This window comes from Chlorocebus sabaeus, chromosome 11 (genome assembly GCF_047675955.1).
Source record: "Chlorocebus sabaeus isolate Y175 chromosome 11, mChlSab1.0.hap1, whole genome shotgun sequence".
Classification (NCBI taxonomy): Eukaryota; Metazoa; Chordata; class Mammalia; order Primates; family Cercopithecidae; genus Chlorocebus; species Chlorocebus sabaeus.
The window spans coordinates 86,130,572-86,267,114 of NC_132914.1; the positions used below are offsets into that span (position 1 = coordinate 86,130,572).

The window sequence follows — 136,543 nt, forward strand, 5'->3', positions numbered from 1 at the left end:
CAGAGAGGTTGTTTTCTAAAGCTGAGACAGTGAGTGACTGCAATGGGCTCCTGACATTGAGTGCAGTGCTTTCCACTAAATAAGTGGATCAAAAACTCGATCTTTGGTCAGCTTTTCACTGGATTGTGCTGAAATGAAGAAAATAAGAGCGATATTACATGCAGTTATATACGTCCAACTATCCTTTTTCAGAAAGAATAAGGTTAGCTCGTGTCCTTCTTCCCCTTTTGTGTTTAATATCTATTCTTTATAAAAATATTGACAGTAGATAACATTTTTTCAAAATTATCTTTTGACAAAGTAAAAACTTTGAGATCTCTCTTGAGTTCTTTTGTTTCGTGTTTTTGTTTATTTCATTTTGTTTTTTACTTTAAAGAGGCTGAATTTTAAAATTCTGATAACAAAGTATCTCTGAACAAATGCAAGTCATTATAAGTGATTTATTTTACAGATCCCACCTCACTCTCTTCCAATCCTACTCCACTTAGGTAAGCAGTAAGAGCACCCTGTTGTATCCTTCAATGTCTTCCCCATTCTTATGTAAATGTGTAAATGTGCTCATGCACACACACACACACACAGAGTTTTGACTTCTATGTAATGCAAAAGGATCATGTCATACACATTACCCTACAATTTGCTTTTATTTTTACCAAATGAAGTAGGTAATACGCATTGTAGGTTATATGCATTGTAACTCTAGAACAATGCATATAGTTGTAACTCATTCCTTTAATTTTGCATAATATTGCATAGTATGGATACCAAAATATATTCAACCATTTCCCTGCTGATAAATGCTCTCAATTTTCCAGGTTTTTAAAATCTACTACAGACAATACTCTCATGACATCTCTATATTTATGTCTGTAGATTAAAAACTCAAAATCTCTCTTCCATCTTTTTCTACATTTACATCTTTTCTTCAATATCAGGGCCTCTACCTCTTTAGAATACATTTTCAATAGTAGAATTGCTAGATTGGGGGAATCTACATATTTTAAAAATTTTAATATATACTGATAATATTTAACCAGCATGGCCTGTCATTGCTCTGTATTCCCAAACATAGTTTTTGTTTTTTGAAATATCCTGCTATAGTAGTTTTGTCCTTGTCTTTCAAAGCATTTTAATCACCTCTGGAACACAACAACTAAATATGTTAGCTGTCTCTTATTCTGCTATTTGCCACTCTGGAGACAGTTTAGTAGTCTGAAAATCCGAGAAAAATGTATTTTCATAAGAAATGAAAATTTGTATACAAGAAAATGCCCTCACTTTCTACTCCTTATCTGGCTTCTACTACAGCATTTTCAACCACTTGCCCTACACAATACCCATGTCACTGATAGCTTTCTTTGTCTTGAGTCCATAAGGATATTCTTATACACTAGGACCAAGAATTCTGGTGATATTTGACAGGGTATGTCCCCATTCTTTCTCTGTAAAGAAGTTAAATATTTTATCTTATTTTTTCTTTTAAGAAATTAATATAGTGTCTAATCATTAGTTACAGTGTTCTTCTTTTAGGTAGTTCCCTGAAGATAAAGCAGAAATTTTCATTTTTAGGAAAATCTTGTCTGCATTGGCCACCTCTTCCCATCTGACTACTCTGCTATCCAGGATGTCAGAGTGTTCTATAACATCTTAATAAGCTCATTCTCTTGGCCATCACTGTAATCCCCCCCAAATCACCCATGATTAAGTTCATACTCTGTAGAGAAATCCACCCAGTAGTTGATGACCAATCTCTAAAAATACAATTGACTCCAACTCCAAAGTGTAGTGCTTTAATGCTGGTATATGTTGCAAAAGCATGCAAAATGGTGAAATCACCTGAAATACAGTAGCTGTGAATTGCTACACCAATTTTATATTATAATTTTGCTTACTAAAAATATGTATAAAACCAGTCAAAGTCCTCACCTGCCAGACTAGTGGGAAGTCCAGTATCTTCACTCTCCGTGATCCAAGAAGGAACAAGGAGGTTGGTAAGTCCGACCTCCATATTCTAGGAAGAGAAAATTGGGACTGCCTTTGGTTCTAACTGCTTTATGAGCTCAGAGGTAATGCTGATGTCCAGTGGATCTGGAACTCTTTACAACAGCATAGATTTTTCTCCCAAGCCAACCTTAGCATAGGGCCCTTAATGACCCTTCAGGTTGGAGCTTTTAACTGATAACTTTTTCAGGCCAATCCTTTAAAATACCAGCTGGCCAGAGAATGTCAGGATTAATTCAGGTGTCCATTTACAAACTGAAAACATTGTGCCCTTTCTTGCACAAAGGTGTCTATGCTGGAAACATAAAGGAGTCATCACATACTTTTTTTTTGGAACACTGCAATAGGGTAACCTGGGATACCTTAATGCAATACCAAGCTACGTAGGATTGCAATTCTGATTGCCCCATGGAGCTGTATAATTTCTTATGCCCTATGCATATGCAGGCATGCACACACATGCACAAATCAAAGGTAGAAACAGTCACAAAAAGAGTAATTTAAGGTAGACTACTCTGCTAAAGACAGCAAGGTAACTTTCTGGTTATAAAAAGGAAAAAGAAAAAAGAAATCCAATTTAAATCTCCAATGAAGTATTTTGCAACATAACAAATAAATCAAAGTATTTTGCAACATAACAAATAAATCAAAAATGTGCACTCTAAAATAATCAAAGTGTATGAAGTCTAATCAAAACTCTGCTCTTGTGCCTTAGTACAGACTTCAGAAGAGAGTCAATGGTGTTCGTTTTCTTGTAAATGAATTTGAAGTTTATTTGATTCTCTAAGTTAAATAATAGCAAAGGAAGGTTTAAAATGTCTGTTCACTTATTTACTGTGTATAGTTAAGTGGTTTGCATCATAAATGCTAATTCAGGAAAAATAGTCACTTATAGAGAGCAATCTTAGGTTACATAAACAATCTGTGCTGCAATTGGTATTGGATGAATTAAGATATGAGTCTACTGGCAATATTTTGCATAAACAATGCATGTCAGGCAAAGAATCAATAAGCTGTACCATTAATCTGCTGTCCCAAATTCCTTAGTTGAAAATGTTCTTCAAATTACTTTTTGTGTGTGCTAAATGTTTTGCTAACATAGACATACTTCTTCTTCCTGTAATCCCAGCACTTTGGGAGGCCGAGGCGGGCGGATCACGAGGTCAGGAGATCCAGACCATCCTGGTGAACACGGTGAAACCCCACCTCTACTAAAAATACAAAAAAACTAGCCGGGCGTGGTGGCCCGCGCCTGTAGTCCCAGCTTCTAGGGAGGCTGAGGCAGGAGAATGGCGTGAACCCAGGAGGAGGCGGAGCTTGCAGTGAACGGAGATCCCGCCCCTGCACTCCAGTCTGGGCTACAGAGCCAGACTCCGTCTCAAAAAAAAAAAAAAAAAAAAAAGAAAAAGAAAAAGAAATATTTCTTCTTTACTTTCCACAGAAGGTCCATGATGTTATCTAAAAACAAACAAACAAACAAACAAAAAATGTGCTTCACATTGTCTCATGAAGAAACTGCATTATACATTTTACGGTTTGAGTTAGTCTGCATAATGATTAAAAAAAAAGAATACATTTACATGCCTACATGATATCTTAGAAATTAAAGTTAATATATAAGTTAGGATATCTGTTTTTTAAAAAATGACAAAAATCCTGTCTCTGACCTGGGTAAAGTGGCATCTGGTTGGTGGTACTTATCTCAAATCACATAGACATAAGGCAACCTCTTGTTTATCCCAGCTTGGCTTTTCTTTTCTTTTCTTTTCTTTTTTTTTTTTTTTTTAGACAGGGTCTCACTCTGTCACCCAGGCTACAGTGTCTTAGTGTGATCATCATAGCTCACTGCAGCCTCAAACACCCAGGTGCAAGTCATCCTCCCACCTCAACCTCCCAAGTAGCTGGGACTACAAGTATGTGCTACCATGCCCGGCTAATTATTTTATATTTTTTTGTAGAGACAAGGTTCTCCCTATGTTGCCCAGGCTGGTCTTCAACTCCTTGGCTCAAGCGATTCTCCCATCGGCCTCCCAATGTGCTGGATTATAAGCATGAGCCACTGCATCAGGCCCCAGCTTAGCTTTTGTCTGTTCCCATGCCAGGTTCATCCCTTGGACACATGGAAAAAATGACAAAAATCCAAGAGCTAGATATTTCACTGATTTTGCAGATGGTTAGCCATTGGATAGCACAGATTTTCTTTTCATATGAGACTGAGTGCTAAGTGGTTAGTTGGACTTAACATGAAAAAGAAATTCATCTTTTCTATTCCCTTACTCTTAAAATGTCAAAAATTCCACAAAATCCTAGTTTCTGATGAGTAGAAGACAAATCCCATTAGGGAATAGGATAGAGTTAATGTCCTTTTATCAATAAAGAGCCAAAGACCATAGGCTATTTTAAAAACCAACACTGTAAGAAATTTTAATGCTAACATTAAACTAAAAAGCTAATATGAAACATTTGAACATATACACAGAAAAAAGGGGAAATGGCTACAGATTAAATAGCAGTGCTCAAATACAAAACAGTATGTTGAGCATGTCTAAAATAGCAAATTAAAGCTGGAATAATAAGTAGATTTAACTCTTTTATCCCCCTATGAAGCAAGTCAATAGTGATTGTGACTTCTTATGTGCAATCTGGAGGAAGAAAGGCAGTATTCTGTGTTTGGGTGGCGACCATTGTATTCAAGGAAGCAAGCAGTCACTGTGTACTTTCAAAGACAGAGAGTTATGAATGTCTATGGAAGTCCTAAATTGGTCCTCTACTGGAAGCAACAGAGACTCCTCCCCAGTCATTCTTGACTGACAGATTTTGTTACCATACCTCAGAAAGGGTCATGGTGATTTTTTGACCTCTTTTAATTAAGTTTAAAGCATCACTAAACATAGCACATTTCAAACCAAAAGGGTGAGTCTTCTTATTCTTAAATTGACAAATTACCAGAGTTCTTTCGGGAATTCTACATACTGACTTAGATGGCTTATAAGTAACTCAATCTCAATTATTTCAGGGCTAAGCATATTTGCTTCTACACCTTCTGCCAATCCCACACAAGGTAAGAGAGCTATGAATTGAGCATTTACTAAGTGCCAGACATGGTGCTATGTTGTTCACATGTAATATCACTTTATTATTCTCACAACTATATGTGATGAGGACTATTAGTATCTTAAATTCACAGACATGGAAAATAAGGATTAAGATGGTAATAGCTTACCTGGAATTACACTGTGGAGCAGATGTTTCCTATCTCAACTACATCATCATTATCCGATCAGTTGAACAAGCCAGAAACCTAGTTCTGTCTCTTTCTCCCCCACCTCCAGCCTTGAATCAGTCATTAAGCCTTGCCAACCTTTCCAATGTTTCCGGACTCCATCATTTTCTTTTCATTCACTGTCACTGCCAAGCTCAAATTTTACCGTCTTTTGTCCTAAGGAGAACAATAATCTCCTATTTGGTTGCCCTATTTCTTGTCTCAGACTCTGATCCTCGAACCACCCTGATATTTCCTTCTTTCTCTCCTTTTTTCTTTTCTTCTTTTCCTGCTTCTGTGAAGCCTTCCTGAATATTCTGCCTTATAATTCCTTCCCAAGTTTAATTAGTTGCTCATTTCTCTACCAATAGAACCTAGATGTTTTATTATTATAAAAATCATGCCTTTGAAGCACAGCAATCTGAGTGTTTCTACTGCCAGACTGTTGCTCCTACCACCAGACTGTTAATGTCTTGTAGACAAGACTCCATCTCATCGACAACTTTATTCACTCGTTCATTGATTCACTCAACATTTATTAATCACCCACCTTGTACCAGGAAATTAATTATTTTTTAATAATGATAACGATGATGCTGATAATAGCTATCTTTTTGATAACATATTCAACAGTCCTATGAGGTGGGTGTCATGCGCGTTCGTGTGAAGAGACCACCAAACAGGCTTTGTGTGAGCAATAAAGCTTTTTAATTACCTGGGTGCAGGCGGGCTGAGTCTGAAAAGAGAGTCAGCAAAGGGAGATAAGGGTGGTGCCATTTTATAGGATTTGGGTAAGTAAAGGAAAATTACAGTCAAAGGGGGGCTGTTCTCTGGCAGGCAGGAGTGGGGGTCACAAGGTGCCCAGTGGGGGAGTTTTTGAGCCAGGATGAACCAGGAAAAGGACTTTCACAAGATAATGTCATCACTTAAGGCAAGGACCGGCCATTTTCACTTCTTTTGTGGTAGAATGTCATCAGTTAAGGTGGGGCAGGGCATTTTCACTTCTTTTGTGATTCTTCAGTTACTTCAGGCCATCTGGGCTGACGTGCAAGTCACAGGGGATGCGATGGCTTGGCTTGGGCTCAGAAGCCTGACAGTGGGTATTGTTATCTTTATTTACCTTGAGGGAACTGAAGATAGAGAGGTAAAAATGCCACTGTAAAGACACATATCTTGGTTATATGTCTGGAATGCTGTAAGGGCTCAATAAATGTTAGTTGAATTTAGTTGAAGTTAAAATTCGAGTGGAAAAGCACTTAAAAGAATGTGTCTTTTCCAAGAGGCTAAGAAAGATAGAAGAAATATAGCACTGATTGAAAAATCTGGACTTAAATGTCAGGCACCTGTAAGATTTGCAGTCTTTGCTCGGTCAACGGTAAGCTACATGAGCTGAAATAAATTGCTTACTTCTGTAAACCACAATTTAAAATCTGTAAAATAGATATGAGTACTAACTTCAAAGGGCTGCTATATAAATTAAATGTACAAATATGTGTAAAATGTTTACTTAGTCATCAGCTACAAAGTAAGCCCACAATAAATATCAACTATTATCATAATGACTGCACAATAACATAATATGATAGGGGCCAATAATAAGCTAGTCAGTGTAAAATTATTAATTTCATAAGTTAGAATTTTCAACATCATTATGTATTTTTTTCCAGTATCTTTGTTTTTGTTATTATTGCTATTATTGTTATATTTGTGGGGAGCAATATGAAGTACAGCATGAGAGTGGCCACTAAACACATATAGGAGTGTCAATTGATGAATTCCTCTAGGTTTCATTATAATGGTATTTGAAACAACAAAATGTGGATCTGAAGGAAAAATATCTACTAACTCCTGCCATCAAACATTATCATTTGCATGAAATAGGCCTATTTTAAATGTTTTATACTTTAATCCTTCTTTCATAGAATTGCTCTTTCAGGAAGACTCAATAAGAATGGAAGTAGTTACTGAGTTATGAAACTAGGTTAAATGTCATAGAAAACATTATTCACACCCCAAGTTAACCATCTCTATTGTGGTTGAAATAAAGAACAGAAATGTTTTAAAATAATCCTAGGGACTGTCATCTCAAGGGAGAGATAAGAATTTCAAGCATCTCTGAATATGAAGGAATTTGGGGGACTCAGAGAAGACTTTTAGGTAAAGGATCAATTAGCCTATCTGCCTTCCATGTGGTTTCTATTGTGAGGTTAAAAACAAAATGGCGCATTGCCATCTGTGTGATGGGTGGGTGGGCATGTGGCCCTTCCTCCTTCCTTCCCATCAGGTATACTCAACTCCTCACTAGTGGCCAGTTTCTCAATGAGTAAATAAGGCCTGCTTCTTGACACACATTCCACAGGCAAGCCAGATTTTAGGAAGAGGTAAAATATGCCAAAAAAAATTCCCAGAAGACCAAGAAGCCAGAAGAGGGTCAGGATTGTGGGGAGTGTTAGTGGGAACTTTGCCGAAAATTCAGTGCAAGCATACTCAATCTTCTCTTTCAATAAACATCCTTAGGATGGAAGCATTAGATGGTAGACCCCTCCAATAATTCCCAAACAAATATATTGAGCCATTTGTGGTTTATAGTCTAGGGCTTTATTCTGCTGTATCATCTGTGTATTTTTTTTAATGTTGTATTTCTTTTGGTTAATCTTCCTTCCTCCTGGGAAACAAAATGTTCTGCAATAACAAACACTGTCTGTGGTAAGTCCCCAAAACTCCAGTGCAACAGATTGCAAAGCCTGCTGTCCATTTTAAATAGGCTTGCATTGTTTCTCTCTTAAGCTGGTCGTTTTCATGCCTCCAACTCTATCTCACATATGTGTCATTTTTCTCTGGTCACCAATCACCAATTGCTCCTTGGAAAATATGCTTCACTATGCACAGCAAATGTTTTCTCCAAACAAAATTCACAACCCTCGTTGACTTGTAGAAATTTATTGACATCCCAGTAATTTTGAAACCGAGTTAATTTTTGTCACTGCTTTCCTTATGTCCAAGTCTCTAAAAAAATCTTCTAAATATATAAGTATTTTGAACTCAAAGAAAGCTGTAGAGAAAAACATAACTATTTGAACACTGTATATCATCTTGGATATACTAGTCAGACTTTATTAGAGGTACTTTTTACTTAGTAGAAATTCACTTACGAGAATGCAGAATGCAAGAAATTAATTAACTGATTTCTAGACTCACTAAAAAACCCAGATACTCTTAAAGACAGTTCCACAGTACCTACAGGTGCAAGACAAATTGTACAGTACAGTGACTGACTCTGAGAAGCACTAGGGAGTGGATGGGACTCCGGCTATGGTGGCTTTTGTCTCAATTTGCCTAGAGCCAGATCTGATGTATGCCTGTTGTTCTGGCATAATTATTGACACTACACCTATCATTTTCAATGTACCCTAATTTTGTGATAAATCATATGGTTATCCTAAATGAAAAACTAGACGGCACATGTTCTACCCAAAGAAACAAAAAGCTTTACTTGGTTCTTGCCCAGCATTGTTACATAGGAATGAAGACCTGTGCTTTTTCAAAAGAAGCCACATCTAGACTTTAGGTAGACTCCTCCAGTGTTTAGTGTTAGCTATGATGTCTTATTTTTCTTTGCGGTTACTTTGTAGGTCAAAACTTATTTGAATGACAGATTTCCCCATGCATCACTGGTTTAAAACTTCTTTTGGTCTAGAACTTCTACATTTTGGGGGCTTCTGTACCACTATTTTCTTTTCCATTTCATCAGTGGGACTGCCTGGCTCCACTTAGGATATTCATGTGTACATTGGAGTTTAGGCTAAATAGGCACTCTTTGAATGCTACTAAAGGAGGCACCCATCATCAGTTAGGAAAGTTGGAAACAGAGTGAGTGATAAACTCAGGCTTAATTAACTGATTTGCTCACATATGTATTTAAACCATTTTCCATTGCCAAAAATAACTTTCACTGAGCAACTGCTGTGTGCCAGGCACTAGTCCAAGTATTTAATCTACATTATCTAGTCCAAGTATTTAATCTACATTATCATGACGGTTACTCATCACAACAATGAAATGGCATTGACATTGTGATTCCATGAAATTAAATGGAGGCTCAGAAAATCTATGTGATTAGACCAAGGTCACATGGCTAATAAGTGATTGAACAGTCAGGATTAACACCTAAGTCTTTCTGGCTCCAAATTCCGTGCTCTCTCCACAGTATTCAAATTCTTTGCTAGGCAAAAATTGACAACTTCAGCAGTTAGCTTTTTCTCTTATGCAAATATGTTTTCTCCAAATTGTAGAATCTCTATTGATTAAAGTATCTATTAGAGAAGTTAATAAATATAAGGAATAAAACAACCAATAAGTGGTGACAAATGAATATGGATGTCTATGTAGCAATGTCAAGGTAGATTAACAGTTCTAGAAAACACAGTCTTATCACTAAAGATAACAAATTGTTGTCTGCACAGTAGAATAAGTATGTGATATTAGTAATTGTCTTTAGCCAGGTGCTTTACAAGCTGAGTATGAAGTAGGGATTCTTACACAAGTATTTTTTGAGGGATAATCTTTTGAGGAATTGCTCTTAAGGGAAAACTCTAAGGTTTGAAAACAGCAAGATAAGGTAGGGGAATAGCTAAGGCAAAAAAATGAGCTTTTAGAAGTCTGGTCTCCTGATTTTATATGGAGTTCTTGAGCTAGATTGTGTCACAGAGGCTGCCCTGCCTAAAGGCAAGAGGGTTAATATCGTTTGGCTCTGTGTCCCCACCCAAATCTCACTTTGAATTGTAATCCCCATAATTCCTACCTGTCAAGGGTGGGACCAGGTAAAGGTAATTGGACCATGTGGGCAGTTTCTTCATGCCGTTCTCATGATAATGAGTGAGTTCTAATGAGATCTGATGGTTTTTCAAGCATCTGGCATTTCACCTGCTTGCACTCACTTCATTCTGCCACCCTGTGAGGAAGGTGCTTGTTTCTCCTTCACCTTCCACCATGATTGCAAGTTTCCTGAGACCTCCCCAGGCATGCAGAACTGTAAGTCAACTAAACCTCTTTCCTTTATAAATTACCCAGTCTCTGGCATTTCTTCACAGCAGTGTGAGAACGAACTGATGCAAGGGCTAAGCTATCACACCTCTGTATCATGAATCTGAGGCTACCTGCCTCCTGTGCATCTCCTGAAAACTAAGGTATAAAACCATGGCAGTGGATACAGGTGTGTATCTTCCAGAGGATACAGGTGTGTGCCTTTAGCAGCTAGTACCTACACAACCAGGTAAATGGAAACTGGAAGGAGGTGGACATAAGTGGAGAAGGCAGTATCTACTGAAAGCATCTGCTACAGCTATTACATGGTAGAGATTTGGATACATTACTGTCTCTTTATAATATTTTCATTTCATGGTATTTTAAGTTAAAGAGACTATTGTTTCCTTTACAACGTTGTATTTTCTTCTTGAATAAGTGGTTTTCAAAGTTTGCTGAATTCTTATGATCTTTTGTTGTCTCCAGTGGCCAAATCTTTCCCTCCCTCCATCCATTTTAGCTCCAGGGAAATACATAACAGATGATGATCAATGTGCAAAATAAATGATCAGACTCTGATTCCTTTCTTTTAAACACATTTATTATCACATATTACTGTACAGCAATACAACTCAACCAGTCCCTTGGAGATTATAATATTTGGCTACATCATATTACATAAGTGAAAAAAATTACTGTCAAGTGTAGAGAAAATAATTCCTCATTTCCCTTAATAAGAAGATATCCTTACAGGAGAAAAAGCTTTTTAAAAATAATACCATAGCAATCTTTATGTGCATATTGTTTCAGTGACAAATATTATATTAACAGTAATAGTTACAGGACCTTTAATGAGTATTTTGTTATATGTTTCACACATATTATCTTAAATGCATACTATATTATAATAACTATGAGCTTTTTAAATTCAGAAGTCTCATCTTATACATATTTTCTTCAATAAAAAGCAAAGAAGTAGATAGTTAATAAATGGTTGCTATATTTTGGCAAGACAAAATATTCGCTCCATAATATTTGATTTTTTTCAGATTGTCACCAATCTCCCTGCTTACATAAAACCTTTGAAATGGAGGCCAACATAACTGTTGCCGATTCAAAACTCATTGTAGAGAGCCTCTGGGCAGGAAAATTGCTTGTTTCACAATCCACCAAGGGTGAAGAAACTTTTTCTCATGTTAACCATTTGTGGGATGGAAAATCTCAGAAATACAGTCTATATTAAAATGTTTTCAAGCATAACCTTACAAATGAGGGCTAAAATCTAAAAGTTTTTTTTATCCAGCTTATAATAAACTAAGAACATACAAATTTGCACTTATGAAAAGTTAGTTGAAGGTTTCTTACTCACCAAATGGGCCTTTCACCGTAAGTCAAAGGCAGCTTTCTATATTCTCGGTCTATTAGTCCATTTTCACACTGCTGTAAAGAACTACCTGAGACTGGGAAATTTATAAAGAAAAGAGGTTTAAGCTGGGCATGGTGGCTTACAACTGTAATTCCAGCACTTTGGGAAGCTGAAGCGGATGGATCACTTCAAGTCAGGAGTTCGATACCAGCCTGACCATTATGGCAAAACTCTGTCTCTACTGAAAATACAAAAATTAACCAGGTGGCGTTCCTGTAGTCCCAGCTACTCAAGAGGCTGAGGTGGAAGAATCACTTGAACCTGGGAGGCAGACGTTGCAGTGAGCTGAGATTGTACCACTGCACTCCAGTCTAGGTGACAGAGTCAGACCCTGTCTCAGGAGGAAAAAAAAAAAAAAGGAAAAATAAAAGAAGAGACATTGAATTGACTAACAGTTCCGCATGGCTGGGGAGGCCTCAGGAAACTTACGATCATGGCAGAAGGCAAAGGGAAAGCACAGAACGTCTTACGTGGAAGCAGGAGAGACAGAGCAAGTGAGGAAGTGCCACACTCTTAAACCATCAGATCTCATAAGAACTCACTCACTATCACAAGAACAGCATGGGGAAATCTGCCCCCATGATCAAATCACCTCCCACTGGACACCTCCCCTGGCATGTGGGGATTACAGTTTAACATGAGATTTGGGTAGGGACACAGAACCAAACAATGTCACTCAGTGTTAGATTTTGAATGAGTTCCTGAAAAGTTTAGGAAAGAAGAGAATGAAGATCCATATTATGACTCAAATGTACACTAATCGTCTACCCACCCTTAATATCTAATCCTCATTCTAATACAATCAGCAGACCAGAAAGCGTCCAAAAAGCAGATAAGCAGATATGTCCATTCTTTCTACAAGATGACTGTTTCCCATGTTTTTCTTTAGAATGTTGTGTGTGTGTGTGTGTGTGTGTGTGTGTGTGTGTGTGTGTATAAAATCTTCATTCTTTTCACTGTGCTGAAACTCTGATTTGGGAAATATATCCTACTCTCCCAATCCCTACCTCCTCAGAATCAATAGCGTCTTCTTATCCACTATCAGTGCGGGAGATTGTGTGGTGCTCTAGTTTCTATTGCCCACAATTATAAAAACAATAAGTATGATATTCCATTTTCAAATTTAAAAGTATAATATTAAATAAACTTGCAAATTACATATGCTATCCCTTCAGTAATGTTAAAAAGTCCATCCTCCTCTTGAGAAACACTGCTTTCAGTGTTCAAATGAGAAACATCATTAAATCTACTTAGTGATTAAAAGTAAATGAATATGACCATTATTTCCTTGTCGAAGAAATCACAGAATTTGAGATGCAGACAATATAAGACACATGCAAGTTTTCAGAGAATAAGCAGCCCCTTACCTGAGATTAATTGATGGTATTTCTGAGATTAGTAACAAGGATGGGAGACACAATTCCGGATTTATCTACAAAAGGCTATCTAACCACAGCCTATCCCATCTCTATAGTAGAGATGGGATAGATGAGGGAATGAGGCTCAAGAATGAGGTAAGAGTGTTCATTTAGTTTTTTATTACATAACAAAAATCTCAAAGTTTAACTTTTAAAAGGTGAATCCAAGTGTGCCCTTATAAAAATAATTGGGTGCAAAATACTTTGGTATCAAAATGGCTTTGTAAAAGTGGTGAGATTCAAATGGTCTTGTCAAAAGGCTATGCACCCTGGAATAAAGACATATGGTTTGGAAACCAAATGACATTTATATCTTATGAGCCTAAATAACCTGGTGTGTGTGTGTGTGTGTGTGTGTGTGTATACAACAGAATAAATATTCTATGCTATTTTTTTGAAGACTAATGATAATATATAGAGGGCCTAGTACAATGTGTACCATGAAGGAAGAATTTCATAGTTTGTAACAATTATTTAACCCTAATTATAATTTTATCACTGACACTTTGCAATGACTCCTAGACTTTGTGTTATTATAACTTATCACTTGAGTTGACAATGTCTGTAGACCCTTGAAGGGTAAAGAATATATCTTGTTTGATCTTGTATCCCCTGTAACAAGTATGGCTTTTATTTTTTTATTTTTATTTATTTATTTTTTGAGACAAAGTCTGGCTCTGTCGCTCAGGCTGGAGTGCAGTGGCACAATCTCGGCTCACTGCAACCTCTGCCTCCCGGGTTTACACCATTCTCCTGCCTCAACCTCTCAAGCAGCTGGGACTACAGGCGCCCGCCACCACACCCAGCTAATTTTTTGTATGTTTAGTAGAAACGGGGTTTCACCGTGTTCGCCAGGATGGTCTCGATCTCCTGACCTTGTGATCCGCCCGCCTTGGCCTCCCAAAGTGCTGGGATTACAGGTGCAAGCCACTGCGCCCAGCCAAATATGGCTTTTAAAACATTGTAAGTACTAAATAAATATTTTTGAATGCATGTTGATAACTAATTGGTACATAAAATATTATTGGGCTAAAAATATACCAACTGGGATAATTATTCAGATCACCCTAGGAAATGCTTCTTGTAGAATTCTCTTCCATTCCTGTGTAGCTTTTCAAATCTCTGAATCTAGTTTTTTCTTTTGGCCAGTGTGTTTCAATTTGTCATATCCCAATTAACTCAGGCTGTATGACCCAAATGTCCTCACACAACTTAGAATACTGGACCATTTGAAATGGTCCAACACCTGCTCAAATCCAACACCTGTTCATAATATCTCTAGAGATTATGTTACATATATCCTGATTTCCATCCTGTTCAATCCTACTTGGTACTGGTTGAGCCAGCTAATATGTATATTCTCTGATCCTCCAAAATTCTTTTCAGTGATGCCCTTTATTGCAATTTCTAAACTTTTCTTCTGGTTTTTGATATGTAATCCTGAAATACCTTTCTCTATCCTTGACTGTGTCTTCTATCTTGTCTTTTCCTAACATTCCTGTAATTGTTACATGGACTCCTTCACAGGATTCCAGTGGATTCCTTGTTATTGACTCACCATTCTTTATGAAATGTCTCTGTTGAAAATGTGACTTTGTCTTTGGGAATTGTGCAATTGAGGCTTCCTCATAGGAGTGTCCTTCCTATACAAATAGTTTAATTGGAAATCAAACATCAAATTGATGGTGTGGTAAATTGTAGAGGAGGATGGCCACAGCTTTTTCCCCATAATTGTAGGCATGCTCCTTAGCAATGTCACTTTGCCACTCTCCCCATCAAGAAGTGAAGTATAATGGAATCAATCCAAATGTCCATCAATGATAGACTGGATAAAGAAAATGTGGTACATATACACCATGCAATACTATGCAGCCATAAAAAGGAACAAGATCATGTCCTTTGCAGAGACATGGATGGAGCTGGAAGCCATTATCCTCAGCAAACTGACACAGGAACAGAAAACCAAACACCACATGTTCTCACTTATAAGTGGCAGCTGAACAATGAGAACACATGGACACAGGAAGGGGGGTAACACACACTGGGGCCTGTCAGGGGGCAGGAGGAGGGGAAGCATCAGGATAAATAGTTAATTCATGTGGGCTTAACACCTAGGTGATTTATGGGTTGATGTGTACAGCAGGCCACCTGTGCACACATTTACTTATGTAACGAACCTGCACATCCTGCACACATATCCCAGAACTTAAAATTAAATTAAATTAAATTAAAAATAAAAAGAAGTGAAGTCTAACAGTCCTTAACTTTCAGCTGGCCTTTAACTTAATTTGGCCAGTAAAGTGTGGTAGGAATAAGGATAGAGGACTTCTGAGCTTAGGTTCCAGGAGACTTTATCATTTCTATTCTCCCCCTTTTGGAACTGTGCTGAAACTGCCACATGAGGAGGCATAATCTAGGCCCTAGAGGATGAGAGACCTCATGGAGCAAAAAGGACCCTCCCCACTAAGACCCTAAGATGAACCAGCTGACAGTCAACACCAACCATCGGAAACATGAGTAAGATCATCTGATTACCATCTAGTCCCAGTTGAGTGACTAGATGACTGCAGTTGCATAAATAACTCTAAAAACAGCAGAACTGCCTAACTGAATTCAGCTCATACTGCTAACCAACAGAATCATGACAAAATAAATTAATCCAGTAAATTTTGGAATGGTCTGTTATATATCAATAGATAATAACCAAAACAATAAATAATCGATAATATACATGGCTTTCCAAAGAGAGACAACTATTTTTTTTTTTTGTTTTAATCAAATCTGGAAATGTATTATTTCTTTTCAACCTATGGTGCTATTTAATTGCCGTGTATAATCCATACCTAGCATTTGTGGAATGTTTTAAAGTTCACAATGTACTTTAATATCTATTCCTTTGATTCTGACATCCACTCTGTAGGAAGGAAGCAGAGCAGGTATTATAATCCTTCTCATTACCTAGATGAAGAAATTGAACTCAGGATAGCACAGAACGACACAAAGGCATGTGATTGCAGAGGTCAAGGCCAGGATCATGACCGGATGCTCTTTACTTTGTTCTGTGATGTCTCATAGCCCCCTCTGCCTGGATACAATAATCTCATACCTAATATTGGCAAGATTGGATTAAATCTAGGTTTGCCTTTACCAAAATCCTTTATACTGAATTTTTTAAAAACCCAGTCTCTAACATTACTAATGTTCACTTTTCACCATTACTTTTTTAAAAAATTCCATACTCATGTGCATTTTAAGTAATATTTAGCTTTGAAGTTTCTGATTCATTTTCATTTAAAAGATTTTTAGCAATATTTCTTTGATGTTCAGTAATGACTTTGAACACTTTTATAAGCCATTTGCACCTTTTATCTTTGAATCATCCAGTCACATCTTGCCAAGGGAACTCAAAATGATATTTCACACTTCTTATGTTTGGTTCAAAACACAGTGTATTTTTAACCTGAGTATGTTGTTGCTTCTTTCACAGAATGAATTGCTTTACTGTATCTTTTACAAACTGGTTTTCCCAAAAAAGAGGAAATTCACTTCATGTGAATTTTATTGCTACCTGAGGTTACTACAGTCAAAATGACCTTTGGGGGATTATTTTAGATTCTAATGAAGTGGTAATTTATAAACTGTGATTGCAGACATCATTATAAACACCAATTTTGAGAAATATACATCAAGGACAAAATCATAAGTAAAGGTCCCTGGGCCAAAAAAGCAATATTTTTTTTAAATCATATTACTTTTTTAAAAAGCATTATCATAGCTTAATTTTTTAGTGATATATATTTAGTGTTCCATTGAAATGAAAGGTACTGTTTCTTTTATTTATCCAGAATTAGAAAGCACAAGGAACATTGATTTAACATCTATTTTGTGCCTAGAAAGATTCTTCTTACGTTTTCTGTTTAATCCTCATGACCACTCACAAGGTATGTATGTGTTACCCCTAAGTTTGTAAACAAGGAAACTTACACTTAGAAATGCCAATAACTGAACCCACACTCTATCAGATACCCTAATGTTTGATGTTAAAATGCCTTATATGAACTTATGAAATCAGTGAATCTCTAACTCTTACTTTGCTTATATGTAAGATAACATGACAAGTTATGCATACTGCATAGATTTATGTGAAAAAAAAATCTAACCTATAATATGATATCCGTACTGCTGTCATTATTAGATTTTTCTGAAGAATCCATTAGTCAAAATTATGCTTAATGTGCTTTGGAATAAAACTCTGCTTCCAGTTGGATGTATAAAACACACGGGAAATGACAAAATTAATACCTATTAGTGAGGCACACAATGAAATCTCATGTTGGAGAACCAAGGAAAATGGCTCAGATTTCCTCGAGGCAACCTCTCCCTGCAACCCCCACTCCATATTGAGAAAGAATGTCACAACATCACATAGAGTAACTGATTCCTGTGCTAAGTCTTACCCTAATTTCTATTAGGAAGTGAGAAATCAATTAAATAGCTTGAACGAGCTTCATTTATTGAGATATACAATATGAAAAGAAATCCTATCTTCCATTTAGAATATTCTAAAATGTTGATTAGAATTGGTAGATAATAATAGTTATTAATAATAATTGTTAGTTTGCTTGTACTTCATTAGAAAAAAAACCTTGTGAAACATGTATTACATGTCTATATTTCTATTTTCCAGTTGTGGAAATTGAAGAAAAAGGCACTGAGTCTTGTGGTCACACAGCTAAGAGTCAACCCTAAATAATCTGATATTACAAGCCTCATTCCAAACTTCTCTGTAATTTGTAAACCCAAAGGTCTTGTGGGGACATATATGTTATTATATGTAAAAGATCCTGCAAATCATGATATATAATACCAGTGAAAGCTATCATCTTGCCTAAAAAGTGTGAAAGTCAATAAAAGGTTTTAAAAATATAGGCACAGATTTGCAGACTGTAAGCTTACTTGCCCATTGAACCAAAAAGAAGGAGGAGGAGGAGAAGGAAGAGGTGGATGTGGGGGTAGGGGAGCACATAAACAAGGAAAAATACAAGAAAAAAAAGGATGCTGACTTTAAAAATTTTTTATTAGGTATAATTGTCTTTACTTCCTTTCCTTCTTTCCCCTAAGTAGTTATTAGATATTTAGTAAAATACATTTATGAGATTAATTGTAGGACTAATTTAGATAGTGCTACTTTGAAGATCATACTTAAGCATATACCTAGGAATGATTCCTCTTTCTCCTTTTCACTTACTAGACTAGCTTTTTTCTCTATGTGCCCTGTTTTACATGCCTTACTCTTTAGAATGTTCAACAATCCCCAACTATGAAAAGACCATTTAATCCATGAGTCTGGATTAAATAGCTGTTGGAATTAAAAAATGTGTAAATAAGAAAGGAAGCAAATACTGATGGAGCCACTTCTAAAATTTCATGGTCCAATATAACCGTGTCATTCTAGAGGGAAACGACATTTGAATATTTATTGTAACCCTGAGTGTACAAGATAACATAGTACAAAGTATTTTAATATTTAGAATAAACAGAACCGGCATCTTTGATTCCACCACCAACCACCTATCTGATCTCAGGTGAATTATTAAACAGTCAACCTCATCATCTTCATGAGAAATATAGAGTTAATAAAAACATGCCTTTTGGAATTTTTGGGATACCTTTAAAAAGATATAAATCATGTCCAACAAAATGGCCTTTCACATTGCAGACAATCAATAATTTTTAATCTTCTTTTCCTTCCCGTTGATCCCCTTTCCCATCTCTCCCGTTCTTTCATGTCTAGATCAACTATGTCAGTGAGAACAAAAAATACTTACAGACCTCTGGGTTTAAATAATGTGAGACTTCTTCATGTGAGACTTAAGAAAAAAGGATTAACCATAAGTTTTCATTTCATTGGATACACTAAAAGAACTAAATTGACTTTTTCTGGTGTTCTGTGGGTCTCTATTTTCATAAAAATTATTAAGATTCATTTGTAAGATGCAAATGTAACATTTGTACATTTCAAAAATTAAGGAATTTTAGAATTAGAAGGGATAGGGAGAAAAGAGATGAGGAATTCAAACGATCAACAACTTGTGAGTGCTTACTATGTACTAAGATAGGAGGTTTCTGTCCTTGCGAAGTTTATATTTTAGTAAGGCAGGTACACAATGTTCAGTTTTATTCGGCTCTTGTGTACAAGAACGGACTGGTATTGACTGAGTGGTGAAGGAAAACCTATCCAAGAAAGTTTCATTTAAGCGAACACTTAACCACATGAAGAAGTCAGCTGTATGAAGGACGGAAGAATTATGGACAGGAAATCATAAGAGATCCAGAGGGAACAATCTTGGCCTGTTTGAGGAACCACAAGCAGATTACTCCAAAATAGAAATGGGCCAGGCGCAGTGGCTCAAGCCTGTAATCCCAGGACTTTGGGAGGCCGAGACGGGTGGATCACGAGGTCAGGAGATCGAGACCATCCTGGCTAACACGGTGAAACCCCGTCTCTACTAAAAAATACAAAAAACTAGCCGGGCAAGGTGGCGGGCGCCTGTAGTTGCAGCTACTCGGGAGGCTGATGCAGGAGAATGGCGTAAACCCGGGAGGCAGAGCTTGCAGTGAGCTGAGATCCGGCCACTGCACTCCAGCTTGGGCAACAGAGCGAGACTCCATCTCAAAAAAAAAAAAAAAAGAAAGAAATGGAGAAAGTGATAAGACATAAAGTCAGAAAGGTAAGCAGGGACGCATTGTATAGGGTCTTGAAGCCATGGAGATAGTGTTTGGATGTGTGTCTGCACTCAAATCCTATACTGAAATGTTATTCCCATTGATGGAGATGGGACCTAGTGGAAGGTGATTGGCTCATGGGGGTGAATTTCTTATAAGTAGTATTGCACCATCCCCCTTGGTATTGTCTTCACAACAGTGAGTAAGTTCTAATGAGATCTGGTCATTTACAAGTGTGTAGCTCCTTTCCCCTCTCAATCTCACTCCTGGTTTCTCCATGTGATGTTCTTGCTTCCTTTGTGCCTTCTGCCATGGTTGGAAGTTTCCTGAGTCCTCCCTAGAAGCAGATGCTTCTATGCTTTCCACACAGAACCATGAGCCAATTAAACCTCTTTTTTTAAATAAATTACCTAGTCTCGGGTATTTATTTATAGTAATGCAAGAACAACCTAACACACATGGTAAGTAGTTTGAGTTTTACCTTATGTGCAATGGGAAGCTGTTGGAAGACTTTGATCATGAGAGTAACAGATATAATTTATAAATTTAAAAGATAACTCTGGATGGCATATGGAAAATAGATGGTCAGAGGGCAAGAATGGAAGCAAGAAGGCCAGGTAGAAGGTATCGCTGTATTAAAAAAAAGAACAAAATCGTTATTTGAATGAAAGTAGAAATAAGTGGTCACATTTAGGCAGAGTCAATGAAACTTGATTATGCATTGAACTGGGGAATGAGACACCTCAAGAAACCAATTGTGAATCCTAAAATTTGGGCTTCAGCAAATGGTTGGAAGTTGCTGCCATTTAGCGTTATGGGAAAGATTTGGGGAAAAGAAAGTTTGGGGTCACAAGAATTCAGTTTGAACTTGGTAAGTTAGAGATGATTATAAGACATTCAAGAAAACAGGTTGTCAAATAGTCAGTCAGATACACAACTCTTGAGTTTGGGAGAATAGTCAGAGATGGACACGTAATTTGGTTGGCTGGCATTACGCAGATGATTTTTAACGCCACGCGACTGAGTGAATTCTTCTAAGGAAGGACTGTAGTTAGAGAAGGGGTCAAGGCCAGAAACTGAGAACCAAGGAACTTTAACATTTATCAGTTGGAAAAGGAGGAATCAGTCAGGGAATTTGAGAAGTATAAAACTACTGAGGTAGAAGGAGAACCAGGCAAGACTAAAAGACAATCAGTAATAATTCAGAGATAATTCATGAAAAGTACTGAATACAATTCCAAAAGAATGCCAAGAAAATGTCAGTTCATCAGTCTTAAAGGTCAATATTGTGATAGAACCAATGCTGAATTTTTAATGATTTTGCCAAATTGAGACAGTATGTTCCTGATTAGTATTATTTGATTCCAAAAGCCTAGAAGAAAGCCTGAAATTCTGAAAAGAACTGGTACAGAGAAAGAAGGAAAAATATGAAGGGAGAGGTCAGATGGTGGTGCTTTGAAGACCTTGCCTCAAGTATTTCCCCTGTCAGGGACACTAATTTTCAAAAGGAAATTGAAGCAAGGAAAAGGTCATGTAGCTTCCTTTTCCTTGCAGTTGCATATTGAAAGCCCCCCATGCCACTGCCAGTAGCTTCTTCTTGCCACTTCCCAGGTTATTTGTCTCCATTCTGGCTCTAGTTCCAAACCAAAATGTGGAAGCAGAAGCTCTACACAGCAATTTAGATCATAAGCTAACTGCTTAAGTTAGTTGAACTTTGAAAATATATAATTAGCCCACTAAGGGTCAACTTACTCCATTACTCAAATGACTGATCCCCTTCGAGGGTTTCCATATTGCGTAACTACTACCCATGAAAGAACAGACGTGTGTGGAGCCTTGAAGGAGTGCTTCAGAACATCAAAGTCCCAAGTGGATTCCTTCAGAAAATCACTGGTGAAATACAATTGTGTAGCACTTAGCAATTCTCTTGAAAGGTGAAGAGAATTACACTATGAACTCTGATAAGAATAATTAAGAAGATTTTAGATTGAGCGAGACAATGAAAGACAGGCTTTGCAGTCAGTTAGAGGTTGGTTCAATTTCAAGTTCCATAACTTACTGGTAGTCTGACTTAGGCAAATTGCATGGCATTTGTAAACCTCAGTTTCCTTTTCTATAATAGGCTTTATTATTACACTAAAAGATTGGTGTAAGAACTAGATGACTCTGTGTGTGTGTGTGTGTGTGTGTACAGAAAGAGAAAGAAGGTACTGAATATATTATGATCTATCCCATGTGCTAAGCACAGAAAGTACCTTATGCAAAAGTACCATAAGGCATTAGGAGCTTTCACTATGCAACTGCAAGGAAAAGCACCACAGAAAGTACTGTGCCTGGCACACAGGTCATAACATGATATAAATAAGTGATAACCGTTTTCCCATAGCAGGTAGGTAGCATTAACAGGGCTCATCACAAAGAGTGCAATGTGGCCTTAGCATAGTGGATTTTCTGCCCCTCAGCCTCTTCTAGCAATTCTTCTCTGACTCTCTCTAGGACCAGATCTAAGCAGGAAGGGCTGGAAATCTATGTTCTTTTCCCAATTTCCTTAAATACCCTTGCTCCCTTGTCTGTCCTGCTCTACTTAGTTGTTTCGTTCTTGCCCTATCCAAAATCATTTTTCAAGTCTTTCTACTCCTTATTGCCTGCTCTTCAGCCTGCTCCAGTCAATTCAGTCCCCTCATCACACCCCACATCACTCTGCTCAGTCCTGCTCAATACCTTTATTTGCATTGCCCAACAGCTACCTCGTTGCTGAAGCTTTGTCTCTTCCCCTTTGTTCAGCCAATTATTATTCATCTTAAAAAGAGAGTTTAACTAAATGCAATGTGGTTTCCTGAATTGGATCCTGGAGCAGGAAAAAGGGACATTGATGGGAAAACTGGAGAAATCTCAATAAAGTAATATACCAACATTAGCTGTAATTCTGACAAATGTATCATGGTAATGTAAGATGTTAACATTAGGAGAAAACTAGGTGAGAGGTATACTGGAACACTAAGAATTATCTTTGCAACTTTTCTGTAAAACTAAAGTTATTCCAAAATAGAAATGTTATTTTAAAAATGTACACCCCAGCCGGGTGCAGTGACTCAGGCCTGTAATCCCAGCACTTTGGGAGGCCAAAGCGGGAGGATCACCTGAGGTTGGGAGTTCAAGACCAACCTGACCAACATGGAGAAACCCCGTCTCCACTAAAATTACAAAATTACCCGGGTGTGGTGGCACACACCTGTACTCAGGAGACTGAGGCAGGAGAATCGCTTGAACCCGGGAGGCAGAGGTTGCGGTGAGCTGAGATCAGGCCATTGCACTCCAGCCTGGGCAACAAAAGTGAAACTCCATCTCAAAAAAAAAAAAAAGAAAAAGAAAAAGTGCACCCTATCCTTTCTTGAAGACTTCACTGTCTATAACAACTTTCTTTGCCCCTGACTCCTTTCCTTACATACATTGCTTAACTACCCTGTGCTTTAGTTTCTTCATCTGTAAGACAGAAACGGGCATAAACCATAATTAAAAGAGGGTCCAGGCAGAGGTATAGGTTGGTGCAAATGTAACTGTGGTTTAAGACCGTGAATTTTAAATCATTATAACTAGGCTCAAAGGTATCTTTAGTAGTCAAAATAGAAACCATTGCAATCAACATATTTTTGCCAATGAGAAATAAGTGTGTTTATTCCTGTAGCACAAAAATCCATGCTTCAGGATTCAACGAACTCTTGGAAAGCATTTTCTGCATCCTGCTGGTTGTGAAAGTGCTTTCCCTGCAAAAAGCTATTGAGATGCTTGAAGAAGTCGTAGTTGGTTGGCAAGAGGTCTGGTTAATGTGGTGGATGAGGCAAAATTTTGTAGCTCAATTCGTTTAACTTTTGAAACATTGGTTGTGCGACATGTGGTCTTTGCCATGGAGAAGAAATGGACCCTTTCTGCTGACCTGCAGGGCGTTGCAGTTTTTGGTGCATCTCACCAGTTTGCTGAGCATACTTCTCAGATGTAATGGTTTCGCGGTATTCAGAAAGCCCTAGTGGATCAGACCAGCAACAGACCGCCAACAGTGACCATGACATTTTTTTGGTGCAAGTTTCGCTTTGGGAAGTGCTTTGGAGCTTCCTCTTGGTGCAACCATGGAGGTGGTTGTCGCCGGTTGTCATATAAAATCCACTTTTCATTGCATGTTACAATCTGATTGAGAAACGGTTTGTTGTTGTTGCGCAGCATAAGAGAAGATGACACTTCAAAAAAAAATGGCTTTTTTGATTTTTCACCCAGCTCCTGAGGCACCCACTTATTGAGCTTTTTTACCTTTCCAATTTGCTTCAGACGCCAAATGACTGTAGAATGGTCTGCGTTGAGTTCTTTGGCAACTTCTGTAGTTGTAAAAAGAAATCAGCTTCCACGATTGCTCTCAATTGGTCGTTGTCAGCTTTCGATGGCTGACCACTGTGCTCCTCATCGTCAAGGCTCTTGTCTCCTTGGCAAAACTTCTTGAACCACCAATGCACTATACTTTCATTAGCGGTTCCTGGGTCAAATGTGCTGTTGATGTTGCGAGTTGTCTCGCTGCGTTATGGCCCATTTTGAACTGAAATAAGAAAATCGCTCAAATTTACTTTTAGGTCTAACATCATTTCCATAGTCTAAAATAAACATCAAATAAACACCAAGTAATAAGTCGTTAGCAAAATGAAAGAGGGAAGTGCCCATTAATATGATGTGAAACATAACCACATTTAGTTAAGAAGGTATTCCAATATCAAATGGAAAATTCCAACAATGCAAACACTGCAATTACTTTTGCCCTCACCTAATATTATACTGTAATGTGTATGTGTGTGTGTCTGTGTGTGTGTGTGCGCGTGTGTGTGTGTCTGTTTATGTGGGTAGAGTAACCTAGGGAGCTACTAAATAGCAGAGCTGGAATGTGCACTTAGGGCTGTGTGCTTTGAGTCTTTCCTTTTAATCACTAATTTCTATCACCTATGGAAACATCATGTAACTTATGTTGTAGGCATTTGTATGCCATGCATGGAAAACAGCCATAAGGGCAAACAGCTGGAGTCATCTCTGAGCTATGGCATTATGAGTAATGTTCATTGTTTTCTTTTCCTTTTCCTTGTTTTACTAATGTTCTACACCAAACATATTCCTTGTGATGAGGAGCAAATAATTATACACAGCAAACTCATTACAGTGGTTGCCTCTGAAGACAGAGTGGCAGAAATAGGACTCAAGGTAAGAGTTGAAGAGGACTCTCATTATTTCTTAAAAATAAAAGGTAAATCCCGACCATCCTGACTAACACGGTGAAACCCAGTCTCTACTAAAAATACAAAAAAAAATTAGCCGTGCTTACTGGCGGGGGCCTGTAGTCCCAGCTACTGGGAGGCTGAGGCAGGAGAATGGCGTGAACCTGGGAGCCGGAGCTTGCGGTGAGCCCAGATAGCGCCACTGCACTCCAGCCTGGGCAACAGAGTGAGACTCCGTCTCAAAATAAATAAATATATAAAATAAAATAAAAGCAAATCCCTTATAATGCCAAAAGGTGTTACCTCTAACCTATGGACTGAGCAAAAGTTAGGGGACATAAGTAAAAAACAGGATTTTGGATGTCATCCATTTATATTATTTAATTAAAAAAAAATAACGTAAAGATAATCTAAGTGCTAACTATTAACACAGTGAATGATTTTAGTACCAGTTTGGAAACATCACATTATTAAAAAAAAAAAATTATCTCAGTGCCTGTGTGTTGCTGATAGGCTTTACAAACATTTTTTCTGCCTAATGGGTTACTTGGTTATGACAAAATTGCTTCCTCTACACATGTTCCAGCTATAAGAGGGTAGCTTTCTATGTGAGAATATATCTTTATCGGGTTTCCCAACAGCTAAAGCATATGGTGTGTAATTAAAAGGCAACATGAAATAACTGTATTACAATATCTCTTTAGGAGTAAAATCTTAAAGTTGTCCAAAACCTTTCAAAAACTTTATGTAAGAAAGTGCTATGTATGAAAGTCACCTAGATATTCTGTGATCTACTCCAGAATTAAATCTGCCTTATATTGACTCCAAGAGAAGTGTCTATAGTCACTTGCCCTTCAGCATGAAGTAATAGGTTATATCGAGGGATGTTATAGGAAGCAGCTCAGCACTGCCAGTATTGTAAGGATATTTTTGAGGGTGTTTATTATTATAAGCCATATACAGACCTAGAGGAGAAGTTCTACTCTGACTTTTTACTAGAATATTTCCTGAACAACAGTTTTATTTTTCACCTTATGAACACTATGAATTCTGTACTTGGTTGTGCATTCTTTTCTTGTCTGGCTGTTAAAAAAAAAAATTTTAGGGTCGAATATATGGCCTAAAAAAAGAATTAGAAGAATATCTGCATGACAATAACACTGGCAAAAATATCTTAAACAGGACACAGAGAGCACCAGACTAAAAAGAAAAGATTGATAAATTGGACCTCATTAAAATTAAACTTTCTGTTCATCAGAAGATAATATTACAATAATGGAAAGACAAGCCATAATTGGAAGAAGATATTTCTAAGATACACATCTAACAAGCAATCCAAGTTAAACTGAACCAAAGACTCAAAAAAATTTCACAAAAGAAAATATCAAAATGGCCACTAAACATGTGAAGGCATACTCATTAGTTATCGGAGAAATGTGAATTAAAAGCACAATAAGATACCACGACCCACCCATGAAAATGGCTAACATTAAGATTGGAAACACAAAGTCATGATGAAGATATGGGCAATGGGAACTCTTTTATATTGCTGATCGAAGTATAAATCAGTATAACAACTTCAGAAAATTACTTGACAGGACCTACTAAACTAAAATATTATGCAACAATTCCACTCCTGGGAATATATCCAACAAAAACAAGTGGTTTTATTCACATGTCCATGTACAAAAATATTCATAATAGCTTGATTTGTAATAGGCGAAAACTTGAAACAACCAAATGATCAACAGTAGTAGAATGTATAAATTAATTGTCATATGTTCATATAACAAAATTCCAAACAAAAGTGAGAGAAAAGTGAATCTCAAAGACATTCTGTTGAGCAAAAGCAATCAGACACAAACTGTATAATGCCATTTATATGAAGTTCAAAAATAAGCAAAACTAACACATGACAAGTCAGAATAGTGGTTACCTTTAGAGGAAAAATAAAGATGACATCAGGCTGATGAGAATGTTTTATAATTTGATCGGGGTGGTTATACACACATCTATGTGAGAAAAGTCATTGAACTGTACATTTAAGATTTGTGCACTTATGTAACCTATGCTGCTTTATATTAAAAAAAGAAATAATGCATGGTTTGTCTCTTTGGGCATTTATATGGCTACATGACATGTGTTTGATATAATGATCTAATATTCTAGCTCCATTAGGCCTTATTTTCCTTTTCATCTTCTCTCTTACTTATTTTTAATTATTTTATCTTGCTATTATTTGCATAATAGCATCCTCCCGAGCCATCTCAAGTCCTAGTTAGAACAGTTTATAAGTAAGTACAAATATATCTGAATAAAACTTCAGGTGTTTCTAAATTGGACATCAGAAGATTTTGAATCACGAGACTCAGAGTTTCTTTTTCATTCTGACTACACTTACTAAGAGTACAATTTATGGAGAAATTACTTAAGATAATATCTACTTGACATGATTGTTAAAGGAATTGAAAGAGCATAGCTAAAAGTATTTTTCAAATTGGACAGTGACATAAAAATTACATTTAAAAACAGCTAATATTAATCTGGGAACACAATCTCCAATTAAACAATCAAACTTTAAAAAATTACATTTTTCAGAGGAAAAAAAACTGTTTCAAGTCTATAATTTCTGTCTTTCCTAAGATTATTTGTAATTGTTTTAAAACATACTTGGTATCCATGTTCAAATTCTGTCCAAGTAAACACCAACATGAGTTTATATGCTTGAGAAATGTCTGTTTATATGCTTGAGAAAGGATTAACTTGTGTGAAGCTATCAAAGGAGAGGATCTGTTTGCCCATCAAAAATTATTCCAGTCATGCAAAATATTTTGTTATTGAGACATAAATCTATAATATACTAAGAATCAAGTTAAGTTTGTAAATTAAATTCAGTAAAATAAAATTTAAGTTAGCCACTGTTTAGATTGGAAAATTAAAGAGAGAGTAATGACTTGAGCTCAGAGTTTGAGGTTCCAGTGAGATATAATCACGCCACTGTATTCCAGCCGTGCAACAGAGTGAGACTCTGTATCAAACGAAAAAAGAGAAAGAGTGAGATAAATGTTAAGAGGTGTTTTCATCTCTCCTTGTGCAGATAAGAAGTTTGTGGAAACACAATAGGTGCTATCAGACCTTCCCAAAGGAGTTTCTGAATACAAATGTTCTGACTTTTATGTATAAGGATATCAGCTATACCAGGTGATTCTCTCAAGTTTCTTTCTAATTTAACACATTCCTCAACACATTCCAAGTAGCTTCTCACCTGAGATATCCAATTGAGATTATTCTTATCAAGATAACGTGGGATTCTTTTGTTGCTAGATCCAACAAACATGTTGTAGTTTTAACTCATCTCACCACTGAATATTAGACTCTCTCTTCTTTCCCCCTACTCCTCGAAACAGAGTCTTGCTCTGTTGCCCAGGCTGGAGTGCAATAGCACAATCTTGGCCTCCACCTCCCGTGTTCAAGCAATTCTCCTGCCTCAGCCTCACAAGTAGCTGGGACTACAGGCACGCGCCATCATGCCTGGCTAACTTTTTGTATTTTTAGTAGAGATGGAGTTTCACTGTGTTGACCAGGCTGGTCTCGAACTCCTGACCTCGTGATCTGCCCACCTCGGCCCCCAAAAGTGCTGGGATTAGAGGTGTGAGCCACTGTGCCCAGCCTACACTCTCTTCTTAAAAAGCTTCCTTTCCTTCATTTCTGTGACGTCACCCTCTCTTGGTTTTCCTCCTATCTTTAGAAGCTACTTCTTAGTGTCTTTTGTGAACTCTACTTATACCCATCTTTTAAAATTTGGTGGTGCTTAGATTCTCCTCTGTGTCACCTTTATCTGTCTCCCTACGCAATACCATTCAGTCATCTGAATGCAAACACCATTTGATAATGACTATCAAACCTCTAACTTCAGCCATGATCTCACTCCTGAGCTCAAAATTTATGTAACTCTCTATTGGACATCCCCATGCAGCTTTCCTGTAGAGGCTTCAAAATCAGTTTTATATAGAGTTTATCATCTCTCTCCCTAACCTGTCCCTGTGTGACTGATTTCAGTGAGCACTTTATCACCCATAAAGCTGCTAACACTGAGAATTCTCTGTCAACAATTTCTTTGACGCAACAAGAAGTCCTGTCAAATTTGTTAACTAGCTCTGCAATTTATTCATTCTCTTACTTCTTTCAGCTACATAATTCTTGTCTACAATCAATTCTACTCAAAACAAAAAACCTGATTATTATTCCTTGCTTAATATCCTTTATCACTGCTAAAGACTTACATTCCATAATGACCATTAATGACTGCCATCATGGTTCTTGAAGAGTTATTTTTCAGAAAACTTTTTCTTATCAGTATAACATTTTTTATAACACATTAAATAAATACACTATAAACAATAATATTTAGACATTAAAGTTTCAGGCAAAGACTTGACAGAGAAAGAAAAATTTGATGTGAAAGCAGTATTTGAATGACATCTTGTTTCTCACTTATAGAAATTTGTTTTCATTGTTCAAGTGATAAATAGTTTTTCTTATGCAAAAATTGTTTGTATATATTGATTTGAGGTGGAACACATAATAACATTTTTCATTAGAAATAATGGAAGTGGGCAGACCCGGAGCAGCATGTGGACTCTCAGGCGCCACGCAGTTGCCGGCCTCCTGTCGTCCCCCAGCCTGGCCCAGGCCCAGACCCTCACCCGGGCCCCGCGGCCGGCAGAGTTGGCCCCGCTCTGAGGCCTCCAGGGCCTGTGCACTGGCATGGATGCAACCTGCACACCCCACCACGCCAGTTCGAACCTCCATGGCCTCAACCAGATTCGGAATGTCAAAAAGCAGAGTGTCTATTTGATGAATTTGAGGAAATCGGGAACTTTGGGCCACTCAGGCTCTCTAGATGACACCACCTATGAAAGACTAGCAGAGGAAACGCTGGACTCTTTAGCAGAGTTTTTTGAAGACCTTGCAGACAAGCCATACACCTTTGAGGACTATGATGTTTCCTTTGGGAGTGGTGTCTTAACAGTTAAACTGGGTGGAGATCTAGGAACCTACGTGATCAACAAGCAGACGCCAAACAAGCAAATCTGGTTATCTTCTCCAACCAGATATTATATGGAGTTGCTGGAGTATGAGAAGAGCTTCTTCATCCCAACAGCTTTCAAAGTGAAGCAGCAGCTCATGCCTGTAATCCCAGCACTTTGGTAGGCTGAGGTGGGTGGTTCACTTGAGGTCAGGAGTTTGAGACCAGCCTGGCCAACATAGCGAAACCTCGTCTCTACTAAAAATACAAAAATTAGCTGGGCATGGTGGTGCACACCTGTAATCCCAGCTACTCAGGAAGCTGAGGCAGGAGAATCACTTGAACCCGTAAGGTGGAGGTTGGAGTGAGCCAAGATCATGCCACTGCACTCCAGCAAGACTCTGCCTCAAAAAAAAAAAAAAAAAAAAAAAAAAAAAGTGAACCTCTGGGTCCCCCAGATCTTTTCAGAGATATGTAATGTTCTCCTTTTTCCAACTACATAACTCTGTGAGCCTGGATTTTCTTTATATACTCCAATGAGAACAACATATTGCAACAGGTAGAATGAAGAGACAAGTAGAAGAATCCAGCTGTTTTCTATTAAGCCAAACATTACAGTTGTCAACTGAAGAATTCTGAGATTAATAAATTTGCAAAGAAGAGCTTTATTTCTCCTAAAAGATTGCAGCCTGCAGGGTGGTCATTCTGACAGGCTGAGAAATGTAGTCTCTGGCCAGAAGCCAAAAACAGACACTGAGGGTCAGAAGAATAAGATGGGCATTTATGTTGAATAGGATGGCCAAATATATGTATTCAATAAACTATAGGAGGAGTCATGAATAGTCATGAAAGGAGAAACATGCACATGCTCAGCTGAGCTTCATGCCTCTCCATGGGATGCATGTGCAAAAATTGGCAGCATTAGCATGATCAGAGGGTGGAGTTTTCTGTCCTCTGACATCAAAAGGTGAAACAGAGGACACGGAAACCCTCACTGCACATCCTTTGTAAACTGGCCAGAACCATTCCATTGTGGGCAGTCTATTATCAGGAAGGAATGCTGGTTAGTTGTGCAGAAACTGCAAAAGGAAGGGGCAGTGTCAGACCATTGGTTGATATCAGCGGTGCAGCTCATCCTTCCAAAGGGCTGATTTCTGTTTAACCTGTAGGAAGGAAATCCTAATGGTGTTTAGCAATGGAGAGAGTATAACAACACATCATGGCAGGAACTTAGTTTTCAAGGTTTCTCTGGGGTACCCTTGGCCAAGAGGTGGTGCATCCATTTAGTCAGCTGGGTGACTTAGGATTTCATTTTTATTTCTCCGAGTTTTATAAAACTCTAAAATAATTCTTTGACAGCCAGATGGGAGGGGGTCCCTGGAGAAACTCCAACCAGCCTGCCCACTGGGGTGGAGCCTCGGGAGTTTGCAGCAAGGAAGAGCCTGGCGCCTCCTTTTCCTTTGTGAACCTGGGATTCGAGCAGCCTGGTGGGAAGCACTCTAGCAGGGGACTCTGGCCTTGCAGAGGATCCCTGTTCCCCCGAACCCTTTATTTCCCTTTTTCACTTAATAAAACCCTGCTTTACTCACCCTTTAAACCATCTGCAAGCCTAAATTTTTGTGGCTGTGGGATGGACAAGAGCCTTATCTTTAGCTGAACTAAGGAAAAGTCCTGCAATGATTCCATTCTTCCCACCAAATATGTTTTGTTTCGAAAATATAGTTATCATAAATATGTCATTAATATTGTTAAATCAAATTTAGCCTAAAGCTGCCTCCTTACATAGTTTAAACTTGACTTAAAGGTTATTCTGTACTTAGTGAATTGTAACCTACCTACATGTGTAAACAAGACTGTGACCTACTCTTGTGACAATCATTGGATTTTGGCCAATCCAATGGCCAAATCAAAGGAGGTCAACTCTTGACACTGCTTTCAAATAAGGCAAATATGGAGCTGTAACCAATCTGGCTATTTCTATACCTCACTTCTGTTTTCTATATGCCACTTTTCTTTCTCTGTCCACAAATCTTCTTCCAGCACATGACTGTGCTGGAGTCTCTGAGTCCTCTGGCTGAGAAGGCTGCCCAATTCTCAAACTGTTCAATTAAACTCTGTTAAATTAAAAAAAAAAAAAAAGAAGAAAGAAAGAAAAAAGAAATAATGGAAGTTTTTGGCCAGGCGCAGTGGCTCAACCCTGTAATCCCAGCATTTTGGGAGGCCGAGGTGGGCGGATTACCTGAGGTCAGGAGTTCCAGACCAGCCTGACCAACATGGAGGAACCCTGTTTCTACTAAAAATACAAAATTAACTGGGCGTGGTGGTGTGTGCCTGTAATCCCAGCCACTCAGGAGGCTGAGGCAGGATAATTGCTTGAACCCAGGAGGTGGAGGTTGTGATGAGCTGAGATGCTGAGATTGTGCCATTGCTCTCCAGCCTGGGCAACAAGAGCAAAAGTCTGTCTCAAAAAAAAAAAAAAAAAAAAAAAAAAAAAAAAAGGCCGGGCGCAGTGGCTCAAGCCTGTAATCCCAGCACTTTGGGAGGCCGAGACGGGTGGATCACGAGGTCAGGAGATCGAGACCATCCTGGCGAACACGGTGAAACCCCGTCTCTACTAAAAAATACAAAAAACTAGCCGGCCGAGGTGGCGTGCGCCTGTAGTCCCAGCTACTCGGGAGGCTGAGGTAGGAGAATGGCGTGAACCCGGGAGGCGGAGCTTGCAGTGAGCTGAGATCCAGCCACTGCACTCCAGCCTGGGCGACAGAGCGAGACTCCGTCTCAAAAGAAAAAATGAAGGAAGGGAGGAAGGGAGGGAGGGAGGGAAATAATGAAAGGTTTCTCTTAATAAATGACTTTTCACTTAGCAGGATAAATCCTTGGCAGGATTTATAAGAACAAATGAAAGTCATTGAGAGTAAATTGTATTCTCATTGCTTTCAGGATAAATTCTAAGCTTCTTAACATCACTTGAAAGATATACGGCCTGACTTCCGCTTCGTCTGACACCAATCCCCATTTCACATTTTACCTTCCAGTCATGTGGAGCTACAGAAATCTTGCACCAACTCAGGAGCTGTGTTTCTTAAAAACACAGGGGTTGGCAGAACTAAGGTTGGCATGATTGAGTTCTCACATATGATAGAGTGTTCAGGGAAAACATTAAATATATATGAAATCTGTATACCACTGCAAAGAGGTATTTTAGAAAGCATCTACTTCCAGAACAAACTGGATCAACAAGTGACTATTCTTCTGAATCCTCTTCTCGAACTCTTCCTGAAAAATTATGGTGCTATTATGAGCTAGCAAAGCAGAATATTTTAAATATTTTGTTATACCAACTACTTTCATTTAAAGTTTACACATCAGCCCTTATTAGTTTTAAATTGAAATGGGTTACTCATAAATATTGATTTTATGGATCGGTGTCATTCACCCTGTATTTTGCTGATTAAAAAACTCTTCCTAGCCTCAATGTTGTTGTTTTTTTTAAATTTTACCAATATTAGCCTTAATGTATTTGAATGGGTATAGTAGCTAAAACCTTTCTCAAAGGATCCTCTTAAATGAAATGTTAGTTGGACTGTAATGAGAACATCTCTCTGGCTGCTTTGCAAAAAATGGATGCTAGCATACAAAAGCGGAAACAGACTACTGTGGAAGTTGTTAGAATACTCCAACGTAGTAGCTTGCCAGGGATGGTGGCAAGGAGATGGAGAGATATAAAATACAAAGGTTTTAGAATAAGCAACAAAAACGGGGAAGACTAGAAAAGGAAAGGTCAGGGTGAGGGAGGTAAGGAATCAAAAGATCTGTCTTGGGCATACACACATTATTTGCTACTAAACATGCAAGTGGAGATTTTTAAGCAGTCAGTTGAAAATTTGGAGCAGAATATGTAAATTGGGAAGTCATTTCTATATAGCCACAAAACTAGATCCCAAGGGAAAGAGTGCAGATAGCCCAAAATGATTTCATATTCAAACCATCAAAGGAATTAAAATGAATAGAAATGAACTCAATGGTGGATCAAATATCAAAAGAAGATGGCATAAAACAGGACTCTATTCCAGACTTCCTCTTCCCCAACTTACTCATGAAGGATTTGCACACTACTTCAAGTCTTTTTTAGAATGAAGTGGGCATTAAATAAATAACAAATAATTTCTTACAGAACGTGTGCCTTCTTACCATGTCAAACAGGAAGTTAAACATTCTTCTCTCTACTGATCACATATCAGTGTGGCTTTCTGGAAGTGCCCTTAAATAGCATGTTGACCTGAGCTTATTACCAAGCTCAAGACCATTTCACCAGAACCAAAAGTGTTTGGCATGTGTGTGACATGCAGAGGGATAATTATAAATAAATCCATTTCACAGGAAACCCATTTACTTGTAGTTCAGTATATTGTGCAGCTGACCCAAGTTTTAGAACTATAGAAATGTTGTTCTCCTCAAAAAAATATTCTAGAAGAACTATATCAAAAGCAGTTAAATAGCAGAAGCTAACTCCTGCCTTTACATCCTCTTTAGAAGCCACACATCTCTTGATACTCTGGGGACAGAGCTCTTATTCAGGATTTGCAACGCAATCTCTTGGGAATTTTATTTTTAAAATATTCACACCCAAGCCTCACTCTTGGGGATTCAAATTTGGGAGGTATGTGAAAAGAGTATTCTGAAGAAATTCTTCATGTAATTTTGTTGCTGATTCCTGGTTAAGAATTTCTGCTCAACAGTAAGGACCTCTGAGGTTTTAAGGGAGTAAGCATTTGAGATCCAGAAAGGATTTGGAGAAGCTTCTTTGCCTTGCTTGTGCCACTTGACTGGCTGTAATCCACCTGTGAATGTCACCGTTTAATTTGAATAATAACTCAAGCCAGGTTCTTTAATTTTTATAACAAAATAGATAAATATATCAAATATGTGTCTAGCATTTTATCGAAAGCAGATGGATCTCCTCTAGCTCACAATAACAATAACGATAATGATATTTTAGGCAAATATGATGACTGTCATATTCATTGCTCTCTCGATTTATTCAAAATCTACATTAGTCAATAAATACAAAACAGGGACTGTAATGCATATGTGATATTCTCACCAATCAATCTAAGTTTCTCTTCCTGAACTATCAGAAAGTCAAATTTATAAACTGTTTCACCTTTGATTACTTTTGCTTCCTATAGAATGCCTTCAGGCAATGTAAATTTTAAACACTAAGCCCTCAAGTTTTATGAAGGTTTATAAAAGAAATAACTTCAGCTAATAAAATCCATTGAGGATATTATCTACATGATAAATTTCACCTCACAGGGAAAATGTAGCTAATATAAATTGATATGCGTCATTTCATTTATAAAGAGAATTATCACTACCAAGAACTACTCTGCAGTAAGTTTTAAGTGCCACTGTAGTAACCACCTTAATCAAGGCTTTCTGGTTCAAGCATCTTTCCAAATCACTTTATTTTTTAATCTTTGTTTTAATGATGCCATGGTGCCTATGGCTTTTATTATAAGTTACTTCAAATTCTTTTTGGAAAGTGGATTGATTATTAATTATAAAATCTATCCTGGATTCACTCTCTCATAAAATAAATATTTATTTATTTCTAGTTATTGAGGGAACACCTCCAACAAGTGTAGTGTGAAGGTTTTCTAAGTTAAATAATCCAAAAACCTTCTGCTTTAAAACAACAACAACAAAATAAAACTTAGTACAGCATATCCTGCCACGACAGGGTTTCTTTCAGGAAGTTTACATTGTGGTCAAGGATGACGACTGCTCCTTTAGCATCTGGAATAGAACTTTGTGAGCTCCTCTTCCTCTTTTCTACAACATCACCATTACTGATATTTAAGCACTTCCTATGTGCCAGGGACTGTACCAGGAGCTTTGCCTGCAAGCTTATCTAATCCTCACAACAAAGTTGAACCTGATCCTAATAATGTACCTATTTTAGATGAGGAATCTGAAACTTGAAAAAGATTAAATATCTTGCCTTCAATACATGGTTTTAAATAAATGCATAAACTTGTGCAGCTAGATATAGAATTATTAGACTTACCCCTGGCTGAGAGTAGGAGAAACAATGTATGGAAATGTTTCTTCTCTAGATTCTGGGATAAAGGCTCCTCTGCTGCTCTCAGGAACTTGGACTTTCCTGATCTCACTGGAAATCAGAAAAATGGCTTTGCTTTCGCCCTTTTGCAACAGGCAAACGGTTGAACCTAACACATTATATGGCTACCTTTCTTTAATCTGAGCTTTGACTTTTCTATTTACCTGTGGTACTTATGTTTGAAATCTAAATAAAGGCTTAGACAGTGGTAGATCCACTGACCAAAGGATCAGGTAGATACAGTTGACTGTCCCGAGGCCCTTAGGTTCTAAGTGGCAAGGGATCATAGGAAGCATTCACTCAGCTGACAAACTGACCACGCAATGTCCCCCAAATGGGCCTCTCACAGCACTTTTTTCTGTTACCGTATACGGAGAGGTAGCCATTGCTTACTTACCATGAGGCATATTTTTTACTAAAGCCTTGAGGATGATATGTGATAGAGCATTTGACTCATATTTTTGACTATGATGTTCCAAGATTAATTAATAAAATAGTTTACTGATCCAATATGTTTTATATGGAATTTAGCAGCTTGGAAATCAGGAAACCTGGTATATAATCCTGGTACTTATTCTAGTGATGTCTGATTCCAGATAAGTCATTTAAGTGCTCTGAGCCCCAGCTTCTTAACTGTGCATGAGAGAATTTTGTTAGATTGTTTTGAAGGTCTCTCCCAACTCTGAAAATCAATGAAGTTACCAATCTCTATGATTGACTGTATCAAGCTACTCTTTACAGAGCTAAATTTTTACTTCATGTAATCTTCTCCAATCTGGAAGAAAATAATTCAAAGTCAACAGGCAAAAGAAAGAACGTGCTTTTTTACAGCAGAAGGATAAATTTAAGCATGATATATTCCCACATGTTTCATCCAGTCATTCATGAGAGTTTTCTTTCATTGTTACTCATTTCCCTAATCGACTTTAAATTTGAGCATCTGATACATGAAGATGAGGTCAAAATAATCATTGATGAATTTCCTTTAAAAAATGTAAAAGTTGCTTCCTATTGTATGAGGAATTCCTATTCCTGAATGAGGTCATTTTTTCCTGTTCCTATAGGAATTCCTATTCCTGAATGAGGTCATTTTTTCTGAGTTACCAGATTCTAACACACTGCATTTATTTATCTAAGATTTGTAATTATAGACTTCTTTCTGAACCTATAAATATTTAACCTAATATTTCCTTACAGATGTTTAAGAAAAATAAATCTTTCCTTTCTCTAATTCCTCAATTCAGTGAATCAGCTCTGGGCTGAGAAATTTCATCAGCACTTGCTTCCAAGGCCAGGGAAATCTTTGTTCCTAAAAAAGAAAAAAAAAATCTGAACCTCAATTTACAATGTTTATTACTTTCCCTTCCCCACCAAAAGTAATTTTCTACTATTATTCCTATTTATCATATTATTATCCTTTATTTTAATTCAATTTGCACACAACCATGCTTATTCTAAGTTTTATGTTAACTTTTCTGGAGACATCCCTGCCTGCAGTTTTTTCCTTATTCCAAAAATGGCAATAAGCCAAGCCCCACTTTCTTCTAACTTAATTTTTCCAGACATCGTAATGGCTATGTCAATTTCCTGTCATTGTTCTCCTATAGGATTTCCTTAGTCCCCTCCTGATGCCTTTGGCGGGTACACATTTATACTGAAATTGACAAAGGTAGGGAAAAGTCATCAACACTGTTCAGAGGAGAAGAGACTTATTCATTATGACGTAACTAAGTTGAAAAGCACAGCTAATGGACTATTTTGGTAGCATGACTTGAGATACAGAAGCCTTTCAGTCCCTGGAAACGGTTGCCTCTAAACGGCACTCCCAAGGTCAGGAAGGAAACATGACATCACTGGGGAGCAGCTGCCTCTGAGGTAGTGAAAAGGAGCTTCAAGAAGCTCCTGTGATTAAAGGCACATTAATCATGACCATCCAGTTGGCTAAAAGATAAGAAAAATACAAGGATTTAAGGGCAAATTTAGAAAAACTCCAAGCAAAAAAGAGTTTGAGTTTTGTTTTCACATTCAATGAGCCCTTAACCTTGGCAGAATGTTTCTTAATAAGTGTTATTGTTTTTTCATTCTGTAAAGAAAATAAGTGATATCATTTTCTTCTCACCTGTGAGTTCAAGAGCAGTCCAGTTTCTCCCTACAGAGTCCAGAGTGAAAATTTAGACACTTATTTCACATTTATCTGTGTGGATTTGGACAGGAAAAAGGAGATATTGAACATGAACATTTTGAAACACAACATTTTTAAAAAGTATATCATTACTAAAGAACCTCCACATAGGATTTTAGGAATCCAAAGCACCCAATGTTGAAACATAGTTGAAAACTATTACTTTTCCTAATTGTTAAGAGCTTTATTCAATACCAAAGCAGACAAAGTTTTGCTATCAATCCCATTCCTTATAGCAATCTAGCTCTTTATTTTTGTTTAGAAGCTATGCTGAGCAGCAATATGTTGTCAAATTAATGAATATTATCAACAATAATATGTAAGTTAAATATTATGTTTATGAATATGGTTAACTTTAGACTTGTTTAAAATTGCATCTCTTTAGTGGAATATCTTAGTTTACTATTGCTCTGTTGCAAATTAACACAAACTTAGTAGCTTAAAACAACACAAGCTTATTCTCTTACATCCCAGGGATCAGAAATCTAGAATCCAAGTGTCAGCAGGGCTACATTCCTTCTGGAGACTTCAGGGGAGAAGTTATTTTCTTGCCTTCTTTGATCTCTAAAGGCTGTCTTCATTTCTTGTCTCCTGATCCTTGGACTCTGTCCTTACATAACTTGCTACTTTATTTGATCTCCTACCCCTCTCTTATGAAGTTTGTAAGTATATCAGACGCACCGAGATGATTCAGGATAGTCTCTCAATCTCAAAATCTTCAATTTAATCCATCTGCAAAGTCTCTTTTGTCATATAAGGTAAGATTTATAAGTATAGGGAATTAGAATGTGAACATCTTTGGAGGACCATTTTCAGCCTAGCACAATATACTTTACAATACTCAACAATATACTCAACAGTATACTTTACAAATGTTAGTGGAAGACAACAGTCAGAAGTCATTAAAAGAAATTTATAAGTAGAAGTCAAACAAAGGTTCTACATGGTAACAACATTCTAAAAGTGGAAATACTAGGAATTAATTATAATGTGACAGAAAAACACTGCAGCAGTGAAACGTGAGTCCATCAACTTGAGAAGGATAAAATGGCAAAGGAATGTTAAATATAATTAATCTGATCTGGGATTAAATTGGAAATTATGGAACTTGCAATTGCAAGCTTTGAGTGAATAAACATAGATTTTGTTTGTTAAAGTTTTAAAGAAAAAATGTCCATCAACAGATCAAGGAATGAACAAATTATGATATATCTATACAATGGAATATTATTCAGCCATAAAAAAGAATGAAATACAAGCTAAAATACAAACAAACCTTGAAAATATTATGCTAAGTCAAAGATGCCAGACACAAAGGGTCAAATTCTGTACGATTTCTTTTATACGAAATGTCGAGAATAGGAAAATTCATAGAGTCAAAAAACATGTTAGTGGTTGCCAGAGGATTGACAGAATCGAGAGTATGGAGGGATTACTTACCCTTTTCTCATTTAGAAAAAAGTGCAGCAGCAATCGCTGACAGCACAGTACTCTAAGGGCAAATGGGAAAAGGGTAATGGATACAGAAATTATTTTAAAAGTTTTGAAACTAGAGCGATGTTACAGTTATATAACATTGTGAATGCACTAAATGCTACTAAATTGTACACTTTAAGATGTATAACTGTACATTATATGAATTCCATCTCAATAGAAAAAGAGTTCTAAAGAAATCTCAACATGACAATGTTCTTAACAGTACTGTGTATATAATCAGTTCAATAGTAGGTTCTAGAAAGATCAGGAGAAGTATAGAAATTAATCTCAAGAAGTGGTTTTTGAGATTAAAACCCTGGATCAGGTAATGAGTGACTTCTGCTCTAATTTCAACTAACCACAAATTAACCATGTGACTCTAGGAAAAATCACAACGTGTCTCTACCCATTTACCCATACATAAAATAAATTGAATAAATCAGATAATTTCTAACATTAAACTTCAAAATTCTATTATTCTTTTGCACCTTCTGTTCACACTCAGCTAGTTTCTTTGGAATACAAAAAGAAAAGAAGAAAATTTCTGTCTCTGAAATTTACATTTCAGTGTAAAAACAAAATATGTTGTTTTCGATTTATTTGAGTATATAACTTATGAACAAATTTGTTTAAGATCATCAATAAATAAAGAGAGAGACAGACAGACACATACAAGCCCTCCTCCACATACACACACAGAGAGAGAGAAAAAGAGAGGGAGAGAAAGAGAGGAAATATGTATACCTACCAATGGTTATATCTAGATGGTGAGATTATAACATTTTTCTTGCTATCTTTACCTTCTAATTGTTTTTTAAAAGAATGTGTATTATTTGTATTGCAGAAAAAATACAAATCTTGTTCAATTTGTCTCCATATTTCAATGTTTGAAGTATGTCTAAACCTGTAGTTATTAGGAATTCGCAATAATCTGAATGCACACTAATCTTTTCAGGAACAAAATAAATAATTTAACTTAAAGAAATAGTTCAACAAAAGCAGAAGGTTGTATACATGAAGATATTCACTGCAACATTGTATTTATAGCATTTCCACATTGAAAGTTACCTCAGGATCTCAAAAGAGAAGAGTATTTTAATACCTAATATCTTTAAAGATTATGAAGTTTTAAACATGGAAGAAGGAGTTTGTTTATTCCCGTTGTTCAGCTTTCCTCATTCCCTCAAGTCCCTTTACTCTATCCCAAGCCTTGGTATATTAGATTGGCATGAAAGGGGGCATCCTACTCTGTGTTGTCTACAAAGGGGGCAACATATTAAGCACAACATTTTAACCATGGCTATGCCATATGATTCAGAACACCACGTCTACTTCTGCCCTGCTACATGAGATCAAATACCACCTTCGCTAGAAAACAGGATGTCATTAGTATTCAAAATGTTTTGAACATTTTTACTTGAATCAAGGAACCACTGAAAAGATAAAGTTTTGGAGCTGCATGGACCCATTCACCCCACTTTATAGATAAGGATAAGAAATATAGAAAGGAAAAAAATCACTTTGCCTAAGGTTACTCATTTGGTGTGAAAATTGGGGGCTTAGCCCAGCTCCAGATCCAGGCCATAACTCTTTTTACCATGCCACCAAAACTTAGTTCTTTATTAGATGGCATAAAAATCAAAACAAAACAAAACAGGGCAATCACTTGAAAAAAGATCAATGCCAACAGTTGCATGGTTTAAGTAACTGTTAAGAATGTTATTGTTATGTTTGTTAAATGGCCAAATATTGTTCAGCATGAAGACACAATTAAGTTGATGAATTGGGAAATAAAATAAGCTTCTTGATTTAATTTCAGAGTTTTCTGCTGCAATCACTCTAAATTTTCAGAGGTTAGAGTTATTGCATTCTAAACTCTGTTAAGATGTGTGCCAAGTCAACTTCCATGTGTCTCAATGGTATGTGACCATCACTGCTTGATATTTATATTTATATATATAAATTGATATTTACATATATATACACACACATATATATATACACACACACACACACACATATATATATATATATGGGGTTGCTCCTGTCCTTTCTTCATCAGTCTACAGAAAGTTCCTTCAAAATATAACCTCAAACTCATCTTCTGAGTCAGTGGTCATCTTTAAAACAGAATATCCAGGGGATTTCATATTCCTTGTCCATTCTCTGGGGCCATGATATTCATAAGTAGGTCATCAAGAGCAAACAGGTGGTTAGGAAACATTGTAATGAACATAAGAGCAGGCAATTAAGAGAAGAGACAGCTCTCCCCTAAATCAAAGTATTTGGCTATTAAAGAATTTGCTGGTGTGTCTTTAACTTTATAGGCATGTACTTGAATGTACAGAATCTGACCAGAGGAAGGGTCTCTGGGCATATCAAAGGAAAGGTCTCTGGGCATATCTATGGTAGCAATGACACTGATACTCTGTACATGTGTTTCCACAGTACCCAGTTGGCAAACTGAAAACAAATTTTCATAATTATTTTGTTCAAAGCCCAAATCGGATGCTGCCAATAAATACATTTAGCAAATATATACTTGCCCTTATATTGGTGCTTTTAGGAAATAATTCCTTGTTTGACCACAGATTCTTGGCTCAAAAAAAAATTTTATGTGTGCTGTTATTGAAAATTCACTGTAATCCATTGTTTTCCTAAAAATTCATGACCCTGTGACACCAAACAGGTCGTTGAAATTGAACCAGTTTCACTAAAGAATCTATGCTCTCTCATTTTTGTTAAAATCTACTCAAACATGTATCATTTCCTGCTTTTTCTTATGCATTTGCCCTGCTTCAGACATCTTGAAGTGCTGGTCAACTGTTTTCTGAGAAATAACAATCCTTAGAGTTTGACTATTTCATAAGTGATTAGAAAAACATAGTTTCTACATAAACTATTTGAACCTAAAGTAGTTCCAAATGATATAACTCTAGAATTCTAGAGTTCTGGCAAATGTCTTCCCAATTCTATGAAAAGAAATTGGGGAGGTGGGGGACACATGTATATTTAATCCAGTTTTGCAACACTCCACACCAATTCCCAGTTCAGCAAAATGTTCAGCATTCTTGACTCTATTTAAACTCTTGCAGTTAACTTCCATATGCCTCAATGCAGTGTGACCATCACTATTTGACATTTATTGGGTTGGAACGCTTAGGTACAAAGATTCAGTATTATTTGTATTGCCCAACCTGAAATTATTTTTAAAATAAGGCATAATTATAATTTCTTTATAATCTATAGGGTGTAAAGAAGTTATTCAAATTCGACGCCTTGTTTTGCTGATGTATAAGCACAGATTCACAATTTTCCAAGGATACCACATAAAACTAATAATGCATTCAGCCATCCAGCCATTGTTCAATACAAATTAAGCATTTAAAACAAATGAGGAATAGTGCTAGGCTTTTAGAATACCATGGCGTATGAGACATAGTCTCTGCCTTCAGTGAGATTATATTTTAGAAGGAAGGTAGCCAGTAAATTGACACATCCCATACAGTAGGACAAGCTATTATGATATGATAGACAAGTGTTATGTACATGGTAATTACTATGAACTAAGGTCATACATAGAAAGGTACCTGACTCTGTCCTAGCCAATCCAGAAAGGATTCCTGTGGGAAATAACATGTAAGCTGGAACTTTAGGATGTGTAGGAGTTACAAGGAACAAGGGTCTCTGTGGGTGTGTGCATGAATGTGTAAGTGTATGTGTAGAAGGAAGCTTTCCTGAGACTGAAAGTAATTCGGTAGGTTGAAGCATAAACTGGTTTGTGGCAGTGTGTATGGGATAGGGTGAAGGTTAGAAATTGAAAGTCTGAACCAGGAGTTGAGTAATAAAGTTCTTTCTGTTCTATGCCAAGAAATTTGAACATTATTATGGGAGTAATAGGAAAGTGAAAGTTTTTTGTTTGTTTGTTTGTTTGTTTTGAGATGGAGTTTCCCTCTTGTTGCCCAGGCTGGAGTGGAACGGCGCTATCTCGGCTCACTCGCCTCCTGGGTTCAAGCAATTCTCCGACCTCAGCCTCCGAGAAGCTGGGATTACAGGCACGTGCCACCATGCCCAGCTAATTTTTCGTTTTTAGTAGAGATAGGGTTTCACCAGGTCGGCCAGGCTGTTCTCGAACTCTTGACCTCAGGTGATCCACTCACCTCTGCCTCCCAAAGTGCTGGGATTACAGGCGTGAGCCACGACGCCCAGCCAGAAAGTGAAAGCTTTTAAGCCCTCGAAGGATGGAGGCTGGTGAGGGAGGTGAGCACCTCTCTCAAGGATGAGTTACAGGAAGATGATTCTCCAGCTACAGAGAGGAGGCTGGATTAAATGGAGACATGAGATATGCCGCAAAGCTGACAAGTACTAAGTACCACCAAATATTAGTTCTCAGGTTGCTCCTGGGTGTCCCAAAAAACGTCCCTGGTGTAGCAAGAATATTTTCAGGCCATGTAGAACTCCAAGGAGTGCCATTGCCTTTCTACTCCTGATAGGATCACTGTATCATAGAAGCAAAGTATGGCTATCAGTACAAAGAGGCTTATGGAGTCTGACAAGTTAACAGCCTGTAACTATTTCTCTACGTAAAAAAACATAAAGGGTGATACAAAATACAAGGGGACATCCTTGAGGGGTAAACTTTATGGAAATTAGATTATTAGTATTAAAAAACAATTATATATTTCCAGTTCAGAAAAAAATAAAATGACTAGACCTAAATACTTTTTTTGGTAAAATAAAAATAATCTAATTGAATTTCATCAGAAAGATACATTCTTACAAATGCATTGTAACATTAGTACTCCAAAAATATCCTTTTCAGGTAGGGATTATTATTATTTCCACATTACATATAGTGAAACTGAGTTTTAATAAGCTGAAATGGGTTGTCCAAAATGTTTCATGTTAATAAAATTAACAACAAAGATAGTCTAGAGTTAGATCATTCCATTCACCGCAACCAACTGCTTACTCTGTACCAGACACTGTAAAAGGCACTGAAGATGCAAGATATGTAAGATGTGGACCATTGCCCTTATTCGCTTTGGATTTCCTCCCATGTTTGCAGGATTTTCTCTTCGCTTTGCTCAAGCTGAGAATGGCAGTTCTAGACCCTAGAATATCAAAAAGGACCACTACATTTCCACATAGATAGGTGGTCCCTGGTTGCTTCACTCTTCACTTGACTATGAGTCCCCAACGTGCTACGGGACTTGGGATGGGGCAGACTCACTCACATGTTAATCCCCTCCAATCCATAGCTTCTGGAAAAAAAAAAATTCTAAAGTCTATTTCTGGAGATTTTTATTACACTGTCTGAATTGTGAGGCTTTGTATGAGGTAAAAGGTGGCAATTAAAATTTGTTAGGTGCATCTTACGTTGCTTGTCACTGATCTAAACTCGATACTCTGAAAACAGAGTGTAAACCTTATTATTTATCTTAGAGTCTACTCTCCAAAAAAATAAAAGAAAAGAAAACATTTCCATTCAGGGTTACTTTCAATGTGCACTGATTCACATGCAAATTGGATATATGATCATGGGAACGATTTTATATATCCCTGAAGTAAAAAGCATATTATGATCCCAACACTGTTCCTAGAAAAGACAATCATGTAGTGATAAAAAAAAGTCTTTTTAAAATTCACTCATACAAATTAAAAGCGATGAGATATAGCTATCAATTTTAAAGAAGGTTAATTTTTAGGCAAAGTGAGTTAAAAAAAAAAAAAAGACATATCAATCAAAGATTGCCAAGGTTTATCACCAGGCACAACATGAAATTGATTTCATAAAAATTAACCCACTCAGCAACAATTTAAGTAGCATTTTGGATTCAGTGACTTGTCACGGTATATGTCAGTAGCTTTTTTCCTGAGAATCTGGTATAATAGGTTAACAAAATAAAAATTCAGTTTTCATCTAATGATCACTTAGGCTTCAGAGTCTGGGAAATATGTACTAAAAAATCTCTCTGGGGTTTAAAGCATAGACTGTCTTAGGCTATAAAGTACTAAAGTTAGCAAACCACATTTTCCCATCTTCCTTTGTAGTGAGAACCAAAAATGACACAAAATCCATTCTGTGATAATAATATCTTTCAGTTTTTCCATTATTTCCTAAAGATCCAAATATCTGTCATTCTCCTACTGCTAGAAACTCTTCACCAAAGTAAAATTGAGAAAAGTATCTGTGTCCCAGTTTCCACTTTACAGTATGGCACCTGTCAATCAGACCCACCCATTACCACAAATAAGTTGTTAGAGGTTTGCAAAATGAATTGAGTCCTTCAGATAAGAACCAGTAAAAAATGTATGTAAAATTTCAACACACGAATGTTTTGAGGGTGTTCAGATCCTAAACCTCTTATGATTTACATGGAAGAGTATGCAACCTACACAATGCTAGTCACAATGAATCAAAGTAGCAGTGTTTGCCGGTGGCGTTATCTTCATCCTCAGAGCTGGCATTTGCTTTCATGCCAAATCTACTAGGGTATTTTAATACAGCTATCAATATCTTAAAAATTACTGTAAATTCCAGGCTTTATTACAACCTATATAAGCAATGAGGGAAAATACTTAAAGTTTTAGTTTGGTTAGCTGTCTAAAGACCAATATGCTAAACCCAAACCCTCCTCATAATTAAGGAATCAAGTTAAACAAAAGGAAGGTAAGTATCACATTACTCTAAATTTTCCACATGTTACCATTATAGTTACTTTTTTTTTAAAAGACATAGAATATATGGGAGGTCAGTCTGGGAGAAATTCAGGATTGGAAATCATCAGATTTGTGAATGTATATGCTATCCCCAAAATTGGAAAAGGAATGATATTCAGAAGTGTTATATATTTGCTAAATATAGTAAAGCTAAAGCTTGAAGGAAATTTTTACTATACCTTGGGAAAATGGGATAGGATGGAAATAAGAAAAAAATTGATATCCTCAGGTTACTTGGAGAGATTTGAAAAAAGAATATACTACAATTTAAAAATCTACAAAAATGGAAAACAAAATGTTCAGCAGGTAAGCCTTCAGCATTTCAATATGTCATAGACTGGTGGGTTAGATTTAATATAAAAGATAATATTTTAAGTAAGGAATAAAACCCAAAATATGAAGATCTACATAAAGACTTCAAGGTGAGTATACTAGTAGCAGTGGAGGTGGCAGATAGGGGAAGAATGGCAGCATTAAATAAGTAAGGAAACTGAAGTCAATAATTAGAGTTAAGACAAGGTGTTAAAATACTGAGATCAAGTTAAGGAATGAAGAATCATTTGTTCAATAATTGTTATGTGCCAGGTGCTTACAGACATTATCTTGTTTAAGAAAATATATATACTAAACTCTGCTTGCAAGCCTGAAGGTGTTTCAAAATGTACGTTTTATTTTGTCTTGTATTTTTGGAGATGAAGTCTTGCTCTCTCGCCCAGGCTGGAGTGCAATGGTGCAATCTCGGCTCACTGCAACCTCCGCCTCCTGGGTTCAAGCAATTCTCCTGCCTCAGTCTCCTGAGCAGCTGGGATTATAGGTGCCCACCACTATACCTAGCTAATTTTTTTGTATTTTTAGTAGAGACAGGGGTTTCACCATATTGGCCAGGCTGATCTCGAACTCCTGACCTCAGGTGATCCACCCGCTTTGGCCTCCCAGAGTGCTAGGATTACAGGCATGAGCTACTGTGCCCAGCCCAAAATGTAGGTTTTATTATTCAAATATGAAGAGGCCAACAGATCATGAGAGGATTACTATTGAAAAGACAAGTTTGTTTCAGTTCCCAAGAGGAGGGGGCATACCACACCACATAGGGGACCACAGGACGAAGCATCAGGATCAGTCAGGAGGTAAAGGGAGTGGAAAGAAAACACGGCAAGAGGCTTTATTATGGTTCCATGGGCAGAAATGGGCAGAGCAGGGTAAACTGGCTTAGGATTGGTTAGTTTGAATGATTGTATTGGGTTCTGGGGTATAAAGGCTATCTCTAGCTGTCTGGTACTTAGTAATAAGGTGATTAGAGTAGGAAAATAGTGGCTTCGTGTAAAATCCTGACAAAGGAAGAGTTTGGGATATGAGCTCTTGCTTAGTTGTTTTCAATATCTAAGAGGTGTCTCGGATAAATGTTTGCTATCTCTAGGAATTAGCTAGCCCCAGGAAGGACAGTCCCTCCAGAATCAGCAAGGTCCAGATGTGAAAATATCCCACCAAAACCAACTAGAAACCCAGACAAAATATATAAAATAATTTGTTTTAAGCATCAGACAACAGGCATTACAGGACTATGATTGATGAGAAAAGTAAAGCAAAAAGTTGAATCCTATGATCACACTAACTTACTGCTTAGAGGCAATTTCTAGTCTACAGGGCAGAGAGAAAAACACAAAAAGAGAGCCTGGCATTCTTACTAAGTGAGCAGGCATATATCAGAATTTGGGAGACCATATCAGCTAGAATTTGTGGAGCAGAACACCAGAGTAAAGGTAGTTAAAGGGAATGGGAGAGGGAGAATGGTCGGTCGAGACATTCAGAGGACTCTTATAAAATCTTCAGCTGATGTACGCATGCATAGAGTGAGATTCCATGTCTAGGGGGGCGGGGGGGGGCGGGAAGAAAAGAAAGAAAGAAAACACCGGAAAACACTTGGCTTGACAGTTTCTGGACTTTACTCAGGACTGGAAGGCATTTGCATACACACCCGCAGAAGTAGAATCATCTCATAATACACAGGCCACAGGCTAGAATCCTCAGAAGGGATTGGCCTTAGAAATAAGGCTAAGTTGGTTTGAGACTAAACACTATGCTTGGTCCTTAATGCCAAAGCTCAAAAGGAGCAAACTGATCTCAACTAACCATATGCTAGAATAAATTCCAACATGAATTTAGGGAATATGACAAAATCTAGCACTTTACAATGTAAAATTCACAATGTCTGGCACCTAATCAAAAATTACCTGGCATAAAAAGAAGCAGAAAAATGGTATTCATAACCAGTAAAAAGGAAATCAGTCAAAAGAAACATTACTATAATAATAACAATGATACAACTAGCAGATAAGGCAATTCAAACAGTCACTTAAAAATTTTTTGACACATTATGCTTGTATATATCTAGGGGGTATGTGTGAAATTTTGTTACATAAATAGAATGTGTAATGATCAAGTCAGGGTAATTAGGGTATTCATCACATGAGTATTTATCACTTCTATGTGTTGGGAACATTTTAAGTCCTCTCTCCTACCTATTTTAAAACTACAGTACAGCCGGGCGTGGTGGCTCACACTTGTAATCCCAGCACTTTGGGAGGCCGAGGTGGGTGGATCACCTGAGGTCGGGAGTTCAAGACCAGCCTGACCAACATGGAGAAACCCCATCTCTACTAAAAATACAAAATTAGCCAGGCATGGTGGCTTATGTCTGTAATCCCAGCTACTCGGGAGGCTGAGGCAGGAGAATCATTTGAACCCAGGAGGCGGAGGTTGCAGTGAGCTGAGATTGTGCCATTGCACTCCAGCCTGGACAACAAGAGCGAAACTCCGTCTCAAAAAACAGAACAAAACAAAACAAAACTACAGTACATTGTTGTCAACTATAGTCACCCTACTCTTCTATCAATTACTAGAAATGATTCCTTCTATCTAACTATACGTTTGTATCCATTAACCAATCTCTCTATCCCCTCTAGCACCTATATACCCTTCCCAGCCTCTGGTATCTTTCATTACACCCTCTACCTCTATGCAATCACCTTTTTGGCTCCCAGCTATGAGTGAGAGCGTGCTATATTTGTCTTTCTGTGCCTGGCTTATTTCACTTAACATAATGACCCCCGGCTCCATCCATGCTGCTGCATATAATAATGTTTCATTATTTTTATGGCCAAATAGTATTCCACTGTGTATATACTCTACATTTTCTTCATCCATTCATCCATTTGTAGACACTTAGGTTGATTCCATACCTTTCCTGTTTTAAGTAATGAAGCAATAAACATGGAAGCATATGTAACCTTTTGATATATTAATTTATTTTCCTTTGCATAAATACTCAGTAGTGGGATTGCTGGGTTGTATGGTAGTTATATTTTTAGTTTGTTGAGAAATCTCCATACTGTTTGGACAATCTGGAGAATGTTCCATTTGCTGATAAGAAAAATGTATACTTTGTAGTTATTTAATAAAATATTCTGTAGATGTCTGTTAGGTCCATCTGGGATAAAGTTCAGTTTAAATCCAGTTTCTTTTTGTTTATTTTCTGTCTAGATATTCTGCCTAATGCTGAGAGTGGGGTGTTGAAGTCTCCCAATATGACAGTATTGAAGTCTAGTTCTCTCTTTAGAACAATTAATATTTGCTTTATGAATTTTGCTGCTTCCATGCTGGGTGCATATATATTTAGAAAATTTTTATCTTCTTACTGTACTGATCACTTACCATTATGTAGTGAACTTCTTTGTCTCTTTTTAAAATTGGTGTTTTTGATTTATAAAGTCTGTTTTATCTGATATGAGTATAGCTAATCCTGCCTGCTTTTGGTTTCTGTTGCATGAAATATATTTTTCTGTTTCTTTATTTCAGTCAATATGTGTCTTTACAAGTAAAATGCATTTCTTGTAGGTAGCATACAGTTGGATCATTTTTAATAATCCATTCAGCCAGTCTATCTTTTAAGTGGAGAATTGGTTTACATTCTAAGTTACTTTTCATATGTGAGGTTTAGTTTCTGTCATTTTGTTAATTGTTTTCTGATTGTTTAGTGTATTCTTTGTTTATCTTCTTTCTGTCTCTCTCTTAACGTTTGCCATTGTAGGTTGATGATTTTTCTGTATTGGTAGCATTCTAGTTTTTTCTCTTCCTCTTTTATACGTTTGTTTAGTCAGGAAATTTTATACTTTCACGTATTTTCACATTGGTAATTGTCATTCTTTTGATTCCAGATTGAGGGCTCACTTGAGCATGTCTTGTAGGGCTGGTCTAGTGGTGATGAATATTCTCAGCTTTGTTTGTCTGAGGAAGAATATTTCTCTTTCATTGATAAAGGATAAATGAAGATAGATCGTGCTGAATATTGTTTCTTAGTTGGCAATATTTTTTTTCTTTCACTTGAATATATCATCCCATTCTTTCCTGGCTTATAAGATTTCTACAGAGAAATCTACTGTTAGTCTGATGTTCCTATTCCTTTATAGGTCACTAGATGCTTTTCTGTTGCTGTTTTTAGATTTCTCTGTTTGTCTTTGAATTTAGACAGTTTGACTTGAATGTGCCATGGGAAAAGACCTTTTTACATTGTATTTGTTTGGGGATATTTGTATGTCTAAATTTCTTGCTAGAATTAAGAGGTTTTCACCTATTAGTAGGTTTCCTAACCCATTTGTTCTCTCCTAATCTTCCAGGATACCAATAACTCAAATATTTGGTCACTTTAGGGTGTCCCATATGTTATGAAGGCTTTGATTGTTCTTTTTTCTTTATTTTTGTCTGACAGGGTTATTTCAGAAGAAATGTCTTCAATTTTTTATGTTCTTTTTTCTACCTGATCTAGTCTATTACTTAAACTTCTGAATGAATATTTTGTGTTTCATTCAATGAATTTTTCAGTTCTAGAATTTCTGTTCTTTTTAATAATATCTATTTCTTTGATAAAGTGCCTGTTTATACACTAAATTGTTTTTCTGATTTCTTTGTATTGTTTTTAGAACCCTTTTCTAACTCAGCTTTTACACGATTAAAATTTTGAATTCTTTTTCCAGGATTTTGTGAATTACTTTCTGATTGGGATCTATTGCTGAAGAACTATTGTGTTCCTTTGAAGTGTCATATTTTCTTGCTTTTTCATGCTTCCTGTGTCCTTAAGTTCATGTCTTCTCATCTGGTGTAATAGTTGCTTCTTCCAATTTTTTTGGAATATGTTTTCATAGAGGAGGCTCTTTTTTCCTGAAGATACATCTATGGGATTGTGTAGGGCAGTTTGATTCTGGGTACATGCATCAGTGTAGTCTCTGTATGATTTCTTCAGCTGTAAGCAGCATCTGTTATTTCTTCAGTGGCATAGAGTGTGGTTATTAGTGAAGGCTGAGGTGTACTTTTGCTGGGGAATGGGAAGTCAGATGGGCAGTCTTTGGGTCCTACTGGTGGCAGTGGAGGGCAGAGCATGTCTGTCCTTGGGCTCCAGGGCAGCAAATGCTGACACTGGTGTTAGCAGATCCAAAAAGGCCGATTCTAGAGACTCCAGGTGGTTTACTTGGATGCTGGTCGTGGCAGCAGTGGGCTGTGTGAGTAGGAAGGTTCTTCAGCTCCTAGGCAGTCAGCATAGAATAGGCAATGTCAGTGGTAGTGGTGGCACAACCCTCTGGATCTTCAAATGTGCACACTGGTGTTGGATGTGGTTGCAATGGGCTGGGTAGGCCAGTCTCCAGCCCCGCAGGTGATATGTGCCAGTAGGTGTTAACTGTGGGGGAGCAGTATGATGTGGCGGCCCAACTTCTGGTTCCTTAGAAGAGTGCTCAGACGCCGATGGTGGTGAACTGGGGCCTCAGGGAGCAAAGCCAGGCCAAACAGGCTGGTCCTCAGCCTCCCTAATGTTGTGCACATGCACCGTAGATGGTAGGCAAGGGTAGGGCAATCCCCAGCCCCCCAGCAGAATGCCCAAGTGAAGGACGGTAACTAACACACTACAGCTCTGCCACTCGGGAAGGCTGGGCTGCCTTCAGTGCTAACAGGCTCGGTTGATGGGTAATGAGCATACGTGTGTCTCAGACTTTAACCCCAGCAGAACTTAACTCCCTACTGGCTGTGGCCCACATCTCACTCATGCCTCGGCCCTGATGGTGTTAGCTCATGCCTCACTTGTGCCTCAGCCCTGGATGTGGCAGCCTATGTCTCACTTGCTCCTCAGCCTGGTGGCAGCATCCTGTGCATCACTTGTGCCTCCATCTTAACATTGTTGGGCCCCAGGAGAATGCGCAATTTGGAATAGAAACTACCCAAAATGAAGTACAGAGGAACAAAAGGTAAAATCTAATTTCCAGAACTTTGGTGTAATATAAAGCAGTATAACATATAGGAGTATTTGGAGTTCCAGAAAGAAAGAACAGGAGTGAACTGAAAAGTAATTTTTTAAAGAGGTAAAGGCCAAAAAAAGGTCCAAATATGATGAAAATTATCTCAACAATCTCAACAAAACCCAAAAAGAATAAATATTTTAAAATAATGGCAAGGCACATCAGTAGGATATTTTTGAAAATGAATAATAAAAGAAAAAGTTTTAAAATAGTTGGTGGTGGAAGAGGAAAGAAATAAAATTTTATACAATGCATTAAGAATTAAATCAGACATCTCACAAGAACTTATGCAAGCTAGAAAGTGGTGACAACCTAGAATACCTTATCCCCCCACCAAAAAATTTTCAAAACTGTAATCAAAATAAACACTGTACTAGAAGAAATGTTAAAGGCAATTTCTTAAACAGAAAAAAAGATACAAATAGAAGTTTGGATATACACAAAAATAAACAAAAACACAAATGAGAAGTACATGAGAAACAAAAATGCTATCTGACAAATAATCCTAATTGAGATTTTAGAACACTCCACCCAACAATTGCAATAATACATTGCCTTTAAGTGCACATGAAGCATTCACCAAAATAGACATATTCCAGACTAAAAAATAATTCTCAATATATTTAAGAAGATTAAAATCATTCAAAGTATATTCTATGACACAATGATACAACACTACGGGTCAATAGCAGAAAGATCTTTTAAAAATGCTTAAATATATGGATATTGAAGACAATATTTCTTAACAACCCTTGGGTCAAAGAAACAAACAGAAGGGAAGTTAGAAAATATTTTAACTGAATGAAAATGAAAACAAAACACATTAAATCTTCTGTGGTGCAAAAAAAAAAAAAAGAGCAGAACTTAGTGTAAAATTTATAACACTACAGTTTATATGTAGGAAAGAAATCAAATGCTTTCAACTTTTACCCTTAAAAACTGGAATAAAAAGAACAAGTTAAACCTAAAGAAAATGCAAGGAAAGAGATAGTAAAGATAAAAGTGGAAGTCAATGAAATATACAATCAATGCTAATAGAAAAAAGACAATGGAATCTAAACCCGGTTTTCTGACAAATTCAATACAATTGATAAGTTCTAGATGCAATAATCGACAAGAAAAAGAAAAACTTATGGATTACCAATATCAAAAACGAAAGCAAGGACATCACTAAGTCCTACAAATATTAAAAAAGTAATAAAGAGATATCATGAACAATTTTATACTAACGTATCCTGCATCTTAAAAAGAAACATAAAAGTTTCTTGAAAGACATAAACCCTCTGAGCTTACTCCAGAATAAAATAGATAACCTGAAGAATTTTATATATATTAAAGAAAGTAATTCATGTTACTAAACTTTTTGACAAAAAACTTCACACTCAGGTGGTTTTACTGGTGAATTCTACCAAATATCCAAGGATGAAAAAGATCAATACTACGCAAACTCTTACAGAGAATAGAAGAGATTACTTCTCAATTCACTTTATGAGGCCAGCATTATCCTGACACCAAAACCAGGCAAAGACATCACAAAGAACACTACACTAATATCTTTCATGAAAAAAAAAATTCTTCAAAACTTTTAGCAAATCAAATTTAGCCATAAATAAAAAGAGCAAAGCAAGCTGGGTGCAGTGGTACAAGCCTGTTGTCCCAGGTACTTGGGAGGCTGAGGCTAGAGGATTGCTTGCGTCTGGGATTTTCAGGCTGCTGAATGCCATTATCATGCCTATAAATAGCCACTGCACTCCAGTCTAGGCAACATAGAGAGACCCCATTTGTAAAAAGTAAAAACAAAAGAACAATATGTGATCAAGTGGTATTGGTCATAGGAATGATAGTTTGGTTTAGTATTTTAAAAATCAGTCAGTATAATTAACCATATTAGTAGGCCAAAAATAAAAAGCTATATAATAATGTTTATAAATACAGAAATAGAATTTGATAACATGCAACACTGAATCCTAATTAAAATGCTCAAAAAACTAGAATGGAAGAAAACTTTTTCAACCTGAAAGAAGAAATTTTCAAAAATAACCCTGTAACTCGCATCATACCAAATAATGAAAAACTAAATGCTTTCCCCTTACTATTGGAAACAAAATAAGGATAGCTGTTCTGTTCCCTGCTGTTCAACATTGTCCTGGAAGTCTCGGCCAGTGTAATGAGGCAATTAAAAATGAAAGGAATGCTGATTGAAAATGGGGGGAATGAAACTGACTTTATTCACAGATGGCAGGATCTTGTATGTAGAAAATAGTAGGAATCTACAAGAAAGCAACTAGAACTAATAAGTGAGTTCAGCGAGGTTACATAATACAAAATCATTATAAATCACAATTATATTTTTAGTTATTGCCAATGAAAAATTAGAAATTATAAGTAACAAAAATTCTACTTATGTGCAAGACATGTACATTGAAAACTATAAAACATTGTGCCCCAAAAATGAAAGAATACCTAAGTAAATGGAGAGCCAAAACATGTTCAAATACCAAAAGTTGCAGTAATTTAGGATGTTGATTATCTTCCATTGATCTATACAATCAATATAATTTGAATCAAAATCCCAGCTTTAAAAAAATTTAACAACTTAATTCTAAAAGTTATGTGGAAATGCAAAAGACTTAAAACAGCTGAAATAAACTACAAAAAGAACAAAATGTCAAGACTTAATACGACTTGATTTCAAGGTTTCCTTGTTACTACAGTAATAAGACTATGTAATAGTGACAAAAGAAGAGATACAGATTAAGGCAACAGAATATACAGTCCAGAAATATCACAAATGTGGAATCAATTGATTTTTGACACATCTGCTGAGGTAATTCACTAAAGGAAATAATAAGCTTTTTTTTCAACCAATGGTATTGGAATATTTTGAAATCTATATGCAAAAATAAATTAACTTCAAATATTACCTCACACTCTTTATAAAACAATAATTCAAAATGGAACATAAGACCTAAATGTAAGGACAAAGACTATAAAACTGCTACTAGCAAACATAAGAAAAACTCTTTGTGACCTTTGGTTAGGCAAAGATTTCTTAGATAAAGATACAAAAAGCCCAAATCTTAAAAGTTGATAAATTTTCCCAAATTAAATATTTTCTCTTCAATGGACATCATTTTAGAAAATGAAAAGATAAGTAAAGATTGGGAGAAAATATTTGCCAAATATAGCTGACAAAAGATTTTCATCCAGAATTTATAAATAAATCTTATAAACCAATAATAAAAAGACAAAAAAAAATCCTATTTAAAAAAATAGGCAAAAACTGTTTTACAATAACAAAGACATAGAATTAACCTATATGACCATCAATGGTAGAATGGATAAAGAAAATGTGGTACACATATGTCATGAAATACTATGCAGCCATAAAAAGAACAGGATCATGTTCTTTGCAACAACATAGATGGAGGTGGAGGCCATTATCCCAAGCGAATTCATGCAGGAACAGAAAGCCAAATACCACACACTGTCCCTTACAAATGGGAGCTAAACAATGAAAACACATAAATATGAAGAGAGGAACAACAGACACTGGGGCCTACTTGAGGGTGAAGGGTGTGAGGAAAGAGGATCAGAAAAAATATCTATCAGGTACTATGCTTATTACCATTGTGATGAAATTATCTGTATGCCAAACCCCCCATGATACACAGTTTACTTATATAACAAACCTCACATGTACCCCTGGACCTAAAAGTGTTTTTTTAATTCTTAAAAATTCAAAAATTATAAAAACAAATAAGATTTAAAAATTAAAAAATTAAAACAGGCAAAATATTTGAACATTCATATCATGAAAGAAATATATAAATAGCACATAAGCACATGAGACATGTTCCAAATCACTAATCATTATGGAAATGTAAAGTAAAACCACAATAAGAGCAGTACAAACTCATGGGACAGGATAATTTAAAAAAAAAAAATGTTGAGGCCAAGTGTTGGGGAAGATAGACAGCTCTCTCTCATGTATTTCTGTAGGGAATGCAAATGATACAGCCACTTACACTTGCCATATGATCCAGCGATCTTGCTTATAGGTACTTATCCATGAGAAGTGAAAATATGTTCACAAGAAAACTTGCATGCAAATCTTCACAACAACTTGATTCATATTATTCCAAAACTTGACAAATATCCCTAAAATGTTAATGGATAAGCAAATTGTGTTACAGCCATACAAATATAATACTACTCAGTCACAAAAAGCAATAAATTACAGATATATGCAACAAAATAGATGAATCTCAGAAATATTATGCTAAATGAAAGAAGCTGAACACAAAAGACTATTATGTCATACCGTTTGATTCCATTTCCATAAAATGCTTGAAAAGACAAAAGACAGAAAACAGATTAATCGTGGCAGGAAATGCTGTAGAGGCAAAGGATTGAATGGAGTAGGCAGGAGACCAGCTTCGGAGTTGATGGGAATGCTCTGTATTTTTATTGGACTAGTGATTACATAGGTGTATATATTTGTCAAAATTTTTCAAATTATACACTTAAATTTTTGACTTTTATTCCGTGTAGATTATACTTCAGTAAAGCTGACTTCTTTTGTTGCTTGTTTTGAGACAAGGTCTTTCTCGGTCACCGAGGCTAGAGTGCAGTAGTGTGATCGCTGCTCGCTGCAGCCTCTGCCTCCCAGGCTCAAATGATTCTCCCACCTGAGCCTCCCAAGTAGCTGGGAGGGACTACAGGTGCATACCCATTGTGTGTGTGTGTGTGTGTGTGTGTGTGTGTGTGTGTGTGTGTGTGTGTATGAAGACAAGGTCTCATACTATATTACCAGACTGGTCTCGAACTCCTGGGCTCAAGTGATCTTCCTGCCTCAGCCTCCCAAAGTGCTGGATTTACAGGCATGAGCTACTGTGCCAGACAATAAAGCTAATTTTAAGAATAAATGTACTGCCTAAAAAATCCCTGAGATTGTCTGAGATTGTCTCATATGAAATGTAAGGCTGAAGGTATTTAGAACAATGTGAAGAAGCCTCTAAAAAATTTGCAGAAATCGTAAAGAGAAGACCATAAAAATGTGAGACAAAAGGAAATCACACAGAATTGAGAAGTTACAAATGGGAAACAAATGAGTGGAGACTTTCGACGAACTCTTTAGAATGTAGGTCAACTTACAATAATGAGAAAGGGAGAGCAAAACTGAATGATAGAAACAGGGATAACCAGGAAAAGAGAGAGAGTGAATGTGAGCAACTCACGTCACCACTAGACAACAGGTTTGTAAAGCTGGTTCTAAAGCCATTTTCTTTCATGTTAATTATGTATAGATCCCAGAGGTAGGGTATAGATTCCTCCATGCAGACAGTTCTTGTGCTTTCCTGAAACAACAGAACAAGCTTCAGAAGGCTCCCTCTTCATCAGCTAGCAGCAGAAGAGGGCAAATCAACAATGCCTAATTGTTTTACAGTTGAATGAGGTTTTGTGAGTGTTTTAGCATTAAAGGCAAGAAACAGTCCCTAAAGAGGAAACTTCAAATTCTACCTGCCGATGTTGAAGGTTTGGAGGAAAGGAATGCTTTGCTGAAGAGAAAAGATGTTCAAAAATGGAAATGAGCAATTTCAAAATCAGATATGGTAAAAGAAAGGAGAAAAAGGAAGGAAACATGAAAGGGTTTAGAGAGGAAAATAGGAAAAATATTTTGGAAAGAATTTTCAAAGGAAGTCTATATTTCCAAAATAAAAATAATTGGTCTTGAGGATGAGCTCATTAAAATAAGATCCTTAACTAGTTTCTGAAAATAGAAACTTCAAGACAAAGCAGAGACATCATGAGGCATGTCTCACCTACGAGGCAGATGGTGAACAGGAACTCTCAGAGCAGAGGTGAGAGACAAGCAAGACAGGAGTTGGAGGTGGCCAGCACTGCAGGGATGGAAGAGGGAGGCAGGCAGGAAAAACAACATACAATTTCCTAAAGACCACAGTAAAAGACTTTTAGAACTAATTGTCACAAATCTAGGAGGCCAGGTGAGGTGAGAGAGGGGTTAGAAGACAGCCAGACAGCTATAGTTATGAAGAAAAAGTCTGGAAGTTCACATTCTTTCCTAGGGCACATGAACATCTTACGATCTGCTCCATCCAATGTTCACACTCACATCTTGCCAATTTCTTCCCACCCCTGTGCATTCTTTGTTCAGTGACACCAAAACTCACATGTGTTTGTCCCATTGTATTTGCTATTTTGCACTTTGCCGTGAATATTCAAGGCATTTCCCCCTCAATTCTCACCTTTTTGGAAAAATTTCCCAGATGTTATCTCATTACTCCAAACTCATTACTCCAAAGTAGTATTTTGAGTTGCTATAGCTCTTCCAGTAAATATCATAAAATAATAAGCAATGATGCCGCCATTGAGCATTTATGACGTTCTGAAACTGTAGTTGTTGCTTTACTCGTGTTATTTCTAATCTTCATTTAAAAAAAATAAGATAGGTGCAGTGGTCTTCATTTCACAGATAAGCAATCTGGGGCACAGGGAGTTTTGTAGATTGCCTGAGGTAACACACCTAGTAACTGTTGAGAACTGAGCCCAGATCTGTCCATCTCTAGAGAGCACATTCTTTTCCATTTCACTGGGCTATTTTTCTCACCTTTGTATTAGACTTAAACATTATAAATATTGTTTTGCACATCTATATCTTTTACTAGACGGTGAGCTCTTTGAAGTTGAGACATGATAATTCATCTATATCTTTCCAATGCCAAATATAGTGCATACTCTATGTTTAGTAAATGTTTCATAATACATGAATGAAGAATGAATGAATAATAAATAAATAACTGAGAAGTCTCCATAGTGACCATGAAAACAAAGCAGTGAATGTCAGTTATATAATTAAGCATGTAATGGTAGCAAACTCTCAAAATCTAATTCAGTGTTTAACTCATTTTAAAAACAGATTTAAAAATAAAACACGCAAATGTGTAATATGTATAAAAATTCAAGACAATGTAAGCCACTTTCATATAAACATATGCTGCCAGTCTGACTTGTTTAAACTCAGACCGCAACAGAAAATGTCTCCTGCCACATCTGTGCCTACATCTGAACTTCACTGTAATGCGTCCTTGGTTCTGAAGATGATTCCTTTGCATATTTACTTGATATTTCTACTCCTATGAAACCTCCAATTGTTTACACAGCTAAAAATGACAGTGACAGTGAAGTGGATGACTGGGGCAATTAATCAGAAATTTAGGGAAATATAGAGACATGTTTTATCCAAGAAAATAAATGTAATTCTTTACTTAATGTGAATGAGGACTAAGTTTTGTTTTTTTTTTTAAATGAGCAGCAAACAGTAGCATATGGTAAGCTGTATTTTTGTTTGCAATATTCACCTTCTCTTTCTCTGTGAGATCGAATATATCAGCCCAATGCTGTCTTCCATGTAGTTTTCATATATTTCTCTGCCCTTTTGACTTTGGGCTTGGCCATGAGACTTTCCTTGTCAATGGCCTGTGAGAAAACATGCTGTTCACCACAATTGAGCATAAGTTTTGGAGACGTCATGTGTTTCTACCAGCTCTGTTGCTCTTCCCTTCTTGCTATGACAATGGCATGTTCCACAAAGGGACTGAAACAAGAAGACATGCGGTGCTGAGCCAAGCAGAGCCAAACAAAGTCACAGCAGCTGCAGCCCACCCATAAATCCCGACATATCACTAGTTCAAAACAATCAAAGTCTGTTTTTGTGAACCGCTGAGCTATGGGGGCTATTTGTCACTGCAGCAAAGGTAACTAATAGATAGGAATTTACTGGAAATTAAAGCAGTATTATGTTGCTTCCAAAAGTGGGAAAACTAGCCTACTCCCCAATGTTACATGAAATTTTACTCGGGTCCCAAACGAGCACTCCCTGTACCCAGAGTTTCAAAGAAATTACTTCATTTCATCTCTCTATCAGGACTTTATGCCACTTCAAGGCGACAGTGGCTTTAATTCCTTCCTTGTTCTCAAATGACAGTGTTCAAAAATCAAAACCAAAACAAACAAACAAAAACCTCTGCCTTTTACCACTTGCCAAAAAATACCAGTGCATATGAATTTATGCAAGTAGAAACCAGAAGTGGTCACTAGGCCGCTAGTCTTGCAAACTGCCACTCTGAAACTCATCCAAATACAAGCTAGCTAGGGCACCCTGTTCTATCCTCTTTTTATAGATGAGGAAACTGAATCCCCGAGTGATTACCGTGGTAAGTTTCTAAGGCCACTGCTGTGAGATAAACTGTGTTCCTTCAAATTCATGTGTTGAAACCCTACCCCCAGTATGTAAGAAGAGGACTATATTTGAAGATAGTGCCTTTAAAAAGGTGACTTCATGAAAATGAGACAGTTAAGGTGAGCCCTAATTCAATCTAACGGTTGTCTTTATAAGAAGAAATTTGAACACACAATGAGACACCAGAGAAAGACCATGTGAGAACACAGCAAGAAGGTGGCCGTCCCCAAGCAAAGGAGAGAGGCCTCCAAAGCAACCAAGCCTGCTGACACTTTGATCTTGAACTTCTAACCTTCAGAACTGTGAGAAAATACATTCTGCTGTTTATGTCACTCGATGTATAATATTTTGTTATGGTAGTCTCAACAAACTAATACAGTCAATAAATTTTTAAATAGATAAATTTTAAATTTAATCTACAAAACACCAAAGTTTCATTATCTCCACAAACAGTAATTGCCTGCCTCTTCTTAACTAAATGGCTTATTACTTGTGTTTATTTATGTAGAGATAGGAGCCTACTGAAAAGAATAGCTAAAGCAGAATTTATTGAGCGCTTACTGTGTGTCACAGTGTGAAGAGTTTTGAATGCAAACAGGCTGGATCAGACTATGAGAAATGGGTAAGCTGCTAAGAAAAGGAAGTCAACTGCCTTTCCAAGTCATACTCACAATTCCAGACTCAGTTTCTCAGTTCTACTTCCATTCAGAAATATTCACTGACTCTAACAGGGATACTCCTTCTAAGGTTTCCTATGGAGTCCTGTGTTTCTTTCTATCATGATTCTTATTGAATTTTTTAATTGCTTGTACCTGTTTCCATACTGGACACTTATTTTTTAGGTATCAAAAACTGTATTTTCACTTCTTTATTCTCACTACCTTGCAGAGTACCTGGTACTTTATAAGCATTAAATATTTTTTGTTGTTGTTCTTAAATTGTTGCATTGTAGCACTTTGTTACCATTTGTTACTAAAGAAAACTGGCAATAAAAGATGATTTCACTGACTTGAAATTAGTTTTTTAATTAAAGGCATCATCCCAAAATGAGTAAAATCTTTTTCATTCAAAGGAGTGGGGCCTATTACTTTTGAGCAATATTGGGGAAATATTTCGCAGAACTACAAAATGTTATGAGTCAGACAGAGAAATGTAGTCGTATTTTCACCATATGTTTGCCACATGCAGAGACTTTTGTTATAACATTTTAACTTTCATATAAAATCTATCATCACCACTGTAAGTTAGGAAGCAAGAAGTGGTAATGATAGAATTTTAATTTTTATTCATGGGCTAACATAGCTTAATACATAGATAATCATGCTTGGATAAATACTTCATGAATGAATGATTAAAGATAAATATCAAATATTTCCTTGCTTCTATTTTGGTACCATAATCCTCTCTATTTCTTTACTTTTCTTCACAAAATATCTTAAGTAAGTTGCCACTTTCACTGTCTCCACTCAACTACTGCCAATTTGGTTTTACCCCACCCCAAGTAGACTTCCAGTCTCACCCCTGCACTGATATCTCTCCCATGGAGGTCATCAGTGACTCCCTGTTGTCAAGTCCAATAAACATTTTTCTGCCCTCATTTCTCTTAACTTTTCAATGGCTTTTGATGCAATTAACTACTCCACTTTTCTTGAAATATCTTTTATCATAGTCATATCTCTTCTGGTTGCCAGTAATTGGAACATGACCCAAACCAACTTATGTAAACACAAAAGGAATTTATTGGCTCTTTTATCCAGGAAGTTCAAGGAATGGTGCTAGTTTAAGGCATCATTGGCTCTAGAGGTTCAAACAAATATTATCAGAAACCTATTTATTTTTCTCTACATCTCAGCTTACATTTCTGTTGTTATCTCGGTTTTTAGGCAGGTAAACCTCACGTGGTAACCAAGATGGCTATTGACAGTTCTAGACTTTTATCAATCATCCTTCTCCTTCCTGGTCTTAGTAAACACACACACACAAACACACACACACACACACACAGCCCACATGCCTCTTTCCTGTGAGTATCAGCAGAAGTAATGAGAAGGCTTTAATTGAGCAAGTCTCATACCATGCCCAACCAAAAGCAGAGACTTGAGGGTCCTGTGTGTTGGGACAGAATCAGCTCCACTTAAACTGTATGGATTAAGATGTAGGAAAATACATTTATCTTACACAAAAAGAAAACACACACACACCATAGCTTCTGTAACACTCCTCTCTCTTGCTTTTCTTTTGTCCTTCTCTGCTCTTTCTCAGTCTCCTTTGCTGTCTTCAACTCTAAGTGTTGGAGTAACTGAGCTTTGTGCTGGGTCATCTTTTGTTTTCTGCTCACTCTCTCTTTCTCACTGTTGTCTAAAATGCTTCTCAATCCACAGTTTACAGCTACTTGTGAAGTTGCTGACTTCCCACGTTTATGGCTACAGAAGCAACTTCTCCCCCGAGTACCTTCTAACTGCTTATTTGAAATAAGCAGTCAGATTTCCACATGAATATCTATATGCATTTCAAATTTATAAGTGTTCTTGTTTTCCCCCAAACCGATTATTTTCCTGAGTCTTTAATATCTCGTTAAATGGTGTCAGCATTCATCAGTTGCTTAATCCAAAAATGCAGAAAACAACCTTGTATTCTATTTTTCTTTCAATTCCCATATCTAATTCACCAGCAAATTACATGATTTATGACACCAAAATATATCTCAAATCCACCTTTTCATCAATTCACCAACACTGCCATCACCCTATCTAAGCCACCCTAATTTCTCACCCGGACAACAGCAATAGCTTATTAAACTAAATTGTCTTGCTTTTACTCTTCCCCTTCACTAATCCAGTTTTGTACTGAGCAATTGAAGTGTTCTTTCTGACATCTCTTACTTCATCTTTTTGAAGTTTTCTTCACTATATTACAGCCATGCTGGTCTCTTTTCTGTTTCTCCAATAGGCCAAGCCATTTTTATTTTTTTTCTCAAAAGCTTTGCATTTGCTCTTTCCACAGCCAAGAATGCTCTTCTTCCAGTCTCTGTACTTTTCAGTTCTTAGCTTAAATAGACTGTCTTTAGAAGGGCCTTTCTTTACTCTTTGTCTTAGTCATCTTGGACTGCCATAACAAAATACCATAAACTAGGTGGCTTATCAACAACAGGAATTTGTTTCTCACAGTTGTAGGGGCGGGAAAGTTTAATACCAAGATGCTACCACATTTGGTATCTACTCTGGTAAGTACCCACTTCTTGATTCACAGACAGCGGTCTTCTCGCGTGTCTGCATATGGAAGAAAGAGTGAAGGAGCTCTCTGAGGTCTCTTTTATGAGTGCGCTAATCCTATTTATGAAGGCTCTGCCCTTATGACCAAATCACCTCTCTAAGGCCTCACCTCCAAATACCATCATATTGGGGATTGGGTTTCAGTATATGAATTTGGGGGGCACATAAACATTCAGTCTACAGGACCGCTCTGTGTAAGTTTATTTTCTTTAACTTTCTTAATTCATCACCCGCTGGACAGAACATAAGCTCCCTGAGCATAGAGACGTTTAATTGTTTTGTGTATCACTAAATTGTCAAAACCTACAGCAGTGCTTAGGCATTAAAAATCTATATGACTGAGTGAAGATCCCCATTTATTCCCTTCTTGGCATTTGTTACAATTTGTCAGTTCCTTTCTCACTTGTCTACTTGTCCAGTGGTTATCATTTTTACTAAAATGTAATCCCTAAGAAGGCACGGAGATCTCACTCTATCTTCTAGGCTTGATTCAGTGCCTTGTACTTAGTGGACACTTAATGCAATCTTGAATGAATAATTGAATCAATACTTATTAGTGATTGCTCCCTGAACTTAAGCAGAGATCATTCCTAAAAATGTTTTCTTCATGACTCTGTCACTTCAAAAGAAGAAATCAAATCATACCATGCATGGGATGCCTATATCTTGGTCAACATTTGCCAATTTGAAATAGGTAATTAAATTGTTAATCATGACTAAATTTGAATATGGCTAGATGCAAATTCTGTAAAAGAGTATACAAAGGCCTTCACAACCAGAGTTCTGCCTTCTTAGTCTCTAGACTATAGACACCCTCTTTCAGTATTCAGCATCTGTTTTTGCATCTTGCTTCCCTTCATATAGTGTTATTTCCTTCATTTCTCTACCTAGAGAATTTCTATTTACCTTATGCATAAATGTTCATTCTACAGAAGCCCTCCCCAAATTTTTGCTCTTCTCTGTTCTTTGTTTTCACCACATTTTATGTATTTTTTATAACATTTATTACATTGGATTTATATATACATACATGTGTGCAAGTGTGTGCACGTGCATTTTTTACCCTTAACTTATGTATCTTTCTCCCTTCTTAGACACTGAGATTCTCAAATTCTGGCCTTTGACTTACTCATTTTTTTTTTTACTTCATATAATTACTGCGTAATTATATGTGGCATACAGTTGGCCCCAACAAATGTAGTTGAATGTGAAATTAATGTTGCTGTCAAATTTTATACAAGATGAATCAGTGATATTTCTTATAGTAAAATTTGTTGTTGAAGAGCCAAAAATACCATCAACTTATATTTTTATTTCGTTTCTATTTTTTTCAAACACTTCTGTATAACGTTATTGTATATCTCATTACATATATAATAAAAAATTATCCCCATGTCAGACTGAGGCAAAGTCAGGTTAAATTATCAGTCTAAGGTCAACAACTAATAATTGGCATTAAAGATAAAAACTCGGGTCTCCTAACTCCTAGCCATATAATCTTCCAACTGTACCAGGTATTTGTTTTCAACTTGGATTCATGACAGAATCATTAACACTTACACTGATATTATAGTAATTCTAAAGAAGAAACCGGTTACCAAACAGGAAAAAACAATGTTCAATTTCAATAATAATCAAAGAAAAATTCATATAGTTTTTGCTTACAATAGTAGCATTAAAATTGCACTGTTGTGAACAAAGTGTGATAGAATAGGTATTCTCTTTTTTTATCCATGGGAATAAAAATTGATTGAAAATATCCTTTGAGGCCGGGCGCGGTGGCTCATGCCTGTAATCCCAGCACTTTGGGAGGCCGAGGCGGGCGGATCACAAGGTCAGGAGATCGAGACCATGGTGAAACCCCGTCTCTACTAAAAATAGAAAAAATTAGCCGGGCGCAGTGGCGGGCGCCTGTAGTCCCAGCTACTCGGGAGGCTGAGGCAGGAGAATGGCGTGAACCCGGGAGGCGGAGCTTGCAGTGAGCCGAGATTGCGCTATTGCCCTCCAGCCTGCGCGACAGAGCGAGACTCCGTCTCAAAAAAAAAAAAAAGAAAAAAAAAAAAAGAAAAAAAAAAAATCCTTTGAAAAGTAATTTGGCTGCATTTATGAAGAAATATAAACCATTTAATACCTCATAAGCTCTCTTCTTGGAATACATTTCATGGTAATAATATGAGAACTAACTCTATGTACAATAACATTTATAATAAATAATAAATAATACAGCATTGTTCAAAATAATATTATAAGTTTTTAAAACTAAATTTCCAACAATGCAGCATGATCAAGTGATTTGAAATATAAGTAACAACATATAAAAAATTAATTTTGGTAAGAAGGAAATCCTTATGTTATTTTTAATGAGCTATAAAGTAATATGTTTCAATAATCTCATACTTTATAAAATATTCATAGAATGAATCAAAAATATATTAAAATGTCAATGACATTTTTCTTTTGTGGGTAGAATAGAGAATTTTTTCGGTATTTATTTATACAGTAGAGAAAATTAAGTAAAAATTATATAGTATTTAATCTTTTTCAATACAAAACAAGCTATAAAAAACCACAGCAGCATAGGTTCTAACAGAAGCTTTAAAGATTTAAAAAATAATAATTTTCCTTTTGTCTAAGACATTTGATTGCTCATTGGCACTGTGGTCGTTTCCATGGGAAAAAACATGAGTTAAATTATGAAGCTAGAAGGGAAAGTCAGGGGTATTACTGGGACACAAAGAGGCCTGAGGCCATGGAAAAACAGATAAAGATTTCTAAGCTGCAGTGTAAGGCAAACAGTCATCTCCCCAATGACCTTAGACAACATTCAGAACAAATTTTCCAACCAAGTTATTAATATATACTATTCTTTGCCTCTTTTCTTACACTTTACACCTTCTCCTATCTTTATTGGTGTTCATATTAAACCTTCTAAATTTTCTATATAGTTCATTTTTGTAATTTCCCAGTACCCCAAATGACTGGTGCTTATCACATAGCAAACTCTTGATAGTTTATTGAATTGAGGTTACCTAATACAATTCAATTATTAGGTAAATTTGATTCAATACTTGTCTAGTACTTATCTATGACTCCAATAAGGTTTCAGCGGAGGGGAGACTGATGATGAAAGCAGATTTTTTGGAAGGCATATGTGGTGGTGTTGCATAACATGATTCAAGTTCGGAAAAGCTGGATTTAAGTCATGGCTATCATCACTTAGGTATGAAGGGCAGCATGGACACTGACCAGTCAAAAGTGGGGCTCTCTGAGGGCTAAAGCACGAGTTCTGGGGGACGGGGGTCTACAGGAAGGCAAAATGTAACCCCTTAAGCTGCTGGATCATGTGAGGTTGTTGCGGAGGTCTCAGGATAAACAACAGGGTAGTAGGTACTTAAGGGCTCAGGGCAGGGGCTAATGAAGGTGCTTGAACATTTCAAAGTCAGTGCAGCTGTATGAATGTACACCATCTGATACCTGCAATGAACAGAAAGCATGGTTGTAAAGAGCACTTGAAGAAAATGAATTAGGAGAAGGTAGCAATGGGTTAGAGAATGATAATGTAAAAAATAAGAGTATTAAAGAAGCCTCTTGCATGTGTTGCAGCAAATATTGTTCCTCTTAACAAGAAGATAACAGAGCCAGTTTTGATGGTTAAAAAAAAAAAAAACAGGAATGGTTTCAGATAAGCTTAAGTTTGAGATGATAGTAGGATATCTAAGTGGGACTAGTCAAAGGAAAATTGGAAATATATGACTTAAGGGAGGGACAAATACACATACTAAATAGAGAGTAACTTCCAACCAGAGATGGTAAGCCATAGAGAGAAATCCACTAGAATTTGAAAAAAAAAGAAGAGGAGAGATCTTCATAGAAAGTGTCACAGAATGCTTGTATGAGGACCATTGGATGAGTTGTATTGTTTCTATTTTTCTGAAGTTTCCATATTTTCTTCAAATGAATGATAGTTATGACCAAAGTGATAGTTTCCACCCTACCATTCCTTTTATATATGGGGAAAATACTTACTTTTGAAATTTGGTTTTATTTTTACTAAATAAATTATCCAGAGCAGTATACCTCAAAGTGTAAGCTGAACAACAGGGCTAGCTGTTTAAAATTATTTTGTTGTTTCAGTCTTTATGAATTAGGATCTCAGTGGTCAATGCCCACGAATCTGCATTTTCTACAACATTGCTAGGGGATTCATATGCACACTGGTCTGTGAACCAATGACCCAGGGCACAGCAGCAGGGACCTAAGAACATGTCCTTATCTCTTTTTACATTGATACTAATCAGTGTGCATTGCTTTTATCTGCAACTTAGGGCTTTTCTCTGCTTCATTGAGCACAGAGCTTTCCTGAGCTCCTAAATTCTTTGTAATATTTCTACTGTGGTCTTGCTTGAAAGAGATTACTCAGTAAATCATTTTGGTTAATGTGTTCCAGGTAGACTTAGATAAATCAACGGGACCATTAAAATCTTCCACCTTCTTTAAGGATAGAGTTTTGAGTTTTCTTCTTGACATCGTGTTTTCTTCACTTGGTACAAACTGACTTCTTTATTGTTTTATTTTCTCTATCAATAATGGTCATAGGAGGTGCAAAAGCAAGCCTAGTGTACAGAACCATGTATCATTGCAAACAGTAAGATGACCTTGCAGTGGGATGATGTTTGCCTGCTTTTGAAGAAAAAAGGAATAATCAGTGTTCAATGACTTTAAAGACACATACACATTGCACATAGCCTTTGTTTCCATGGGATCAAAATTAACAAGATAAGAACTTTTTTTAAGAGTTATGATAGATCATTAAAACGTATGTAATTCCTGCTTGGAAAAAAAGAGATTTAAATTCAGATTTGTTAAGCAGGTCGTTAAAATGTATAAAATTATCCTCACTGAGAGAAGAAGGCTTTAGGGACGTAGTTATCACACTGATTTTTTTTTAAACTAGGTTTCCCTTTTATCTCCACTCAAATGGAGATATTCTCTTGAAGATTAAAACACTTTTTTGAAATAGTATATTTAAAACTAAAGGGCAGTATTAAAATCACATATCGAGCTATGCTAACAAATAATGTGAAAGGTTATTTTCTCACATCGATACCCTCTAGCAAGATCAGAGACAAGGTTATATATTTCCAAATGAAATCAGTTAGCTTCAGTATCCAGCAGTGTGGTACTAATGAGGCTGAGGTCAGGGTTCAGTTCCAAAACAAGTTGGTTACTGTGATAAGAGCGATGGTCTCCCCAACCTGGCTGTTCAAAGCATGAGAGTCACCTAGAGAGTTCTATTTTCTAAAAAAAATTTTTGTTTGTATTCTGAATTTTGGGGCCTTAGTCCAGACATACCAAATCAAAATTTCTGAGAGTGAGGGAAGAAAACTATACTTTTAAAGAAATCCCCAGGTAATTCTCATACCAGTCAGGATTTTGGAATCAATAATATCAGAGCCAGCCCAAGCAAGAGGCAACGCAGTGTGACTGCTTGCTGGCCTTTACAATTCAAACCTGCAAATTCTAAAACTGCATCAATTGAGAACCCTTAAATTCTCCAGGGAGTTTGTCCTTTGCCCCCATGGATTCGGTTCCTTTGCAGAGGTCATGAATTCAAGATGATTTTAAGCTTTAATAATAAGGCTTTCTTAAAAATAGCCCTTCTACATGCCTCCTTTCACGAGCACTTCACTGAGATTTTAAATGCTGACAGAACTCACCTTTCCCCACAAACACAGACACGTAGGAGAAACCCTAGCTTGCCCTTGGAAATGAACATTGATTGCAGGTTCAAGCTTCTGAAATATTCCACGCTGATTGTAGTGATCATTCCCTCTGAACATATCCAGATAGGATTCTGGAGGAATGAGAGAGAAAGGGTATCTTCTCTGGAGAACTCAGATGGTTTTTTATGGCTAAATTATTTCAAAATACAAAAATCCAATCTCTAGTCAAGGCCAAAAGAAACCAGGTTGGTCCTGAGGGCAATCATGTGAGACCAAACTGAATGATAAATCCATGTCTCTGTTGAGGATTCGAGTTAGAATAGAGGGGAAGGGCTCTTACGCAGTGTGTACAGGATACAAAAACAGCAGGTGGGCAAAATGAAAAACTGGTCAATGGAGTAGAAAACAAAATACCAGCAAATGACATGTATTTTTTGTAGTCTAGCTGTGCAGGCATAGAATATATACAATCTGTATGTATTTGCTATATTTTCAAATCAAATAGATAAAAGAAAATAGTTCTCGGAGTTATATACAAATGTACTGAAATGGAAAAACCCAACTTATCTTAAAAAAGCACAAAATAATCTTTTTTTCAGTTTGAAGGCATCGTTTTAAAATTTGGGTTTAGGAAAGCTCAAATTTGAAAGTTTTAAAAGTTTTTTCTCCACCTTTGAAGTTTGACATTAATTTTCTTTCTGTCACCAGCAGAACTTTCAGACTCAACTCAACTGCCTCAGCAAACGCTTTATTAAATGCAAATATTATATCCATTTTCATTATCATCTAGCATGCTAAGCCCAAAGCCAATGAGGTCTGCCTTTGCAAATTTTGACAACAGTAATTGACATTTATCCACCATCCCATCTGCTACATATTTGGATTTTTTTTTTTTTTTTTTTTAAAGATAGACTTTCTTTCAATATGCTTAAAAGACAGAATGGGCCTGGGAGAAAAAGCTGACACAAATATATCACACATTTTGAAAGTTGCCAGGTACCTTTGCTTCTTGAGGGTCAATACTTTTAAAACAACATCCTTCTCTAGAGAATCTTAACATTAAAGGAGTTCCCACTCTGTTATTAGAGCAAAATAATGGTATAAAACAGTCTCTTTCTTGAATTTAGTAGGGTGCTTGACCTGTCAGGCTGCAAAGAGAGAAGCTTGGTTACTGCCATTTTGTGATGGTCGGCCAAATGGTTTTACAAAGGAGAGGAAACTGTGGGTAGATGAAAGTTCTGCCTATAAAGTAGGTGTTACTGCAGTGCATTGTGGTTATGTTAAGTATGCCCAAAGGATAAGGAATTCAGGTATGAAGTTGTGTGGCAGAAGTTGAAAATTAATTAAGCTCTGTGTTTGGGGTTTTTTTCCTTTAGTGTGCCGTAGTAACATGCCTTTGGCTCCAGGGAACTTTATGACTAAGTTGGAACAAAGCACTCATGCCTCATGTTAAATGTAGCAGAGGAGAGATCGTTAAATGTTTCTGGCAATTAATTACCTGGGATACGCCTCTTTTTTCAGAGCTTTGGTTTCAGGTGTGTGAGAGAGTTGAAAACGCTTAATTGCACCTAATTTGTTGCTGTAGTTTAATCACATGCCTAAGCATTGTGATAATGCCTGTAACCCGTGTGAAGAATTTGTAAGGGGCTTCATTTGTGACACCCCCAGAGGAAGGATTTTTTTTTTTATGTTTGTGCAATAATCATACCTGACCTTTGATCCACTTTCTAATATAAAGGAAATTATGAAAACCTGCCAAATATGTACTAGATCCAGAACATCTTGGAAAGAAAATCCTTCCTACTTCTCCAGCAGTCTTTCCTTAATTAGATGCAGCCATTTTCCTCACTCCTACCCACCTATTGGTCCAGAAACTGAAAGAAATTTCTTTCCAGCTAGAAGCTAAAAGACAGATTGAGGGTGATCATTCCTTTGCATCTGGCCAATTTCAGTGTATTCTGCTGGTCACTATGTTATTTTTAATCGCCTGAGATCTGATTATTTCTCCCCATCTTGATGGCTTCCTGTTTTCTAGAACTCTAGTTTGATCACTAAATCTAAGCATTTTTACTTCCTGGCTTGAAGATATTATTCTTGTTTTCACATAGCACTTAGCACTAAAATCATATTATTTACTTGTTTAGTGTCAATTATTTTTTGCCTGTTTTCTCTCACTAGAGACTCCACAAGAGAAGGAAGGGAATTTGTCAGTCTTATTGACTGTTAAATCTGCAACATCTATGTCTGGGTCTACCACTGAGTATTTATGTGCTCATTTGAAAAGTGGTGGATGAATGAATGAATAGATGGATAGATGAGAACCTGACATCTTCTAGGCTCTATTCTGGATTTGTTCATTTGCCTCCATTGGAGTTCATATCAACTCCAGTACAGTATTTCTTATGTAACCCAAAATACATAACATATTTTAGCCACTTGCCAACGGCTTTCAGTACATAGTGGAGGCAAAAAGAAGTTAAAAGAATTTAGAATCTGCTAAGAAAGCTCAAGGTGAATGTAACATGAGAATAAAGTCTGAGTGGTATTTAACCAGATGGGTGATTGTCAATGAAACACTGACAACAGATAAGCAGGACTGAGGATCATAAATTTTGGGAGAGCTGCTCCTTGTGACATTGCCCAAGAGACAATGGGTGGAATGGACAGAAAATGAGAATCATTGTTTTTCAGATCAAACAGAATCAATATCTTCCACTCAGCTATACATCCAAATGCATGAATGAAGGACCAAGCATAAATAAGAGCAAAGTAGCAACAGTAAGCACTTTAAGCCAAAGCTTTAACTGGATATAAGCAAATATGGAGAGATGACAAAGGGGCCTTGCAGATAGGATAAGATTTCACTCACTCCTCATAAGAAAATTTTCAACTAGATAATGTCCAAATTTATAGGAAACTAAAGTTCTGACAGGCTTATTAACCTACTCCAGGTCACACAGGGATAAATTTGTGATTTATACCCCAATACATGCTGTTTTTACTCTCCCAGGAAGAGTAAATGGTGTCTTCTCCCCTTCAGTTCTGCTTGGTTCATAGAAGAAGCCTCAAGACCACTGTTGAATTGCACTCTGACTACAGCAGGATCAGTGGGAATGGGTGGAGGGTGGGGTGTGTCTACTAGGAGATGGCAATAAGGAGTGGCAGTACCCATTCCATTTGCCATCTCTGAATATGTTATCTCATTAAAAGAGATTCCAGACAGTGTTTCTAAGGTGTTTGGGAATTTGGGAATGAAAGAAGCTATATGAAGAATTACTAAAAAGTTTAATATAGATAGTAAATCTGATGAGGTATTTTTATCTAAATAGACACATTTACGTTTTATTTTTTTTTTATTTTTTATTTTATTTTATTTTATTTTTGAGACAGAGTTTCGCTCTTTTTGCCCAGGCTGGAGTGCAATGGCGCGATCTCGGCTCACCGCAACCTCCGCCTCCCGGGTTCAAGCGATTCTCCTGCCTCAGCCTCCCGAGTAGCTGGGATTACAGGCATGTGCCACCACCCCGGCTAATTTTGTATTTTTAGTAGAGACGGGGTTTCTCCATGTTGGTCAGGCTGGTCTTGAACTCCCGACCTCAGGTGATCCACCTGCCTCGGCCTCCCAAAGTGCTGGGATTACAAGCGTGAGCCACCGCGCCTGGCTCACATTTATGTTTTATGAGACTTTATGACAAAACCCTGTGTAGGAAATAAAATGAAGTAGTTTGCCAGATTTTCTTAATTTTTGTTAATTGTAAAGGAGCATGTACTCAGAACAAGTAAGAAAGCACAAATATCTTTAAATTGTTTAAATAATCTCCTTCTCCACCTTCTTCACCATTTCCATTTAAATAAAATGGTGCATTTGATTCCATATCTTTCTCTTTATTTTTCCATGTTTTCTATGTTCCCTATGGAATCCATTATGTTCTATGTTCCATATGGAATCCAATTCCATGTGAAGTCAAACACATACAGTATATGTATATATACACACAGAGTATATCATTTGTTTTTTAATTACATGATTATATATATCTACCTATCTGTCATTTACCTATCTCCCTCAGCATCTTGTATTTCTCACATAACATTATATAATATCCAATAGTATAACTATATCATAATTTATTCTACCATTTCTCTAACGATGGACATTCGAGTTGGTTCCAGTGCTTTGCCACTTCACATAGAGCTATAACAAACATACTTGTATACTTGTGGCATAGCTTTATGCACCAGGGCATTCATTTTTATAGGCTAGATTATGAGAAGTAGAACTGTTGTGTCAAAATTGTGTTGATTTTTACTTTAATACACATTACCATATTGCTCTCCAAAAGGGTATAGCAATTTATGTTCCCATCAGCAATATATGAAAATGATGTTGCACCAGCACTTAATTGTTACAATTTTTTCTTTAACTTTTGCAATTTAAAGGGCTAAAAGTGATATCTGATTGTTGTTTTACTTTGCCTTTTCCTGACTATATGAATATAATTGAGCAGCTTTTTATGTTTTTAGATCAGTTGAGTTTCTTCCATGAATTGATGATTGCCAGTGTTTTTAATATATATGTATATATTTTTTGACAAATCATCTTTTACCAGTTTTTAGGTGCTCTTTATATATTCAAGAAGAGTAATTTTTATGTCATGTGCACTGTGAAAACATTACCCAGTGAACCATTTGATTTTTTACTTTGTTTATAATATCTTGTGACATAAAATTATATTTTACTTTTATGCCGTTAAATATGTCTCCTTTTTATGGCTCTGGGCTTCCAATCTTGAGCAGTAAGAGCTCTTCTTCCCTAAAACTATTTTTCCACAAATGTTTTCCTAAAATTTCTGTGATTATATACAACATTTTATTTCTTAACATTTAAATTCTAATTCAGTGCTAATTTTTTTAGCTTGCTTTCCTTTTAGATGGGGTAACCAAAAAATCACTATTGATTAAGCAGTCTAAAAGGAGAATAAACATATTCAAATCATTAGAAAACGATCCAGAAGGAGGTGGAGGGCAAAGGGGCACTTCCATGAGGAAGACATATTGAACCCAGCCAGCTTATGCAAGTGTGCCCTAGGTGAGCCTTAAAAGACATTGCAGGCTTGATATGCAAATCATATCAGTATTGTCTGTTTCTCTCTTTTTCTTGACTCAATCCATAACTGATATTTCTGACACTACTCTCTTGCTCACTCCTTACTACCAATAGTCCTACATCTAGTGGAGTAATCTGTCTCAATGCCTAAGGTGTGGCATTGGTCACACCTTATGGCAGGTCACATACACAAGTGAATTCAGCTAGCAAGAGCATGTTCTGTCTAAATTAATCAACTTCCCATCAGCTCCTGTTGATAATTGCCAAACAGTAATGCATGCTCTGTGTTGCCAGATTATTTATCTATTTATTTATTTATGTATTTACTTTTACTGTCTCCCATGTTTCAGAAAAGATTGTTTAAAGATAATTTTAAAATATTGATTTTTATGAAAATGTATAAGTTTTAAACATTAACAATTTTAGTTAAACACAAACACACACATACACTCAGCATATTAGCCAAACAAAAAACATCTCTAGACTTTAATTCTTTTCATGAACTGTCACTTTGCAACTCAGGGCTACTCCAAGCCCTGCTGGCTTTAGCATGATCGACACATTCTGCCAGATTTGACATCTCTTACTCTTACTCGAAAGCTATTGTCCACTCTAATGAATTAAATCTCAAAGTCCTAGCCTAATTTTTAATATTGTCACTACTTTAGCCTTTAATCTACCTTTCCAGCCTTACCTTCCACATAGCCACACCACAGAGCCTGTAAAATTTAGTGCCTTTAGGTATCTAACAGAATTTCTTACACATGATATGCCCAACAAATACTTGTACAGTGACCAGATGAATGGTCTTTAAATAATATGTTGGCTGATTTGGGTATGGCAGTCAGAGAGAAGGCTGGCTTGACAGATGGGCTTTAAATTGGGCAGAGCCTGCAATAAAGATGAAAGAGTTTGAACATTATTCTACAGGCAGGATGTGTAGTAAAACACATGCCAGACTGAAAATTAGGAAGTCTGGATAAGAATGATACAATGGACTTTGAGGACTCAGGGGAAAGGGTGGGAGGGGGTGAGAGATAAAAGACTACACTTTGGGTACAGTGTATATTGCTTGGGTGATGGGGGCACCAGAATCTCAGAAATCACCACCAAAGAACTTATTTGTGTAACCAAATACCATCTGTTCCCCAAAAACCAATTGAAATACATTTTTTTTTAGGAAGACTGGGTTTGAATCTAGTGCTCTCGTTTTAAAATTGTGTGGTCTGGAGGAGGGACTTACTGTTAATCAATTTAAATTTCTTCATTTATAAAATGAGGGAGTTGAAGGTTTTTCATTTTTGTTGTAATTAGGTGAAGAGAAATTTGAGGAACGGAAGTCTTTCCAAAGTAGTATCTTAGAAAGATAAAATTGAGGTAAAGAGGATGAGAAGCAAAAAGAATCAAGATAGCAAAATCATTTGTGAGATTATCACCCTGGTAAAACTATGAAGTGATGGAGCTGGAAACAACAGAGGCAACATTAAGAATAAAAAGAAAGTGGATGTAAGCAACTTAATAAATAAAGTATTTACAGATTTGGTATCCAACTTTAGAAAGAAGGAAAGGAAGGACTCAGGGAGCACTCTGGTTTTGAGATTAGGACATAGAAAATACCTTGAAGACAAAGACTGGTAGTAGATATTTAATAAATATCATTGGGATACTTATTAGTAATCATGCACAGTTAAATAGCAGAAACACTAAATACAAAGGGAGCAGAAAATGTTTCTTCCATCTCTGTAATCCATCTCTGAAGAGCATCTTCAAACAAAATGACTTTGAATAGTAAAACGTTTCATCCTGGCTTCCATTTCTGCCTGAGTTAGAAGACTTCTATTCAATAAATAGTCTCCAGATCTTGGACTGAGTCACAGTACCCTTGTAAATACATCACACCTGTAAACATGTCACCTGTGTAACGATGTTCGTCAAATACATTTTGGGTTTTTTTTCAGATAAGAAATGCATCAAGACAAAAGGCTATAAATGCAGCATTGACCATTATCCTTATAAGCTTTTCTCTTTACCATTGCTACCTGCCTCCAGCTGCTTTTCAATCGGTTGGATTTGGGTAGCAAAAATATTGGATTGAAACAGGAAAGCAAATAATATGAGGATACTGGTAATTTAATCATATTTTATGGCCTATGAAATCTTTGCAAAAGACTCTCTAGAACTGCATTTTTCAATAAAATAGTCACTAGCCATGTAACTATTGAGCAGTTGAAATGTGGCTAATCCGAATTGAGATGCGCTATGAAATGTAGAATACACAGTTTCAAAGTCTCAGTATGGGGGGAAAAAAGAATGTAAAATATGTCTTGAATGAGCATGTTTTGTCTATTTCATGTCAAAATAATAATATTTTAGATGTATTGGGTTCAGTAAAATGAGTTATTAAAATTAATTTTACCAGTTTGCTTTTTTATATTTTATTTTGTTACTTTTCTTAATATGGTTCTAAGAAAATGTAAAAACAAATATGTGGCTTGTATCTGTGGCTCATATTTTATATCTATTGGATGGTGCTACTCTATAAGGTTTATTCAGAGTTGAAGGCTAATTATCATGGCATGGGGGATGACATTTGCCAAATTTTTAAAAATTCTGCCAGCCAAATGATCCCTGCCTTCTACGTTCTTATTTAATTAACTCCCACACCCTAGAGTCTGAAACCACAAGGGGAAATTAGCTATTGATATGCAAAGAAAGAAAGAATCACCTCCATTCAGGGGAAAGATGAGTAGCTCTGTTTTGATGGTAGGTGGTAGCACATTCAGGAAGAATGTCTAAAAGGGAATTAGCAATATGAGACTGAAACTCAGGAGCGAAGGTAGGAGCTGAGATGCCTAACTAGGTAAACTGAAGCCAAAAGACAAAGGACTCATCTAGGCCTATGTTTGGATGTCTGCATCTCCCAATACTAGCCGTTGGGTCATAAATAAATGTATCTTCCATTGCTGAGACTCATTTTCATGGTGATAAAGTAGGAATAATCATTTCTCCCCCCAGTAAATATGACTAAGCCCCTATCAGGTGCCAGACACAGCTTAGGGGCTAGAAACGCAATGATGAACAATGATGCCTTCCAGAAGCTTTGATCAAGGGAGGGAGGCCGTAGGAAGATGCACAGTCGTAGACCAGCATCAAAGTTGCCATGGTCTGTGAATACTGAAGAGCAGCAAATCTAGTCTTGGAAGTCAAATCTATCCTTCTACATCCTGATAAGTTATTCAAATTTCTATATTCAGCACAGCTACCCCCCTTCGGGAAAGCCTTCATGCCATTGCTCCACACCCGAGGCTCTGAGAGGTGTTTACCTTTTGCCGCTGTACTCTGTGCAAACACCACTACTAGCATCTATGAGTTGTAGAGTCAATATCCTCTCTCTCTCTCCCTCTCTCTCTGCGTCTCTGTCTCTCTCAACTAGTTCCCTTAACATTGTGAATCCTTAAGGGAAGGAGCTGTTTTCTACCTCTAGATTCTCAACACACTTTAAGTACCAAATAAACATTATCTGTCTCCTTTTTACCTCCATCTTCAATTAGCAAATGAGAGAGTTAAAGCCCTGAGAGTAGATAAGGGATGAAAGATAATAAAGAATTCAGAATAGAGAAGGCTCAGGACTGTTCTTTGGGAAATGTCTTCATTTCAGAAGAGAGTTCTGTGTCCTGGAACTTAACACAATTTCCCAAAAAGACATTTTGGGATTCCAAGGCAGGCAGACTGCTTGAGGTCAAGAGTTTGAGACCAGCCTGGGCAACATGGCAAAACCCCATCTCTACAAAAAATACAAAAATTAGCCAAATGTAGTGGTGTGCACCTATAGTCTCATCTACTCAGGAGGCCTAGGTGGGAGGATCAACTGAACCTGGGAGTTGGAGGCCGCAGTCAGCTGTGGTTGTACCACGACACTCCAGCCTGGGTGACAGAGCGAGATACTGTTTCAAAAAAAATTCCCCCAAAAACAGAGTGGCAAACAACCCTATTACTTGCCACAGAGAAAGCAATAAGAAGGAGACTGCTAAAAGACCTTGAATATGGCAGTTGCATTACATTACTTGAATTCAAATCAAAATACCATAGCATAATGTTCCCAATTATTTCTTCAGCCTTAGCAATGGTAAGTCTTTGTTTTCCTCTCAGTGAGGATTATGAAGATCTGAGGAAACAATGAGATTCTTTTGCCCAATGACGACAAAATTCATTTGCAGGTTGGTAGATGGCTATATACAAGTGAATATACAATGAACTGTAAACTGGAGACAACAAGGGAAGTTGGTGTGAGTCATAGCATGACTGAGCATTATTGAGAAAACAGCTCCCACCTCTTTTTTTAAGTTATTTCTAGCAGGCGGCTGAAGCACAGATTCAAGGGTGTGAGAACCTGGAATAATCATACATCTTCTCTTCTTCATAAACTCTGTTCTGACTCAAGAATCTTCACTCGTTAAACCAACAGCTGAGGTAGAAGAAAGAGGCCTGAACTCACAGAGGTCTGACATTGAGTTCTGGTTTGGCTACTATTTAAGAAAGAGCAAGTCACTTCTGAGGGCCTGTATCTCCTTACGTATAAAATATATGATTTTCTAAGAGATTGTAAGGTCCTTAGACCAACCGCCAAGTTTCATTTCTTTTCATTCCCATTCTCTAGCATAGTAGTTTTATGTAAAGTGAAAACTGAAGAAGAAGAATTTGAAAATCAGTCTAGAATCTTGGTTTTAATGTTTAATATTTGAAGTTCTGACATTTACTTTGAAAAGCTTTTTGACCTCAGATAATAGCCAGACATATTTATTGAATGCTATAGCATCAGCAAGCTATGGCCCAGAAACCAAATCCAGCCCCCTTTCTGTTTTCATAAAGTTTTACCAGAACAAAATCATGCACATTCATTTGCATATTGAGAGCTAGCTGCTTTCAAACTACAACAGCAGGGTTGAGTACTTGCAACAGAATCATTCCAGCCTGCAAAATCTACTTACTATCTGGTTCTTTATAGAGGAAGTTTGCCAACTCCTAATATAGGCTACTGAACTCTGAATACCAAGAAAGCATGTGGGATAAGGTCCAGGTTGAACCTTGAAGATAGTGCTAACCCGTGGGCATTCTTCCACTGGAATAACACAAAATCTGCCTTGCAACAGAATGAGTTTAGTGATCGATAAGCATACTTCTCTTTAATGACCTCCTTTATCTCTTGGATCTGCATGCTCATGAAAGCTGCCATAATGGAATACTGAAAAGTAAAAATCAACCTTCACTCTTAAGCACTGGTAACTCAATATTGTCCAAAAGTAGGCCAAACCGCACACATGGTCAAAGCTATCTTTGCCTGGCTAATTTTTCTTCATGCTCAAAGTCAAACTATGGCCTCAGCAACTCTAAGAAGCACTTCTAGAAACACACCTGGTATATTTTAATGCCTGATTCTTCTTAAGACTATGGAATCCTCAATCGATCATCTTTCCACTCCTGGCACATCTTTCCACTTCTACATGATACACAGTGCTTATCATGGCATCTGATAGATGCTCAATACTGTTGAATCAAATTGAACTAACAGGTGGTGTTCTTTCTGGACAAAGGCATCTACCTTGGTCTGAGTTGTTGAAATGATACCAAATGAATTGAAGTCTCTCTGTTCAAAAACAGGAAATAAATACTAACTTCCCCAGGTTTTTGTTTGTTTTCACACGAGTCCTCACCATTTTCCAATTTGGTAGTAAAATGAGAGCAATATCATACAAATGCCAAATATTTGTTGGGCACCTACTCTCTACAAGGCAAATAGAAGTAGACATAATTCCCTTTGGTCTCATGATATAACTATTTTTCCTCAAATATTCCCGAGAGGTCAATTACCATCTTTTATGCTGGGAGGATAGAAGCCTACCATTTATTAATGACCTGGCCTGACAAATGCATGGGCTGAAGAGTAGTAAGAGGAGGAAGACTGTTAGGGTCCCCACCATGCAGTCTTCATCCAAGGGATCAGGATAAAACAGCAATTGCTTTAATTTGACTAGGCAGAGTATATACCAATTAATGATGAGATAATCGGTTCAGATAAAAGCTTGTAATTAATGAATCATTAAGGCACACACTTTAGGAACGTAGAAGAATCAGGAGCCACACAGCTTGCCCAGAAGCAATCTTCCAGTTATGCGGCTATGCTTAAATGCACTGCTAATTTCTGAGAGCCTGCCATTTGTAATAGCACTGAAATGAATCACGATGAATTTATGAATGTGAATCTGCATCGCTCATTACACAAGCTCCCTCCTGGGGAATGGAACCATCCTGAGAGCAACTTCTAATAAGCAGAAATTAAAAGTTACTATCCCTTGACTCTAGGAGGAAAAAAAATATGTATATGTGTGTCAGGGGAGGGGCGGGGTGGTGGATAATTTGGTTGTACATAAATAGTGTGAAGGGAGAGAGATGGGCATCTATTTTAAGCCTTTGTGGCCTGAAAAACCACATGCCCTGTGCTCAAAGCCAGGAGCCCTCTTACACAATAAATAATTCAGAAAACCCACAAGTGCCTGGCTGGGAAGCCTGCTTCCTAAAAGCTGCCTCCTTGGCTAATCTTGGAAAAAGCCCATGGATCAGCCTGTAGCTCAGACAAAATTCCTACTTTCTACCTAATGATGATGCCCAAGGCCCTCAGCCAGGATACTTCAGGAGGAAACCAACACAATCCTGTCATTGTTTGTGTTATTTATATCTTATTGTTTAAAACAAATGGAAATGACTGAACTCCTTGTGGCTAACTTAAGATCTTGTGCATGAACTCAGCAGGCGATTTTGCTGGGGCAGATTTAAAAAACATATTCAAAATATTGCACACTATTCAAGGGAAATATGGCAAGCCAGAAATCTCTCCTTTTGTTATTTTTCCCCTTGTCTCTCCAGTGTCTTCTTTGACATTCACCTGGAGGAATTTTGAAGGAAAGGCCAATCAGCTTTATTTTTTCAACTAGCCCCCAATATTTCTGTGCAAAATCCAAGGAAGCAAAAAGTCCAGATATCTCCCATTTGATTAATCTCTGACTTTAGCCTAATTTATGTGATGGTAAGAGATTTATGCATAAGACTATTGAGACATAGTCAATACATAATATACAAAATACAACAATGTGTAAATTATAACATGTCATCAAAAGCAACTTTATGACTCTAGAGGAAGACACCCATGCCCCAAATTGATCAAAGCTATATTTTTGATTTGGTGGAGTGTTTTGTGTTCGTTTATCAGACTTCAGCCCACTGCACCTCAAAAGCCTTATCTTTTAGGATGTCTTTAGTCAATAAAAAGCAAGAACCTGAAGTCAGTACTAACAAATGCATTTTAGTGTGAAGGGTGATTTCTGCAGACTTCTAAAACTATTCAAGGTTATTGACACACACAGATGAATACCAATGTGCTATTATGTTATTTGCTGTACAATACAAATGAGATCAAGTTTCCCTGGGCCTTGAAAATGCGTGTCTGACCTGAAATGGCTCAATAAATCTGCCAAGTAGATAGCAGGTGTTCCTGTCCATTGCTCTGACTCCTCCACATATTACCTTAAAAAGAACAAGCAGGAAATGTCCCTTTATTTACTGATTTTTATTTACTGATATTTACTGATTCTGCCCAAAGCTTATTTGCCTCTAGGCGGCATTTCTAAAGACTGCAAGGAAAAGTATTTCAGCTATTACGGCTGTCAAACCAAATGGCTCAGAAATAGGTATAGTAGATCTATTGATAAAACAGGAAAAAGAAAAAAAATCATTTTGGGCAAGTCAGCTTTTCTTACCACAAGAAGAAAAATAGTCAAACTGGCTTTTAAATTAAATTGAATTGTAGGATGGGGGAAAAGTATCTTTTAAAATTATTTCTTTAAAGATTTTTGTATAGTTAACTCTCCTGGATAGATAGTGTCTGACTTTTGACCTAGAACAAATGCAATAAAAATAAAATAAATAAATAAATAAACAAATAAAAATAAAATAGAATGATGCTCAACATCAAAGGTTACAATTACAATGGTCACATTAAGTCATAGAATAGTGTGGAAGATTCAACTTTGATTGATATAAGCACTTTCCATTTTTTAAGGTTAGCATGTGTTTGGAAAAGAAGGAAGGTGTTGCAACACTCAGAAATTAACTATTGTATGTCAAAAGAGATACTCTTTTGAATGGATCCTTCGAAAGCTTCAAATCAGTATTATAATTTAGTGTTACACCAACTTTATTTTCTTCCAGTTTCTGTTTCTCAATCTATTAGTTCTATTACATCCTCCATCACTTTTCATATCTCACTTTGTTCTTCTTTAATATGCTTTATATTTTCATAAAGCCTTTTATCTCCCAGCATATTGCAAACATCAATTACCTAAGCTACTCAACATCTCTGTGTATATATAAGCATTCTATTATTCTTGTTTTAAAGCTGGAAAAAGGAGGTTCGGTGAGGTGAGGTGACTTGCCTAACCAGCTAGTGGGAGAAGCTAGTCTCTCAGTTTATGACACCTAATTATTGGCATTAACTAACAGGACATGATAATCTCCAACCTCTAATCTTTTCATGGCTGTACATTATGTGGAGTAAGGACATCAACACTGATGTCAATTTGAGAAACCAGCCACAATTTTACAATACAAACCCACTTATGCTTTCAAAACAAAAAAACAAATTTTCATTGAAAAATTCCAGCGGCCCCTTCCAAGTATTAGGTTGGTGCAAAAGTAATTGCAGTTTTTGCCATTAAAGTAGGGTCAAAACCGCAATTACATTTGCACCAACCTAATACAACAATTGTAATTCTTATTTCTCAGTGGGCAACTTTGCACCTAAAAGTGACTTAGTCATCTGATCTTTGACAAACCTGACAAAAACAAGCAATGGGGAAAGGATTCCCTGTTTAATAAATGGTGCTAGGAAAACTGACTAGCCATATGTAGAAGGCTGAAACTGGATCCCTTCCTTACACCTTATACAAAAATTAATTCAATATGGATTAAAGACTAACGTAATACCTGAAACCATAAAAACCCCAGAATAAAACCTAGGCAATACCATTCAGGACATAGGCATGGGCAAAGACCTCATGACTAAAACACCAAAAACGATGGCAACAAAAGCCAAAATTGACAAATGGGATCTAATGAAACTAAAGAGCTTCTGCACAGCAAAAGAAACTATCAGCAGAGTGAACAGACAAACTACAGACTCTGAGAAAATTTTTGCAATCCCTTCATCTGACAAAGGGCTAATATCCAGAATCTACAAAGAACTTAAACAAATTAAAGAAAAAAAAACCCCATCGAAAAGTGGGCAAAGGATATGAACAGACACTTCTCAAAAGAAGACATTTATGCAACCAACAGATACATGAAAAAAATGCTCATCATCATTGGTCATTAGAGAAATGCAAATCAAAACCACAATGAGATACCATCTCACGCCAGTTAGAATGGTGATCATTAAAAAGTCAGGAAACCACAGATGCTGGAGAGGATGTGGAGAAATATGAATGCTTTTACACTGTTGGTGGAAGTGTAAATTAGTTCAACTACTGTGGAAGACAGTGTGGTGATTCCTCAAGGATTTAGAACTAGAAATACCATTTGCCCCAGCAATCCCATTACTGGGTGTATACCCAAAGGATTATAAATCATGCTACTATAAAGACACATGCACACATATGTTTATTGTGGCACTACTCACAGTAGCAGACTGGGAACCAACTCAAATGTCCATCAATAATACACTGGATAAAGAAAATGTAGCACATACATACCATGGAATACTATGCAGCCATAAAAAAGGATGAGTTCATGTCCTTTGCAGGGACATGGAGGAAGCTGGAAACCATCATTCTCAGCAAACTATCACACGGACAGAAAACCAAACACCTGCATGTTCTCACTCATAACTGGAAGTTGAACAATGAGAACACATGGACACACGGAGGGGAACATCACACACTAGGACCTGTTGGGGGGTGAGGGCCTAGGGGAGGTGTAGTATTAGGAGAAATACCTAATGTAAATGATGTGTTGATGGGTGCAGCAAACCAACATGGCACATGTATACCAATGTAACAAACCTGCATGTTGTGTACAGGTACCCCAGAACTTAAAGTATAAATAAATAAATAATAAATAAATAAAAGTGGTTTACTGAGGGCAAAGCTGATTTACTAAAACCTGTTAAAATATCAAAAAGGGATGAATTTTACAAAGAAAGATAGGATAAAATTAAAATTATCCTTTTCTAATAGTAGAAAAAAAACTACCATGCCATTAATTGAACTCTTGAGCTCGTACTATGAATTGATGCCTATGTGCAGTTTCTCATTTAATGCTGACAATCCTGTGAAGGGAGGACTATTCTTGTTCACACTTGAGAGAGGAGAAAATAAAGCATATAAAGGGTAAAGTGGATCGTCCACGGTCATTTATCTAGTAGAGGAGTCCAAGCTCAAATTCAGGTATTCTGTCTCCTGAGTCTGTGCTCTTAATTGTTTCACAGTAATTATCCCGTTTTCTGGATGAGATGTCACTTGCCTTTTCCTTCACATTAGAAACTGCACATTTGCTCTGAAATCAATACAGTGAACATTGTCTCTGCATTGTATATTGTATCAGGAGCTCTATGGACCACATGAGAGTAAGATGCATCTTTCTCTTCAATGACTACATGTCTTTTGCCAAATCACAGATTATTTTTTAAATTATTACTCCCATATTTGGATTTTGAGGGTAGTGACTAGGTCACCTTTTCCCCACCCCAATCTCCCAAGAAAGCCCCACACAGTACTAGACACATAGTAGGCACTTTTTTCAATTTGGTTGGATTTGATGTTTTCTTTTTTATTTGCTCCTACTGCCCTTCTTAGATGATCTTGAAATTCTGAGTGTCTTATTATTATTATTTTTTTACAATTCTTTACTGTAGTAACATTGGCAAATAAGATGACTCCATGCATAAGTTAGAATTTCTATGCTTCCTGGAACCATGCTTGCATCTTCCTGAACCGCTCCTGTGAGTACAGAGGCCAGTAACACAGTCGAGGATATTAAACTGGAACAATATGGCTAAGACCAGTAGGATTCCCTTATCCCTCCTCTTTCCTTTCTACTCCTCTATTCAGATGGCCAAAATAATTGTCACCTTTATTTGTTTAAATTGAGTTTGGCACTGTGCTTAGAGCTTTATGTCCATTATCTCATTTACTCCTTCCCCAAACTCTATAACATGAGACTTTTATTCTCATTTCAAGCACGAGAGAACTGAGCCAAAGAGGCATTAAACAACTTTCCAAAGATTACACAGTGTTGGTGCAGGCATTTGGTTCAGACAATATGACTCCAGAGCCCAAGGGTATAATTTGGACATGATTGCCTCTTCACCTTTGAATTTCTGGAAAATATCCTACTGATTAAGACATTTATACAGCAAGATTATTTTTTACAATATCTTAGAATAATTAAAGGTATTATATGCATTTTATAGCTAATGTCTAAATCAAACACTAAAAAATAGCTTCTGAAATAGCACCAGATTTTCTCTTTTGTAACAAGAGGTCATTGAGCTGAGTTGTGTTTGAAGCTGTACAACGAAGGTGGCTATACAGAAAGCCTCATAGTGCCTGGGAAGAAGGAGAGGGAATAAGGTCACCTTGGCTGGCATCTCAAAAACAGTCACAGGCAGGAGGAAACTGATCTTATATTTTCAAAATTGATTCTAAACTCTTTATAGGTGGCTCCTACTCCCTGAAAGAAAAAGGAAAAAAAAAAAAATGGAAGGAAAGCTGATTTAATTCTATTTATCCAAGATATGTGGGTTCAGCATATTTGCTACTAAAGAGATGGCCTTTAAGACCCCAGGGGAAGTTTCAGCTCAGCTTTGGTTATCTTTTCCTTCTGAATAGCTGTGTAAACTCCTGGGGAGCAGATGAAAGCTGCCTTACAAGACAAAGGCACAGGAGTTTCTTCTTTTCTCTATCAGCTGGAAGAAAAGGAACTCCAGGAATCCTTTATAGTTAACTATTAAAATTGGTCATTCCTTTTTGCTTTTTTATACGTTCTTTTTTAACCTCAATCTCTAAGAGCTATCAGGCAATAAAACTTCTCCCAGGGTGAACAGGAAACACCAAGGTGGCTCACGTTATTCTCTCATCTTTAAAGCCAGCATCCAAAACAACAGCTTAAAAGGAAACCAGCTTGCATTCTTTTGCCAACAAAGATCTCCGGACTGAGTTATGTTTTCAGCTTTGGCATCTGACCCCAAAATATAAGAAATTGTTTGGGGTCTGTGGAAGAAGGTAGGGATTAAAGAGAGCTAAGAGGTGTCTAATGTGCTTCATCTTCTATCCTGAGACCATTATATATTGATAGAACCCTGCAGCTTAGGATGGAATTACCTAGGGCAACAAAAGAGATCAAGGGATAAAGATAAATCAAAGTGGGGAAAGGTAGAACCAAATGAAAACAGAAATGTGGAGAAGGGACTGGAGAGAACAAAGAAAAATACGGAACTCGTTTCAGAAGAGTTACAAGTATGGAGAAGGCAGAAGGAAGAGAAAAGAGAAATATCTGTGATAACAGTTCACTGTGTCGATGATTCATGCTGGCAACTGGCCAAAAACAACCATTGTCCAGGGATATATACTAAACGTTAAGGATTCAAAGATGAGTGGAGCTTAACCCTAACCCTAAAATGTTGACAGTTTAGGTGGAGAAATAAGCCTGTAAAAAAGTAATGGCTCTACATATTTTGATGTTATTCACAGTTGCACTCTGTTTCTTTTTGTCCCTCCAGTGCAGCAACTTTGATTCCAGGAATGGGCCTTTGCACTCGCTGGTCCTTCTGCATGGAATGCTCTATCTTTGCAGGGCTGGCTATGTTACTGGCAGCAAATCCATACAAGTCTGCAGCAACCTCAGTTCATGCCTCCTCAGAAGAAAGAATTCTTCCGAGGGTCATAAGGCAGAAGAGACTGAGGCAAGTTTTAGAGCAGGAGTGAACGTTTATTAATAAACTTTAGAGTAGGAATGAAAGGAATTGAAGTACATTTGGAAGAGGTCCAAACAGGAAACGAGAGATCAAGTACACAGTTTGACCTCTGGACTTGGGGTTTTATACATTGGCATGCTCTGGGGTCTTCATTGCTTCTTCCCTGATTTTTCCCTTGGGGTGGGCTGTCCACATGTGCAGTGGCCTGCTAGATATTGGGAGGGAGGCATGTGCAGTGTGTTTACTGGAGTTATACGCATGCTCACTTGAGGTGTTCTTCTCTTACCTGTCAAATGTCCCTAGGAGTTGTCCCTAGAAGTGATATACAACTGGAGATATCATATACAAGTTAAACTCTGCCACTGTGCGTGCTTCGGCCCTCTTGTTCAACATCTAAGATCTTATCAGGAAGCTGCTGATCACCAGTTTCACGTGTTCCTGTTTATCGGGGAGTGCCTTTCCGTGGCGCTGGTTGCGGCCAATTAATACTTCAGAGAGACAGTTAACAACGGTGTGACCATCACCTGATGGTCGCCTGACATTCCTGGTGTGTGCGTGTGGCAGGGAGAGCCTTCTCTTATCCTGCTCATGTCTGACTAGCTACCTACTGTAATAGCTACTTCCCATTATTCAAGTCTCATCTCCAATCATCTCTCCAATCTAGGAATTCTTTATAATTAACTATTAAAATTGGTCATCCCTTTTGGTTTTTTTATAAGTTATTTTTAAACCTCAATCTCTAAGAGCTATCAAACAACAAAACTTCTCTCAGGGTGAGCAGGAAACACCAAGGTGACTCCCCTTATTCCGTCCTTTTCTAAAGCCAGCATCCAAAACAACAGCTTAGTATCACTCCAATCATCTCTCTCCCCAGTAATGGGACTACTTTCCATTATTCAAGTCGCATCTGCAGTCAGTCGAGTTGAAGCAGCACACTCAATCCCTTTCTACATGAACCCATTGCATCCTCTCCAAAAGTCATTTTATACATCTGGCATTATCTTAGTTTTTTTATTTCTCCACCATGTTTAAAGACTACCTTCCTCCATTAGGATGCAAACCCCATGAAAAAAGGAACTCAATAAAAAGTCATTGATGAACTAGTAAATATTTATTGATTACTTGACTAACATATTGACTCTAAAATGGTATGAAAGAGATAAACATAAGATTATTATGAAAGATTATGAAAACATTAAGGAAGCCTTTCCAGCAGAGGTGACTTTGTTGCTGTTGTTGACTATTTCAGGCTAAATAAGGAAGCAGTGCATTCTAGGTGAAAAATGCATGTAATGACAGGGTCACAAAAGAACACTGTTCCTTCCTGGGACCCCACTTCCTTCAGTGTGTCTGATATACAGGTGAGGCTGAAGAGGAGCAGCCACATAGACTAGTAAAAAACATGGGTTTTGAAGCTGAGAGTAAATCTTGGTTCTTACACTAGTAAAGAAGATAACTTTAGGCAGGTTATCAGTCTTCTCTGTGCCTCAGCTCCCTCACCTGTAAAAGGAGGATTCATTCAACTCACATCACATCCACCTCATGGGATTCTTGGGAAGATTCAGTCAGTTAAAATGCACAAAATGGTTAGAAGCATGTAACTGCTCACAAATGAAACCTATTATCATTATGGGCAGGTGGTGGTGCAGAAAAATAACAACACTGTGACACCCCTATTTTTATTCTAAACTCATGTATGTGCAGATTAACCAATTTAATCCATACAGATTTATGAGGAAGTTACTATTATTATCACTATCGTACAGATAAGGAAACTAAGAAATAGGTTAAATAATTTACCCAAAGGCACACAGCAATTACTAGCAGAGCTGGGATCTAAATCTAGAAAGTCAGGCATTTAAATCTTGGCTTTTACCATTATGGTATGCCACCTCTTTGAAAACCTAATTTATAGGAATCTTGTGAGGAAACATGAAATAAAGTACGTAAGTGGTTTAATAGGGCCTGATAGGTATTAAACACTCAATAATTTTATCTTTTTTTTTAAAAAAAAAGTCTGTGGAACCATAGAGCTATAATTAGGATAGGTCGATATTTAGAAAACATAGTTTCTGTGGATTTTCTGGAAGACTCAAAAGAACCCAAAGAAGACAATTAGGCAGTATATCAGAAATAACTGGCTGGTTGAATTACTGCTCAACAAGCAGTAGAAAGGTGGAATAGCCATAATCACTTGCTTGACCTTGATTTCTGGTGGGAGCACTGAAGGCCTCCTGTGCATTAATCTTTGCCCAGCTGTACTTCCTAACTAATTAAGTTTAGAAAGGTCTAACTCAATTAATTATAAAGTAATGGTTGTCACTTCCAGCTGCCAATTCATCTGTATTACAAACCGTAGCTAATTAGTTAGTGTATTATATCACTTTCTTGGAAACACACTATTTGCCTATCTACATTAAATTATATATTTAAACCCTGCATACAAGTTATACATTATTCTGCAATAAATGGTGAAACTAGTTCTTTTGTATCTACACACCATAAAAACACCAGAATGACAAAGAGAAAGTACCTTTAACATGCCTAATCAAGTTAATAAATAATCGGGCAAGCAAAGTTGACAAGAATTCCATATCGGAACATGACAAAGACCTCTAAAATGCTGCAGCCAGCCAGCCAAAATCCTGGTGATTTGGTACTCTCAAGAGACTCATGACCTTGAGGAGAAGGGAATCAAAGCAGAATTAAAGGTGCAACTCTATTTATTCCATGTAAACGGTTAGGCAGCCTCTACACAAATGTGAAGACCTGTATTTTCTTTTACGAAGGAATGTAGAGGCAGAAAGATGTGATACCTTTCTTCACCCATCATAAGGGTCATTGTTGACATTCCTAAGATGAAAGACTGGTTAACAAGAGAAAAGTGTAACAAATTTATTTAATCAAAGTTTTACATGACACAGGCGCCTACAGAAATGAAGACCCAAAGACCCAGGGAAAGCTATTTTTATGCTTAGGTTTGATAAAGTGGTATAGAAATGTGATTGCACAAAAGGACAAAAGTCAGACAAAAATCTGACTGTAATTGACTGAGGAGGGAAATGCAGCAAGGTCTGTCTGTTCAGATTCTTCTTGGACTGTCAGTGTAGCATTCCATCCTCCTGAGTATAGGACAGTACGCCTCTGGAATGAAGGTCTTCAAAGAAGAAGGCAGAAGATAGAGAATGGCCTTTATAGGTTTTATGGCTTGCTTTGGAGAAGAGGAGTTCTATTTCTATGACCCTCCTTGGGAAACAGGAGTTCTTATTTCTATGACTCCCTTCAGGGAAGAAAGAGGGGTGGGAGACAGAAGGGCAGAAGAAGTTCAGAGAGAACTCGCTTCCAAGGCCCTTCCAATCTTCAGTTCAAAGTACTCAGCATGCCAAGATACCCTGCTTTGGGGTATCACATTAAGAATACCAACAGAAGCAATTATATTTCTTTGTCCTAGCCTTCCTTTCTTCCCTTCTATCTTAAAAGAAAAGGTGTTTCTCTTATCCAAGGCTAAAACCTTCATCAAAGCTCTTAATCTCATTCCCTCCCACCTCCCCTGAGACTTCACTACATAAACATCTCTGTTTTCTTTTGCGTTATCAACTGCTGCTTCTCTTGACCCTTTCTCAGCCTATAAACATCTTGTATCCTGCTTCTGAAAACAGCTTTCCTAAGGCCTGGCACTGTCACCACCAGCATCACTGCAAACTACTACCCTATCCCTGCTGCTTTCCTCATGCCAAGGGGAGTCTCAAGTCTTGTATCCAATTCTTTATCTACATAAAAACTTTTTTTAGAAGAGAAACTGCTATGCTCTGCCTGGACTTAGCACTTTATTCATAATCCACATAAAACCCCTTGCACAGTAAGTACCAGTATTAGCTGTTGTGGTGACTGTCACTGTCATTTTGAGTGTAGGATATTATACAGTATTTCAGAGTGTAGCCTCCAAAATCAGACACTATAGCCCAAATCCTGGCTCCACCTCCTTCTAACTGTGTGACATTAGGCAGGTCATGTAATTTTTGAAACTTTAAATTCTTAAATATAAATTGCAACTCCTCATAAAGTTGATGAGAAAAATAAATCAAAAGAGGTGACGCATACATGTGCTCACTACTTTGTCCACAACCTAGTAAGTACTCAAATACGCTTTTTAAATATGTAGTAACTCTGCAGGTGCACAATTTTTATTCATTCCTCTCCCTTTTGATAAGTATAATAACTTTCCTTTGGGAAATGACTTTCTCCACTGCTTATTCCAGGAGGTTGGACTCTATCCCTGACTTCAGAGTTGAAACATACGACTCAAGTCTTGTCATGCAAAGCACTGAATCCCTTTTCTAGGTATGTGACTCGGACATGGCCAGTCAGATCACTGAATCTTTCCTCTGGGCATGTGATCTGGGCTGACCCGTCAGAGCACCAAATCCCCTTCTGAGGCCATGTGACCTAGCTTCACCAATCAACAGAATTCCACTGTTTTGGTCTTCTTGTTCAGTTCACGAAGGGGACTTTCCTGTGTTTTCATCAGAAGGAATTCCACAGTTTTTGTAAGAATTATCAGTACGATATATTGTCTTCTTCCTACCTAAATGGGTGTGATATGGGAAGCTTCTGGAGCCATCTTGCCATCATGTCAATCTGGAGAAGTCCACCCACAGACTGGTGCAGAGCTAATCCAATAGACCTGATATTGCTTGAGGCCTTACATCCAGCCACGACTGAGGTCTTGCCTTGCTCTGCACTTCTCATTCATTTGTCAGTAAATGAATTTCTGGATTAAGCTGGTTTGCGTTTTTTCTCACTTAGAACTGAAAACTGGCATAAATGCTTATCATGGTTTAGCATAGCAACTGTTGAAGGTAAGGACCCGTTTTGCAGGTCTTATTCTGGAGCTCCAGTAGAGTTCCATGGATGGTCAAACAACAGGTGTTGTACAGAGGAGAAAATATTCTGTTTATGGTGAGGCGGGGTACATTCTACACCCATGCCTCATTATCGTGCTCAACCTTTAGGCACAGATTGATTCCAGAGGCTGGCCCAAAATGGTGATGGCCACAAAAAGCTGCAGAAAAAAAAAAAAAAAAAAAATGTTCCTTCACAAGTTCATACCTTCCCAGGGACCAAGAAAGCTGTTTTCATTTGAAATGTCATCTTTTCCAGCTGTTATAAAAGAAAACAAATAGCTTATTTAACAAAATACTTAACTGAGCAGACTAGATCACCGTGTCAATAAGCATTTTCAAACAAGATAATTCCTCCCCTTACAATGGAGAATTGCATGCTTCTGGTGTTAAAGTTACTTCCCTTGTAACATTATCTCTCAGGACTGATTGTTTTCTCCAAAAGCAACCATTTCCCAAGTTTAAATGAAAACCAGTGGCATGAAAAGACATGAAAAGAACAATGAAACAAATTTACTTTTAACAAACTTTTCAAATTTCGTAAGTTTTCTGGAAATTGAGAGACACCTATAAGATGGTCCAATCTAGCTAAACTGCCTAGAAATAATATAACGATCTTATAATTGGAAAAAAAACCAACAAAACAAAACCATATTTCTGTTTCCTTTGCTGGACATAAGGATGAAGCAGGAGAGAGGCAGGGCATGGATGAGCGAAAAGAACAAAGGATTCAGGAAAATACGTATTTAATGGGGAAACTTGGGGGCAGCCCAGGGAGCTGAGAAATGACAGACAATAAGCAATGTATGTGAATTGCTTATGTGAATTGAGGGCATGCAAACTGAATGTTAAAAAAAAAAGTTATTTTGATGCAGATGGCAACAGAAATAAATTCTGAGAAAAAAACTGTGCACTCCATCAAAAGCCCTGCAGGCATATTCCTATTCCTTCTGTTGCTTTGCAGCACAGGAACACAACAAAGAAGCACTGAAGCCAGTTAGAAAATTATGGCAACCAGTGTGACTGCCATGGAAAGGCCCTTCCCACATTTGGCACATTTTCCAGGTCTAAGAGGGTTTTCATCAGTGAAGGGGCTGTTGCTGAACAATGAACCTGCTCCTTAGCAGTGAGAAAGGTTGTTGACTCTTCAAATTGGCATCTGCAGCTGCTGGTCCTTACAGTCTGTGCTAATCAGGGCTCCTCCTCTTTCTAGCAAAAGCTTGGCACCATTTTAATTATTTTGTAAAATTTGCCCTCCATTAGCTCTACCATTCTGGGACATAAAAGGGAGTAAAAAGCCCTCTAATTTGATGATTCATTAAGCAGCTTTTGTTACTTAGTTGATGTAGTAGATGCCTGAAATTTGCTGGTTTGCTGAATTAGTATAAGCAACTATAATATTCTAGCCATACTGGTTTTCGTTTGTTTCATTCTGAGGTCAAGCTACTAGAAAACATAGACATCCAGCTAAAGAATATACCAATATTTTTTGTCTCCTTAGAAGAGCATTTATTCTCTCAAAGATTATTGAGCTACTACTCTTTGAAAGAGTTCTTATGATACTGCACAGTTGGCATTTTATGGAGTAAACGTTACCATGAGAAACTCTATTTTCTCTAGGATAATTGATGAAGGTGAGAAGCTGGCCCTTTATAAAATATTGTTTTTGATTTATAATCCACATACATACATTCCCTCTCTCTACTTACTACTTCCCAGATTTTAGCAAGAAGAGAAAGCAAATCATTCTTCCAAATTGCCTAGCCAAACAGTATTATCTCTACTCTGCATGCTGGGCAGAAAGTCAAACATGACCAAAGAGGATAACTGTGAGAAGAGTGAAATCGGACAACATCCCTCCACTACTACTGCAGAGTTTGTTGGAGATGAGTACCCACGATCCCATCATAACCAACCTTCTCCCTTCTTCCTGTTGATGGGCAGAATTATTTGGCCAAAAATTCCATCAGAAAATTATTACCCTTCCCCCTACTCAGTCTCTCCAAGTGATTAAAAAGTTGAAGAACCTAGTCTCTCTGGTCAATTTTTAATAGAGAAATCTAAGACTTTGTTTTAAAGGTATACATTCCCTTTCTGATTTTTAAATAGGTGAAAACAACATCTTCATATTGTATCTTGAGCCCTAAATGCTAGCTTTCTATAAATAAAGGAATCAGATTCATTTGTGAAGAAAAAATTGGCATCGGGGGCAGCCCAGGTAAGGCTGAACACCACACAGAGCAAAACATTTTCTCTAGACTTCAAATGTTCATCTTTACAAAAGATGCTGAAATGAGGACTCAACAAGGGAGCTGTAATTCTCTCCATTGGTGAGAAATTGGCACCAACTACAAACTGAAAAAAAAAAAAATTATTCTATAGTTCCTGTCCCCAAAGGTCACTCTTGGCCACATTTTGTCTCTGAAGGCAGAGAATTGAAATATTATTTGCTCTTGTGAATTATTTTTTGTTCCTTTATTGAAATTCAATAGAGTAAAAATAACCGCTGCCTATTATCCCTTGCCTGTCAGCTCTACCTGGGCTGAAGTGGTGGGAAAGGACAGGAAGAGCTGTTACAGATGTTTAATAGAAGAAAGCCCTTTTTGGAATGTGTTTGCATGACTCATAAAGAACAGTTATTCTTAGCTTTCCCGTCACAAAAGATAAAGCTCTTTGTCCTATAATACAGGCGTCTACTTAAAAGGAAAACCCAAGGTTCATTCAAAGCTAGAGTTCAATAATAAGCTCTCGTTATAGTACTTGCCCCAAACCCCCGGAGTTATATTGTATCACTCTTTGCAATCCTGGAGTGCAATGTAAAATTTTATTCTGTTTGGCTTTTTAATTTGCCAGGTTTGTGCCACCTGGAAGAAACAATAGGCACTGCTTAATGTGCTAGTAACGACTTTAATTCAGTTACAGCAATCATTCATTTAGCAGTACAATAAATACGATACGTTATATAGAAAATTCATCATCTTTTTGGATCACCTTTGCAGAATCAGACCTTATAATCAAACCCTCAATCTAATATTGATTATGTTTTGGATAAGCCTGTCTTGATTCCCAGAACCAAAAAGCCAATAATATACTGAATCAATTTACTAAAGGATAGCCCACTCTTTGATGGATTAAATAGCAAGAGGTCAATGGAGACTAAATGGACTTCACTGAAATTGAAATGTGTCTTCTCTTCAGGTTACTTCTAAACCAGTTTCTTGCACACTCTTAGATTTCTCTTCTTTTGGATCTTTTCAGCTCACCAGTGTACCTTTTCCCTTTGATCACTTATTCTACTCAGATTTTTATTCTTTCAACATTTACTAAATGTTATTGAACACTTTCTTTGTGCCAAGTTCTATCTTTGGGAAAGTGATAGAAATTCTCAAGGATTGAAATTCCCTAGAAGGGAAGACAAATAAGAAAAATGTTCTTAATACATAGTAATAAGAGGTACAAGGATTGGAAGTTCCAAGGACTCTGTGAACCTAGAGAATAGGTGCCCAGATCTCTCTAGAGCCAGAATGTGACTTTTAGTAAAGGATTACCACTCTATCTCATAGAAAAGTAGAGCATATATATGTACGTAGATATAGATATAAATATAGATATAAGTTGAACCCCTGCGTCAGTGGAAGGCAAGAAGAGAATAATCCTTATATGTGCTCTTTCTTCTGTTTGAAAAACTCCCCAAACTAAATCCTCCAGGTCTCTTAGGTCTCAGGAAGTCTTTTGTGACTACCTCTTCCCAATCCAATCCTCGAATCTGGATTGGGGCAAGCTTCCTAATGTGCCACAAAAGCACCCTGAATTTACTCCTGTAGTACTTCAAGTGAGATTAAAACTGAATGCACCCAATGACTTAGATGTTCTCAAAATACTGTTTTATTTTATACTGCCTACCTCTGGAGTCTCTATTTTCACTGATAATGGTGAGAGGGGAGGACACTTGTCAGTTAAAGATAATTCAGCCTCTTTTAGTTTAAAACAGGTCTCTTTAAAAAATTATTCTGTCAGTTGAATGCTCCAAATATTTCTCATTCTTCGTTAGGGCTGTCTGTGCTTTCTCAGAAGGAAGGGAATTGCCTCACTCCCTCTTCCCTGAGATGGCATGTGGAAGAAGGGGAATCTCATTATGCTTATAGTAATACGATGGTGTTCTTGTCCACATTTTGCCCTCTGTTCCTTCATTGGTCTGAAAGAGATGTCTATCATCTCATTATGCCACAAAGTGTCATATATTGGTATCCCCTGAGGTGTGGCTAATTTCTCTGTGTCTTACATTCTTCATTGGTGTTTTGTAATCAAATATTGAGTAGATATGAATGAATATTTATATGTATACATATACACACATAAGTATTAAAAATGATACAATGCCCATTTACCCACTGCCCAGCTTAAAAAAAAGAACGTTGGCCGGGCGTGGTGGCTCAAGCCTGTAATCCCAGCACTTTGGGAGGCCGAGACGGGCGGATCACGAGGTCAGGAGATCGAGACCATCCTGGCTAACACGGTGAAACCCCGTCTCTACTAAAAAAAATACAAAAAACTAGCCGGGCGAGGTGGCGGGCGCCTGTAGTCCCAGCTACTCGGGAGGCTGAGACAGGAGAATGGCGTAAACCCGGGAGGCGGAGCTTGCAGTGAGCTGAGATCCGACCACTGCACTCCAGCCTGGGCGACAGAGCGAGACTCCGTCTCAAAAAAAAAAAAAAAGAATATTACCTTTGCCATTGCTGTCTCTCATATGCCTTTCATTTTACCCAGTTCTCTCTCTGTTCAGGGGAGCATAATCCTGAATTTTGTTTTTATCACTTCCTTGCTTTTCTTTATAGTTTTAACACATATGTTGGTATCATTAAACTTACTTTTTTTTTTTTTTTTTTTTTGAAACGGAGTCTTGCTGTGTCGCCCAGGCTGGAGTGCAGGGGGTGCTTTCTCTGCTCACTTCAAGCTCCGCCTTCCGGGTTCACGCCCTTCTCCTGCCTCAACCTCCCAAGTAGGTGGGACCACAGGCACCTGCCACCATACCCGGCTAATTTTTTGTATTTTTTTTAGTAGAGACGGGGTTTCGCCGTGTTGGCCAGGATGGTCTCGATCTCCTGACCTCGTGATCTACCCGCCTTGGCCTCCCAAAGTGCTGGGATTACAGGAGTGAGCCACCGTGTCCGGCCTAAACTACTTTTTTTTTTTTTTTTCCACTAAACATGTTCCTGAATTCATCGCTGTTGTTGTGTGTAACTGTAAATTTGTTATTTTTTCTCAAATACATAGTATTTTGTTAGATAAAAATGTCAGAATTTGTTGCTTTTATAATAATGGGCATATGGTTAGAGTCTAGATTTTCTGTTTTTGTTTTTGTGTTTTTAAACAGTATCTTCTGGTGAACATGTAAAATAATGTTTCTAGAATATATACCAAAGACGGAAAGTGCTATATTATAAGGTATGCATATTTTCATCCTTCTAGAAAATGCTAATTTTTTTCACAAAATTTTTATATTGATCAGTAGTCCCACTATCAGTACAAAAGTGTTCTAGTATCTTCACAGCCTTATGAATACTTGAGATAGTTTAACATTTTTCCTAGTTAATAGACATAAAAATATATCTCATTATGGTTTTAATTTGCATTTCCCTGTTTGTTAATGAGCATGAACATTACTTCCTAAGTTACTAGCATTCATGATACCTAATCTGTAAAGTCAAGTCTCTTCAAGTCTTTTGCCAATTTTTATTTTATTTTGAATTTTTTGGGGGGAGTGGGGTATAGGTAGATGTTCTTTACGCTTTTGTTATACAGCCATTTTGCATGATACGTTTTGCAAATACATTTTCAAATCTATGCCTTTTCATTCTCTTATGGTATGTTTTAATTTCTCATTTTAGTGTAGTCAACTTTGTCTATATTCTAATTTAGTGGGGGGACTTTTAATGTCTTATTTAATATATATTTCTTAAGACATAGAGTATCTTATATTGTCTGCTCAGTGTTGTATTTATTGTTTTGACTTGCACATTTAAATCCTTGTATTCACCTATAATAAGCTGAATTTTTGTAAGCTGTAGAATAAGAAATTCATTTTTTTTTCACATGAAAACTCAATTGCCCCAACTCTACTTAATGAAAAGTATATTCTTTCCAGGGGTCTGCAGTGCTGGTCCTGTTATACACCAATTTTTCATCCTGTCAGGGCTATGTTTCCATACACCTTTTTCTGTTTCAATGTTTCATTTGTCTATCTCTGTGCCAATATCACACCATCTTAAATATTAAAGTTTTGTTAGTCTAGATATTTGATGAAGGATGTTCAATCACTAATCTTTTACTTCTGGAGAGGTCTAGCTATTCTCTGATTTTTCTTTAAATAAAAAATTTAAAATTAATTTGCTCATTTTCACAAAAATACCTGTTGAAATTTTAAATTTTATATATTTATAATACTGAGGTTTTGAATTCACTAAGACAATATATCTCTCCATGCAAGTCTCCTTAATGTTTTTCTGTACAAATTTATTTTTTCTATTATGGTGTGATACATCTTATATGACACTTATTTCTAGGTATTTAATATTTCTTGGGGATATTATAATTGGCATATTATTATTATTATTCCCTGTTGCCTGTGCTGAGGAAAGTAATTGATTTTTTTATTTGATTTTGTATTCAGCAACATTGCTAAACTTTATGTTGCTAACAATTTTTTTTTTCTTTACAGCTCTTATATCTTTTGCCTCTTTTGCTTGCCTTATTGCCCCCGGACGCAGAGTTAAATAAAAGTGGTTTATAGAAGATAGTCTTGTCTTATTTAAAATCTTAAAGGAAATTTTTATAATATATTAGTATTAAAATGTTTTCTGAGTATTTTGTCTAGATCCTGCTTTTCAGTTAAAAAGTAAGATCGAGACCATCCTGGCTAACACGGTGAAACCCCGTCTCTACTAAAAATACAAAAAAAAAAAAACTAGCCGGGCGAGGTGGCGGGCGCCTGTAGTCCCAGCTACTCGGGAGGCTGAGGCAGGAGAATGGCGTGAACCCGGGAGGCGGAGCTTGCAGTGAGCTGAGATCCGGCCACTGCACTCCAGCCCGGGCTACAGAGCAAGACTCCGTCTCAAAAAAAAAAAAAAAAAGTACTTTTTTAAACATCTAACTTACCAGATATTTTATTATTAACCAATGTTAAATTTTATCAAAAGTTTTTTGTGTCTTCATTGAGATAATCCAATTCGTTTCATTTAAAGTTTTTATATTAAAAACTACTATGACAGAGTTTCTAATGTTAAACAAGGCTCACATTGCTGAAATAAACCCAAATTGTTCAAGATACATTAACCTTTTAATTCAGTCCTGGTATTTTTTGCTAATATTATGTTTAATAGTTTTGGATTCATATTCACAAATAAGATGTTTTTATAAATTTGTCTTTCTCTTCCTGTTCTTGTCGGGTTAAACTCTCCAAAGTTAACTTAGCTCACTGAATTAGTAAGGGGGGTTCTCTTTTTCTATTGTGTATTCTACAAACATTTTGTGTAAAAGCAAAGCATTTTTTCCTTTAATGTCTGATAAAACTTGCCTGTAAGAGTGTCTGGAACCCCTGTTTTAGCTTCCTAAATCTGTTATTTTTCATTACTGATTCAATTTCTTTATGGTACTATTTAGGTGTTCACTTTGTTTTACAAAAAGTTGTGAATAGTCACATATTTCTACAAATTTTTCCATGTTTTCTAACTTTTCCATTCAAATTGGTCATCTGATTTTCTTATTTCTTTATAATCTTGGCCACATCTTTGGTTATAGCCCCTTTTTCACTCTTAACGCTGTTTATTTTACCTTCTCTCATTTTTCTTGGAAAATCTTGCCAGAGGCTTCTCACTTTTATTAGTTCTCTTTAAAAAGATTGAATTTGGTTAATTTTTGATATGTCTGTTTTCAATTAAATTTATGTCTGTTATTTGTTAATGACTCTTTTTCTTTTTAAGGCGTAGTTTATTCTGTTATTCTCTTTCAAATTGTATAAAATGGGAGCATGTGTGATCATTTTATCCTTCTTTATAAAGATATGATTGTCCCATCCTTCTTTATAAAAGGACTCTACTTCTCTACCCACTAATTTTGGTCTGACCTCTAGAACTTATTTGGGATAATGGAATGTAAGCAGAAGGAACAAGATGTCAGTTCTTTAACTACCAATTCTGAGCACAACTCTTAGGAGATATTGTGAATTGCTAGCACAAAAGCTGGACTTTCAGCTTGGATCATGGACTGGGAAAACATTAGAGCTAAACCCACCCTACTTAAATATCTAGCAGAACTATATCTGAGCTAAGATTCAGTGTAACATGAACAAGAAATTATTTTTTGTTGGTATAAGTGCTAAACTTTTGAGCCCATTTGTTACTATAGCAAAGTTGATTAAAACAAATCTTAGTATCTCAAAGATACGTACTCCTATAACAATTGAAAATCTGTGTCTTGACTTTGAGGCCAAGAGACAAGTTTTAAAGATACTATTATCAGAGGCTGGAACAATGATGACCCATGATATGCAATGGCAAAATATTTAGCAAACTGTCACCTTTAATAACTTGGAAAGCAGATAATAGATCTACCAAAGAGTGGCTTTGGAAGAAGAGGTTTCACAACAGAATATTACTAACGTTACCTTTTCCTCTGAATTGTCATATGAGTTCAGAGAAGAATGGGTTGCTTTGCAAGCAGGGAAGAAACAGAAATTACAGTAACCAGATTCTAGGGACTGCAGGATAGGAAAACATAATTTTTTTAATTAGTAGAAAATAAATGCTTTGAACAACAAAATCTCAGATTAAGACACATGCCCAAATAAAGGACATTGCCATTCATATCCTTTGTTAAAAACTATGAATGGTTTAAGATGACTCCTAGAAAGCTATGCCAGCTGGACAAAATGACTTAGAAGAAAGAGATGCCAACAGTTTCCTTGAAGCTGGGTAGCTCACATTATTTATAAGTAAGTCTGGAGAGAAAGGCACATTTCCAAATAACAGAGGTGTAGCTATTTGCATATGTTGCTGATTAAAATCAATTCGTTGAAAAAACAATCATGTTTTTCAGAGAGTTATAATGCCAAAAGTTCCAATAGCCTGTATTAAAATAGACTGTAACTGTTAAAATATAAAACAATTTTTGGGTTTTCAGCTTTCAAGAAGAAAGGAGGAGGCTTAGCAAGCTGCTCAGCCCTCAAAGATGCATATTATTCAATACCCTTTTGAGATGTGGCCAAGGAGGAAAATAGAAAATAACTCTTCTGGAGAGAAGAGCTTGGCACCATGGAATACCATAGACTGGGCAAAATAAAGGCCTAATCAAGTAACATTTCTTATCCTCTTTCCAATGGGAGTGGTTTTCGCAGGAATTGTTCACTATCCCATGATCCTGTATTTGAGGGCAGTGCCTTTTTATGTGTTAGATCCCTAGATCTTCACTCAATGGAGACATTATCATGAGACCCTAGGTATTGACCTTGAATATGATATTAGGATTTCTTCACTAGGGGAGGGAGTGAATATATTTTGATTGTAGAAAGAAAGAAACTTATTTTTTTATTAAGATAGCAGACAGTAGTATATTTCCATGGAACACACCTCAATCCATGGACCTTGAGATTGGGCATAGACTAGACAATGTGCCAGTTCTGGGGAGAAGTTTTAAGGTACAAATGAGTTTCCAACAGCTATCTTGTTCTTCACCCTACCCTTAGGAATAAGAATAGATTGGTCCCCACAGCAGTTCCTTCAAACTGGGTCTTGGAATGATAAAACACATGAAGAAAGCTGCAGGGCAGAACAACACTGGGGCAGAGCAGTATCTGACTCACATCTACATGTAATGTGAAAAGGAAATACATTTTTGTCAGTGTAAGACACTGAGATTCATGGTGGTATGTTACTGCAGCAAAAATGACTGAAAGAAATGCTTAGTTCATTAATTTTCACATCTTTTTTCCTAATAAAAGAAATTAGAGTTACAAGAAGACTACAAATTAGTCTGCTTTCACACTGCTATAAGGAACTGCCTGAGACTGGGTGATTTATAAAGAAAAGAGATTTAATCGACTCACAGTTCAGCATGGCTGGGAGGCTTCAGGGAATTTACAATCATGGCAGAAGGTGAAGGGGAAGCAAGGCATGTCTTACATGGCAGCAGGAGAGACAGAAAGCAAAGGGAAAAGTGTCACTTTTAAACAGTTAGATCTCATGAGAACTCACTCACTATCATGAAAACAGCATAGGGGAGACCACCCCCATGATTCCGTCACCTCCCACCAGGTCTCTCCCTTCACATGTGGGAATTACAATTCGAGATGAGATTTGGGTGGGGACACAGAGCCAAACCATATCATAACATTTTATCTGAGTACTGCATTAATTGTATTCCACAAGGCTAATAGGTAATATGTTCATAACCATTCGGTTCTAAATATTTACTAATTTCCATTTTCACTTTTTGTCCCACGTCCAATTTAAAGTGAGTTTCATAATATTCAAAGATTTGACACAGTTCTATATGTATTCTATTAATTTTGAATTTGATTGCAGTTTACTAAGAAAGTTGTCCCATGTAGACTAACCCTTTGAAATTTATTTAAACTTTTATCAGGACCCAATAGGCATCAATTTCAACAAACGTCCTAAGTGCAGCAGAAAGAACTTTCAGTTTTCAGTTTTTGCATGTAGTATTGAATGTATTTCTATTAGATCAAATGCAGTAATTGTGACATTCATATCTTTTGTAGCCTTACTTTTGTACTTCCCTCTTGATCAATCATTACTGAACTTTATAATTTACTCTATAGTGAGTAATTTATCTGTTTCACATTGTAGTTGTACAATATGTTAAATTTGTTTTGAGACTCTGTTATTTATAACACGTTAGCTTTGAATGTTAATATCTCCCTGGAAAGCTACAAACATAGCAAATGCAGGACAAATACACAGTACAAAATTGATGGTAGAAATCATTAAAATATATTAGCTATGTTTAAAAATGCTCAAGCTAAATACAAAGATGGTCGATCTGCATTAAAAAACTTCCAGCATATACTGTAAAGGTGAGAGCTCTCAAACAAAAGGATCTAGGAAATTTTGGAAGGGAATTTTGGGATTCCCTTCTGTCTGCCTAAAGAGCATCCTGTAGAACATTGCAGGTCCATTAGGCAAACGTAGTTTTTATTTGTTAAAATGTCTTTTTTCACCCTTATTCTGGAAACATCAGTTGACTGAATGCAGAATGCTTGACTTATAGTTTTATATTTTTCTTTTTTCAATTTTTAATCTGTTCTCTATAATCTAATCTTGGAAATGAGATAGTTTTCTATTTTTCTTACAACTTATTGAAGACGCTTTTAACTGCCTTTTGCCCGTCACTATTGTTCTTGAGAAGGTAGCTGTCAATCTAGTATTACTTCGGAGAGATTCTGTCTTCTCTCTAGAGGCTTTTAGAATTTTTTTATTTGGTGTTAGGCAGTTTGTGATGTACCAGTATCTCTTTAATTTTTAAAAAATTTCAGTTATTATCACTTCTATTTCCCATTGTTCTTGTTGGTTCTTTTTCATATCAACTTGTTAAACTAGTCTCTTCTGCTTCACTCATATTTTTTAATCTTTTCTTTTCTTTAAACATTTTGAGCATATCAGGAGCTCAGCTGAGCGAGAAGACAAAGTTGAACTGTTAGGTGTCTGAGTAGCCAATTATATTAGTCCATCCTCACATTGCTATAAAGAAATGCCTGAAGTAATTTATTAAACAGAGGTTTAATTGACTCATAGTTCTGCAGTCTGTACAGAAAGCATGGCAGCATCTGCTTCTGGGGAGGTCTCAGGGAGTTTTACTCATGGCAGAAGGCAAAGCTGGAGCAGGCATTTTCACATGGCCAAAGCAGGAGGAAGAGAGAGAGTGGGGAGGTGCCACACACTTTCAAGCAACCAGATCTCGTAAGAACTCACTCACTGTATACTACTAAGAGGAGATAGTGCTAAACCATTCATGAGAACTCTGCCCCCATGATCCAATCACCACCATGCCCCTCTTTGAACACTGGGAATTATCAAAATGAAGGAATCAAGGCTTTAACATTTACTGCAATGGTATAAGCAAGAGTCTAAACTGAAGGAAGCTCTGACTCTCCCTTTTCTATTTTCCCCATGGTATGGTGCATGGTTTGAGGGTCAGACAGATCAGCACTGTTGAGGAATCCTGGAATAAAAGGTTCCAGCAGCTTTATGAACTCTGAGGTCAGAGGAGAAAGTGGGGAGAAGGGCTAGAAGTGAAAAAATACTGGAAACTAGAATCCAGTATCAACATTTCCCCTCTGTATTAGTCAGGGTTCTCTAGAGAGACAGAACTAATAGGATAGATGCATATATCAAAGGGAGTTTATTAAGAAGAATTGACTCACATGATCACAAGGCGAAGTTCCATAATAGACCGTCAGCAAACTGAGGAGCAAGGAAGCCAGTAGGGTCTCAGTCCGAGTCCCAAAATGTCAAAAGTAGGGAAGCCAACAGTGCAGCCTTCAGTCTGTGGCCGAAACCTCAAGAGTCTCTGGCAAACCACTGGTGTAAGTGGTTTGAAAAGCTGAAGAACTCAGAGTCTGATACTGGAGGGCAGGAAGCATCCAGCATGAGAGAAAGATGAAGGCTGGAATACTCAGACAGCCAACTCATTCCAACTTCTTCCCTCCCACCTGCTTTTTCTAGCTGGTCTGGCAGCCGATTGGATAGTGCCCATCAAGATTGAGGGTGGATCTGCTTCTCCCAGTCCACTGACCCAAATACTAATCTCTTCTGGCAATACCATCACAGACACACCCAGGAATAATGTTTTGCATCCTTCAATCCAATCAGGTTGACACTTAATATTAACCATCATACCTTTGTCTCCACAAAAGAGGTCTGAACAGAGATGCCTGAAGAAAGCTCCTGCCCAAGGTCTCAAATAAAGAAATCTAGGTGAAGGCATCTGAGCTAGGTATGTAAACATGTAAAAGAACATAACCAGCCAAGAGGGCCTAAAACATTTTATTGCTACTCCCTTAAGAGGCTTCAATGCACTGCCTGTGCACCCAGTCTGGTGTGGGGAAGCCAACTTTTCCCTATGATGCCTGGTCAGACAGTAGACTTTGTAATTGTCTCTAGTAAGGCCTGAAAAATTACACATAGATTTTTAACTGGGAGCCAGATTCCCTAAAAATTAATGATTTTATAATTTTTCTGATAATTTCAATGTCTGAAAATGTTTGCTGGTCTGATTCTGCTCTCAGTTGTTTCAGCTGGTTCTTATTCATGGTGTCTTGTTTCCTTGTGCCTTTTGTGGACTCATACTTCTTGGAATTTCATTTGAGGCCTAGAGTGAAGTTGTTCCAATATGCAAGACTTGTTTTTGCTTCAGCCAAAAACGTGGAGGGCTCCCAACCTTGGACCACTTTAAAATGAACTCTCAGTTTGAGATTTTTGGTAGAGACAACTTAATTACTGTGACTTCGAGACATAAACAATGTGAGGGGTTACCTTGTGATTATAAGTTGTGGGAGAATATTTTTTTCCTCTACTCCACTCTAACATTTGAGAAAAGCAATTTTCTCACATTCTTCTTGTGGGAAAAAGGGAAGGGAGGAGGAATTTATTTCTATTTCTTCTGGATGGAATGGCATTTTGGAATTCTAGTTGTATGTGATAGGAATAAGGGAAAAAATTTTCTGTTCATTTCCCAACTCTGGACTGGCCTGAGGCTTGTTATTCTGTTCCCTACTCTCCATCTAATCTTAGATTTTAAATGCACGTAGTTTTTGAAATGTTCTCAGGGGAAATATCAGCTTTGTCTACTTTTCTTTTCGTTTTTCTGATTTTATTAAATGTTAACTTATCAATACACTGATTTATTTGTAAACTATATTCAGTGTTTCTGATTCTGTTCAGTGGATGATCTATGGGATACATAGTCCACCATTCGACATAAACAGAAGTCCTAGTCAGTCTCTTTGGGTATTATGCTGGTATCTGCTGCTGGTGACTGAGGATCTTATAGTTCACATGTGTACTCTGAAACTCCCTTATTACAACCCTAAACTTGTGGAGGTCTACCAGGTCTCTTTTTACTTCATGGATCATATAAAGACTTCTGTAGCTCACACATTAAATGTGGGAAAACATCAATACGCTCTCACAGTTTCTCTGTTAACTATATAATACTAATATTTCTACTCATCTGCTGTTGACTTAAATGATCCAGGATCCCCTAAGAAAAATTCTTCAAATTGGAATCCAGACACAAACTATTCATGGCTTCCCTCTTAGTTTGGCTTCCCTCTTATTCTATTTCAATTTGCTATGATCAGGCTAACCCCTCTCCTAGATCTTGCCACTCATAAATTGACTCAATAGGCTGAAGAACAAAGTGCTGAGAGTCTGGAAAACGTGATGGAGTTCGTGGAGAAGGCATCTACATCTTTATTTTATTCCTGCACATCTCTCCCCCCTACTTTCTCTCTCTCCCCCCCTTCTCTCTCTCTATTTCATCCCCTCTTTCTCTCTTTCACTCCTCTTCTCTTTCTCATTCTCTCTATTCCTTAAGGAAGGAAGGAGAAAGAAGAGGGGAAGGAGGAGGAAGAAGAAAGTCTAACATGAAATCCAAAACCAAACAAGGACTTGTTGATTCTAAGTTGCATTCTGTCCTCCTTTTGAAAAGAAGAAAAAAAGGGAATAATCTAGAACCAAAATGCTTTGCTTTCATATCTCAGAAATAATATCCTAGTTTACTCAATGTTTACATGTTTTATTTATATACTATATTATAATTGCCTGTCTCTTGTCTTGAAGGCAATAATTATAACTTATTTATACCTGCATCTTCAGAATTGCACAATGCCTGATTATACATAGTAGGGACCCAATAAATGTTTATTAAATAAATAAATTCACTGAAAGGCTACTTTGTAGTTTTAAGGAACTATGGTGAAAGGGTGCAGAGAGATAGGAATGTGGATGATGTGAGTGAAAAATAGTTTGGGAGGGCAAGGAGGAAGGCAGCAGAAAACACGAGCTAACTAGATATTGAAGTGCAAGCTTGAGTCATCTGAAACTAGACAGCTCTCCAGGATGCATCTTTAAGAATGTGTCTATTTTCTTTTCTAACCGAAAGATCTCAATCTGATGAGAAAAAGTGAAAATTTAAAAAATTAGGAGATTTTCATTTGAAATATAAATTTCACATCAAGCATAAACAAGCTGCTGGTACAGAGATCAAAATCAAGTGGCCATACAAAAACAAAATTTGCTCCATTTGCGTCCTCGATGTGATTGCCTAATGTGCATCTCTTAGTTACATTTTCCCATGTGAGCCTGAAAAATTTATAAATTTATATCTGGAACAAACATGCAGAAAACCCTCTGCCAAGAGAGGGTATTAGTAATAATAAATTTCTTTGAAACATTTGCTCATTTAAACTAGGAGTGGATTTGGGTGGGGGAAGACTGGTGAGAGTAACCATTGGCTCATGTAGAGTACACATGCGAATCAAACAGATTAGAAAGCTGGCGGTGTTCCCACAACCTCTCCATCATTGGTCATGTGTCTCACCCCTTTCCCACCCTCCGACTGAGATGTTCCCAGTCAGGTTACCCTAATTGGAATGTGTATAACATCAGGAATGCAATTATGATTACTAATGATGCGTCAGTTTCTAAGGGAATGAACAGTTGGAGTCTTACAATATTTGCACCTGCCAATTCTGTAAGATTTCCTCTAGATGATTACACAATTTTTCTTTCATTCCAGTCAAGATAACATTATTCAGGTCCTGTTAATCAGACAATAAGCAGTCATAGACAATCAGCTGTTAACAATTTCTTAACTTCTTCCAGTTCTGATATCATGAAAGAGGAAATGAGAAATTTAACTTTTATAATCCCATAGGATTCCAAAGGTCAGCTTCCTGATGGTTTTTCAAGTTCCCTCTTTCATTAAGAGAAAAGATTATATTAGACATAAGTAAAATCCAGGTATTATCTGAGTGTTTTTAGATACAGCCCATGATTCTCTGATATTTTCACCCAATGTCATAACAGGCATTAAGAGCTTTCCTTTTCTTATGTCACTCTAGAAAACTCCAGTGGCAACCTTAGGCACTCTTCCTCTAATGTAGAGAAAATGTCAAAAATCATTTCCAAAAATAAGCAATTTACTCATTTCTTTATGATGGCATGGGTTAAATTATTCAACTGGATAAAATAAATTACAATTAAAAATGCTCTTGAAATAAGAAAAAATAACATCTGTGTTAATTCTGACATTTCTAAAATCACTTTTAAAGAATTACTACATTCATTTATTTATTTGCTTGAGATATTTACTGAATGCCCATTAGGTAAAAGCTACTATAATGGAAAAATATCACTGTATGTCTTTTATAAATGCACTAGTGTAATGTTTTATGTCTTGACCAGGTGCGGTGGCTCATACCTATAATCCCAGCACTTTGAGAGGTTGAGGCAGGCAGATCACTTGAGGTCAAGAATTCGAGACTAGCCTAGCCAACATGACAAAACCTCGTCTCTACTAAAAATACAAAAATTAGCTGGACGTAGAGGCAGGCACCTGTAATTCCAGTTACTTGAGAGGCTGAGTCAGGAGAATCGCTTAAACCCAGAAGGCAGAGGTTGCAGTGAGTCAAGATCACACCTTGAACTCCAGCCTGGATGACAGAGTGAGAGTCTGGCTCAAAAAAAAAGTGTTTTATGTCCTAAAAACTATTGACAGAACAGTCATTAAATTATTTGATTTGTTAACTCTGTACTCAAGACATGACATATCGTTGGTAATGATCTGTATTCTTCATAAAATTTTTTTCTAATGGAAATATAATGTGAGCCACACATTTAACTTAAAATATTCAAGTAGTAATATTTTTTAAAAGAAAAAGAAACAACTGAAGTTAATTTAATGTTTCATTTAATTTGATATATTTCAAATATCATTGAAACATGTAATCAATATAAAAATATTAATGACATTTTTTATAATCTTTTGTTGTACTGAGTCTGAAATTTAGTGTGTGTGATGGTTAATACTGAGTGTCAACTTGAATGGATTGAAGAAAGCAAAGTGTTGATCCTGGGTGTGTCTGTGAGGGTGTTGCCAAAGGAGACTAACATTTGAGTCAGGGGACTGGTAGAGGCAGACCCACCCTCAATCTGGCTGAGCACCACCTAATCAGCTGCCAGTGTGGCTAAAATAAAGCAAGCAGGAGAAGGTGGAAGAGCAGACTTGCTGAGTCTTGCCAGCCTTCATCTCTCTCCTGTGCTGGATGCTTCTTGCCCTCAAACATCAGACTCCAAATTCTTCAGCTTTTTGACTCTTGGCCTTACACCGGTGGTTTGCCACAGACTAAAGGCTGCACTGTTGGCTTCCTTACTTTTGAAGTTTTGGGACTTGGACTGAAGTACTACTGGCTTCCTTGCCCCTCAGTTTGCTGACAGCCTATTGTGGAACTTCACCTTGTGATCGTGTGAGTTAATTCTTCTTAATAAACGTCCTTTGATATGTACATCTATCCTATTAGTTCTGCCCCTCTAGAGACTCCTGACTAATAAAGTGTGTATTTTACACTTAGAGCACATCACAATTCATACTAGCCACATTTTGAGTATTCAGTAGCCAGATGTAGCTAGTGGCTAGCATATTAGACAGCTCAGGTTTAAAACTTGGATGAGTTGGTAAAATTTATATTGTTTATAACACAAGTAGGAAGAAAATATAGTGTTCAGAACAACAGTTTATGAGAGTCAGGAAGGTTTATGCATTAACTGTCTAAAGAAACTTGAGAACAACAACAACAACAAAAGTAAAGGCTGTGTATAAATATCAAGTCCAGCTTCACAAATAAACATAGATCCCTTTAAGAAACTGCCTGAAACATTTATACAGGATTACTTTTGTTTATAATTTGCGTCAATATATTTTAGATTGCCTTGTTTACAGGGTGGAGAGTTCTTAATAGAATAAGCCATCACAATAACAAATGCAGTGACTTTTTGGCCTTGCAGAGAGGAAATCCTATACTATAAGGGACTGCAGGACCTCAGGGTGTGGCCCTGTTATTCTGCAGAACATGCCAGTTAAAGTAGCCAAGGCTTAATTCAAAACCAAAATAAAAACAGTGACTGCCTGGATTGAACTTTGTGTGCTTAGAGGAGGAAGTTGAGAATAGAGAATATATTTCATCAAATCACAAACTACATTTTAAAAATTTTATTTTATTTAAGATTCGGGGGTACATATGAATGTTTGTTACATGGTATTGCATACTGGTAGGGATTAGACTTCCAGTGTACCCATTCCCCAAATATTGAACATGGTAACCAATAGGTAATTTTGCAATCCTCACCCCCTTCCCACTGACCCCCTTTTGGAGTCCTCAGTCTATTATTTCCATCTTTATGTTCGGATGTTCCCATTGACAAACTATGTCTATTAAGTACCTAACATATTCAGCTCACATTTCTTTCCCTCTAGGACTTGTAGTTTCATAAACTAGGTGCATAAACCAGTATCTAATCCACAACTAATCAAAATATTTCAGAATGTTGTCCATTATTCTTTTTTTCCTTAGGGAGAGTTCAAGGCTCAGAATAAATCAAGTCCCTTTGTGGTAAGGAGCACATCAGTCTTTAACGAATGCAGAATTACTGGGAAAAGAGTAGTATACAGAGGTGAGAGAAGTGTAACCCTCTGATCTCTGTGCTGTGAATTTTTAAGCAAAGTCAGACAAATAGCGAAAGATATCAGAAAGTACTGGAATGTAAGACAGAGTGTTGGGACCCAGGGACATTGATTTGTGTGAACCAGTGACAAGGAGGATTTAAATTAAAATTGTTTGAGTCTTGAATCAATCATCCCAGCCTACCCTTGGGCATTCTTATTCATACCTTACAATCTACCTGAGACAATACTTTTCATGCTCAAAATACTTTCATCATTAGCTTATTATTATTATATGTTTAATATATTAAATATAATATTTGTTATTTAATCTTATTAAAAGAAAAATAAAAATCATGCCCAAAGTACATTTTGATATTTTGAAACACAACCTAAGAATCTATTTTCCAGTCATCTTCCTGGAGCTAGCTGGATCATAGATTCAAGAATGGCTCTTGGAGGTCAAAGGTTTCAAACCATTCTCATTTTGTGAGAATAGCAAGTCATAGTCCATAATGGGATCTTGATACAACATTGCTAAATTCTACTGCATCCTGAGTAGAATGTGAGATAATTGCCAGTATCATCTGTATGGAATCTTAACTGAATGCCAAACCCCAGAGGTTGTATGCTGAGCAGGTATAAGATAAATGTCATTACCTCATCTGTGCAGTAGCCTCCCAGGTTTCTATGAGACATTAGTAGTGTTTGACTTGTTGTCATTAAAGACAAAAAAAAAAGAAAGAAAAGTTTATACAGTATGTGGTAGTTTTCCAGGTTCCACGCAGCATGCAGGTTGCAAAGTGAGTCCAGCCTTACACCTACCCCATTGCCCTCTCACTAATTATTCATCAAGCTTATTTCCCAATCTGACTCCTCATTTCCATAACCTATTTTCCTCTTCACCTTTCTACCTCTCTGCTCCAGTTTTTAATTTTTTTTCCTTCTTTATTCTCTAATGCAAAAGTACATTTTGTCCCTAGATAGCACATTTTATATATTCAGGTTAATATTATTAGACTAAAACATTCCTCTTTACTATCATTGATCCCTAAAGCAATCCTGAAATGGCAACCCATTTAAAGCAGAACTCCAGTCCAGATGCAAAGGCAAGAATCCCCCAGCTACAAAAGGGGTACACTTTTCATTGTATTTTCAATTCATGTTATTCATCTTAGAAGCTATAGAGCCTCTTAAGAGCCTTTAACTGTATTTATAGCATCAGAGAACATTTAACCAAAAAGGCAATCTCTTCCTTTACATTTATGTTAAATTAAGTACTCGGTGAAAGTAACAGCGCTGGACAGGGAGTCATGTTCTCAGGTGCACGTTTCTAGCTTGATATTGGCTGTGGGCTCACAAGCAATTTATTCAATTTTTAAAGCCTTGGTTCCCTCATCTGTAAAATGGGAATCGTAAAGTGCCTACGTTAGTATCACTGGGTGAGTAAATGACACAATACACAGTTCCTTGCACATAAGGAAGACTCAAGAAATTAGTCACATTATTATTACCATTATTATTATCATTAATAATACATTAGCATTTACATAATGAAAGATTCACCAGCTAAAAAATAAATCTCCATGCGGTTGGTTCAGTGTCCAAAATACAGGCTGGAAAAGAGAATCAGAAGGCAGGTGCTGGTTTATGAAACTACAAATCCCAGAGAATAACAAAGCGTGATGAATACGTTAGGTGGTTAATAAACGTAGTTTATGATTTGATTAAATACGTGCCCCATTCTCAGGGACTCGGAGAAGAAATTCCATTTTGATTATCCCAGTTTGAATAGGAAACACAAGATAAATGCTTGATTCTTTCCTTCTCTCCTTTTATTTACCAGTTTAGCACATCGAATGTGATTGATAAGTTCCATAGATCTATCTTAATTTATAGGCGTCTTCATTTTATTTTCTTGATACCTATTTGTCAGAAAGACCAAATCATTAGATCTTTTGAGATCTTTAAAGTTTCCCTCAGTCGGGATTTTTCTAATTGCATCCCTGTGGTGTCATTAGGAGGTTCCCATGTTCTCTACTTTTTCTGTCAGCTGTTACATCTAAGGCATGATCCGATTCAGATTTGATATTTTTTTTGCAAGACTACCTTAGAGACGATGCACTGTTCCATCAGAAGCCACGTTGTCTCTCTTTTATTTTATAAGCATCAATTGATGCCATGATCTTGAGCCCTAATGGGGATCATTGGGGCTGGGGAAGAATTATAAAAATATTGCAATTCTATCATTTCTTCACTTATTTCTTAGAACATTTCTGTAATGAGAAACTTTCCCTTGCCTACCATTTGGTTACTTAATGGTACAATATAGAAAACATAGGGTAAACGCTTAATTCTTCTCCCTATCTTTTATATTTTAAAAATAATAAATTGGTTCTCCAGCATTCTGAAGCTAGTACAATTTGTTGATGGTAAGTTTTCTTTTTTTGTGTGTGTGATAAGTATTATTATGATCCCATTGATTTAAACTTATTTAGTATTAAAGTCATTGCAGTTTGCATCTTTATTGATAATCAGATTGTTTGATCTTTTTATAAAGTTGCATTTATTGTAATATATGGATACAGGTCCAGTTACTGAAAGAATAATCAGACAAAAATCAGTAGATATAAAGAAACCGTAAAAATGATGACTAACAGAGTTTATATAGTCTTATATATAAAACACTGCTCAAACAACCATAGAATATATGTTTTTGCTTGTATAATTGGAATTGTTTTATCTTTTGCCAATGGATCTTCTTTTGGTTGATTCTTGAATCTTTTTAACACTATCTTAATAGTGTTTAATAGCCTCCTTGGTAAAATGTTTCAAACTCATCTTGTACATTTCCTGTGCCAGGAATTTTGATTTGCTTTAGTGGGAAATAGTATTTCAGAATAACATTCTGAGTGTTAGAGGGCTTACTACTCTTTGGTTAACCATGGTTTCTAGACCTTTGCATTAGACTAAACTAGGAATTGTTTTTAAAATAAATCACATCAAAATCCCTACTACATCTTCCCATTTAAATTCAAGACTATAGGTTTTTTACTTAACCTTTTCCATATTATTTCTGTGTCTCCTTTCTCCTATTCTGAGGATGACAATCCTGGCTCTCAAGGACACAGGGATAATTGAATTAAGCCATCACATAGCTACTCATTTGTCTGTTTCCAGATTATCACACAATAGCGTTAGAATAAAACACCTACAGTGTGACCTACAATATTATTACAGTCACATTACTGGGTTTTGAAACCATTTAGAATACTTCTTCACCGTGTGGCTATACCACAAACTGAACATACATTTGTGGGTTTTTTTAATTGATAGAGATATTTCAATTGAATTGAGTTTTTAATTTTGTGAAATATGTATGTGGTTTTAAAATCAAATTTATCTATCCAGCATATTTAAAGAAATCTAGCTTTCATCCCTATTCCCTCTACCCTATTCTTTCCACTTTCTAGAAGTAATCATTTTTCTAATGTTATGGGTGTTTCTCTTTATTATTTTATTTTACATAGCATACTAAGATATATGTAGCACATTTTCCTCACCTTGCTTTTCTCATTTCATAATATATATATACTTATCCAAAAATTTATGTCACTTTGTGGGCGTAAATTTATAATAGTATAGGGAGATTTTCCTCATTTTTTATAGCTGCATAAAACCCCCACTAGTTGGTTGTGACATGGTCTACTCAACCGCTTCCCTATTGATTTACACTTACGGCGGTCTTTTGCTAGAATAAAACATCCTTCAATAAAGATCTTGGGCAAATGACTTTTTCAATTTACGCTAGTGTAACTTTGGAATTGATTCCTGGAAGTGAAATTGCTAGATCAAAGGGTAAAATGCATATGTAATTTGTTAGATACAGTCATGCGTCACAATGGCAGGGATCTATTCTGAGAAATGTGCCATTAGGTGATTTTCTCATTGTATGAATGTCAGAGTGCAAGTATACATAGATGGTATAGTCTACTATTTACCTAGGCTATATAGTATAGCCTTTTCCTCCTTGGCCTCATAACTGTACATCATATTACTATACTAAATACTGTGGGTAATTGTAACACAATGGCAAGTATTTGTGTGTCTAAACATAGGACAGGTACAGTAAAAATACAGTATAAAAGATTAAAAAATGGTACACCTGTATATAGCACTTACCAAGCATGGAGCCTGCAGGACTGAAAGTTGCTCTGAGTGAGTCACTGAGTGGTGAGTGAATGCAAAGGCCTAAGACATTACTGTATACACTACTGTAGACTTTAAAAACATTGTACACTTAGGGTACAGGAAATTTATGTTTAAATATTAAGTAATTGAGCTACAATGTTATCACAGCTATGATGTCACCAGGCAATAGGAATTTTTCAGCTCCATTGTAATTTTATGGGACCACTGTCATATAGGCAGTTTGTTGTTGATCAAAATGTCATTATGGGGTATATTACTGTATCTTCAAACTTTCTGCCATAGGCATTGTATCATTTTGTATTCACATTGGCAGTGTATGACAGTACCTACTTTCCCAGAGCCATGCTAATAGAGCCTATTGGCAAACTTTTGGATTTTTGCCCATTAAATAGGTTAGAAATTGTATCTTGGTTAGTTTTTATTTGCGTTTCTCTTACTATGAGCCAGTTTGATATTTATTCCATAGGTTTAAATGCAATATGCATTGCATATTTTTGAAGTATCCATTTATCTAGCTCATTTTTGTTGATCTTTTCTTTCTCTAGTTATTTAAATATCAGAAATGTTTGTGAGATTAACTGCAAATGTTTTCTTCAGTTATCATTTGTCTTGATTTGCAAAAAATTTATCTATGTGTTTATGTGTGTATATGTATATATGTGTGTGTGTATATGTGTGTATGTATATTTATATACACACAGAGATAGACACATATATAGGCATATATATATGCATATATATACACACATATAGATACACATACCTACATATACACATATATACATATATAATTTATCTTTATTATTTTTGGATTTACAGGCTTAGTTACAAAAGTCTTACCCACTTCTATTTATAGAGAAATTCACCCTCATTTCCTCTTGTTTTTGTATAGCTTTATATTTTTACATTTAAATCTCTTATACTTGTACAAGTTATCTTGGTATATGGTTTGAGGAATGAATCCAGTTTTATCTTTTTCTATAAACTGGTTATTTGGACATCACTTATCTTACAAGTTCACCTTTCTTTTATCATTTGAGATTTCATCTGTGATATACAAAATAATGGCCTTCCAAAGGTTTATGCCCTAATTTATGGAACTTATGAATATGTTTACATGGCAAGGGAAAATTAAAGGTGCAAATGGAATAAAATTTGTTAATCCGCTGACATTAAGGATTATCCAGGTGGGCTCAAAGTAATCATAGGCTCCTTTGAAATTAAAGAGGGAGGCAGTGGAGGAGGTCAGGTTCAAGGAAGAGTTGAAGTGCTGTTGTCTTTGAAGCATCTTTGAAGGAAGGGACCATGAGCCATAAGATGCAGGAGGCCTATAGAAACTATGAAAAGCAAGAAAATAGATTCTCCCTTAGAACTTCTAGAAAAAAATATAGCCCTCCAGACACCTTGATTTTCATCCACTGAAGACTGTTGCAGAGTTCTGACCTGCAGCACTGTAAGACTGATAAATCTGTGCTGCTTTGAGTCACTCCATTTGTGGTAATTTGTTATGGCAACCATAGGAAACTAATACATCATCTTTATTCTAAACTAAATTGACGAATGAATTTGGATTTATTTCTGATTTTCTATCCTATCCCACCAGTCAGCCTGCTTTTCCACATGCCATTTAAGATACTGTTTTAATTATAGAAATTTTATTCTAGATTTTAACATCTGCTGGGGATGCCACCCTCCCCCTTTTCTCTCTGGAGTTTTCCTGGCTATTCTCATTTGTATATTATTCCAGATGAAGTTTACAATCCATTTGCCTGACTCTGGGGAAAAAAAAAAAAAAGAAGAACTTGATGGAATTCTTAGGAACCAATATTTTTGGGAAAAGTTCATGTCTGCTTTAGGCTAGAGGCTCAGTGACCCTAAAAGTGATTCACATAAGGAGACAAGAGTACCTAGTATAATAGGCCATAGCCATAGAAATGAGAAAACAATTACTTGACAGTCATATGCAAGCAAATAACATTTTTATTATCAAAACTTTTTAAATGTTAAGTGAACCAATCACACTTAAGAAAAAAAATAATTGGCCCACACAATTAAAATTCCCAAATGAGTCGGACACGGTGGCTCACACCTGTAATCCCAGCACTTTGGGAGGCCGAGGCGGGCAGATCACCTGAGGTCAGGAGTTCAAGACCAGCCTGACCAACATGGAGAAACCCCATTTCTACTAAAAATACAAAATTATCCAGGTGTGGTGGCGCATGCCTGTAATCCCAGCTACTCAGGACGTTGAGGCAGGAGAATCACTTGAACCCAGGAAGCAGAGGTTACAGTGAGCCGAGATCGTGCCATTGCACTCCAACCTGGGCAACAAGAGTGAAACTCTGTCTCAAAATAAATAAATAAATAAATAAATAAATTCCAAATGAAGTTGGTTGCAGATACTCAAATGACATCAGAAACAGGTCTCCACCTCTGGTCCCTTTGGTCCACACGGTTGTCTTCCTACTCAAATGCCCTCTCCATGAACTCGGGCCCTGTAACTACAGACATGCACTTGACCAACTTAGCAACTCCTGAGGAAAGAGATCCTCTTCCTCAGTAGTTCTTGTAAAAGTTAAAAAATTAAATCTCATTAGTATAGCTTTCTTCACGTACTAACGCCTCAGCCAATCACTATGGCCAAAAGAATAAAATAATCTCATTGAATAGTTCTGGGTCATGAACCCATTCTTGAAGGTGTGAATGGAGTCAACACTTCCTAACTCCAGAGGTAAGAGTTAGGGAGAGGGATTCCCCAGAAGAAAAAGCCAGAACACTGATCAGAAAATGGGTGAATGGATATAGGATAGGCACTAAGCACCATTAAGATCACTTTAATTGTCATTGGGTGATGTGGGGGCAGGGTAAAGGAGTAATTAAACTTGCTTAGGAGCTGATCAACTGTCAAAATATAAAGGACACACAAAAGTCCCTGTTCTGAATTTAGATAGAGATGTAGCCAGTCTTAGTAAACACAGGCTGCAGAGTGTCTGGCATCTGCAGGAGAGCTGGTGCCTTCCCAGCTGTGTGTCCTAAGTCAGCTTGGATAGTCTACTAGATTCACTGGAAAGTTTCAACCTAGTGAAGTTAAAATGGAAAGTAGGGTTGGAAGATTTGAATATGAAGTGTACTCAGGAGAAAAATCTGGCAAGGAAGTACAGAAAGATTTCAGATAGTTATATTGAAGAAGAATCTTAAAGGTTAATAATCTTATTTCCAAGTAAAGAAAAAAGAGTTTTCGGGGGGGGGAGAAAAAAAAGAAGCCATGGCAAAAATGAAAGAACATGGTATTGTTTAGGGAGCACTGGAAATTCCATGCTGCTGCTACAGAGCTTTTGCATGAAGATGTCAGGACCTAGGGCTAAAAAGCAGAAGGAGGATCTTTCATGCCAAGTGAATGAGTTTGCACTTGATTCTGGAGCATCATAAGTTGGTTTTGGAAAAGACAGAGTTATAATTAGATTTTGTTCTAGAAGGACAACCATTTTGAAAATGTAAAACTGAATTGGGCAGGAGGAATAAAAGCAGAAGACCCATAAAGAGTCTATTATAGTGGTTCTCAGCGACAGAATGAGAACTTTAAAGAGAGCAACAAGGCCGGGTGTGGTGGCTCACGCCTGTAATCCCAGCACTTTGGGAGGCCGAGGCGGGCGGATCATGAGGTGAGGAGATCGAGACCATACTGGCTAACATGGTGAAACCCCGTCTCTCCTAAAAATACAAAAAATTATCCGGGCGTGGTGGCGGGCGCCTGTAGTCCCAGCTGCTTGGGAGGCTGAGGCAGGAGAATGGCGTGAACCTGGGAGGCGGAGCTTGCAGTGAGTTGAGATCAGGCCACTGCACTCCAGCCTGGGCGACAGAGCAAGACTCTGTCTCAAAAAAAAAAAAAAAAAAAAAAAAAAAAGAAAGAAAGAAAGAAAGAAAGAAAGAAGAAGAAAGAAAGAAAGAAAGAAAGAAAGAAAGAAAGAAAGAAAGAAAGAAAGAAAGAAAGAAAGAAAGAAAGAAAGAAAGAAAGAAAGAAAGAAAGAAAAAAGAGAGAGCAACAAGAGTTGTGGAAGAGAAGAGGAGAAAGATTAGGACATCTTTATTTTCCAAAGAGTTTTCCAAGGAGCACTAGTTTAGTTGGATGTTAGGGTGTTATATTAAAAAAATAAATAAAAAAAAATTATATAGCCAAATAAATTGCAGACACTTAGTTTACTGCATGGCTTTCCAGAACATATAATATACTAACGTGTAGATGTAGATATCCTGAAATAGTAACTTTGCTGATTTCTTTCATTGTGGATCTTATGCTAAACAGGTGAATTTTTTTTTTTTTTTTTTTTACCACTCTTGGATTAGGGAGTAAAAAAAAAGGTGGTAAGATATAAAATGTATGATAAATAATATAAGAAATAATATTAACATAGATAAGTCAAATAGCATATGTAATTTATATATGCTATTTATTAAATATAAATTAATATTAGATTTGTTAAATATACTATTATTTATTAAATATAAATAAGATACTTAAGTGTGACCCTTTCCACTAAGATGTTTGATGGGACAACCTGTAGCAGGTGTACAAAGGGAGCCTAAAAGCCAGATTGCAATAACTTGAAGTTGTAGATTTTGTAGGGGTATTAAGAACCGTAATATTTTTTTCAGGAAAACTCATCTTTTTTGCCAGACCCCCTTTTATGCTTCAGGCAACAAGGCCCTGATGCCTCACCAAAAGCTAACATTTTTGATAGCATGCACGACAAAGATTTCTCTTTTTTTAACTTTCATTTTAAGTTCAAGGGTACATGTGCAGGTTTTAAACAGGAAAATTGCAAGTCACAGGGGTTTGATGTACAGATTGTTTTGCCACCCAGGGAATAGACATAGTGCCTGATAGGTATTTTTTCTGATGCTCTCACTGCTCCAACCCCCCACCCTCAAGTGGGCCCCCTTGTCTATTGTTTCCCTCTTTGTGTCCATGTGTTCTCATTGTTTAGCTTCCACTTATAAGTGAGAACATGCAGTGCTTGATTTTCTGTTTCTGCATTAGTTTGCTTAGGATAATTGTCTCCAGCTTCGTCCATGTTGCTGCAAAAGACATGATCTTATTCTATTTTGTGTCTGCATAGTTTTCCATGGCATATAAGTTCCTTATTTTCTTTATCCAGTCTACCATTGATGGGCATTTAGGTTGGTTCCATGTCTTTGCTATTGTGACTAGTAACAACAGAGATTTTTAAGGAAAGCAATGTAATATGTTACCGCCACCTAGCCTATCATTCCATGTAAGTTGCACTTCCCCAGTGGTAGCCAACATCCAAGATGGCTCTTCTGCCAATGACCCTTCAAACAACAGCCAGTGAGGAAGTGAAGACTCTTGCAAATAGTCAAAAGAGAGATCTTGGTGCACGACATTGATCTCAATCAAGCTTTGAGAGTTGGCGGCCATGATCTACATCTTTATGGTGAACTCATGAGAGACCCTAAGCCAGACCACCCAGCTAAGTTGTTTCTGAATTCTTGACTTTCCAAAACTGTAAGATAACAAATGCTTGTTTAAATATCCCTCTAAGTTTTCAAATAAGTTTTTACAAAGCAGTAGATAGTTAACACACCATGTAATAATATTTTATTATGTAGGAGATAGTCATACAATATTTCCCTTATTGTAGCCCACTCAGATCTGTACCCTCCAGCAGTGTCTTAGGTCCTGGAACTTGCTCTTGCCAAGGACCATAACACAGATACTCTGCTGTCTCTCTCTTCCTTGGTCTCCCTATAGTATTTAACAGAATTGACAATTTTCTTCAAGAAACATTTTCTTTCCCTGGTCTTGGTATTATACATTCCTGGTGTTTCTTCTAACTCACTGTTGGTCTTTCCCCATCTCCTTTTGAGTAGAGCTGATATCATGGAAATTTCAGCTGACAAGTCTGGAGAGAAAGATAAAAGCCAGGTTATGAAGGATCACTTACATCAGATTGTAAGTTTGGACTTTAGTTCTTCAGCTAGTCTTTAAATATAGGCTCATTCTTGTTCCTGTCCTAAGCACTCGTGTGTCTCTTCTCACCCTTTATCTTCCTTCTGGAGTTATCTCAGTCATTCTCCCTAGAATGCACACTACAAGAGGGCAGAAATTTTTAATCTGTTCTTCTCTGCCAAATCCCCAGTGCCTAGAACAGTGTTTCTCACACAGTAGGCATTCAAAAACTAACCGAATGAATGAGTGGATTCAGTTACCATCTACATGTTGATTACTGCCAAATCTAACCCCCAGCTTAAAACCCTCACCGAGTTCCAGACCAATGTACTCTACTTCCCACAATATACTTCCATTTCAATAGTCAATAGAAACCTCTAACCAAACCAAAATTAAACTCATCATCTCCCCGTCCTCATCATCCACTTTTTGTGTTCCCTTTTTCAGTTATTGGCACAATAATCCACCACCCAAACATAAATCTTGGCCACCTTGACCCTTTCTTCTCCTTCACCTCCTATATCCAATTGATCACCAATCTTGTGATTTGAAAATCTTGGAAGCTGGAAATATTTATTTGATTTTCAAAATTATTTTTCAAACTCTTTTTCTCTTCATTCACATCCTCATCCAGTTATGGTCATCTTTTCCTGGATGCTTACAATAGTCTTTTAACAACTAACCACTTTGTATCCCTCTCATCCATTCTCCATGCTACAGCTAAAGTGATAGTTAAAAATGCAACTCTGACCTTGTTACATGTCTACCTAAAAGCTGTAAATGGCTTTATGTCAGTCAGGATAGGATAGGCTAATGCTTCTGTTACAAAGACAAAATCTTAATAATTTAAGACATAAAGTTTATCTTTCATTCATGTTAGATCAGGGACTTTTTCAGGCAGCTGTCTTTATCATCAATCCAGATTGGGTCAGTTTCATGGCTCTACCATTACAGAGCTTCTATCTTCAATGCTGTGGGACAGAGGAATGCAAAGTCTCTCAAAGATATTCATTATCTTGGTACATGTGTTATTTTCCTATTACTGCGATAACACACTGCCATAGCATAGTGGCTTAGAACAACATGAATTTATTATCTTACATGTCTCTATATCAGAAGTCTCAAATGGATCTCACTGGACTAAAACTCTAGGTGTCAGCTAATCTCTTCTGGAGGCTCTAGGAAACAATCCATTTCCTTGCTTTTTCTGGCTTCTAGAGGCTGCTTACATTCACTGGTTCAAGACCCATCCCTCTGTCTTCAAAGTCAGTAATATGGCACCCTCAAGTCTCTCTCTCTCTCTCTCTCTCTTTCTCTCTCCCTCTCTCTAATTCTCTGTCTCTGTCTTTCTGTTTGTTTCCTATGATTCTGTCACCACTTTTCCTTCATGTCAGGATGCTTATAATTACATTGGGTCCATCAGATAATCCAAAATAGGCTCTTCATCTCAAAATACTTAACTTAATTGCATCTGCAAATACTGCAAAGTTACTATACCCATGTCAGGTAACACATTCACAGGTTCTGGAGTTAGGACATAAATATTTCATGGAGAGGGGGTGAACCATTATTTACCACAGTCCATATTGCTACTTACAATCTGTTGGCCAGAACTCAACACTCTTCCTTCTAACTACAAGGGTTCTGGAGAATGTAAATCTTCCATGTGGCCAGGAAGGAGAAGAGAACCAGACACTGGTGAGCATTAGAAATAGCTACTCCAGACTTCCACTGCTCTTAAAGTTGAAACAGTTAGTCTGTCTCAGTAGGTCTTATAGAATCTTGCCCACCCCATCCATCCCACTCTATCCAACTAAACTACTCACAATTCCCCAGATACAATGCGTGTTAACTATTATCCCAAGGTGTTCATACATGCTACTCTCTTCCACCCTGCCTCGAGAACTTTTTTCTTTCATCTAATTGTTATTTTTCCTTCAAGTTTCTGATATAAATTTTTACATATTATGATAAGCACTCGTTTCACTAAAGTGTTTTTGTTTGTTTAAATATAGATTTCTCTTAGTATTTTAAAAGATAAAAATTTCTTCTGATGTAATAATGGCAACATTTTCATTATTATAATAATGGATATGTCATAATGGAAAAATACTTCCGAAGCAACATGACTCCAGTATCTCAAGATGAGTTGTTTCACTAATGCCAACCAAGTTCCCTCATCAATAATAACTTGAATTATCCCATGTTAGAACAAGATGCCAGGCAAACTAGAGAGGTCTCCTTCACCTCAAGTGATTAAATAGAGGCTAGATCTCTCATTTCTATTAGTCTAATTTAGTTCTTCTATCAAACTTCTAGTCACTGAGATTCAAAATACTGGTTAAGTATTCCCACTCCTGTATGCCCATGCCAATAATGAGGTAAAGATTTTTGCCATCTCTTCCTTTGTAAACTGAGGGCCTCTGCTCTAGCTGAGGTCCTATTACCTATTAATCCACTCCCCCACTCCCTTCCCTGCATCTCATCACCTTTCACTATTCTTTCCCCAATCTCCTTTGTATACAGATCTTTTATTAGCTCTATTACCTTTATTCAGGCCAACATTTGAAGCCATGCATGCTCTTCTTCAGCTGAATTCTGCAGATTTGGCAATGACAAGATCTATCTAGCTTTGCACGTTTTCCTACATATGTTATTCATTGACCCTTACCTTTCCCTACCACTGCTACCAATCCACTTCAAATGTAATACACTAAGTATAAACACAGTGTTTATTTTGTAAATGAAACACCAAGTTAACAACCTTTAGCAACCGCTCGCAACCCTTCACCAGATTTCTACCCTAGACCCTTCTTTATATGGAAATTTTGTATGTATCTATCCCTTCTTTCCATTACTTCTCTTCTTATTATTAGGTTCTAACTAATCTGGACTATTCATGGTGCAGTGAATTGGACTCCTTTTTCTCACACCTAGAGTCATTTTCTCACATTGATTCCACAGGCAATGATGCGGTTAAGAGCGTAGGTGTGCTATCCACACTGCCTAACATCAAAGGCCTGCTCTGCCATTTACTTGTGTTGTGGTCTTGGGCAAAGTTAATTAACATCTTTGCACCTCTGTTTCCTTATTTGTAAAAGGGAGATAATGATAGACCTAAATTATAAAACTTTGTGAGGATTAGATGAGAGAAATTTATGTGAAACATTACCACATTTGTTGTCACCAAGAAATATCTTATTTCATTGGTGATTATTATAGGATACTTTTTTTCTTGATTTTCTGTTCTCAAACTCCATCTTTTTAAAATCCTTTGTAACTTCCAATGTTCAGTTCATATACCTACCACCTTGATGGAAATACACTCTTCAACTAGATACTTTCTTCTGCACATACATGCACACATATACACACACTATTGTCAATGTCATCCAAATAAATACAGCAGCCAAGTAGAGTCTAGGGAGAAGCAAGGCAGCCACAGTCTCTAGAAACAGGTGATGCAAAAGGTGCAAGGAACTGTCAAGATTTCTGATTGACTTCAATTGATCCAATGGGAAAGCAGGATAGTTACAGCAATAAGGAGACCTACTCCAGGATGCCCGAGAAAGAAGTCATAAGAAGGGTGGAGCTTTGCAAGCATTAATGGGCATATGAATCATGCCAGAGGTCTTGTTCAGAGGCAGATTCTGATTCAATGGCTCTGAGAAGAGATCTAAAATGCTTTATTTCTAACAACTTCCCAAATGATGCTATGCTGCTATCCTCCAATCCTCCTTCAGTAGCAGGGCTTTAAAGAGAGTGAGGTTGCAATCCAGAAAATGCAAGAAAATCACCACCAAAACTTATGGATCAGCAAGACAAAGAGTGAGCGAACTGAGCAATAACAGCAGCGAGAAAGGAACATAAACCAAGAGACCACAGTCAAAATCAAGATTAGACACATTAAGGAAATTACATGGTCATTATGCCAGTGGCACAGGGGATTTGGAACTGTGTCTGGAGTCACAGTCCAGGACACAGAAGCAGATTCCAGAGAACTGAGTAGACACACATATTGACCTTGGCAAATTTCTCATAGCAGCTACACACAAATCCCACCTCCTTATGGTGAAGCAGTGGAGTATGGTGGAAAGACCTCTGTACTTGAAAACAAATACAAGTCAGATAAAGCCTAGACCCTCACACTAGCTATGTGAATTCTTTGAAGACCCATTTTCTCATCCCCAAAGAGGGGGAGAATAATGCCTTCTTCAAAAGACTGCTACAAAGGGCCAGACGTGATGGCTCTCACCTGTAATCCCAGAACTTTGGGAGACCAAAGTGAGCTGATTGCTTGAGCCCAGGAGTTCCAGATCAGCCTGGGCAATATGGTAAAGCTTTGTCCCTTGAATAAATACAAAAATTAGCCAGGCATGGTGAAGGGCACCTGTAGTCCCAGCTATCTGGGAGGCTGAGGTGGGAGGACAACTGGAGCACAGGAGGTCGAGGCTACAGTGAGCCATAACTGCACCACTGCACTCTAACCTGGGCAACAGAGAGAGAAAGATCTGTCAAAAAGAGAAAAGAAGAGATTTCTGTAAAGATTAAATAAGACAATTCTTTCTCACTGAGTGGGAGGTTACTTAGATAATCTCTAAATTCGTTTCTAAGAATCAAATTACATATCTATGATTACCATGAAGATTACCATAGCCTCACTTTTAAAAAAATCACCATCATTTCCTACGTAATAACAAAACTCAGTAGTCTTGCCTAAGTTTCTGCTGGGGAAAAAATAAAAAACTGTTTTAGCTAATTCATGATTAAGTAGGAGATAATAGTATCCTAAAATGAGAGGTTGCAAAGTCTAGGCAGTTAACTTCAAGTGTCCAGCATTAGGCAGGAACTGGAGATCCCTAAAGGATGCCTGTCCTTTCATAAGGTTGTCACCAAGAAAGAAAGGGGGTATGGTTTTAACACAAAAAGGAGAAATTTACTGGAAAACCTCTTAATTGTTAAATATTGGCAAATAATGGAAATACTAAAACCCTTGTTTGGGCCACATAAAACCTTATCTGCAGACTCAATTCCTGCCCTAGGCCAACGATTTGTTCCCCTTCCATCTTTGCCTTCATCCTTCGAGGAATTCATGCATTTTAAAAGAGGACAAAGATATCCTTAAAAAGCCTCTGAATAGTAGATTTTCAAGCAGTTCTAAAGTAAAGAATATGAGACTTTTAGAGCACAGCGCATTTTCAGCACCCTTAAATCGGGTCATGTAGGCATATTTTTAAACTCTGCCTATTTGTATTTTATGCCTAGCAAGATAACGTGGCTCTGCATTGTTAGGCACTCTTGACTAAGGGTTAGGGAGGCCTCAGATGCCCTGATTTTATAAACAACCCCCAGATTCTCCCAGATCCTTTTTTTTTTTTTTTCACTTAAAGGAAAGACCATTTTCAACCTTTGTTCAGCATTTATCATTCACAACTCTTTTGCATGGTTTATTCCATAGAATTAATTAATTGATCCGCTTGTTTGTTTGTTTGTTCTGAGTGTTTACTGAATACTAAGCACTGTTTTAGGTGCTGAAGATAGAGTAGAAAGTACTATACACAAGAGTGGAGTAGGGACATTAATGAAGAAGTAAGTAAATCAGTAAATAAACAATTTCAGAAAGTTATAAGTCTTATGAATAAAATAAAATAGAGTGGTGTGGGAAAATTAACATGTTTTGAAGGGTGGACAATCTATTTTAAACTGAGTGGTCACAAAGGCCTCTGGAGGAAGTGACATTTAAACTGAGACTAAAGGATACAGAGAAACTAGCACGGGACGACCTGCAGGAAGACTATTCCAGGAAGTAGAACCCTAAGGTGGAAGAAGTACGAATTGTTCTGGGAAAAGGAGAAAGCAGGTGAGGATAGAATACGGTGAATGAGGAGAGAGCAGGTGCAACCGAGCTGAAGAGAGAGAGGCAGACAGCAGGCACTTTATGTGGGCCCGACAGGGAAGGGGCTTGGATTTAGTTAGAGAGCAGTTCAAAGCCTTTGGAAAGCTACAAAGGGAGAAACTTGGTATAATTTACACTTCTGGGTGATCACTTAGGCCACTGCGTGAAGAATGGACTGGAGAGCAGCAGGATAGAGGTAAGAGACCCATGTTTCAGACTATTGCTAAGTGCAGACAAGAGGCAACAAATCATAATGGCTCAAACTAGGGTGGTATCAGCAGAGCTGTTGCTATGTTCAAGTTCCTTAAGAAATGCAGTGTTAAAGTAAATGTACTGGTGGTGTGTGTGTTTGTGTGTGTGTGTGACAGACAGAGAGAGAGACAGAGACAGAGAGAGAGAGAGAGAGAGAGAGAAAGAGAGAGAGAAATATCTACCAAGACCAGTGGTAAGGGGAGTGGTTATTTTGGTGAAAAATAAAAATAAAAAAGGTCACATTTTTCCAAACTTACTTGAACATGAACATGAAATCGTTTTCTCCATAAAACATCTCTTGGGACTTGTATACCCCAAAATACACTTTGCAAAAAACATTCGTCAAAGTACAATTTTCAAAAAGTTAAAAGCATAGTGTTCATGTATTCAACTCATTAATTTGCGAACCAGCAGATGATAAAACTGGTTCAAAGAGCATTTGAAGAACTGGGTATCTATGTGTATTTGAATACATTTGCTAGTAGACACAAAACTTATTAATATCTACCAGGGCAATAATCTTTGTGATATTTTTCTATTCTGTGGCTGATAAATCATTTGTACCTACATTGATACTATTTTCCAAGTGTAACGTTTAATAGTATCCTGGTTTAGAAGACAAATCATATGTTTTGTTCTAATTTATTAAGTGAGCATGTAAGTTAGCAAAATTTAGACCTACAATCAAGAGAAAAAAACAAATCCAACAACGCTACGTTCCCCTGGCTAGGCCTATTAACCAGTGTTTCCACATAACATAAAACGTTGAAAACACATGCTGGCCTCCCAAGTTTGTGATAATGTTTTCTTAATAGACACGCTTATGATCATAAATAATCTCCAAAGATTTTTTTTTTATTCACCATGAATCAAAATGATTATGTATTGTTTTCCGGTCCTTTCATTTACATATATATGACACTGAGTGTTCACTTGCTTGAATGCATAGAGCCATACAGTGTTAAAAACTACTAATGCCAGATAATTATCTTTCACGTGAAAATTTGTATAAGGAATCTAGGGTTCCACGTTCCAAAACCTCTATGTTATTTGCTCTTTCACCCTGAGCCTACAAAACGAACCCCCCAAAAATTACCTCCATGAGTTTTACCTGCAGTCACTATCATTGTGGTCAAATTTCTTTCTTTTTAAGATCCCCATAATCTGTTGTCATTCCTGGACTGCCAGAAAGTGACCTAGGGAAGGCAGAGCTTCTTTTATGTTTCCATAATTTTTTTCCCTGTAGGACAATTATGGTAATCATCCCAGTAAGACAGCTCTTACTGTGGTGTCAAGCTATTTAAGAAATACCAAACATATTAAATGTACCTAATCTAGTATCTGTAATAAATTTTATGATTCCTCTCGGATTCTTTGGGAAATCTCAACAATCGTTTTAAGTATAAAAGAGACATTGCTTTTTCTTTCCGCTGAGTTTAGGGTTTGATCTTGGAAGGCAAAAGCAAAAAAGTTCTCAAAATAGATGTGGTCATTTTATTAAAATAAGATCATGGATACCTCAAGAGAATAAATCATGGAACCTTTGCTATTTATTAATCAGAAAAACAATATATTTTGTTAAATATACAATTGTAAGGAAACAATTCTTTTAAGTAAGGAGCTTTTTGTTTTATTTAAATAACAGTCTTACACAGGATATCTGTTTTCTGAATGGAATGTTCAAAAGATAAAGGATAAATTTATGTTTGTAAAGAGCAGAATATGACAAGACACACTCATCATTCTGAAAAACAGAAAACCAAATCTAGTGTTGCACAAATATAATACTTAGCAGTAAAGGATCCTTAAGTGTCTTCTTTTTCAATTATCTTTTGAGTAAGTCCCTCAAAACTAAATAAATTTAACATATTTTATGACTTCTCTTTCAGATTCATTATTTTCAGATATAATAACAAGCCTTCTACAACTTTCTATATCAATACAAATTTTGTCTCTTGCTGTTCTCTTTCATATTTCAAACGACATGACACTTTTCCTTTGGTCAAAACTACACTCTTTTACCCTTGATAAACAAAAGCATATCCATTGCCTTGGTATTCAGTCAAACTTCTTCGTCACTATTTTTCCTAACATATTCTCGATTGCCCACATCAATTATACTTTTTAACTAGATTGACAGACTACTTTTTCACAGAGAGAACTAGGAGACAGGAAAGAATTGATAACCGTATGTCACACACAAGCATGTTAGTATACTAATAGAGTTCATGAATAGAGAAGAGTAAGAATCCCTGTTGAGATGGTACAGTATCACTCCCAGCAGTGACAATTCCTTTCACACTCTCTTAAAGTGGAAAAAACAAATATATTTGTTAATGTGATTCAAACATATGGCAACTCTATAAAATATATAGATAAGGGGCAAAATGATATATATATGTGTGTGTGTGTACATATGTATAATACATGTAAACAATGTTTGGTTACCAATGTTTTAGTATTCTATCTTACAAGTTTTCCAAGATTAATTAATTTGATCTAACTTCAGTTTAATAATTTAAAATTAATTATATATTTTGGAAATTATGTTTAAGTTGATGCACCGCAGAACCCAATTATCATTTATGTAAAAACATTTCTCAAATATAATTCAATTTAGTTGAACACATAATTTTACATTTTACTTAATTTTACACATTGTGTAGAAGTAATGTAGGCTTAGCTGATTGGTAAAATAGTTTAAGAATAGTAAAAAGTTCAGATTAACTAAATGTTTAAAACCCCAATGTTAGACACAAGGAAGAGAACAATACACACTGGGTCCTGTGAGGGCAGGTGTGCGGGGAGGGAGAGCATCAGGAAAAATAGCTAATGCATGCTGCTCGTAATGCCTAGGTGATGGTTTGATGGGTGCAGCAAATCACCATGGCACATGTTTACTTATGTAACAAACCTGCAAATGTACCCCAGAACTTAAAGAAAAAAAACCTCAAAAGCCATGCATAAAATCATTGATAAGGTTGATTCAAACAAACAAACAAACAAACAAAAAAACCCAAATGTTACACAGAATACAATGTAGATTGGTATTATGCTCTGTGTTAATAAAGTCAGGAAAAAGACATATAGCTTTTATTTTAAATTATTAAACCAGCTTTGGTACAAATACCTTAATTATTTGAACTTAGACTATTAATTAAAATGTAAAACATAAGTATATAAAACATGGAGACTTTAGGTATGTCATATTATATATATATGTATGTATTCATGAATATCAACCAATCAGAACAGAGTTCCTGTATTGAGAAACTCTATGGTTTAATGTATTACTATCCTCTAGCAATAAAAAATATTTCACATTCACATGATGAAATGGGTTCCAGTTTTAGTAGCTAGAGACATCAACTATCATTTATTTGTATTACAAATACAAATTTGGCAGGGAAGACTCCATGCATTGTCATTTGGGGTGGCTTCACTGGAGTATGGAGGATCCACTTCTAAGAGATCTCACTCACATGACTCAGAAGTCAGTGTTGGTTGCTGGCTATTGGCTGTGACCTGAATGAGGGCTGAGAGCTGGGGCCTTGGCTCTTCTCCATGCGGATCTGTCTATATGAGTGGCTTGGGCTTCCCCTAGCATAGTGGTTGGTCCCAAGCATGAGAACAACCGTATTGTCTTTTATGACCTACCTTCAGAAATTCCACAGTGCCACTTATAACTGAGTGCAAAATCTGCTCCAAATTAAGAGTATAGAACATAGATCTTGCCTCTTAATGTGAACAGTGTCAAAGTCATGTTGTAATAACATGTTGGATGGAACATATGGTGGTAGTCATTTTTTGAAAAATAGAATCTGTCCAAAGAGGTAAAGACTTTTCTCAAATACAGTCACATAGACACACAGAAAACTTACAGCTTTCATTCTACAACCTCAGCCATGGATCAAAAGAAAAAACAGAACACAGAAAAACACTGTCCAGGTATCGTAAGTTCTTCTCCTTCCCAGAGGAACTAAAACATTTTCTCAAATAATTTGAGTTCACAAATAGACAATCAACCAAACAGAAAAGGCTAACAAACAAGATTCTCTGTCCTCTCCTTCCACCACCCAACGGAGATCTCTAAAAGATTAGACCATAAAACCAGATTTCTCATCATTCCTGACACCAGTGCTTCTGAACTACTAAGAGTAATCGTTAGCTTGCATGAGTAAAAGTTACCTTAAGTGCGTTCTCCGAAAAATACTGTTTGAATTTCACAATTTAGCCCAATTTTCACAAATGATATTCTCTAACAAGAAGCTAGTCTCAGCAAATACGACTTTTAAACTAAAATCTATAGTCAATACAAGACAAATATCTAGTCAATTAAAATCTAACAAGAAATAATATTGATTCATTTTAAATTTTTCTGCCATCTTTATAGTTATTGATAAGCCTTTAGCAGTGGAGTGCAATGGTTGGAGTTTGGGTATGAATTCAAATACTAGCTCCACTCCATAGTAGTTATGTGTTCTTGGGCTCCTCTCTCGTCCTTGGGTTCATTATGGGCAAAATGGAAATAATAATTATACCTTATAGGCTCACATGAGTATTACATAGATCAACTTAGTAAAACACTAATCATGGTGCCCAGTGCAAAGTAAACCCAATAAATGCCTGACACTATTGTTACTATAACTATTATAATATTATAGTAATATAATATGTAATATATAATGACATATAATATGTATTATATAATATACACTAACAAATGTATATATACTAGTAATATTTATATAGATATATAGTATAGATTTATATTATAGAGGTATAGTACTGTGTATTAATAGTTATGTGTATAATACATATTATACTATTAATATAACAAATATAGTATATCATATATACTATATATTGTATTATTTATAGAATTACATGTAGTATAAATGTAGTTTTATATACTATATACATAACTAGCACCATATATGTACTATATATAAAAATATATATTGTCCGGGCATGGTGGCTCATGCCTATAATCCAAGCACTTTGGAAGGTCGAGGCTTGTGGATCACAAGGTCAGGAGTTTGAGACCAGCCTGACCAATATGGTAAAATCCCATCTCTACTAAAAATACAATAATTAGCCAGGTGTGGTGGCATACACCTCTACTCCCAGCTACTCAGGTGGCTGAGGCAGGAGAATCACTTGAACCCGGGAGGCGGAGGTTGCAGTGAGCCAAAATCACGCCACTGAACTCCAGCCTGGGTGACAGAGTGAGACTCCATCTGTCTGTCTGTCTGTCTATCTATCTATCTATCTATCTATCTATCTAGTGCTATATATACTACACATATTACTGTAACTACAGTAACATAACCATCACTATAAGCTAATGTGACATAAAAAAGATTACCTGCCAATTTGACTTTATTTTAACTTGGATGGTTCGAGATTTAAAGTGATAATAATGAATCTCCACATACTTTCAATGTTTCAACTATAAATTTTAGAAAATATACATTCCCATCCAATGACATACTTTTAATCCAAGCATACATGTGGTACATTTAAGTTGTGTTTTTATGTAAATTTGAGTTGCTTTTGGCTTCAACCTGATTCAGAAAAACACAAGTCATTTTTGCTGCTAGGAGTTGAGGAATCCTTTGTATCTGAAAATACACATTGGGATAAAGCCCCTTATTTAATGTGTGTGTCATTCATTTTTCCAGAAGTCAATTTGGGGTGTTAACATTTGCATCGCCATAAACGCAAGAGTCAGCCCTTACCCCTACAGGCAGTTAAACTTACAAGTAGATGTCTAGCCCTTTCTTTTCGTAGTTTCCTCCTGCCCTTATGCCCAGAAAAGTGGACACATGCATCCTCAAGTAAATGCAGCATATTTCAAACTCCTCTCTTTGAAAACTATAGACTCCCATATGTCAACTGCCTACCTAGGATCCATGGCCATTCAGGTGGATCCAAATGAAAGCTCCCTCCTCTGAGGAAAATAGTTAATGGCTTCATATATTGCAACTCCATCAATAGCTTATCCAAAAATATCACCTTTATAATACAGAGCTCTGGGTCTCTACACAAAGAACGCCCAGAATAAATATGATGATAACAGGAAAACAAAGACCAAGCATTCTGAAGGCATGATGTCTTCTATTTTTCACATATAACCAACTAAACTAAGAGCACCTCAAACATCCTCATTTTCTGCTTAAGAAGAGTAACAAGAAGTACCCTCATTTTCTACACAAGAAGGACGACTAGTGGTCAAGAGATGCACTTGTCTCTTGATTTTTCATGCCTTGAATTCATAGAATCATATTTTTGCAATTAAAATTGTAGATAACTTACTTTAGGTTTATTACTGAGGAGAACAAAGCCATGAAAAGAAGAAGTAAATTAATTACTCAAGTTTCCCTATTTAGTGGTAGATGTAAGTCTCTTTCTAACGTATAACCCTTCTTAGGTCTAATTGTCTTTGGTCGTGAATATGCAGTGGGAAATAATTAGCTCAGATTCCTTTGGTGTTGTCCGGAAGAATTTGGTTCTTTGTGCAAAGACAAACTGCAACCTCTATGCTCGAAAACTGGAAATCTTATGATTCAGTCCTCCTACAGAATTTTCATAGGGGTTTGTTTTAGTTTCTGACTGCTTTGGGTTTTTTGGTTTTTGTTTTTGTTTTCTTGAGATGAAGTTTTGCTTTTGTTGCCCAGGCTGGGGTACAGTGGTACAATCTCGGCTCACTGCAACCTCCACCTCCCAGGTTCAAGGGATTCTCCTGCCTCGGCTTCAGCCTCCCGAGTAGCTGGGATTACAGGCATCTGCCACCACGCCCAGCTAATTTTTTGTATTTTTAGTAGAGACAGGATTTCACCATCTTGGCCAGGCTGGTCTCAAACTCCTGACCTCAGGTGATCCGCCCACCTCGGCCTCCCAAAATTCTGGGATTACAGGCGTGAGCCACCACACCCGGTCAGTTTCTGACTGGTTTTGAAGCCTCCTGAAAAGAAGTAGGTGTTACAAATTTATTTTGTTGATAAGTGTACATTGAAACTTCTCCAACTGAGTTATTGTTGAGCAAGTAGATGGAAACTTGGAATGCTGTACCAAGAGTAAGCTCACCATCCTTCTATCCACATACCTAAACATCTCAAAAACGCAGCTGCCAAAGCCCTGCATTCTTTAGACCATGACTAAATGTTAACACTCTTGCCCAATTATATGTGTTTAGAAATAAACATGTACCAAGTTCATAATTTTAACTAAATTTAATTGTGCTTTAGAAACTTGAAATAGCTAGTAGATAATGAGTGTGTCTGGAAGTGATTGTTTTAAATTCAGCGCTTAAGCAAAGATCTCTGAGAATCATCTAAGCATTTGCTTTTCATCACTCCATCAGTGTTTCTTAATTTTAACACAACATGGGCCTGTGGGCAGAAGACTCCTACACAAGAGGGAAAAAAAACTCTTCCTAAACGTGGCTAGTATAACAACAACACCGGGACATTAAAGGAAGGAGAACTAAGAAATATTCTCTTGAAAGTGAACTGACTGAGCTGAATTTGTAGCCAAGCAATGTGCAGGAATGAAGTAATTCTGGTATTTCTGTCCTCCTACTCAAAGATGTTCCAAATCACATTTTCTGGTGTACACAATGTCTCAATACTGCTCACAGTAACCATATCCTCTGATAAGACCAACACATGAAGAAGTTTTGGGGGATGAATTATTTATGATGAACTTCAAAGATTTGCAGAATTTCACAAGTTTTAAGTAGACAAGAGGCAAAGAACCTCCTCAAGAAAAGCAGTCATATATGAGTAAAAGTCAGTGGTTCAGACTACCTCTTTTATGAAAGTATTTTCTTGGACTCTCAATAGAAAGTGCTCTTTTTCTTATTTGAATCATCAATCTCAATCTCTACAAATTATCTCGAGTACATAAAGGGTGAATTCTGTGTCCCACATGAAGTTGTACAGGTGGTAAGTGGTAGTAGTAGGTACTTACTGTCTTATTCAACACTGGTGAAGCACTTATGGTGTGCCATGAGCCATTCTTGGTGCTGAAGTCACTAGGAAAGTGAAAGTCTAATAACAGAGCCAGATTTCTTAAATTCTAATACAATGGTGTATGTACTTCGATAAGGTATTATCCAAACATTTATTGATAAGAAGATCATATGCCCCAGTTTGCTCATCTTACACCTGTTGTGCCAAGAGAATGATTAATAGCATCCTGGTTTAGATAGCA

At 36.9% G+C, this 136,543-nt stretch overlaps 1 non-coding gene and 2 pseudogenes across 1 annotated transcript; 2 read left to right on the forward strand and 1 right to left on the reverse strand.

Moving 5' to 3' along the window:
- Positions 1–3,658: 3,658 nt before the first annotated feature.
- Positions 3,659–3,797, forward strand: LOC119624062 (small nucleolar RNA SNORA48). The gene has a single exon (XR_005240151.2). It is a non-coding gene; the product is annotated as a small nucleolar RNA SNORA48 (small nucleolar RNA).
- A 19,594-nt stretch (positions 3,798–23,391) lies between these two features.
- On the reverse strand, positions 23,392–29,416 carry LOC140712821 (histone-lysine N-methyltransferase SETMAR-like; annotated as a pseudogene).
- Positions 29,417–29,733: 317 nt separating this feature from the next.
- Positions 29,734–88,848, forward strand: LOC103238829 (frataxin, mitochondrial pseudogene; annotated as a pseudogene).
- Positions 88,849–136,543: the final 47,695 nt, after the last annotated feature.